General features: G+C 40.5%; 4 protein-coding genes and 1 pseudogene across 5 annotated transcripts; 2 read left to right on the top strand and 3 right to left on the bottom strand.

Annotated features, from left to right (window-relative positions):
- The first annotated feature begins 17,685 nt into the window (after positions 1-17,685).
- On the top strand, positions 17,686-47,552 carry LOC131243989 (putative receptor-like protein kinase At3g47110). 2 transcript variants are annotated; one of them, XM_058243650.1, is made up of 2 exons: positions 17,686-20,346; positions 47,048-47,552. In XM_058243650.1, the coding sequence occupies exons 1-2, from the start codon at positions 17,694-17,696 to the stop codon at positions 47,464-47,466; spliced, it is 3,072 nt and encodes a 1,023-aa protein (XP_058099633.1). In that variant the 5' UTR covers positions 17,686-17,693; the 3' UTR covers positions 47,467-47,552. The 2 variants fall into 2 exon arrangements, with proteins under 2 accessions (XP_058099633.1, XP_058099635.1); XM_058243652.1 differs by lacking the exon at positions 47,048-47,552 and adding an exon at positions 21,384-21,982.
- LOC131243990 (probable LRR receptor-like serine/threonine-protein kinase At3g47570) lies at positions 44,885-45,563 on the top strand. The gene has a single exon (XM_058243653.1). The coding sequence runs from the start codon at positions 44,986-44,988 to the stop codon at positions 45,541-45,543; it is 558 nt and encodes a 185-aa protein (XP_058099636.1). The 5' UTR covers positions 44,885-44,985; the 3' UTR covers positions 45,544-45,563.
- A 4,785-nt stretch (positions 47,553-52,337) lies between the features above and the next one.
- Positions 52,338-53,524, bottom strand: LOC131243988 (small ribosomal subunit protein bTHXc). Its single transcript, XM_058243649.1, has 3 exons — positions 53,336-53,524; positions 53,165-53,232; positions 52,338-52,651 (listed from the first exon to the last, which is right to left on the bottom strand). Exons 1-3 carry the CDS (start codon positions 53,493-53,495, stop codon positions 52,517-52,519), a joined length of 363 nt encoding a protein of 120 aa, XP_058099632.1. The 5' UTR covers positions 53,496-53,524; the 3' UTR covers positions 52,338-52,516.
- Positions 53,525-62,033: 8,509 nt separating this feature from the next.
- Positions 62,034-81,319, bottom strand: LOC131243987 (anthranilate synthase alpha subunit 2, chloroplastic-like). Its single transcript, XM_058243648.1, has 11 exons — positions 81,049-81,319; positions 80,738-80,925; positions 79,394-79,583; positions 75,587-75,738; positions 74,179-74,294; positions 73,815-74,061; positions 73,274-73,330; positions 71,132-71,284; positions 65,237-65,317; positions 63,666-63,752; positions 62,034-62,551 (listed from the first exon to the last, which is right to left on the bottom strand). Exons 1-11 carry the CDS (start codon positions 81,245-81,247, stop codon positions 62,225-62,227), a joined length of 1,797 nt encoding a protein of 598 aa, XP_058099631.1. The 5' UTR covers positions 81,248-81,319; the 3' UTR covers positions 62,034-62,224.
- Positions 81,320-102,559: 21,240 nt separating this feature from the next.
- On the bottom strand, positions 102,560-107,110 carry LOC131244320 (uncharacterized; annotated as a pseudogene).
- Between the last annotated feature and the right edge of the window lie 3,393 nt (positions 107,111-110,503).

Raw genomic sequence — 110,503 nt, 5'->3', positions numbered from 1 at the left:
TCATCATTTCAAGTGGTGAATTTCTGATTTTCATTTAAATTATACATTTAAGCAGGTGGTTAGTCAAAGGTCAATGCTTTAGACATTTCTAGCATACTGTGTGAAGTCATTCTGTCCATTCTTCAAACTACTAATTAGACCATTTGGAGATCATCCAATTGATGTTATTTGAAAAGGGATGGGCAATTAAAGGAGGCCTCACATGATTGATGATGTTCCACATCAATGCTTAGACCTTTTCAAACAATTAATTACATCATTAGAGTCATCCAATCAAAGTTACTTTGAGAGAAATGGACAATTAAAGGTGTTGCCTCTGTGATGGATAGTCCATATTCATGATTAGATCTTTCTAGTATTCAGGATATGGACAGTCTATTCCCAATAATTAGGATCAGCCAATCAGAATGATATGAGAGATGGAGCATCAATTGTAGACCTTACACAATGGACGTCCCATATAAGTTCTCGGAGCTTTCTTAATAATTTAGTATGCAACTTTCCTTCCCTTAACCACCAATTGGATGATTACAATCAACCAATTAAAGTGACTAGAAGGGGATGCACTGTCAAGGGTGGGCTCCACAAGATGGATGGTTGACATCCATTCTTGGATCTTTTATATTTTCTAATATAATTAATGTGGATCATCCAATTCCTTAGTCATTGATCGGATCATCCAAGCAAAGTGATTTGAGAGTGATGGGTCATCAAGGATATGATGCAGAGTAGGTTGCAGATAGTTTCTCGGCCAAGATGGATAAAAAAAGGCATGGTCGACGATAGAAGTGATCCAGACTGTCAAACCTTAAATCGGGCGTATCTCATAATCCGAAATGAGTTATCGGATGTAAAATATATAATTTTGGGGTAGAACGAGATACTTTAGCTACCCAACCTTGTTATGCTGGATTGCGCAAGCCAGATTTGCGAAATACTATCAGATCGACGATCATTTCCCTATTTTAATTCCATTTTTACTAAAAACTCTTCATCCGTTGGGCCTTAGGAGTTGCGCCCAACATCAAAAGTGCTTAGAATAATTAGGAGAACGGTGTGGTGAAGCTAAATAGGACACTTGCTATTTTTGGCCGAAAGCCTTGTGCACTAGTGGAAATCATGACTGTCTATAAATAGTAAGTTTACTATTTACAGTAAGTTGCCAATTCTAGGAGTTTTAGTGTAACACCCTGTACCTTCAGTACTCGGGTGTTACCTTTTAAACCCACACTAAACTAAAATTATTTGGGTTAACCAAAAACTTGAACTCGACATACACAGGATAGAGATTTCCGTCAACATTAAAGCCATCCATCAGGGTCTCTAAGAGCCAGAACACGCCCTGTGATAGTCAAGAAGGTACAGCTAACCAAACACTCTAAATTAAAACCCTTATGTCAATGAATATTGCTGCAACACACTTGTCACCACCACGTGAGAACTAGTTAGTGGCAAACCAAATTTTCATCATAACTAACACCCTATATTAACCATTGAAAAAGTTTATCAGGCCCACTTGATCGACGGATTATGACATATGGACCAATGATGGCCCAATGATGTATGTAACGGGCCACCTAGGACTCACCATTAACTCAGAGTGGACCAGGGTCCCTGGGTAATATCCCCTAATACAAATGAACGGAGTAGATTATGGTAATCACATTTTAGTGGGCCCTTATACGATGCATGTGCACAAAGAATGCTTGTGTAAGAGGTGTACTAAAACCAATGGCTCGGTCAAACTAGATCTGACCGAGCATTTCTCAAATATCTTCCCGCCCTTTCTCTCTCTGTTTCAAACCGACTTGCTTCAAACCTATAAGTGGGCCACCACGGCTACTTTTCGTGCCATCTAAGCCGTTCACTTTCTTCATGGAACCCACACGATCAAAACGGTAAAGCCATTTGACCCCTTGTATTCAGACAAAGGAGATTGAATGCCACCGTCCATCCTAGCCAAAAAACTGCCCGACCAAGAACCTGCGGTGAGAAGAGACAGAGGATCGCCCTTCCTCTTTGGGAAGGACGAATCTCAGCCGTCCACTGGGGAAACAATCTTAGCCATTCTCTCTCTCTCACTTCCTCTATAAGATGAGTCTTGTAGCCCTAGGAAATTCATATCAAGAGAGGAAGAAAGAGAGAGTGTAAGAGAAAGAAAAACAGAGAGCCGTTCTCTCCTCCACAAGTGACCATTTCTCCTTCCATTTCTTTCTTTTTGTTTCAGTTAGGATGAGGCCACAATGATGGTTATATTAGGAGGAAGGATGGTCAATCAATGGCCATGCTTTACCCTTGTGTTGATTAAGCGGTCCATTTCAAGCCTCTGTTTAGAGCTGGGACTGACCAAATGATGGTCGGATCTCAGGCAAACACCAGGCCTGAATGTGGCCATAGATGGGTTGAAAGCCAGGCAAGTAATGGTTGTGTTCACACCTAAAGCAAAGCATTTAAATAGGTCCATGTTTTTAGGCTAGATCGGAGCCAACCCCTGGGTCCCTGTTTTGGTCTGGAACTAAGCCGATCCATGGCTCTGTTTCAGTGGGGAATCCGACCCTATTACAACATTGGTTTCAGCACGACCTGAGTCAATCAATGGCAGCAGGGTGAGCTGAGAAATCGTTAGGCTAAATCCCTGTTTTGGAGTTTGAAAGCTGGCCAACCAAGAGCCATACTTTCAAGGTGCATTAGTCCAGCAACGACAGCATTTCTTGGGTTGGAGAACAGTTAAGAGAAGGCCCTGTCTTGAGTTGAAGCTGAGCCAAACAATTGCTCTGTTTGGAGCTAAACACAGGCCGCCCATCAGGCCACTGAACGACCTTGTTTTGGGATTTGTTTAGGCTAAAAATGGATGCTTATGGGAGCTCTTGGATGGCCCTTGATCAAGTTCAATCCGGCCTTAAGGACTGACTGAGGATTGGGTCATGAGTGGGTCTCAAACCGGACCTAAATCCAGCTGCAGACGGGTCTGAAAATAGCCCCATACAGAAGAAGTGGCCATTCACGTGAAACGATGGTGGGCTGCGCCATTCTTGGACCCTGCACAAATGTAGGTGGGCCTCACCCAGACGTCAGTGGGCTGCCCTATCTAGGAGCCCTGCACTGACCGTGGGCCCCACTAAATGATGGTAGTTTGCTATAGTGTCAGGCCACCATGGGCCATTTGAATTTGAACCGTCCATCAGGGACGCTGTATCCAGAAAAAGCCCTTGGGCTGGACGTCCTCCAGTGACGTCCAGTACTGGACATTAGTAGTAAAAAGGAGCTATGATATTATAATAAAATAGCATTATATACATATGTATGCATGCATGTGACTGCATACGTGGTATCCCCGTGTGGGACCCACATTGATATATCTTGATACACACACACACATATGTATCATGTACATGTAATGGCCCTATGTGGGACCAAATGGCTTGTAGAAACCCACCTGCACTATCCAGAAGACCTGGACGGTGGTGGCTGGACTCTTCAATAGTCCATAAATAAATATGTATATTATATAAGATATACAATATACATAACACTATACTACATAGGGTCTACGTATATGTGTTACAAGGATAGTTGTACATGTGGTGGGCCCCACATGGGACCCACCTATGAAGTGAAATAATGGTGCATGTACGCACCAGGACGTTGGAGCATAGAGCACTTTTATATTTACAACTGAATGCTCTCCTGCCAATCAGTCCACGTAACTTCATGCAAAATTTCGAGAACTCATCATACCTGATGAGTCTAGAAAATCCAAATGGTCCACATGGAGCAGAACCTCAGGAAACTACCTGGTTCCAATCTTTACTTTGAACCAAAGCTTCGGTGGGCCATGATGAATGCAAACAGCTTCTTCCCTTGAATTGAATTTATCTTTGCTCACCGGAATTTTAGATCAAAGTGAAAATTCATCCTCTAAGGTTTCTTGGGATTCCACATCTTATGGACCGATCGGATTCAGCACCCATGTCACATGTGTGAAGGAGCGCACGTGTATACATATCTGCATGGTGAGCCCTACACGTGTGGAACCCACTTTTGTGCAGGCTGGATATAGACCGTCCAAGGTCTGAACGTGGTGTGCCTAGACACACATCCACTCCATCCACCTGTTGTCAATAGGCTGGGACCCACCCTGCACATTGCACACATATAAGGTGCGGGGCCTACCATGATAAAAGTATCATGTGGCCACAGTCTAGGGGATTGACGATGGAGGCTAGGTAGCTGGAACACCTCACACCACTAACAGTTGCAGGACTCGCCAGCAAAGAACAGTGAGAGTCCACCATATATCCAAACATCAAGAATTCTGTGGACCACACCTTGATGCCTATAGGTTATCCAAACCATCCACTCAATAGGCGAGCTCCTCCTAAGGGCCTAAACAGAGATGTGGGGCTGGTCTAATGATCAGGCGGGCCATGTCAAAGCACCCCATACGTGTTCGGTATGGTCACGGTTGCTCGAATACGGATGGGCACTAGCCGATCTCCTGTGTTCATATGTAATCATGCATAAGGGACTGCTAGGCTAGACTAGGGTAAGGTTCAGTCCAGACCTTGACTAATTAGGCCGGGTCTGGCCCTAAGCTACGTATAGGAAGGTTTGTCATCAAAACTGTCAACTTATAAATGCAACTTGTATCTCGAAATTAATTCAGGAAATTGAACCAAGGAGCTGCAACCCCTTCAGGTGATGATTCTTTCCCCTTAAGCTTTCCACCCTTAACTAGACCAGAAATAGCAGCTTTATTAGTGTAAATGGTTAGCTAGACTAATGATAAATATGTGTAGAAATAAACTGTATTCACTTAATTTATCCATTTAACATGATAATTCTCATGCTTACTATTATTTAGATTCTTGATCTCTTTGAACTGCCTAAGTGAATAATCTAGTCTTTTATGTCATGAAAATTCGGTTGTTGTGTATTGATAGAAATACATTTGTCATTCCTTATTTTCCTTTCATATCGTAATATATGTTGCACCTGACATAAGTAGGCCCCTGACATGGAGGTTTTAGTTGTGGTGCTTAACCATGGGGTTTACCATCCATGTGTGGTTTCACCTAACTAACCTGGGGATGGACTTCATAACCCTTCCAAATACCGTTATTTACTCAGTTTTGAATCATTTATGCCAACATGTTTAAATCGTCACTTTTGGTAATTTCAACCTTTCACCCCTAGTCGGCATTGGTGGTATCCCCTTTATGTTGAATTGATTGACTACATGTTAGTGGGTACTACATACACCCTAAGACGGTAGTCTCATGAGCCCGGGATGGTGGAATGGGACACTATGCCCGAGCCGTCGACCCACGTTGGGTCATGTGCTCCCCGTAGTGACCGTGAGCTTATTTAAATTGGCTGGTTGCAATTGGACTAATAACGGGATGGATAATCGTGCATGCAGGGCACAGACTAGCATCAATTGTTGATATACATAACATACAAATTCGCCTGTCTGGATGTTTTACCCGAGGCACTAACCATCATCTGTTGTTATCGTACATATTTGCCTGTCTGGATGTTTTACCCGAGGCACAGACCGTCTGGATGTTTTACCCGGGTCGATAATTGCATGGGTGACGACCCCTATGTCCGTCTGGATATTTTACTCGGGACAACATCTACATTCACTCATCTATGCACTTAATAAGATTACATTTACTATGTTTTAGATTATCTGTATGCTTTTATGCTATTCCTTATTTAGGGCGGCGGTGTGTAATCTTAGCGGGAGATCACACTGAGTTGGCCACTCATTCATCAATAATCAACCGTACAGAGGACACAGGGACAAAGGGACTTGCGGAGGAGCCGGAGGTGACGGAGTCGAGGAGGAGCCTTACAATGAGGAGTCGTACCAGGAGGCGGCTACTTATTTCGGATTAAATCAGTTGTCTACTTGCTTATTAACATTTCAGTTCATTTTGAGAATTAAGGTTTTGTATATGGGCTCCAGTTAAGTGGCCCAGGATATTATTACTGTTTGGGTTTTATCTATACTATGCTTGGTTCCGTTAATTGCACTTTGATTTGGATTTGATTATCCTTATGCTTATCAGTTAACACCGGGGTTTCAAGAGACGAGTGATATACTCGGGTCTCGAAAACCGGAGCATTACATTTAGCTGCAATTTGATTCACAGATATCAACACTATCCTAACTTCGGTTTGAATGCTGACAACATATTATCATTTTTTATAGAGGTTGCTCAAATAAACTTCCATATGGACTATGCATTTGTCAAAGTGGCACATGTGTGTGCAATCTAATCCATCCATTGGATGGGCCCAGCTATGTAAATGTTTTTATTTGTTTACCTGTCCCTTAACACACCATGCAAGTATCAAAATGGTGAATGTGTATGCAATCCAATTCATCCAATGGATGAGTCAGAGGTAACCTTTGTGGAATTCTTATAAAATTAATGAAATAAGTCAGATGTATTTAAGGCATTAAATAGGCTACAATGTGAATCTAGAATCTAGTGGCGTATTTGGTACCAAGTCACGATTCAAAAAAAGCAGATTGGTTGCATAATCCTAACCGATATCCATTTATTGAAATTGGCCTATTCTATATATTTTTAAATCCTATCATAAAGGAGATGGGCTCTATTGGGGGAAAAATCTGACAAGTCGATAAGTCGGCTTATTGAATGGGCCAATTCTACTGATATAGCCCGAACTCTCTAGGCGCCGAGCCTAACCGAGGCCCACATGTCCCGAGCCAAAATGTGAGACCTCCATGGAGACCAATGCACCTTTAAGGACACTCAAAGAGCCCCTCAGAGGTCATTTAATACCAACTCAATCCCCAGGTCGGCTATAAATCAGGTACGGGCCGACCAAACCTTGGCTCAAGCCAAGTTAGACCTACCCTCTCAGTCGGCCATAGGTCGACCATCGGTCAGCAATAAATTGATTATGGATCGACCGTGCCCTACTTAATAACCAATTAAAGGTCAGCCATCCTCAGTCGGCCATAACATAGTCAGCTCATGAATCGGTCAGCATGAGCCATCGGGATATACCGACACTACAAGGTCAGTTGACGAGCAGGAAGTGAATCCTAAGACTACAAACCAACCCCCATTAGTTGTTCCCATCCGGATACTCCCCGTCATGTTTAACCCAAAACCGAGCTAAGGACTTGGCCTAATATTAAAGATCCATCCTCCGTGATCGTCGGAGGATAATCTCTGATCCTGGAAATCTAGGAGATCAAATTAAGATCTCGGGATTGTCTTGGATAACGATCAATCCCCTCCAGGAAGGATTCCGTGTTGGAATTTTGGCCTGCGGAATCACACAGATCTAGATCTAGGATAGCAATTCAATGGCACCAAGCACACAAGAGAAATGCAGATTTAACGTGGAAAACCCTTGCGAGAAAAAACCATGGCACAAAGCGACAGATCTTCACTGTGAAAATAGAAATTACAAAGAGAGTGGACTTACCTGATTCAAACAACCTCGAATCTCACCCTTGCTACACCCTTTGATAACCTTAGAACCCTTTTAGAAACCCTTGGAATGCCTTAGAATGCCTTAGAATACCTCCCAATCCCGCATACACCCCTTTGTATAAGTTTAGAAAGAAGTAGAATCGGAATAGGAAACAAAAATTGCAAAATCTGTATTTTCACAGAAAATCTGTGTAAAATTTTCGATGTCATCGAAGGTCCATCGATGTCATCGAAAACGGACCAAAACTGTCCATCGACCAGGGGTGAAAAATTTGACAATTATCGATGGCATCAAGCAACCTTCGATGTCATTGACAACTGGCTTCGATGTCATCGAAACCCTGTCGATGTCATCGACAAACCAATAGACAGATGTAAGACATCTGTCCATAACAATCTCCACCATGTCTTCAATATTCATCCGTGTAGCTTTTTGTCCTCTTCTTTTATCTCTACATCATATCATAGCTTCTCTTGCACACTCCGTCTTTCTTTTACGCCATCGCCAAGCCCAGAGAAGTTAAACAAAACTTGAACTTCTCTGCAGGAACGATCTAGGTGAGCATGTCTGCCGAATCAAAATCCACGAGCTCAACCACCTTTGATACTGTCTTCTTAAAAAGAAAGACGTAGTCTTCTTACCATCTCACCGCTACCCAATATTGTTTGCCGGGGTACTTGCTCACAACACTGATAGCCTATGAAATAACTAGTCTAATCCAGACTATGACATACACTGCCAACCGCATTCGAATAAAGCTCATGAGATATCCTGCTTTTCCTCATCTGTTTTGGGACATGTATTGAAGAAAACTTGAGGAAAGACGCATAGAAAATGCTCTCTGGCTTTGCCTGTGTAACGCCCCGTCCAACCAGAACAGTGTCCTGGGGCGTCCACGTATGATTTACCGCAGGATTATTCGTTTAAACTACTCGTGGTGAGGTACCGCAAGTTAATTAATCAAGGATTAGCCCAACTAAGTAAACCAGATGGGTCGTGATAGGACCTAGTAAGGGCCGCCGAGCCAGATGGTCGTTTACACTTAGCAACAGCCCGTGCGGCCTATACCGCGATGCGGGAAGGTCAGAAAATTATAAAAAATTAGGAAAGCATAGATCTCACTGGGCTTGTGGATCATCGTGGACCACGGACCCAGTGGACACCCATAATTGAAATCTGACACTTGCCAAATGCACCCCACCAATGCCAGAATTGGAATCTAGCACTTGTAAATAAAATCGAGATACCATGCTTTTCAGCCGTCAGATCTCTTCTACATTTACGGTGAAGGTCTAATGTATTGTTCTACGCCCGTCCATAAAATCTGGGACCCGATCGTGGATCGGTGACCATTGATCGTAAACCAGACCCGTACGACTAAACCCCATATATGATCGTTTTCAATTTTTGCATGGCCCTTCATCGGGCTATGGAGCACCTATCCTATAAGTTTCATGGCCAGAGGGCCACCAGAACAGCCCCAACAACTGGAATGGACCCCACAGGGCGATTTAAAGATCGGAATCGTATGATCAAACCCCATATTCGATCATCCGTCTGTTCTCAAACTTTACATGACCCTTCATCGGGCCATGAGACACCTACACACCAAATTTGGTGGTCAAGGGGGTGTTAGGGCCGCCCCAACATCAATAGGGAGTCCTAGAGGGACATTATGGGCATTTGAGGAAACTTAAGGGCCTGTTTGGCCGCCTGGATTAGATGGGCTTAGGTGGGATGGAATTGCATCTGGTCTTGTGCCAATTACACTGCATGTTTGAGAAGAGTGGAAATGCTTAGAAGTAGGTTAGATGGAATCGTATTGGGTCCCGTGCCAATTTCACTCAATGTTAGCAAGTTGTGTAGGTCCCACTATGATGTGTGGGCTATATCCACACCGTCCACCCATTTTTCGAGATCATTTTAAAGCATGGGCCTAAAAATCAGGTAGATCTAAAGCTCAAGTGGACCCCACCATAGAAAGCAATGGGGATTGAATACTTACCGTTGAAAAATTCTTTGAGGCCACGTAAGTTTTGGATCTGCCTCATTTTTAGGCCCATGTCATAAAATGAGGTAACAAAATAGATGAACGGTTTAGATATAATATATGTGTGTTATTCTCAATAGTTTCAAATGATGGTGGGTATATCCTTTCAATGTACCACCGTGTTACAAACATATCAGGGGAATTAAGCTTATCCCATGGTAACAGGGAACAATTCCTGCCATGGGTAACAATCATGTTTTTTAAATCCCATCCCACCTAATCCTTTCCAATGCAACCGGCCAAACAAGCCCTAAGGCTAAAGGGCCCAAGTCTAGGAAATAAACCTTAGCTCTCTCCCTCATAACTTTATTCTCCAACAACCAAGCTCTCTCCCTCATAACTTCCACCATTCTCCAACAACCAAGGAGAGTAAAGAGAGATAGAAAGAGTGAGGGAGAGCAATGTGAACCTTATATCGAGGTGGGGCCCAAGGAGATCAACCCTTTCAACTCCCTACCTCTTCTATAAGGAAACCCTACGCCGCCGCCACAAGAATCGCTACCGCCGATCGTCTAGGTGAGATCCTTCATCCCTTTTCTTAAAACCTTGTGTTGAGAGGGGATTTGCATGAAATTCTAACATGCAAATATGTGCTTTAGGGATTCTGGCCGATCGACCCCAAATTCACACTCCTAAGTCGTTTCTCCAAGTCTTCAACAATCCATAGGTGCGGACTATTATCCTTAGGTGGCCTAGCACCAATTATAGTACGAGTTTAATGATTGTGATTGCTTAGATGATGTATTTGAAGAATCTACAGAAACCCTAGGAATTGCATGTTTGTTGAAAATGTATGGAATTGTATGTTTGGTTCTCACATGATGTTATTCTTGCCTCTCACATGATTTTGTGTATGGATGATTATGTGCTCATGCTTTGTTTGGATTTCCCATATGGTGTTGCTTCATAGTATGTATGATTTGTTACTCTTATGCATATGATTCCTTAAGATGAAGGAAATGCTTACTTCCTCATCAACCCACACAACTCACATGCACTTTGTTTCATGATAATGTTAGCTTGCTAAATAGGAGTATCCGATTTGTATGATTGAGATGCATGAAAACATGATATTGATATGCTAGTGGATAACCTGGATAGTTAGTATGTTATAGATCACCATCACACCCTTGGGTTAGTCAGGAACATGAGGAGAGACGATAGTCCCAACGGCAGGACGATGTTAGGGCTTGACCCGTGAGTTTGGGCGGGTGCATATGGGTGGCAGTAGTTTAACTACACAGGTCCCTTGTACCCAGTGTCACTCGTCACGTGCTCGCCTGACTCGTGCGATCTAGCCTACTTACTAACCAACCTTATTTGTTAACCTTATTTGTTCACATATGTATGGAACCTAGAACACCCTACAACCATTGTAGCCCATCGATAACCACTTGAAATCGATCCACCGACTCATGAGCTGGACATGGTGGAATGGGACACTGTGGCCGAGCTGTCGGCCTACACTGGGGTGACGCTCCTCCGCATAGTGACCGCGAAAGATCCCTTTCTTAGCACTCCCCATGTGCTTGAAGTCGGGGATGGAGAACCCGACGGGATCAAGGATCGCGGTGCCCTGGCCTTTCACGTTGAGGAGCCTAGGCATCGCAACCAGTTGAGGGCATTGATACGTGGGGTGTATCAAATTTCCCAACCTACTGGATGAATGGACTTAACTAAGAACTCGGCTAATACGATCACATTGCATCGCACTAGTTAGGGTGGCGACTCGGCAGTCGAGGTCGCTCTGAGGGAGTGTTGGTCATACGCGATCGTTAGATGGAGTCACTCGAGGGAGTGTTGTGGCGAGGGCATGCATCATATCACACATCATGCATATGCATTAATAAGATTAGTTAGTTGTTTATAACTGATGTTTGTTATAACTTAAGACTAATAGCACCCACTGAGTTGATCACTCATACCCACTCTGGGACGGTGTTTTAAAACACCAACCAGACTCTCCCATAGTTATAGGTGGCAAGGAGCATGAGGAGTCTAGCGGCACGAGCTTAGACTAGGAGGAGGAGCTGTCTTACTTCCAGCTGATGGACGGCTCTCCATCGGCTTAATAGGTAGGATTTGGATCGCTGAGCAGTGGGCTCAGCTCTATTCATTCTTTTTGTGGTTTTTATTGGGCAATGCCATATGCGACCCATTTACATTTTTAGACCTGTATATATATATATATGTGTGTGTGTGTGTGTGTGTGTGTGTGTGTGTGTGTCTGACCTCTTTTCATTTCAGTAAATGTATTGTGGATGTGATTTATGTTCCAAGAAATTCCGAGCTGCGCATTTAAACTTGATTTAACGCAGACTAATAAGAATCGGATATAAGTGATGTCCGGAAACTCGGGAATCGAGTATATGCACGACCCCCGATTTTCAGGATGTTACAGCCTGGCCCATCACATCCTTGATCAATGCCTACACACAAGGTATTCCTCCTATGATTACCAAAGCCTACTTCTCTTCAGTCTCAATGCCGAGAACCATCTTTGCAGCCCCTTGATCCTTCATCCTGAATGTCTCACTTAACCGAGTCCTTAGTATATTGATTTCAAACATGTCATAGTTGGCGATCTACATGTCTTCAATTTTTGACTCACAACGAAGGAATCAAACCACTGCCTAGGCGACAGGTCGAACCACGACCTCCTGCAAAGTCTTTTCTCAGCTCCTTTAACTTCGAACCGCTCTGGTTGCTTCATGTACATCTGTTCTTCACTTTCCCTTGCAGAAGTACAGACTCCACATTCATTCTTCCTACTCAAGATCACATTGACCAACCAGCACTAATCACGGATCTAATAGACACTTGCTATACCGTCAGTGCGAATATCTCTGAAAAGTCGATCCCTTCTCTCTGCGCATAACCTTTCGCTACCAACCTCGCCCTATATCTATGTTGTATCCTCCTGAAGATCCACCTGCATTCAACTGCTTTCCAGCCCACTAAAAACTCCACCAGATCCCATATGTCAGTCTGGTATAACGAATCCATCACATCGCTCATAGTCACCTTCCACTTTTCAGCACTAGGCTCACCTACAGTCATCTAAATAAAAATGAATCTCCTGTGATATTGGAGTCATCCATATACCTCGCCGATATTCTGCGATCATGCTTTGTAATTCTTCTCACAGGTGGCTGCTCCACCTGCTCTGTATCCATATTCGCACGTCTCAACCTTCCTGCCCTGCTCACTCATGTGGCCATGCCCAACATGTCACACACGTGCAGAGGTGGAATCCGCTACATCCACTGCAGCTCCACCTTTTGAAGTGCTCCCGATCAACTTGTACAAGTTACCAAGCCATTGCGCTTTCATGATTACCTGTGCCCCCTTAGATACCTTAAGAGCACCATCAATACCTATGTACTTATGTCCTTTTGCCTCAAACACACCAAGAGAAATCAGATTTTGCTTCAAATCAGGAATGTTCCTGACATCAGTCAGGGTACGCTCCACCTCATCAAATATCTTAATGCGCACCGAACTAACAGCCACAACATTACATGTAATACCATTGCTCATAAATACTTGTCCGCCATCGCACTCCCTGTAGCTGGTGAAACAACTCCGATGAAAAGTCACGTGAAAAGTTGCCCCTGTGTCTAGCATCCACTCGTCCTTACGATCATCGTATGGCTGCCTGATAGTAGACACAAATAAAACATTACCATCACATCCACTCGATCCATCTGACATGGCAGTATTAGCCTCCCTTTATGAAGCCTTAGAATCTTTTCTCTTCGATTTACGATTTTCACAATCCTTCTTCACATGTCTTTCTTTCCCACAATTCCGACACTTTATCTTTCCTTTGCCCTTGCCCTTAGATTTGGATCTAAAACTTAAAGAACCCGTACCTTGTTCAGAATTCTTACCCCTTGTAAATAGTGCATCAGAAGATGTCTCTATGTCGCTGTTTAGCTTTCTCATAACCTTCTCTTGAAGGGCTGAGATAATGGTGTCGACACTCAGAGTTTTATTTATGCTGCTCACAGTGTCCTTGAATGACTCATACGACGCCGGAAGAGAATTCAGCAATATACATGCTTGTTCTTCATCTTTCATCACTTCCTCTATATCCAGCAATTTGTAAACTAATTTATTAAAGTTGATGATGTGAACCTCCAAATCTCCACCCTCTGCCATCTTGAAGTTATACCACTGCCGCTTCAAGTGTAGGCGATTGTCAGAGAATTTTTTCGCATAGACATCCTCTAACTTCGCCCATAACTTAGCCGCAGTTTTCTCATTCATGACGTTGTAGAGAACCTCATCCGTGAGACATAAACGGATCGATGATAAAGCCTTCTTATCAAGAGTATTTCATTCATCTTTAGTCATAGTAGACTTTCGCTCCTCAAGAGCATCATCTTCGCCTTTCTTGATTAAGGAACTCATCATCTTGATCTTCCATAACTCAAAATTATTTTTCCCCGAGTATTTCTTAATCTCATACCCAGCGCTTCCCATTATTACTAATCCCTCAGATTCAGATCTGTGCCCCAACGATTTCTCTGATACCACTTGTTGGGATTTTGGCCTGCGGATCACACAAATCTAGATCTAGGATAATAATCCAATGATACCAAGCACACACAAGAGAACACGCAGATTTAACATGGAAAACCCTTGTGGGAAAAAACCATAGCATAAAGCGACAGATCTTCACTGTGAAAATAGAAATTACAAAGAGAGGGGACTTACCCGATTCAAACAACCTCAGATCTCACCCTTGCTACACCCTTTGATAACCCTATAACCCTTTTAGAAACCCTTAGAATCCCTTAAAATGCCTTAGAATACCTTTCAATCCCGTATACACCCATTTATATAAGTTTAGAAAAAAGTAGAATTGGAATAGGAAACAAAAATTGTAAAATCTGCGTTTCTGCAGAAAATCTGCGTAAAATCTTTGATGTCATCGAAAACGGACCAAAACTGTCTAGCGACCAGGGGTGAAAAATTCAACAATTATCGATGGTATCGAGCAACCTTTGATGTCATCGACAACTGGCTTCGATGTCAACAAAACTCTGTCAATATCATCGATAGACCAACAGACAGATTTAAAACATCTGTCCATAACAATCTGCAGCCGTGGGATCACATCTCCTCTATAAATAGGCGGCACCTAACGGTGAAAGGTACACACGTATTCTCACTCCTAAACCTCTATTCAAATATTAGACCTATATTCCAGGCCTAACTTTGGCATCAGAATGTCCCCTACAGTAGTCAAGATCTCCTTTATCCTCTTCCTATACCGGTGCCTCTTCCTGTACATGTGTTTGAGTAACAGGGAAGTGAGGCAGAAGTTGCATCAACAGGCTCCGCTTAACTTTCCCAAATAGGAAGTCGATGTGGACGCAGGCAGTCAGCGTCGATGGATCGACCGACTTGTACCGTTCAATTTGCAGGGGCTGTCCAGGTCTGAAATTTCTACATTGGGTAGATTATTGGAGTTTTCTCCGATAAACAAAGACCTTGTTTGGAGTTTCCCGATGCGACTTGTCTGTTCCAGGCTGCTAGCCCACATAAGTAGTTCCTTCGAAGCTCTGTGGTGCCCATAGAGATGCCTGTGAGAAATCTATTCCGTCCATCAGTTTATTAAGCTCACAATAAGTCATGAGCCAAAATTCAGGCAGATTTATAGCACGGATGTGCCACATGACGGAAATCATTGAGAAGAAAATGTCCACCGTTGAAGTCTTCTTAGAGCCAACCATGACGTTGAAAGCCATCCAAACCGTTTATAAGGTTATTACCACTGTAGTAAACTGTAGCCACAAATACCATCCTGATCTAAAGCTTCTGTGGGCCCCACAAAGCTTCGTGGGCTTTGAAACGCCGTGGTGTTGGCCCCATATAGCTACACAAGCAACTCACGTCCTGCCCGCACAGTTCATCACCTGGGATCGGCAATGAACCGTGAGGCGTTCATTGCGAGGAACCGGAAATCTCTGCTTTGCTTTCAAAGTCAGAAGATGATAAGGAAAGTCAGAAATGTGATAAGGCTCCAATCAAGGGATTTGGATTGCGTCCTGCCCCTGCCCGACCTAAGGCTCTGTAGAGTTGACTGGGATATATAAGTTTTATCCATGCCGTCCATCCTGTCATATAAGTTTTATCCATGCCGTCCATCTTGTCCACCGGATAATCTTAGAGTATAACTAAAAAATGAGACCCATCCAAAACTCAAGTGGGCCACAGTTCAGGAAAAAACAGTGATAATGATATAACTGTTGAAACCTTTCTAAGACGGTTACACACCCTCTCGATAAAGGGAAATCACAAATATTAATTTAATAAGAACTTGTGCGGCTCCCATGTAGATTTTAATATTAGGCGTTCAATCGCACCGTGTAGTCAACTTGGATCTGTCTCGATTTAGGGTTTATATCCTAAATTAATCTAGATAATTAGAAGGGTCTTTACTCTTGCTGGGGTGGTAGCCTCTCGCGAGTTTCAACAACCGGTTGAGGGTTCGAGTGTGAAACTCCACTACTGCGTGAGTGCGTTGAGGGTGTGTGCGCGTGTATTTAAAAATAATAATAATAATAATAATAGAAGATTAGAAAGCTGTTGGGGGTATAAAACACACCCCATGGTGCCCCAAGAACGGATCATCGTTATGTGCAAATAAATTCAAAGTATGGAAGATAACATTTTTAGTGGCTGATGTAGAGCGGGTCGCGGACAGTTTCATGGCCAAGATGGATCAGAAAAGGCCCGGTCGACGACAGAAGTGATCCGGACCATCGGACCTTAGATCGGGCGTATCTCGCAATCCGGAAGGAGTTAGCTGACGTAAAATATATGATTTTGGGGTAGAACGAGCTACTTTAGCCAACCAACCCGCTTAGCTGGGTTGCGTCGCCCGGAATTGCGAAAAACCCCTCGATTGACGGTCGTTTCCCTCATTTTAATTTCGTTTTACTATAAATAGTAGTTTTAGCTGATTATAACTCTTCATCCGTTGGGCTTTGGAGTTGCGCCAACGCGAAAAGAGCTTAATAATTAGTGAACGTGGTGAAGCCAACAGACACTTACTATTTCTACTAAAACTCACAAGACTAAGAGACATCACGACCGCCTATAAATAAGTAAGTTTACTATTTATAGAAGTCGCGGATTCTAAAGTTGTAGTTTGATTATGATTTCTTTCCCATTGCTTGATACCCTTATTTAAAGGGTTGTGAACTCGATTTTAATCATTCATCAATCAATTTCGAATTTATTAGAATTTATTTCTATTTTCTACTTTCTTTCCTCGTGGATTCGAGAAGTCTCTGTGAGGAGTCCAGAGAAGTTCCGTGAATTCGGAATAGTTATCCTCTTGAGGAAGACGGTGCTCGACCTCACGTCCTCCCCTGCGTCAGTGGCTCACGTTCAACTACAAAAGAATCATATCAATGGTCATTTATACTTCATCTTTTCAAATGATTCATCCACGGCGAGCTGTCAGGACATGATGTCAATGGTTTGGATAACTGGCACGTGGGGCCTGAGTTGTACAAACGTAAACGGCAAGCAAACTATTTAAGTCATCTGCGTAGGCGAAACGTACTTCTCTTGCTACACTCCATGGGACGCTGTGTAGGCCCCACCATATGAAGCGTGTGTTTTATCTACGCCGTCCATCCATTTTTGTAGATCATTTTAGATCTTGAGTCAGAAAATGAAGCAGATGTAAATGTCAGGTCGACCACACCACAGGAAAACAGTAGTGATTGAATGTCCACCGTTAAAAACCTCCTAGGGTCAACTGTAATCTTTATTTGACATCCAACCTGTTGATTAGGTATACTGACTTGGATGAAAGGAAAAATACAAATATCATCTTGATCCAAAGCTTTCGTGGCCCATCAGAAGTTTTTAATGGTGGTCGTTCAACAAACACAGTTTTTTATGATGGGTCCACTTGAGATTTAGGTCTATCTCTTTTTTCAGTCTCGCATCATAAAATGACCTGGAAAAATGGATGGATGGGGTGGATGAAACAGATACGTAATGGTGGGCCCACTGAGCCCCGACCAGTTGGCTGCCGACATCCTCAGTGGCAAATCCGCGTCCTCCTCTCTATAAATCACACCACCACAGCTGGTTATTTGCAGGGCAAAACGCAATGGGCTTTCCACACATGAGCTTGAGGGTAGTTTCGTCGTTCATCCTGGTCTTGTGCATCAACTCTCAGCCAGAGTCAGCAATTCACTTGGGAAATGAAACTGATCGGCTCGCTTTACTCGCCTTCAAATCTCTTATAACCAGTGACCCAATCCGAGTCTTGAGCTCCTGGAACAATTCCCTCCATTTCTGCAACTGGCAAGGAGTTACATGCAGTTACAGGCACCAAAGAATCACAGCCTTAAATCTAACGTCCAAAAGCTTGGTGGGCTCTATATCTCCCCACGTAGCAAACCTCACCTTCCTTCGAGCAATCGATCTCTCCAACAATAGCTTCCACGGCACAATCCCCCGAGACATCGGCCGCCTCTTCCGGCTCAAAGTTCTCAGTCTAAGTGAAAACTCACTGCAAGGAGAAATCCCATCCAATCTCACCGGCCTTTCCGACCTCAGAATCTTTGATCTTGTCTACAACGAGCTCGTCGGGAGATTTCCCAACGATCTTGATTCGTTTACAAAGCTCGTTAGATTGGGTCTTTCAGTTAACAATCTCTCAGGAAGAATCTCCCCTTCGCTGGGAAATCTTTCCTCTCTCACCCATCTTTCTCTGGCAAGAAATGGCATCGAAGGAAGCATCCCACATGAACTAGGACGCATCGCCGGCTTACAATTCCTCCAACTAAGTGGAAATAAGTTGTCTGGTACAATTCCTCCCTCGCTTTACAATCTCTCTTCTATCTATTTCTTCTCCGTGGCGGATAATCAGCTTCATGGAAGCCTCCCACCCGATCTAGGACTCTCCCTTCCTAATCTTCGAATGCTCTATACGGGTGCGAACCGCTTTACAGGGCATATTCCAATTTCCATAACCAATGCTTCTGGGCTTACCGAACTGTATTTCACTGACAATGATTTCACTGGACCTGCCCCGACAGATCTAGGAAACCTCAAGGGTCTTGTTAGGCTGGGTCTTGGAGGCAATCGGCTTGAATCCGATGATTTGAGCCTCCTCACTTCTCTGAACAATTGCAGCGGCCTAATCGTATTAGGAATAGGTGCAAATATCATGAAAGGAAGATTGCCCAGCTCCATAGCCAATCTATCAACCCAACTAGAAATTCTTTCCATAGCAGCGAATCAGATATCTGGAACAATCCCTCCCGGGATTGAAAACCTCGTCAGCTTAACCGCCCTCGATATGAATCGATGCTTGCTCACTGACACAATTCCTCCTTCGATCGGGAAGCTTCGGAAACTCCAGTATCTGGACTTGTCTAGAAATGGATTTACAGGGCGAATTCCACCCTCTATTGGTAACATCACTCAAATGCTCAAACTCTATTTAGAAGTAAACCATCTTTCCGGAAGCATTCCTTCGAGTCTTGGAAACTACCAGAGTCTGCAAATATTACACCTTTATCAGAATAAACTCGACGGTAGTATACCCAAAGAAGTTGTTAGCCTTTCTTCCCTCTCAATTTCCTTCAATTTGGCGGGGAATTCTCTAACAGGGCCACTTCCAGTAGAGGTGGGAAGCATGAAGAATCTTCCGGAGTTGGACATTTCTGAAAACAGGCTGTCGGGTGAAATTCCTGTCTCGCTTGGCGAATGTGTGAGCTTGGAACGTCTGTACATGCAGGGCAATTTCTTTCAAGGAGGTGTTCCTTCGACCTTTAATAATCTAAAAGGCATTGGAGAACTGGATCTTTCGCGCAATAACTTGTCTGGGAGAATTCCATCATATCTAGAAAAGCTTAACGGTTTGAAGTATTTAAATCTATCATTCAACAATCTGGACGGGGAAGTCCCGAGTGGAGGAATCTTTAGAAATGGAAGTGCAATTTCAGTCCTTGGAAACAGTAAGCTTTGTGGGGGTATCACGACTCTGCAGCTGCCAGCATGCCCTATCACAACTTCAAAGAAGAAAAGAAGATCTCATGTCATCAGGATAGTAATCCCAGTGATTAGTGTGGTTTCATTTATAATTCTAGCATTTTGTTTATTTGCTGCTCTTCATTTCATAAGAAAGAAACCTGAATCAGAGAAGTCTTCTGATGACCAATTTTTAATGGTTTCCTATGCTGAGCTCCTTAAAGCGACTGATGGGTTCTCTTCGGCCAATTTGATCGGTACAGGGAGCTATGGCTCCGTGTTTAAAGGGATTTTGGATCGCGATGAGAAGGTTGTTGCAGTGAAGGTACTCAATCTTCAGCAGAGAGGAGCTTCCAAGAGCTTCATCGCCGAATGCGAGGCCTTGAGGAATATCCGGCATCGGAACCTCGTTAAGATCTTAACTTCATGCTCAAGTATTGATTTCAAAGGTAATGATTTCAAAGCTCTAGTTTTTGAGTTCATGCCTAATGGGAGTCTAGAGGAGTGGTTGCACCCAAAAGCAGACGGGCCGCATCAATTGAGGAATTTGAGTTTTGTTCAAAGACTAAACATAGCCATTGACGTGGCTTCTGCATTGGATTATCTTCATCAAGGTTCCCAACAACCGATCGCTCATCGCGATCTGAAGCCGAGCAATGTGCTACTTGATGAAGATATGAATGTACATGTGGGCGATTTCGGGCTAGCAAGGTTTCTTACTAAAACATCGAATAGTTCTTCTCAAAATCAATCCAACACAGTTGTGATAAAGGGATCGATTGGGTATGTTGCACCAGGTAAGCCTACTTGCATTTTGTTTATTCTTTCTTGAGAGATCTTTCTAGTTTTATATATCATAGATACCATGACAAAACTTACACTATTTGCTAACCCCACCTGCACCCATCACCATCTGCACCTTAACACACATGCAGCACACTTTCAAACTTGGGATTTGTGTGAGACATCTTAGCAGCTCATAAAATCACCTCAACCATGAAGACGAGTACATGCAAAAACCAGGGTGGCCCACTCGATGAGTGGGCCACACATGTACATTGACTGTGGAGCATTGCAGGTTCTTTTATACAGTACATTCTTTCAATATAATAGTTAATTTTCCACGGAACGAGTGGACATAGCATGTTTTTCGAATGTATTGATCTTCATGGCTAGGACTAGCTTATGCACACCCAAGATGTTCCAAATATTTTCCAAGTGAGGGTGTGTGTGTGGGATTTTGCAAATCTCTATACCAAATAGCTTAAAACATAGTGCTGTCAATGGATCAGGCCAGTGCATTGCGTTCTTGGTCAAGGCTGCCATTGTTCAGGCTAGGCTAATTTTTAAGTTTTAGCCTGGTGGGCCAGGAATGATCCCCGCCTTTAAATAAGTAAATAAATAAATAAATAAACAGACAATGAACCATGCACCTGATTTGGGCCATTCAACCAACAGCCCAACCATGGAAGGAGCATGGCTCAAAATTTATATCAGTTGGGTGGGCAATCAGAACCTGATTGATTAGATTAGAACAATAGACAGTTGAAATGGAGTTACCTAATGTAGCTTATTATTTGTAGAAGAAACCTCTAGCCAGATAGCTGGAATATTCCAGCCAGCATGGTTCTTGGGCCATTAGTTCTATCCTTGCTGGGCCCATCAGATGAGTGGGATCATCCAGTTTTAGGCCTTGTACTTTATTGGTTGGATGCCTCATTTCAAACTAAAGCAACTTAGATATAAACTTCCTTGTCAATCTCAATTTCTTTTCTAGTATTTAATTAAATGGTTGGTAGCTTTTAAATGAATACCGGAATTGTTTCGCTTGCAGAATATGGGATGGGTGGAAATGCGTCTTCGCATGGAGATGTTTACAGTTATGGGATCCTTTTGTTAGAGATGTTTACAGGAAAGAGACCCACTGATGACATGTTTAGCAATGGTTTAAGCCTTCATATATTCGCTAAGATGGCTCTTCCAGAACAAGTGATGGAGATTGTGGATCCAAAATTGCTTTCAGAAAAAGGAAATGAAGAAGAACATGTCTTTAACGTTGGAAATAATGATAGAGACGTGAGGAGTAAAATGCATGATTGCTTGGTTTCAATTGTTAGAATTGGAGTTGCATGTTCTGCGGAATCGCCGAGAGAACGAATGGAGATGAGAGATGTTGTGATGGAAATGAATGCATTAAGGGACTTGTTTCTTGGGAATGGAGTCTACAAACAGAGGATATAAGAGTAGTGAAATAGGATGCAAATGGCCATACCGGGGTTCATGTAATCTCTAATGTCATACAACGAAGAAAAAGCATGATATCTGTTTGTCAGATGTGTGCCGTCAGTCAAAAGGAGAAAAATCATCATTTCACACGGAAAATCTTTGCTTTTTAATGCAGGCTCTGCATGGACATCATTTGGCCACGTTAGGAGTCAAAATTCCTGTAACCAAAGGAAAATCGAATCCGTTGAAATAGAAGTGGAAGTTTTTATTAATTATATTGTGTTTGAATTGTAAAACAGAGCGGGAACTTCTTTATTCTGTAATCAATATATTCAGTAATGGAAAATGCTGCATGCGCTCACCATCTTGGGCACGGTTTGGGTGGATCCTTAACTGTGGGACCCACTGTAATGTATGTGCCTTACATGCACGCCATCAAACCATTTTGACAGCTCATTTTAGGGTATGATTCCAAAAAATAAAGCAGATCCAAATCTCAGGTGGACCATACCAAGGAAACAGTCGTGATTGAATCTCCACCATTAAAAACTTCATGGGAGCCACAGGAATGTGTATTTTCGGCCCAACATGTTGATAAGTCGGCAAAGACTTGGATGAAGAGACCACACAAATATAAGTTTGATCCAAAACTTTTGTAGCCCACAAAAAGTTTTTAATGATTGATTGCCACTATTCCCTGTGATATGGTTAACCTGAGATTTGGATTGACTTCATTTTTTTGCACTAAAATAAATTTTAAAAAGAGATGGACAAAGTGGATCCGCGGATCGACACCCCACCATTTTAACATGTTTGTTTATATGTGCTAACCATCTTATGTGGCAAATCAACCTCACAGTGGGCCTAGGAAGTTTTCAATGGCAAGCTTTCAATTACAATTGTTTCATGTGGACCACTTGAGATCTAAATCTTACTCGGTTTTGGGCTCATACTCTAAAATAATGATCCAAAATAGATGAACGGCATGGATAAAACACATACATCACGAGGGGGGCATAAAGAACCACTACTGACAGTGTCAATTGGCAATCTCTGTTGGGCAGGGAGGGGACAGTGGATTAGGTGCGACCACCAAACGCGGTGCTTCCTTGACCATGGGGCTCACCTTGATGTACATATTATACATCCACACCATCCAGTCATTGTTTCAGATCATTTTAGGGCATGGGACAAAAAATTTAAGCAGATCCAAATCTCAGATGGACCAAAACACAGGAAATAATGGTTTTTTACCATTAAAAACTTCATAAGGACCACAAAATTTTTGGATCAAGCTAATATTTGATTTCCACTTCATCCAGGCCTCTATGACCTTATCAAAAGATTTGATGGTGTGGATGTATAATACATGGATCAAGGTGGGCCCTACTGTTGGGGCTGCACCGTGTATGGGAAGGCCTCAATGTGGCACCTACTCCGCTAACAAACTTGGGTAAAAAGGAAGGTGGGGCCCACCATGGTGTTTGTCAAAAATCTACACCGTCCATCCATTTTTCCAGGTCCTTTTAAGGAATGACTCAAAAAACGAGGCAGATGTAATGCTCAAGTGGACCACATCAAATAAACCATGTCACGATCCAAAGATTAACTCCAGCTGAAACCTTCCTAGGCCCACCTGCGATTCAAATCTGCCTCTTTTTTTGGGCTCATGGCCTAAACTGTGTTTACAAAATGGATGGATGGCATCAATCAATCATATACATAAAGGTGGGCCCCATTGACTATTTATCATGCCCACCCCAAACAATAAGAATAAAATCATGAAACCGAATATCGTGAGGGGTGAAATAGACTTTCCCAAGCCTTAATACCGCTTTTAAATCTATGTTTGCTGGTCAAAGTCAAATAAGCAAATTTTTTTTTTCTATGTATTTTTAAATGATAGCAAATTACTTTAAATATTTAAAAAGCATGCTGTTTTGGAAATTAGAACAAAAGTAGGTGGTGTTTCATAATTATATCTTAATACAATTCTCTCTCTCTCTCTCTCTCTCTCTCTCTCTCTCTCTCTCTCATCAATTAATAATTTGATAATAAGTCACCAATTATTGACCTAATAAATAACAATTGCCTTCATGGGATATTGGACCCAAATTCATATCTCTCAAATGATCAGAAGGATGGTATTGTTGGGAAGCACGGAAGGTGAGCCCTCAAGATCTAACGGTCTACACGATGTTGGGAACCTTTACAAAGCATAAGATTGACGCTCCAACGGCCCGCCTATCTACTACCGGAGCAGATGAATCTATTCAAAAATCATATTTTTTTCCTAAAAAGTTTTGCAATAAAATGGTTAGGACTGTCATAAAAATCTACTTTTTGTGTATGGCCAATCCAAGGCATGAGTACTTACTTGATGATTGATGCGGATTTTATAAGCATATGCAATGAAGCACTAACAAAGTTTTTGATATAGAGCGGCTCATAGACACTTTCATGTGTAAGATGGATCGAGAGAAGGCTTGATCGGAGGTAGAAGTCATCAAGACCATCAAAACCTTAAAACAAGCATATCTCACAAACCTGGAATGAGTTACTTGACGTACCATATATGCTTTTGGGGTAAGACAAGTTACTTTAGCCAACTAACTTGGATATGCCAGGTTACCCATGCCGAATTTGCAAGAGTCCATCATATCGACAGCTGAATTCCATGTTTAATTCCGTTTTTATTATAAATAGTAAGTTTTAGTTTGATTATAATTCTTCATCAGTTAGTCTTTAGGAGTTGCGCCAACAAAAAAATGTGTTTAGAATAATTAGGAGAATAACGTGATTAAGCCACATAGGACACTTACTATAAAAAGTAAACTTACTATTTATAGTAAGTTACGAATTTTAGGGAGTTTTAATTATAGTTTAATTCTTAAACTTCTTCCAAGCCTTGGTATCCCTATTTAAAGGGTTGTAGACTCGTTTATTTCATATATCCTAAAATTATTTATATTTCTTTTCCTCGTGGATTCGAGAAATTTCTAATTCTTTTCCTCATGGATTCGAAAAGTCTCTATGAGGAGTCTAGAGAAGCTCCGTGGACGATGATTGACCTCATCACGTTCATCTCTGCGTCAGTTTTAGTGGAACGGTTGGTATATTAACTCGGGTTACATGGTATGATTTTGGGATCTATTGTTGATAATGTTTTGGTAGTGAGAGCCTCTCACTAAGACATGTTGCCTTTCTTGGTGAGAGACATCTCTCTCTCTCTCTCTCTCTCTCTCTCTCTCTCTCTCTCTCTCTCTCTCTCTCTCTCGTTTATGTTCTTCTCTCACCGCTGATGCCCCTGACTTTTGACGCTAAAGAAAGCTCTTAAAGTGTTTAGAGAGTTAAAGGTTGCAACTAACGCAAGTGGTTTGATCAAGAGACAAGTCTTATATGTTTATTTCTCCTGTTTTAGTGAAGATGAAAGTTCTGGGTTGCAGCCACGTAGAGTAGGCATATTACCTAATAACATAAATATCTTTGTTGTTTCTTTTTTTTTTCTTTTTTCTTTTTTTTCTTTTTTTTTTTGCTTCATTCCTTTCTTTTTTAGGTATTGGTTTTGGCCATTTTCTTTTATTCTACATTTCTACGCGATTCAATGATGTGGTGTGATAAATGAGAGAATGTGAAACATCATGCTTTGCCAAGGTATCAAAGTTTTTCTTACGCTGGTGTTGACTTGAATGTGGAAGATACTCAGCTATTCTAGAGTATCGAAATTTTTCTCCTACTAATGTTGACTTGACTTAGTTATGTGATGTGACAACATCGAAAATGTGGAAGATAGTTGGGCAACAACAAAGTATCTTAAGTTTTTCTCCTAACAATGTTGCCTTGACTCTTGACATCGTAGATCGACGCGGATTGCGTCCTAGCCCCAGCCGGTCTCCAGCTGGGAACGGGCTCTGTGGGGCCCACCGTGATGTAAGTGTTTTATCCACGCCGTTCATCGCTTTTCTCGGATCATTTTAAGGTATCATTATAAAAATGAAGTAGGACCACAGAACCAGTGGACCACACCGAAGGAAGCTGCATTGATAATGACACCCACCGTTGAAACCTTTCTATGGGCCACCGTGATGTTTTTGTGCCATCCAACCTATTCATAAGGTCATGTAGACGTGGATGAAGTGAAAAAAAAAAATTACTTGATCCGAAACTTCTCCAACTCCCAAGAAGTTTATAATGGTGGATGTTGAATCACCACTTTGTGGTCTAATTAAGCCATTTACCTGCCTCATTTTTGTATCATAACTTAAAATGATCTGAGAAAAGTGATGAACAGTGTGGATAAAACACTTACATCATGTTGGGCCTCGCAGAGCCCGAATAAATTACCGTCCGGTGGGGGTAGACGCAATCTACGTCCGTGTAGACCGGGAGATGTTCGTGAAAGTTGACTTGGGAGAATGGGCTTGTAGGATACAAAGATGTATACGATATAGAACTTGGAAGCGGATTGGCTTGTGTACCTCACACCAACTATATACCGTTGATGTCAGCAAATTTTGTGAGTCCGATCATAAGGTATGTGTTATATCAAAACGCCCATCCATTTGGCGAGCTCGTCTTAAGGCTTGAGAAGAAAAATAAGGCACATCTAACCACTACAAGAAAGAGGGTTTTTAGCGACGAAATCAATTTTCGTCGCCAAAAGTCACTTTTAGAGATGAAACTTTCAGCGACGAATATTTTCACAGCTAAAAATCGTGGATGAGACTTTTAGCGATGAAAATTTTCATCGCTAAAGGGTATAAACAATTTTTTTGAAAATTCGAATGGATTACTTTTAGCTACAAAAATTTTCGTAGCTAAAAACCTTGGATGAGACTTTTAGCGACGAATATTTTCATCGCCAAAGGCAGCAAACAAATTTTCATAACATTGGAATGGATTACTTTTAGCTACGAAAAGTTTCATAGCTAAAAATCAGGGTTGAGACTTTTGGCGACGAAAATTTTTGTCACCAAAGGCTGCAAACAATTTTTCTATTGGTATGGATTACTTTTAGCTACGAACATTTTCGTAGCTAAAAACCCTGGATGAGACTTTTACCGACGAATATTTTCTTCGCCATAGGCAACAAACATATTTTCAAACAAATTTTGAATGGATTACTTTTAGCTATGAAAATTTTCGTAGCAAAAATCCTGGATGAGACGTTTAGCGACGAATATTTTCGTCGCTAATGGCTTTGGAAATCTAAAAGCTAAATGCAATGGATTACTTTTAGTTACGAAAATGTTCGTAGCTAACAACCTGGATAGGACTTTTAGCGACAAAAATATGCGTCGCTAAAAAACACTTTTACCTACGAAATATTTCGCAGGTAAAAGTCTCTTTTTAAAAAAAAAAAAATATTCCATCTTAAATTTCCTAATATACACCTATTAGAATATAATTCATCATATTCTTCCTGATATACACCTATTATATAATATATTTCATCATATTCACATTCACATCCATCTAAACCTAAACTACGTAAATTCATCCAGACATAAACTACATTCATCCAAACATAATCTGCATCCATCCAAACACAAACAATCTTATGGAAAAAAATAAATGAAAAGAGAGAGAACATATGAGAGGTGATCCAGACAAATGAAAAGAAAAACAACCTTAACCTAAACCTAAACCTATAACCTACACTTATAGTTTTAGGTTTAGATTAAGGTTAGGTTATAGGTTATAAGTTTAGGTTATAGGTTATGGGTTATAGGTTATAGGTTAAGGTTTAGGTTATAGGTTTTGGTTTAGGTTAAGGTTATAGGTTTAGGTTTAGGTTAAGGTTTAGGTTTAGGTTTAGGTTTAGGTTATAGGTTATAGGTTATAGCTTTAGGGAATTGAGAATAGGTTAAGGTTTAGGTTTAAGAAATCAGGTTCTAGTTCGGGTTCGGTATCGGGTTTAGGTTTCAGTTTTCAAGTTTAGGTTTAGGTTTAGGTTAGGGAGTTGAGGTTAGGATTAGGTGTAGGTTTAGGTTTAGGGATTTGAGATTATATTTAGGTTTTAGGTTTAGGTTTAGGGATTTAAGATTACATTTAGGTTTTAGGTTTAGGTTATAAGTGTAGGTTTAGGTTATAAGTGTAGGTTATAGGTTTAGGTTTAAGTTAGGCTATTGGTTAACGTTTAGGAAATTGAGAATAGGTTAAGGTTTAGGTTTAGGAAATTAGGTTCAAGTTCAGGTTTATGTTTGGGTTTTCAAGTTTAGGTTTAGGCTAAGGAATTGAGATTAGGATTAGGTGTAGGTTTAAGTTTAAGGATTTAAGAACACATTTAGGTTTTAGGTTGTAAGTGTCAATTTATAAGTGTTAGTTATAGGTTTAGGTTTAAGTTAGGTTATATGTTATAGCTTTAGATAATTTAGAATAGGTTAAGATATAGTTTTAGGAATTAGGGTTCGGGATTGGGATAGGGTTTAGGTTTGGGTTTTCAAGATGGACAGACTACCGTGCACACTATATCTCTCTGTATACTCTCGGTATTTCGTATATTTGTTGAAAGCGAGAGAGAGAACGCATCCCTTCTTATAGGAAAGGAGGGAGAGATCGGATGAGATAGGATGAAACCATATTATCCGGTCAAATCCCTATCTCTTATCATATTTCAAATTCAAAGTTGAATTTGAAATCTCAACCAAATGTAAAGAAGGTCGGAGAAAGCCTAAACATGTGTGACCCACCCACTAGTGATTGCTCACCAGTGGGCCCCATCGGCATACGTCCAACATCTCCCACTCAATCACATTGTGGGATAGGCACAAAAGATTTGTCCATCTAACTTGCCTAATAACAATCAAAAAACCAAACATCGCGATCAAAAGAATCAGAGGCATGGGACCAGCTGGATCACCATAATCTTCTCACAGGTACTTAAGTACTAAGTGATCACTTGACTAGTACTCAATAACCCAAGCTTTGTAATGCCTGTCCTAATCTGCATGACCACACCGGATGGAGTTGACTCCCGACCTGGAGTACTCAGCCAACATACGCACTTATCCAACTTATCGAGTTATTCTAAAAACTTAATTTTCACAAACTTCGACTAAAACCAATTCAAAGCAATACTTATATGCTTTTTAAGAAAAATACTGTTTGCAAAAGCTCTTGTACATTCAAGGTTGGTCAACCCGTGCGAGTGGGTGACCGGCCTACCGACAAAAATAAAAATCCTACATGATTTCAAGGTAAATGCTGATGATCTTCATACCTAGTTATATTAGTGTTCAATACTGAATAAAAGGAATATATTATTCATTAATGAAGAATCAAAGGTACTACAAAACAAGTACATCAGTCAAGCTTTCCTCAATCCCATCTGCCTGACGTGAACCTGAAATAGATCTCTAGTTATAGGTTTCGTCATGGGATCAGCCAGCCATCATCTCCTTAGTAGGAATGTAGGTGAGGGTGACCTTCTTATCTCTTACTTGATCACGGAAGTAATAATACTTGATCTCAATGTGCTTAGATTTCTGATGGTGTTTAGGATCCTTTGCCAAGTCAATGGCAGAAGTATTGTCTATCTTCAGCGATGTAGGCTGATGAACACTCGGTACAATACCCAGACTCAATAGAAATCTGCGAACTCATACACACTCCTGAACTGTAGCACAACATGCAATATACTCGGCCTACATAGATGAAAGAGTTGTGGATATCTGTTTCTTACTCGACCAAGAGATAGCTCCTCCTCCGAGTAAGAATACATATCCTGAAGTAGACTTTCACTCGCCGACGTCATTACCCTAAGCAACATCTGAATATCCTTTGAGCTCGAGGCTTATGCCTTCATAACACAACATTAGGCCTTTTGTTCCTCTAAGATAGCGGAATTACGTTTGACGGCTTGCCAATGAGACTATCCCGAGTTACTCTGATAACGGCTAACTATGCCAACTACATAGCTAATATCCGGTCTGGTGCAAAGTATAGCATACATTAAGCTCCCTATTGCACTTACATAAAGTACTGAGGACATACCCAATTTCTTGGCTTCAGTCTAAGGACACGATTTTCTGTCTAGCTTGGTAGCTTTATCCATAGGGGTTTCAACAGCTTTTGAATTTTTCATCCTTAACCGCTCTAAGATATTTTGTATATAGGTTACTTAAGACAAGCCTAAAAATTTCTTAGGGCGATCCCTGATGATTTTTACCCCAAGAATAAAGTTGGCTTCACCGAGGTCTTTCATCTCAAAGTTCGAGAATAGCCAATCTTTAGTCAATATCAACAATTGCATGTCATTACTAGCTAGCAGGGTATCATCTATATATAGAGATAATATCAGAAAAGATCTTCTAGACCGTTTCATATATACACAATTATCTTCTTCACTCATCGTGAATCCAAAAGTGGTGATGGCTAAGTGGAGCCTCATGTACCACTGCCTTGAAGATTGCTTCAGCCCATATATAGATTTTAACAATTTGTAGACTTTCTTTGGATGCTTTTTGTCCATATAATCCATGGGCTGTTGTATGTATATCTTTTCATCCAAGTCACCATTTAAGAATGCAGTTTTTACATCCATCTGATATAACTCTAAGTTTAAACTTGCGACAATGGACAAGATCATGAGGACTGAGGAGAACTTTGCAACAGGTGAAAAGGTCTCCTCGTAATCAATGCCTTCTTGTTGTGTAAAACCTTTAGCAACTAATCGTGCTTTATACTTGTCCACTGTACCATCTGCCTTTCTTTTGATCTTAAGTACCCATTTATTACCTATCGCTTTGCGATTGGAAGGCAGATCAACAAGTTCCCAGACTTTATTCTTCTCCATGGAAGCGATCTCTTCGTCCATAGCATTTACCCAATCGGCCGAGTTAGAAGATAATAATGCATCCTGATACGAATCAGGTTCATCATCATCAACTGCAACGCAAGAGAATGTTTGCCCCTCAATATCGAAGTATCTTCGGGGAATCAATCCTCTTTCGCTTCGACGTAACTCAGGAGCCCGTTGAGATGTCCTCCCATTGTCCTGACGAACTATAGGAGCATCATCATCTTGAGAAGTTGAACTCCCACTCTCCTAAGATACATCGGATATTTCAAAAAGTTCTATTGGAGTCTTTTGCTTCATTCGGCTGTGGTATCTATCTTCAACGAAGGTCACGTCCTGGGATTCTATCTCAATCCATCGTCAATGGTCCTCATAAACTAGAACGTATCCCTTTGAATGCATAAGGTACCTTATGAACACGTATTCAATGGTTTTACTATCAAGTTTACCTCTATGCGGAGTATGTAGCAAAACATATCCCAAAGATCCACAAGGGTGGAGGTTGGCTAGAGAAGGAGTATTCCCAGACCACATCTCATATGGGGTCTTAGGAATAGATTTGGATGAGACTATATTAAGGTCATAGACGGCTGTTAACAATGCGTCTCCCCAGAATGTGGTAGAGAGATTGGCTTGTGCCATCATCAATCTAACCATGTCCAATAGTGTCATATTCTTTCTCTCTGCAACATCATTTTGTTGTGGAGTGTAAGTCATTGTGTACTGCCGAACAATGCCAATATTTTCACAATATGATTTGAATGTTTGGATGTATACTCGCCACCTCTATCGGATCGAAGGGTTTTAATCTTTTTCTCAAGCTGATTTCCACCCTGACTTTATATTTAAGAAAACAATCAAAAGCCTTAGATTTGTGTGAGATGAGATACACATATCCATAGCGCGAGTAATCGTCAATGAAAGTGACAAAGTATTGACATCCGTTTCTGGCATGTACATTAAAGGGTCCACAGATATCTGAATGGATTATCTCTAGTGTGCCCTTAGACCTAGCCGCTTTGGGAAATGGTTTCTTCGATGTCTTCCCGAACACATAATGTTCATAAAATGGCAAATCAACTTTGGATAAGGAGTCTAACAGACCAGAACGTACTAGTCTTGTCATACAATCCTTTCCGATGTGACCTAACCTCGCGTGCCATTTTTGAGATTCAGATGCTACATTTTTATTCGACATAACAGATAAAGCAAGAGGGGCATTATCACAATCTAGGTCCAGAATAAATAAATCTGAAATTAAATGTCCCCATGCAAAGATGAGGTTATTCAGTCTCAAAAAAACTCTTATCCCAGAAAATTGAATATTAAAACCATCAAATAATAACCTAAAAATAGAAATTAAATTTCGACACATCCCCGGTGCAAAAAGAGTATTACGAAGGATTACTGTTTGCCCTATGCGCGTACGGAGATGGAGAACGCCAATCCCTAATACGTCTTCAACAACGTTATTGCCCATGTACAACTTGTAACTTTCTTTGGCTACAAGCTAAAATTCCTGGAGTCCTAGATGATTCTATGTCACGTGCTTTGTTGCGCCTGAATCTAAAATCCACTCGTTAGATATAGTATCAACGGAAAGGATTTCAGAACAAACGCTTATATACAAAATATCTTGTGACTGAGAAATTACCGTCTTTTTATAGGCACACTGCCAAGCATAATGGCCAGAATTTTCACAAACAAAACAAACTATATTGGTCTTTTTCTGCTTCTTCTTTCCATTCCCTTTCTTGAGATTTGGAGCAGGTGCTGTGGTCTTCTATTCTTGATTATTCTTCTTCGCCTTCTTACGAGCTTTGATTTATTATTAGCTTTTCGCTTATGCGTCTCTTCGCTTATGCGTCTGCTACAAAGGCCTTGGTGAACCTGGTGAATTGCATACATATAAACCTCACGAACCAAGTGTCCACAATAGTCTCTGAACGAGTGATATAATCAGTATGGTTCACAATTCTTTTGATTTGGGCCCAAGATTCGTGCAAGGAACGGTGCATGGCTATAATCTTCTGATTTTCAGTCAATTTGCACCCAACATTCCTAAGGGCACCTATCATTTGCTCCATCTTACGAATATGATCTTTGATGGGACAGCCGACAGGCATCCTGTACTCCTGGAATTCCAATTCCATTGCCCTAACTCTCGCATCTGACTTCTGCGCATAGGCATCTGTCAGTGCTTCCCAGATTCCCTTAGCGGTTTCATGCACTTCATACGTAGGTATGAGTTCTTTGTGCATAGTGCTAAGAAGGACATTACGGGCTAAACGATTTTGTTTTCGCCACTTATTATAGCGAGTCATCGCAACCCTATGTTCTTGTAAATTCCCGTTTTCAGCCAGGATGGGTTCCTCTTGAACTACATCGAGTGTGTGAGATATGTCGTCCTCGTCCAGAAGGCATCGCACTGCTCGGGACCAGTCTTCGTAGTTGTTGCCGTCGAAATGTTGTCCTTTTAGTTGTTCAGCGATTAACGCTTTGGTGGCCATCTCTACATTGCATGAGTATCACTACTTAACTATGATCTAAGGTATTGACACTAATCATCAGCATTTCTACGTGTTATATAAAATTTCAAAGTATAAAAGCAGTTAACACATCTTAATGAGATCTGAAAGTCCACATACCCGAATGGGCGGTGTAGAACAATCAAGTTCTCTAATTAAGATGAGATTTAATGCTTTTATAAGAATAAATTTATATAACGTGCAACCTTCCATTACATGGTTGCATGCATCATTTGGTGTAGGAGAATAAACTCCCACTCAGGTTATGCACAACCTTTATTTGTGTATAGGGAGTACCTAAGTACTAAGTTTTTCTATATTTTCCAATGAAAAATAAGGGGGCTTAGATCTAAACACATCAAGCCGAATACTTTCATGCATATTAACATCATCATCAGAAAGGAAAAATTAAGTGCTTAGATATAAAGAGAGTACAATCTTCACTTGTGATCATGACTATTAGTGATGGATCCGATCATTACCGATAATGATCATTGTTGATGATGGATCCTTTCATCAACATTGATCATCATGGTTGATGATCGTTTCGTTCACTAATGAACAATAGATCAACAGTGAAGAAGATATTATAAAGGAAACTATATTTTTGATATGAGTCCATCATCCTTCAACAGATCTACTCATGAAGAATTAGAAAAACAAAAAAAAAAATTGCTACGGATTGGCTGATATGTGTATACGTGCTAACATGTGTAGAAAAGTCATGTGTACATAAGACAACACATGTACACATGTGTATAGCAGATTCTATTAGACATGTATGCAGTAGCTAACTTGTACGTGGAAGCCAACACGTGTTAATGCAGATTAGAACGGTGCTCATGTACTGCACGTGCAGCAGCTAATGCAGATTACAACATGTGTATACATGTATACAATAGCTAATGCAGATTACAACTTGTATAGTTAACTTGTATGTGTATACTGTATACATTAGCTAATGCAGATTACAACACATGTACAGTAGCTAACACATGTATGGTAGGCAACACGTGTACACATGTACAGCAGCTAATGCACGTACAGCAGCTAACACATGTACAGTGGCTGACACATGCATGGTAGCCAACACGTGTACACGTATACACATATCGCCAATCCGTAGCAATTTTTTTTATTTTCTAATTCTTCGTGAGTAGATCTGTTGAAGGATGATGGACTCATATCAAAATATAGTTTCCTTTATAATATCTTCTTCACTGTTGATCTATTGTTCATTAGTGAAGAAGATATTATAAAGGAAACTATATTTTTGATATGAGTCCATCATCCTTCAACAGATCTACTCATGAAGAATTAGAAAAAAAAAAAAAAAAATTGCTACGGATTGGCTGATATGTGTATACGTGCTAACATGTGTAGAAAAGTCATGTGTACATAAGACAACACATGTACACATGTGTATAGCAGATTCTATTAGACATGTATGCAGTAGCTAACTTGTACGTGGAAGCCAACACGTGTTAATGCAGATTAGAACGGTGCACTGCACGTGCAGCAGCTAATGCAGATTACAACATGTGTATACATGTATACAATAGCTAATGCAGATTACAACTTGTATAGTTAACTTGTACGTGTATACTATATACATTAGCTAATGCAGATTACAACACATGTACAGTAGCTAACACATGTATGGTAGGCAACACGTGTACACATGTACAGCAGCTACTGCACGTGCAGCAGCTAACACATGTACAGTGGCTGACACATGCATGGTAGCCAACACGTGTACACATGTATGTACATATGTAATCTACATTAGCTTACAACACGTGTACAACATGTATGTAATCTAATACATACAACGTGTACAACATGAATGTAATCTAGCTAACACGCGTACACATGTATGTACGTATGTAATCTACATTAGCTTACAACACGTGTACAACATGTACAGCACATGTGAACTTGTATGTGTACAACACATGTTAACTTGTACCGCACGTGTTAACTTGTATGTGTACAACGGTGCTCATGTACAGCACGTGTTAATGGTCACGTGTACAACGGTGCTCATGTACAGCACGTGTTAACTTGTACAACAGTAATTTGCTCTGATATAACATCTATACAGTAGCTAAATAACACGTGTACAACATTAGCTATTGCAGATAAGCTATTGTAGATTAGCTATTTTTTTTTTTTATTTTTTTATTTTTAATAATAATAACTCATCACATCTGATGAGTCTTATAAATCTGAACGGTCCACATGAAGCAGAACCTCATGAAATCCCCTGGTACCAATTTTTACTTTGAACCAAAACTTTGGTGGGCCATTACAAATTCAAACATTTTCTTCCCTCGATTTGAATTTCTCTTTGCTATGGCCCACTAGAATCTTAGATCAGTGTGAAAATTCACCTCCTAAGGTTTCATGGGATTCCGCATCTTATTGACCATTCAAATTCGACACCAATGACACGTGAGTAAAGGTGCGTAGGTGAGCATGCCTTTAAGTGGTGCAATTCAATACAACAACTATTAGTGGATGTATTTCTATTAAACAACTATTGGTGGATATGATGTACACGCATGGGGTACAATATGTGGACCATTCCATAAACCAATTACATGTTGTACATTAAGATGTATGGAATCATAAAGATCTACATGATTATCTTAGTCCATCATAATCGGGCTTACATGCACATGGCATATGTGTATACAAAAAACTAATCCACCGTACACATGCTGATTTGATACCATTCGTAAAACATGGATTCCAATCCAAAAAAAAGGATGGGTTACTTACCTTTTTAGATTAATATAATCGGAGATCCGTCGTTAAATATGCTCTAATACCACTGTTGGGAAGTGCGGAAGGTGAGCCCTCAAGATCTGACGGTCTACACGATGTTGGGAACCTTTACAAAGCAGAAGATTGACGCTCCAACGGCCCGCCTATCTACTACTGGAGCAGATGGAACTATTCACACCTCTGATCCTACGGTATATAGTAGCCCCGGATTGCGATCTATGGATCAGATCGTTCCAAGGACAACCTAAGATGGACAGACTACCGTGCACACTATATCTCTCTGTATACTCTCGGTATTTCGTATATTTGTTGAAAGCGAGAGAGAGAACGCATCCCTTCTTATAGGAAAGGAGGGAGAGATCGGATGAGATAGGATGAAACCATATTATCCGGTCAAATCCCTATCTCTTATCATATTTCAAATTCAAAGTTGAATTTGAAATCTCAACCGAATGGAAAAGAAGGCCGGAGAAAACCTAAACATGTGGGACCCACCCACTAGTGATTGCTCACCAGTGGGCCCCACTGGCCTACATCCAACAGGTTTCTCTGAAAGTGATTTCCTGTATTGTTTCGTATGGGTCTACCTTGATAGAGGGCTCAAATCTAATCCACTTGGTCCATCTGATGCATCATCTATAATTTCACCTCATATCTTAAAATTTTCAGGCAGATCAAAACATGTGGGTCACATCACAGGGTGCTGCATGTATGGAGCACCCACCTTTAAAACCTTTAAGGTTATGTGCTTAATTTTCATACGTCATCCAATCCATTCATCTTACGATTATCATTAGAATGCAATGGACGTCGCAAAAATCAGGCTATTTTAACATTTAAGTGGGCGACACCATGTGATTTTACAGGTTGAAAATATTATTTACGTTGTAGGCCCACCTGTTTTGGATCTTTATGAGTTTTGGGACCCAGAGTGACTGAAAGGGACTCACGTGATGGACGGAGTGGATTCGAGCCCTTCCTCACGGTGGACCCCAATGCTTGTAGAATAAGGCCGTTCAACAAGCAGATTGGGAGGAATCAGCCCCTACGTTGCAAAACATCAACGGCAAATATTAGATTTCTCCGTCGATGCTCGGTTCCTTCGTAGACTAATAATAACCTTTTTTCATTAAGTACGCTGTTTTTTTGCATGAGAAGCCAAAAAGAAGATCCTTGGTACAAAATGTCATGGACAAGAGGACAAGATTAGGTGTTCGTAGGTAACACCTTGGTGGGTGTTACCCTTACTGTGTGGGACCCACCTTAATGAATTTTTTTATATCCACGCCATTCATCCATTTTTTCAGCTCACTTTACAATGTTATCCCAAAACATAAGTACATCAAAAATTCAGGTGGACCACACCACTAGAAAGAGTGGTAAATGACTATTAAAAAAATTTGTGGGCTACAAAAGTTTTGGATCAATCCAATCTTTGTATTTTCCCTCCATCCAGTTCTGTTTGACGTTATCAACGGGTTGGATGGAAAATAAATATTATGGTAGTCCATAGGAAGTTTTTTAATGGTGGGCATTGAACCACCACTGTTTCTGTGGTGTGGTACACCGGAGATTTGGATATTATTTGAAGCAAAAACGGATGAATGATACCAGAGTAATTCTCCATGCGAAGCCAAAAAGTATTCCCCCGAGGGTACATAGTCTCGTATGCTTTTTCTTTTTCTTTCTCTCTCTCTCTCTCTCTCTCTCTCTCTCTCTCTCTATGTATAGTAGTTGAAAGTGATGTGTTTGACTGCTTCTTAGTTAACGGTCTTTTATGAGATATGCAGCAGAAATATTTTAAATCCCCACAAATCTTAGCCCATGCCATCTTCAAAGAACCTGTCAATGTGATCATGGTAGATTTTAATTAAAACAAAATATAATAAACAATTTAGATCATTCTGACGTGAATGGTCACAACGTAAAGATGTAAAGATCGCAATATCAATGTCAATTCTTCAACCTATGAGGAATCTCCCATATCTATCTTAGTACAAACGTGAAAAAGTCCAAGTTAGATCCTCCAATAAATGCTGAGAGATCATTGTTGTTGGATGTCTTTAATCTAATTGGAATAAGGTTTGTCGATCATTGTTGTCAAACCACTAGGTCAAATCAAGAAAATTTTAAATTTTAGCTTTTGTTCAAATAGTTTTTAAATTTTAGCTTTTGTTCAAATAGTTTTTGGAGCATTCTTTGCTTCCGTTGACAAGCCTAGGTGGTTGTCAATCTTATTGAAGGTCGTATCGATTGTGCACGTGATTCTGCATAAGTGTGTGATTTAATTATTTCCTATTCCAAATGTGACACTATATATATGGGTGTAATTGAGATTATAAGTATTACAATTGAGGGCTAAGCATTTATAGGGTTTTGAGATGTGAAGACGAGAATTTTTCAAGCATCATAAGTGATTCGGTCGCTTGTACTTTTGCTTTCATAGTAATTCATTGTCACTTTGTGCCTGGATCTTTTCTTGCAAGGATTTTTCCATATAAAAATCATGTGCTTATTATTACTTTGTTTACATTTACTTAATCTCATATTATTCGAATTCGAGATTTGCTTCCGTGGATTCCCAACAATAATCTCTCTCTCTCTACTCAAATATAGGTAATTGTAAAAATAAAAAATAAAAACTACAAACACTGACTAGATTAATCAAAATTCCATAATTAGCCCAACTTGAGGTTGATATGAGCCATCAAATGTGGTCAGAACATGCTTATTAAAATAAGGGACAAATTTTAGCCCGGTCTGATATGAAATGAATCAGATCTGTCCAAAATGCCCTTGAAATAGTCACAATCAATTTGGATAAATTTGGATAGATATTGGACAATCTGACCACCTAATACTAAATATCATATTATTCAGACTAATTATTACTCAATTTTAACTATTCGATCATTAAATAAGGCCAACTTAATATGTAATTAATTTCATTCATCCAATATTTTCATCATCCAAAATTAAATCAGGGCGACTGACCATTCAATTCAAAGATCTCAATAACGAAGTCAAGATTGCCGAATCATATGCTCCAAAGGGAGCAAAAATTAAGGTAAAAATGAGTTGAAACTCATTGATCACATTAAGATCTCTTGAATGTAAATTTTAGGCCCCACACTCTTAACTCAGCCATTCAAGAGACCGTGAGACTTGACCCTGGTTGAGACAAGAGTAGGCCCCACATCCCAAAGTGGTCAAATGGCTCAATGGGCTCAAGGATGGCTAAAATTGAACAATAGGTCCAAATGCCCAAAGTGTGGCTCAATAATTCTAAAGAAAAATGACATCAAGGAACAGCCTGTTTAGATCTGACTTTGAAAATCCATGAACAGATAGTTTAGATCTAATGCAAAAGGTCCATAATCGGATTCACCAATTTACATTGATTTCGATATTGTCCTAAAGCTACAAATCAGGCAATATAACTACAGTGCTTCTTCTCTAACACATACTGGCGGAGACCTTTCACTTTGATACCATGTCAAATAATTACTTACTCTAAAAGCTCGTTGCTGCCCCTGGAATTCGATCACTTGAATCTTCTATTCTAATAGCATGTGTATATTTCATAAATAAATGTCGACGGACATATTCCACTTGTGACTATTATGGTCTCAACAACATCCTAAAATCTATAGATCATAACTTTCGTTGATCAATGATTGATGCATTTTATACAAAATTCTATACTAACCCATATACATGTAAGTTGAAGATTACACTTCCCTCTTAATGCGTAAAAGGTTATCCACGAGAAGCAGTTTTGAAATATCAGTCATCCATGAGACGAGATGGAGAGCCAATCCAAATGATAGTGTTGAATGAGTCATCCTGATGAGTAGGGCCCATGATATCAAAAGTCTTGATCACTAAACCATGAGCTTGCAAACTGCAGGCCAGCTTCAGTATAAATACCTCATTACTTATGAACTTTAGAGTTAAAAGCAGACCCAATGGAGCTTCAACATATGAATTTGACTGTACTTTGGTCATTCATTCTTTTCATGTGCATCAACTGCCTATCCGAGTCTACCACCCCTTTACGAAATGAAACGGATCGACTAGCTTTCCTCTCTTGCAAATCTCAAATAACCAACTACCATATTCAAGTCTTCAGTTCATGAAACAATTCCATCCATTTATGTAAGTGGGAAGGAGTTAGTTGCAGTTCCAGGCACCAAAGAGTCGTAGCCTTAGATCTATAGTCCAGGAGCTTGAAAGGCACTATATCTCCACATATTGCAAATCTCACCTTCCTTCACAGAATCGAACTCTCCAATAACAGCCTTGATGGAACAATCCCACAAGATATCAGCCACCTCTTCCGCCTCCAAGTTCTCAGTCTAGGACACAATTCACTCCAAGGAGAAATTCCATATAATCTCACCCACCTTTCCAACCTCAGAATATTTGATCTTGTCTACAACGATATTGTGGGGAGAATTCCTGACACTCTTTCCTCTCTACCGAAGCTCCTTAAACTAGTTCTTGGTGCTAACAATCTCACAGGAAGAATCACACCTTCCTAAGGAAACCTTACTTCTCTCACCCATCTTTCTCTAGCAAGAAATAGTCTGGAGGGAAGCATCCCACATGAACTAGGATGCATTGCCGGCCTAAAATTTCTCCAAATCAGTGCAAATAAGTTGTCCGGTGTGATTCCTCTCTCGTTTTACAATCTCTCATCCATTTTTTTCTTCTCTGTTGCAGTTAACCAACTGCATGGAAGCCTCCCATCGAATCTAGGACTCACCCTTCCCAATCTCCAAGAGCTATACCTGGGTTTGAACCGATTTACTGGACAAATTCCAGTTTCTATAACTAATGCTTCTGGAATTACCTATCTATCTTTCAGTGAAAACTATTTTACAGGACCTGCAGCCCCTGGCAATATAGGAAACCTCAAGGGTCTTGTTGGGCTGGGTCTTTCAGGCAATCAGCTTGAATCCAATGACTTGAGTCTCCTCACTTCTCTCAACAATTGTAGCAGCCTAGTCTCATTAGTAATAGAAAACAATCTCATCAAAGGAATATTGCCCAGTTCTATAGCCAATCTCTCAACCCATCTAGAAACACTATCCATAGCAGCAAATCAAATATCCAAAACCATCCATCCTGGGATTGAGAACCTCATCAACTTAACCTGCCTTGATGTGAGTCGATGCTTGCTCACTGGCACAATTCCCCCTGAAATTGGGAAGCTTCAGAAAGTCCGGAGTCTGGACTTGTTTAGAAATGGATTTTCTGGGCAAATTTCATCATCTCTTGGTAACATCAGTCAATTGCTCGAACTCTATTTGGAAGTAAACCATCTTTCAGGAAGCATTCCTTCGAGTTTCGGAAACTACCAAAGTCTACAAATATTACACCTTTATCTGAATAAGCTTAATGGTAGTATACCCAAAGAAGTTTTCAGCCTTCCATCCCTCTCTACTTCTTTCAGCTTAGAGGGGAACTGTTTGGAGGGGCAGCTTCCATCAGAAGTAGGAATGATGAAGAATCTTGCAGAATTGTATCTTTCTAAAAACAAGCTGTCGGGTGAAATTCCTACCTCAGTCGGCGATTGTGTGAGCTTGGAATGGCTCCATTTGGAGGGGAATCTCTTTCATGGAGTCATTCCTTCCTCTTTGAATAAACTAAAAGGTGTTCGGGAGCTGGATCTGTCACGCAACAACTTGTCCGGAAGAATTCCACAGTACCGGGGAAGCTAAGAACTTTGGAGAAAGTAAATCTATCGTTCAATGATCTTGACGGTGAAGTTCCAAAAGAAGGGATCTTCAAGAACACAAATGCAATTTCGATCCTTGGAAACAGAAAGCTTTGTGGGGGTATCCCAACTCTGCAACTGCCTGCATGCCCCATCGGAGTTTCAAAGACGAATCGGAGATCTACTTGGGGCACAGATCCGAATCTGCAGGACTAGCAATAATGGGAAGTACTAGGTATGATATTGAAAAATACTCAGGGAAAAATAATTTTGAGTTATGGAAGATCAAGATGATCAGTTCCTTAACCAAGCAAGGCGAGGATGGTGCTCTTAAGGCGAGAAAGTCTAGTATGACTGATGATGAATGGAATACTCTTGATAAGAAGGCTTTATCCTCAATCCACTTATGTCTCGCAGATGAGGTTCATTATAATGTTTTGAGGAAGAAAACTACGGCTGGTTTATGGGCGAAGTTGAAGGATAACTATGTAAAAAAATCCTTTGAAAATTGTCTGCACTTGAAGCGGCAGTGGTATAACTTCAAGATGGCAGAGGGTGGAGATCTGGAGGCCTATATCAATAACTTTAATAAATTAGTTTGCAAATTACTGGATATGGAGGAGGTGATGAAAGATGAGGAACAAGCATGTATGTTATCGAATTCTCTTCCCGCATCGTATCAGCCATTTAAAGACACAATGTGCTCCATAAATAAAACCATGAGTGTCAACACCGTTATCTTAACCCTTTAAGAGAAGGCCATAAGAAATCTTAACGACGACACAGGGACATCTTCTGATGCACTGATTACGAGAGGCAAGAATTCTGAGCGAGATACAGGATCTCCAAGACCTAGATCCAAATCTAAGGGTAAGGACAAAGGAAAATTAAACTACTAGAACTATGGGATGTCTAGACACATGAAGAAGGATTCTACCAATCCTAAAGGGAAGAAAGAAAATTCAACGATTTCTTCCAAGGAAGCCAATGTGGTCACATCTGATAAAGAATCAAGTGGTAGTGATGTTCTGTCTGTTTCCTTGATTGGTCACTTACACGACAATCATAAAGACAAGTGGATACTTGACACAGGAGCATCTTATCACATGACTCCTCATCGGAGTTGGTTCGCCAGTTACAAGGAATGCAATGGTGGACATGTTTTTATGGGCAATGATAATGCTTGTAATGTTGTGGCTATTGGTACGGTAAGCATCAAGATGTTTAATGGGATGGAACATACCTTGACTATCATCAGGCACGTTCCTAATATGAAGAAAAGTTTGATTTCTCTCGGTGCACTTGAGGCTATAAGGTGCAAGTTCACCGGTATTGATGGTGTCCTTAAAGTTTCAAAAGGAGCACTCGTGATTATGAGAGCGCAAAGGTACGGAAACCTTTATAGGTTGATTGGGAGCACTTTAGCAGGTAGAGCAACAACAGCTATTGTAGACTCCACGTCTCTACGTATGTAGCATGCTCGTTTAGACCACATGAACGAGCGGGGCATGAAGGTACTTTCTCATCAATGTTTGATTCCAGCTTTTAAAAATTCTGATTTAGATATATACGAGCATTGTATATATGGTAAACAATCTAAATTGTCTTTTAAATCAGGAAAACATGTTTATAAGGGATTGCTTGATTATGTGCACACTGACGTATGTGGGCCATTGCCAGAAGTTTCCATTGGGGGGTCGTCATGGTTTGTTTCATTCATTGACGACTACTCCAGGAAAGTTTGGGTTTACTTTATAAAACGTAAATCCGAAGTGTTCACCATATTCAAGCAATAGAAGACAATGGTAAAAAAACAGTCAGGGCGGAAAATAAAGGTTTTAAGGACTGACAATAGTGGAGAATTTACTTCCATGGAGTTTAATGATTATTGCAAGGACAAAGGGATCATCAGGCACAACACAGTGCGCCACACGCTCGAGTAAAACGGTGTAACTGAGTGAATGAATGGGACTCTCCTGGAGAGTGCCAGATGCATGTTAAGTTATGCTGCGTTGCGCATGGATATATAGACAGAGGCCGTTAACATGGCTTGTTATTTGGTGAACCGATCTCCTTCAATGGCAATTGAATGTAAAATTTCAGAGGAAGTATGGAGTGGTCAAAAAATCGACTACTCATATTTATGCATATTTGGTTGTGAGGCTTACTCTCATGTACCATCAATTAAGAGAGATAAGCTAGACCATAGAGCCAAAAGGTACATCTTTGTTGGCTATGGCATTGGTGTGAAATGTTACAGGTTATTCAACAAGGTCACACGCAAGGTCATCACTAGCCATGGCGTCAGATTCGATGAAAGCTCCCTATTTCACAAGAATAATCAAGAGGAGCAAGAGGAACCAGAAAAGGTGATCATAGACGTCCAGATTGACACAGATGATACTCAGGCTGAGACAGATGCAAAGATAGAGGTACAGGATCAGGTGGAGCAGCCACTCTTGAGAAGGAATCCCCGTGATCGCAGGTTACCGGCAAGATACAGGGACGACTTTAATATTGCATATGCTCTCATTATAGATGAGGGAAAACTTGTCTACTATTCAAGAGGCTCTTGATGAGCCTGATACAGAAAAGTGGAAGGTGACTATAGACGATGAGATGGACTCGTTACGCAAAAATCACACATGGGAGTTGGTGGAGCTTCCTGTGGGCCGAAAAGCGATCGGATGCAAATGGTTATTTAAAAGGAAACATGATAAATACAAAGCTAGATTGGTAGCAAAAGGTTACACTCAGAGAAAAGGAATCGACTTCACAAAAATATTCGCGCTGGTGGTTAAGCAGGTGTTTATCAGATTCGTGTTGGCACTGGTTGTTCAATATGATCTTGAGCTGAAACAAATGGATGTCAAGACTACATTCTTGCATGGGGAGTTGAAAGAACAGATTTATATGAAGCAACCAGAGGGCTACGAAGTTAAAAGGGTAGAGAAAAAAGTTTGTAGGTTAATGAGGTCGTTGTACGGCCTAAAATCTCATTCTTCCCTCCTCCTGAGACTTGATAAAAGCCCCCCGTCCACCCCTAATTCAGCTGTCCCTCTTTCCCCAGGCTCCGATCTAGGCGAGTGAAGGCTAGAAGTTAACCTCTCACCTTACTTTTCCCTAGCTGATAAACCTACCACCACTCGAAAGCCTAGTTCCGTGGATCAAAACCTCTTACCAGTGATGGCAGCTGATCACAGAACAGGGCAAGGTTGTGGACTGCCATATGAGGAACACTCTACCTCCACGACTTATTGGTGTGGTTTTATTTGTAATTGTAGCATTGTGTTTCTTGGCCACTCTTCATTTCATAAGAAAGTCCAGAAAGAAACCTACTCCAGACTCCCCTTCAGATGACCCATTTTTAATGGTTTCTTATGCGGAGCTCCTTAAAGCAACAGATGGGTTCTCTTCAACTAATTTGATTGGTGCCGGGAGTTATGGCTCGGCGTTTAAAGGAATTTTGGATCGCATTGAAAAAGTTGTCGCCGTGAAGGTACTCAACCTTCAACAAAGAGGAGCTTCCAAGAGCTTCATGACGGAATGTGAGGCCTTGAAGAATATCCGGCATCGGAACCTTGTCAAGATCATAACTTCATGCTCAAGCATCGACTTCAAAGGCAATGATTTCAAAGCTCTAGTTTTTGAGTTCATGCCTAACGGGAATTTGGAGGAATGGTTGTACCCAATAGCAGATGGGCAGCATCAGTTGAGGAATTTGAGCTTCATTCAAAGGCTAAACATAGCTATTGATGTAGCTTCTGCATTGGATTATCTTCATCATCATTGCCAAACACCTATTGCTCATTGCGATCTAAAGCCAAACAATGTTCTTCTTGATGAGGACATGAGCGCTCATGTAAGCGACTTTGGGTTGTCGACGTTTCTTTCCGAAACCTCGGATAATCCAACAAGCACTGTTTAGATAAAAGGATCTATTGGATATGTTGCTCCAGGTAATGCCTCCATCCATCTTGCTTACTATTTTACCCGTTTGAAACTTGCTCAATAGAGCCGTTGCTAGTTTTATATGATTTTGTTTAGCCTATATGCCGACTCAATATCACCAACATGTGCTGCCCCACTGGACCCACATGCAAAGATGTGCTGGATGATCAGAACTGTCCATGTTTTGATGATGCCCCAAATGGGAAAGAGTAAGAAACTTATGCAGGATACATGGTTCTGACATTTATTGTGTAATTGAATGTGGAACGCTGAAAAGAAAATTCAGTGGCTGACAATAGATAAATGGACTCGACAGGATCATTTCTTTCAGTATGACAATAGATAAATGGACAGGATCATTTCTTTTATATGCCGGATCCTGTCCATTTATCTATCTCCATTTAGTGTGATCCTGTCCATGATCAGGCATGTCAAAGAAATGATCCTGTCCATTCATGGAGATTTCAAGACAGCCATTGGCACCAACTCTTTCAGTTCTAAGTCGAGTCACAGGTCAGTCAAGTTAAGCTGAGTCACCCCATATTTTCAAGTCTGACTTGGATACGAACCAGATTGGACTCGGCGAATGAATGGAGACATTAAATCCATGAATGGAGACATTAATTGGAGGAAAATCTCCAAACTAACAGCAGCCAGCATGGTTTTTGGGCCTTGGTCTATACAGGGTGGCCTTTATATGTTTGTTTTCACGTCTTACCACCACAGCAACTTATCCTGTTCTCAGTAATTTCTCCGCCCAGAAATTTCTGGGGAGATTTTTCAGAGGTTTTTCTCTGGATAATAACATGAAAAATCTGCGAAAAATACATATGTATTTAAAATCTAAATATGTGTTTATATTACAAATTCTTGAAGGTTTTATATGATAATTTCATAAAAATAATATTGCGATATTTTAAAATCTGCAAGTAAAATGAAAATATTGGGGTAATATCATTTAGTGCATTTTTTTTTGTGACATTTTGTCCCACTGCTTACCACAAACTAAAGCAACTCAACTAGACAACTTCCTCCTAATAAATTTACATAAATCCATCCATATAGTTATCTATAGCATGTACATATCCAGTACTCTAATAGATTCAAATTTTCAATATGGAACAAAAATGGGTGGTCCATGCTCCCAAATTCTCCCAGATTGGATGATCTTAACGATTTCATCTTTGGACTTTAATTAGAGTGGGAACATTGCCACATTTTCTCTATCAACTGTCTATTTATTGGAGACCTTTTGAAAGGTTGAGAACAACATATCCATAGAGGAGAATTTGGGTGCATAAACCATGAAGAACATTGAGGCTCATAATATCAACACTTTGGATGACTGAAAATAAGCCCTCTTCATACAAACTGAAGCCTAAACAGTCTGGACACTCACTCATGGACCGAAAAAACATATAATACCTCATATTTAAACACTTTGTACCATAAATGAGCACCGAAGCATTTCCCTTTTGCAGAATACGGTATGGGCGGTGAGGCGTCTACGCATGGATATGTGTACAGTTATGGTATCCTTGTGTTAGAGATGTTTAGAGGAAAGAGACCCAGCGATGACATGTTCAAAGATGGTTTAAGCCTCCATACATTTGCTAAGATGGCTCTTCCTAAGCATGTGATGGAGATTGCAGATCCTTCATTGCTTTCAGAAACAGGAGAAGAACAAGGAGCTACCACTAGCCTTGGGAATAGCAGAAACGCGAGGAGTAAAATGCATGATTGCTTGGTTTCAGTAGTCAGAATTGGAATTGCATGTTCTGCAGAGTCATCAAGGGAACGAATGGAGATGAGAGATGTTGTCATGGAAATGTTTGCTATTAGGGATGTGTTTCTTGGGCTTAGGTTCCAGAGAAAGACAAAAATTAAAAAGGTGAAATAGATGTTGAAACTTGTAAGCATCAAGTAGTGTTTGTATTTTAAGTGGACTAAAACTAGTTATATAAAACAGATGAGAATTACTTTCTTTATCCTGTAATGAAGAGATTAGTAAAACAGATAGGAGCGTGATGTTCCCATCACTGTGTAGGAGACTCTTTTGTCAATGAGCCATGCCCATGCCAATTCATGGTTTGTGGGAATCCCCCATGCACAGCACATCAAAGTGGGATCGCACAGGAATCCCAATTTGGATGTGCGTGGAGAGTCCTCAACGTCAATGAAGAAGGCAAAAATCATCTAATGGAGATCAATTCCACAACAGAAATCCCAGGACTATGTCAGAACTTTCTCTCACAGATCATGAACCGCAACGGTCTCAGACTCCACACGAATCTGTAGCCTTTCCATCTCCATACAGCAGATGCAGGTAAAGTCCTAAAGGACTTGGTTCTCATCAAGCACTGCTGCTTGTTTCTTCTCCTACTCTTATTAAAGCTGTTATCTAATATAAAACCACCATGACCATCCAATTCCAAACCATCCTCCCTCAATTGGAATGTCTCCACACCAGTCCACTGCCAGGTCTCTTGAATGCTTTCATCCACATCAGTGTCACACAGATATATAGGATTCGTTATGGGCAGCCTGCTGCATTCATTAAAATGTGCAGACAGACAAGCTTGCTGCATATCAAGTAATCTCCATAGAGGCATGCGTCCATCTTTCATTGGACCTGGTAAACGGCTACTTTTGCCAGACAAAGAGAACAAAGAACGCGAAGAAGCACTGGAAGAAGAGAAAGAGAATGATGATGAGGATGAAGAGAGATACCAGGACTTCTGATAGTCGATGATCTGCCTCATCCAGTGCTTTTGAGCCTCTGAGGTGATGTCAGAAAGGGACTCTTCATCTTCTTCTTCTGTTATCTCCTCCAACAGGTTTTGAATTGGGTTTTTTCATAGCTGGAAGAATACTAGTTTGTGGAAGACAAGACATGAATGCGTTGTGTCCTGTCCCATGTTCTTTCAATAGAAATCCGGGAAAGGAAACAGGAGGCAGAGAGGCCCAAAGCCTCCCCATGAAAGAAATGCCATGACACCCACAATGAGGAAATTCATACTCTCATTGTTTTCTATGAGAAGTTCTTCTTGCCAGATAAAGAAAGTAAGAATACAAAGGACTCCTGCCATGTTTCGGAATTTTTCAATATACAATGCCTGTTGTTCTGATCGGAATAAAACAGAAGTAATTGTTGAACTGTAGCAGTTAATCAGAGGTACTGACTAGGAGAAGCTTTCCCCGTCCAGCCATCAAGCTAGCAAGAGAAACAATGGCTGATGGTCTATGTTTCAACATGCATGTGAGGCTCAATTGATAAGCGAACCAACTTCTTCTGGGGACCAGAGGATGCTGGTGCTTGAACCACCTGATGAATGGCACAGATCAGGCACAAGTGTGCCTGGTTGGCACATGTGCGGAGAAAGGTCTAGTAGAGGTATTAAGGCACAAGAAAATAACAGAAACCTTAGATTATACCAAGTCATTGATACCTAAATCAGAATCAATCATCTGTACATGCAATTCTATGGCATCACAGACATTATCTGTCAGACATTGGTAACACAGCTAATCATCATTGAACCATATCATTCAGCAAATGCAATGTAAGGAATTTCTTCTTCCTTCAGAAACACCGCCAATTCGGGAGAAATAGTGACAATGCCAAACATCCAAGTGCCCCAGCAGCTGAAAGAGTCGGTCTACTTTTTTTTCTTTTCTTTTTTCTTTTTTTTTTTTAAGTGGACTCTTGCCACGAGAAATTCATTCAAATTTGAAGATGAAACTACACCTTCGGGCAGGTCCCAACAAAAAAATAAGGACCACGCCTATCATATACACCCCAACAAAACAGGCACCCTGTGCCAGAAAAAAGAAAGAATAATAAAAAAATAAATAATAAAAAAAACCCCAAGACCGCCTATCTAGTAGAGCTACACGTGATGCTCCTAACGGAATTTCTGAGCGCCCCTAAGCCGATTTCATCTAACCTGTACAGGCCCCTGATGTAGTTTGGGAGAGCATTCACGTTGTCATACACCGTATCAATCTGGCTCATAGCTCCCGCCTTTGCTAATCCATCAGCTGGGCCATTCCCTTCTCTCAGGATCAGGGAAAAGGCAAAGGTACACCTGCTCTTCAAAGAGGAGATCCGAGTCCACCAATATCTCCATCGCCAAGTCGGTGAGGACCTCCCATTGAAGATATCAGCTACACATTTCGAATCTGATTCAAGCAGAATCTGATCATAACCAAAATTCGCACAGAGAACCATCGCATCATACAGAGCGCGGAGTTCCGCTCTATTATTTGTACCTGTCCCGTATGCATGAGAGAACGCAAAAAGGAAAAACCCAGCTGGGTCCCTGCAAATGCCGCCTCCCCCAAAGGGCCCAGGATTACCAAGGGCTGACCCGTCCACGTTTACCTTCACCCATCCCGCGGTTGGTCTGGACCATTTAACAATCTGAGACATCATAGTAACAGTGGGCCTAACCGGAATGCCTAGACTGTGGAGGAGGGAGTTAACAAAAATGGAGGTGGGACTGGTGGCAGGGAGGTTGATCTTTAAATTTGTCAACCACCATTTAACTCGAGCCACAACTTTGCCCACCGTGGGGCTAATCCCATCGAACCTGGCTGCATTCCTGGCTTTCCAAAGTTCCCATAAAACCAAGCAGGGCGTGATGCGACGTAATCTGAAAGATGAAATGTGTGGGAGCTGAACATTCCACCATGAGTTGAGCCTGTCGCTGACTAAAGCTTGGGTGGGGATATGGAGATTGAATAGAGTGTTGAACATTGCCCAAACCTTTACCGCTAGTGCTCCAGATAAGAAGAGATGAGAGATGGTTTCTGGTTGTGGGGTGAACTCATCGTGACCTTCGCAGCATATGCATTTTGACACCAAAGAAACGCCCTTTTTTTGGACTTTAACATCGACTGGGGAGGCTCCCAGGATCAGCCGCCAGATGAAAATAGAGATTTTCGGCGGGATGTCGACACTCCAAATCTTCTCACCCTATGATTTTTCCTGCCCTATGGACCTGCAGATACTCCAATCAGATTTAACTGAAAAACAGCCCGCGCGGTTGAATGGCCAGAACAATTGATCAGGCTCTTCGGAGATGCAGAAGCCCCCTGCGTTGATATGCTCAGCTACCTCAACTGGAAGGAGGCTGACAGTGGGAGAGCACATGTGAAGCCCGTCATGGTGGAGCACCTCCCGAATTTTGAGCTGATCGAGCTACTGGGGAATAGCATGGGGGACGCAGTCAGCGAGTCGGTCTACTTAAATTGAAAGACTGCAGCATAAGAAGCATTCAGCCCATGGAATAATGACAATCTCAATTTCACCGCATCCCACACATCCATATCCTACCTCCCTTATGTAATAAAATAAAAATAAAAATAAAAATAGTAAACCTAGAACCCCTCTGAAACTTGCCTTTTTTTGAGTCCCTGCTAATGTCTGCGTTGTAGAACATCCAACCTTCCTGATTCAACCAGAACTCGGACAGTACCTAAATCACAATAGCTCTAAGAGCTCTAATTTTGGAATGAATAGGAATAAAATGAGCCTGTATTCTGTTTTTATTTTATTTAATGGCAACAAAGATTTTATTGAGGGCCTGTGATGTAGGCCCACTGTAGGGCCCACCAATGCATAGGCCAACAGCCCACAGTAGGACCCAACATGTGCTGATTTTTTAACTGTTTATTTGATTTGGGAGCCTAAATCAATGATTGCAATTTACAATTTTATGAAGATATGGGGGATGATTTAAAGATGTGATTGAAGATATGAGGGGGATGTGATTGAAGATATGATTTAGAGATGTAATTAGGATTTTCTATATTTGCTTTTACTATTGGCCCAAAGTTGGGTGGGATTTTCTATATTTGCTTTTACTATTGGCCCAAAGTATTTGGGTGGAATTAAAAAAGAAGAAGAACAACAACAACAACAATAATTAGGAAAAAAATTAAAAGCCTACCTTGTGTTTTTATTTTCTCATCCACCTAAATGGGTATGCAGAAGCATAATTCTAGATTTCCTGAGAAGAGAACCATGGGCTTTTCAATACACAAGTCTCCTTATATTGAAATGACCTTTTTAAAAAAATTGAATAAAAGAACTGATTTACTCCGGCCTTAGCAGCAATGAAAAGGTCAGTCAAATGCAATAAGAAGATTTAGTATCAGTAATTCATCAAACCAGATGGTAAGACCAGTAAGCTATAAAACTTCTGCAAAGAACTATATATTGAAAGTCATGACTGATTCATTTTGATGTTCAATTGAACAAAATTGCAATCATACCATTCATTATATATATATATATATATATATATAGAGAGAGAGAGAGAGAGAGAGAGAGAGAGGTGGGGGCAGCACAAATCAATTTGTTACACTATCTAAACCCCTAATTGTGCTTATTAACATTTCAAGTCTCCAACCCAAGGTTTTAAATCGGTGTATTGGGTATGGTATCATTCACCACCGACACGACCCTGTAATGCCCCTGCATCAGACTATTTCAGGATGATACATGCGAATAAAACTGCATTGTTCACAAGCAATACATACCCATTTTGAACAATACTTGAAACCTTGCCCCAACCTGAAATGTTATTACTAAATTTTGGGGGCAAGCCCCTCACTATGAAATCAGGCTAGCTCACTTTGGTCATCCATTTTTATTTTTATTTTTATTTTTGAGAGAGATTTAAATAAACTATTTTTTTATTGAATCGAAATATTGACATTGGATTCAATAAAGCATCCAACAGCACCCAAACCACATCCGAAACCTAGTGAGAAAATTTCTAGGAATGATGATAGAAATCTCTTACAACAAATAACATTGCGAAAGCTTCAAATCGGGAACTAACATCCATTTCACATAAGGGAATGCTATTGTTTCAAAGAAACCAATATCAAGGTTCCAAAATTAGTTACATTCTTGATAAAAATGGAACAACACCAGCTCCTTAACTAGAAAAGAGAGACTCATCAATTTCTATCTTGACAATCTCTCCATCATCAAACTTATCTTTCCTGGGGCCAGAAGGAGGCACTGGGACCCTCGGAGGACCTCTTCCCTTCTTCTTGTTCCGCGGCCTCGCCTGATCAACCATAATTCCAGAAATAAAATAAAATAAAAAGGAATTTTTTTTTTTTTTTTTTTTAAAAAAAACATCAAGGCCGTGTCAGGATACGCAATCAAACTAAAATGCAGCAATTCAAGCAGAAACAGCTAGTCTAGAGGTTATCCCCCAAACAGCAACTCTGAACTTGAACAGGGGGACCACCCATTTTGCTCATTTCCTCTATATTCAATTGAATCATTGCAATTCAGCTCAAGTGAGCATCCAAACTCACACACCCCAGCACAACAATTTCAGAACCCAAAAATCATCAAGGTTGTAGTTGGATGCACAATCGAACTAAAATGCAAAATTCAATTCAATAAAGCAGAAACGCCCGGATATAAAAACGGAGAACACGCCCAATTTGCTCAATTCTTCAATATTCAAAAGAATTATCGCAATTTGGTTCAACTGAGCATCCAAACGCTTGCGCCCCAAAAGATTGAAGAAAATCTGGAAATGGAAAGAAGGAAATGTGAGGGAGCTTACGTTTCCAAATGAATGCTTGAAACGTTTTCCTTTAGCTGTCCTCTTATCGCCTCTACCACAGTATATTACTGAAGAAAAAAGAAAGAATGAGAAAGGGAAGAGATAGAGATAGAGAGAGAGAGAGAGAGAGAGAGAGAGAGAGAGAGAGAGAGAGAGAGAGAGAGAGAGCACCTGAAGGGAAGGTTGGAGGAGAGGAGAAAAGGCAGAGAGAGGCGGATGTAGTGGAGAGAGAGACTCCGAGGATTTGAGAGCGAGGGAATGCGAGTCGAGAAGAGGAGAGGCTGAGGGATTGAAAGGCCATCGGCAGCGCTCCCACCGTTAAAGACGCCATCTCAACTGAGAGACTGAGATAAGAGATAAGGCCCGTTTGCACTTTTATATTCTCAAACAACACGGGCCTTTACAGGCGCGAGTGGGTCGGGCAGCTTGTGACCGTGGATGGGTTCAGGCAACTAGGGCTACTTCTGCCAATGGATCCTGTAGGTCCGTGGCCTAATTGGGCTGACCCCCTTTGAAGTCGATTCAGGCTAGCTCAGCCCAATTTTAGTTTAAGGGGTCGCATCGGTCTGTCCCGGACTTGATGAATTTCAAGTGAATTTGATCAGGTCGTCACTGGGTAATGGGCCATAGCTCCAGTTTTAGCTACATTTGTTAGGACTTTAGTAAATGGCTTGGGCTTGGGCTGATCCCACCTTATAAACCTACACTCTGCACCAAACAAAATACTTTCTAATTCAAAGGATCAATAATAATTGTTATGGGAAAATCTAGGCCACTCAGCTCAGCCGATTGAGCGGCCACGCCAGGATAGGTATACTCCAACCCCAATTGAGGAAAGCACAACTCGGCTAGTTGAGCGGGCTTGTCATAGCAGGCCGGATGACAATGGTCGATGAGCTAAGCATTGGCTCGGTAATAGCTCGTCTATCCCGATCTGGTCATAGCAACTAAAGTTCGACTTCCAAGTTTTTTTTAGAGCTTTGACATCAACCTGAAACCCGAAAGAAGTCATTACGCGCCTCATCCGATGACTCCGACCAAACCCTTGCCGACAAGCCATCAGGACCGGCTCGTTTATGGGTTTGGATTGTTATAGGTAAGACCTATATTATAAGGTCGGCTCGGATGAAGCTGTGTCCTACAATTATGCCTAAAAACCAACTGCAGTAACGCATGTCTGGAGTAGTATTCGGTGCAGGATCTCAGGGTAACGGCTAACATCAGTGCACGCATCAGTCTGGCTAAACGACATAGATCGTGCGAGGAATGACGGACACGTTCATTTCAAGAAAAAGATATAAATAAGAGAGATATCTACAAGGACAGCTACGCAAAATCTCTCACCCGAAATCTACCCACGCTACTTAGACCCAGATTCCTAGCTTGACTTGGGCATCGGAGGGTCCCCTGCTCTAGTCAGGGTCTCCTTTGTCCTTCCCCTGTGCAGGTTTACAGGGCTCTGCGCTAGTGTTCGGAGCTTGGCGAGGGTGAACCAGATTTCTACGTTAACAATAATAATAATAATAAATTAATAAAAAGCCAAAAAAAGCAACTAAAATGTTAAGACATGAGTAATAATATGAAGGAAAATTGTTTGGGGGTTGTCCATAAGTTAGTGCAGATTTTGAATGAGAAAACTTTAGGTAGTGTGGCACAGAAAAACTATTGTTGTATTCCATAGATGGGTTTTTAAAAAAATAAAATAAAATAAATAAATAAATAAATAAAAACCTGTTTCAGCAGGTTCACTGCCCGATATGTAAACTACTCTCATCTAAGATGTGACCATTGCGCACTGGAAAACTATTTTCGCATCCCATGCCACATGCCTTGCTTTCTGCTTGGCACTCTCAAATGGCTTTTATTTAGATATTTGACTTAGGAATGTGGCCGTTTGTTGATCGTATCCATTGGCTAACTCTTAGTTGTGGTTCAGCTGCGTTGCTAGGCCGCTCTCTGATGGAAACAATCTTGGTTGTCTTAGATGGGGAGGACGTCCCCATAAACTTATTGGGTGAGAAAACCCAAAATTTGTACTTTTTATCATCTTTGTCAAATGAGTCAGCTATGTACGCTGTATGATAAATGACTTTGAAGATGTTTGTCACACATATGTAACTAGGGACTAAATGAGCATCCAAGGATAAAAGGATCACCTTCGACGGACATATATCTGCATTAACAATTTGTAAAGGAAAGCAGAGGTGCTGATTGTGGCTGGAGACCCAGTAGAAGTAAGGAAATCGGATTGCGTACTGAGTTACTCAGTACGCTTTTATCTCACTGAGTAAACTCAGTTGGGACCATTGTGAATGTATGTGGTTTATCCACACCGTCCATCCATTTTTCAGGATAATTTTAGGCGTTGATCCCAAAATTGAAGTAAATCCAAAACTCAAGTGGACCATGCCACAGGAAAGAGTGTGGAATAATGATTTCCACCGTTGAAACCTTCCTAGGGACCATAGTAATGTTTATTTTTCATCAAAGCTGTTCATATGATCACAAAGACATAGATGAAGAGAAAACACAAACATCAGCTTGATCCAAAACTTCTGTGGCCTCTAAGAATTTTTCAATGGTAGAGGTTCAATAAAATTGTTCATGTGGTGTGGTCTACTTGAGCTTTGGTTATACTTAATTTTTTGTCTCAAGCACTAAATTTATCCGTTAACATGGATGAACGGAGTGAATAAAATAAATAAATAATTGTGGACCCCACAAAGTTTACTCAGTACGCTAAGGATACTGAGTTACTCATTACACAATTCACTTCTAGAAGTAAGACTTGAGTTACGGTTTTTTCTTTTTTCTTTTTTAATACTTACCTTTCTTCAATTGCAATGAATGTATTTATAGGATGTTTAGATGGTTTCAAGACTTGAATATTCTAGTGAGATGCTAGATTTGCCGGTCGACGTGATCCTTAAGTAGAATCGTGTTGAATATTTCCTTTGCTGGTTCGAAGCGAAATTATTTATGCGCTTTCCGTTCCGCCTCTGGTCAAGTTAATCTGATCAGCTCGAGAAATGATTCCCATCGTTGAGCTCTGCCCTTAACTAGTTCAGCTCAGAGTCGGCCCATGGCTAATTATCTGTTGATGTCTTATCAGCTCAGGAAGTTCATCATAATATTTCAATCAATCTAATTTTGAGGCATTTTTTCTATAATTGATTGCATTCTCCGTTCGGCTGGCCAGTTCGATTTCAACCACAACAGGTATCATGCCTTTAGATGCAATTTGCTAACTTTCTTCTAATCCCTCACTCAACAAAATAAGCATTACAAAAGCCCAATTGCAGAAAACTGTAAAGGCAAGCTTAAAAACCCCTTTGCAGAAACCTCCCTTAGAAGTGTATCCAAACCGGAAAAGAGATGCGTAAACTAATTCTACCACAAAGGGGAGTTTGTGTGATACTGTGGCAGTTCATATGATGCTTAAAAATGTATAAAGGTGTACATTGAACTCAAAAGGCTAAAAAACTGTAGAAACCACTTTCACTAAGTTGCAGTCTGAAGATGAGACTGGTATAAAAGACCTGACCTATGATTGGAGTACACTTGTTTGTTGAAATAAGACTTAGATTTTTATTTATTTTTTTAATTCTAACCCTCAAATGATTTGTCCACCATTCAATACTCAAACAAGCTAGTAATATAATTTTTTATTCACGATACATGGAAGAGAACAGTTGATCCATTAGAACAGAATAATACAGTGGTAACAGCTGGCTCTAAGCACTTCTTACTCTTTGTTCTTTTTAAAAGTGATTTTAGAATGTCAGAAATAATTTCTAAATGCATACATATCATCCATTATAGAGTATTAGAAATTGAGGTTATCGCCTTTTAGCTAATTGGTAGAATATGAACTAAAATGAGATGGACTCATTTTCTAAGCGGCACCCAAATAAGTTCTAATCAGAAATCAATTTCTTTCGAACATCCCAAACGCAGAACACACTCCCCCTCTTGCATGGGTGACCCACCAACATACGGTGCTAAAGGGAGCGGATTCGATGCGGCCGGGCCTCATCCAACATGGTGTGGCTATGACCATAGGCCACCTTGATGTATGTATTGTATATCCACGCTGTCCATCAGTTTTTCAAGCTCATTTTAGTGTATGAGTTAAAATATGAAGCAGATTAAAATCCCAGGTGGAACACACCACAGAAAACAGTGGTGATTGACCATTTAAAAATTTTGTGGCCTACAAGCTCTGGATCAAACTGATATTTGTTTTTTCCTTACATCTATCTTTGTGTGACCTTATCAAAAGGTTGGATGACGTAAACATTCCAGTGGGCATTACGGTGGGCCATAGGAAGTTTTTAATGGTGGTCGTTCAATCATCTGTTTCCTATGGCGTGGTCCACCTGAGTTATATATCCATTTCATTTTTGTCTTCATGACCTTAAATAAGATGGGAAAACGGATGGACAGTGTGGATGTACAATACATACATGATGGTGGCCCCACGGTCACCCCCGCACCATGTTGGGTGAGGCCGGGGCAGCACCTAATACTCTGCTGGTGCTAAAAAGCTCTGTTAGCCGTTCTGGGCCCACCTCCACAGAATCTAACCATGGATCAAGGTATCTTCCAGCAACCCCATTGATGTCATCGGCGGATTCGGATACTCCCACGTGGCAGCTTCCTCATGTGGCACGTGGATATTAAAGTAGTAGGAAGAAAGGGATATGTGGGTGGATGTTTCCCATGCCGTTGGGTGTAGTTGAGCATCAGTGATGTGAAAATATCAAAGCCTCTTTTTGAATTATGAAGGGAAAAACCACGTTGCGAATATAACCGTCCATTTCTATGTATGGCCCACCTAAGACATCCTCAAAAGTCAAAAAGTCATAGTAATTCCCAACAATAAGCCACATTTACTATGCTCGAAATTGGATTTTTCTTATGGAGAATCTAACAATAACGTATATATAAACCACAGCAATCTCCCTGTATTGTTTCAATTTCTCTACGACTTCATCAAAATTCCCAAGCATGTCCTTGCTCGCACCTTCCTCCATCATAGCCTCTCATCTCAACCTCTCTTCCCTTGAACTCTTTCACACCTATCTCCCAAGGCCTAAAGGTACGGAAGCCATGCAATGTCATGTATCATACTCTCTATTTTATCTTAGTGATTTACCTCCTTACATGTTGCACACAAGCATGGGATATGGCCGTTCATCTATGGACCTTTGCTATAAATGGACCATACCCCAAAAGTCACACTGATCATATGATCTTTATGAATGGGAATGAACGGTTAGTCTGGTAAAAATCCGTCTAATTGGTGGCTAGGATTGTTCAACCATTGCGATTCCTGAGGTCTTACCCATCTATAGTCAGGTCCAAAAGATGAGTGGTTTGCGTCACCTAGTGGTGGCAATGGGTCAGGTCGATCGGCTTATGGATCAACAGCCCGACCCATTTCTGTTGTGGGCTTGGGCCAAGCTAAATGGGTATTGGATCGGACTCGGGTTAGAAAATGTGGTTTGTTTAAGTAAATGAAACGGGCTCGGGTTGAACCCTACCCAAACCAGGCCAACCTGCCCATATAACCCAACCCTCCCACATGACTTATGAATAAGTTGGGCCAGATGACCTGATGGAGTCCAAAACCTGAAACAATTAATAGATGATTGGCATAGATGCATACAGTTTGTATATATCAACTACTTAGGCAGGGGTCATATTCCATCCATAAATTGGGGTGTGGCCATGCCGGGTTGGGTGAGACCGGTCGAGAACAACTAACCCATTTACAGTTAAACGGGTCAGGTTAGGTCAAGCTTGGACTCGATGAATTTAAGGTTAGGTCAGGCCATTGGGTAATGGGTTGCGGGTTGGGTTTGGACCACTTGGGTCCAGTTAGTAAACAGGTCAGGACCACACCCATACCGAACCTGACCCATTGCCACCCATAGCTATGAATGTTCCATGACTAACAAAATGACATTTCTATTCTTTCTTCTTCATTAATACATATAAATCTCTTGCATTCATGTCCTTATAGGTGAATTTTCAAGCAAGGCTGCAGTAAGGAGAAATAAAGGGACTAGATGTGGCATGTGCAATGACCATGTTCGGAAACGGAAGAATGCAGCGGCATTTTTTGATGTGGATGGGACGATCTCAGGGACTAATGTTGTTGCAGCATATTTTTCGAGCCGAATTAGAGAAATCCCAATCGCTGTTAGGTTGTTTTGGATCCCATGGTTTGCATTGTCATGCATTGTATATCTGATTGTTGACCGGATGGATAGGACCGCATTCAATCATCTCTTCTACTCCTTGTCGTTCAAGGACAGATCAATAGCGGACAAGAAAGACATTGCCCGAATAATCTACGAAAGTTATTACCAACCCAGGTACGGCCAGTGATCCAGAGTTCTCCTATCATGCATAGATTCAAAGAGTCCTTCACTGAGTCAAAAATCGTTCTTTGGATTCTGATTGATTTCCACTCAGGCCATTCAATGAGCTAGACTCGGTCGAGTTTTCATATCATAGTAGTTCGATGCACGTGGTCTAACAGCAGTTAAATGCAACTCGCAAATATGAGTGGTGGTCAGGACCATTCATTTGGTGGGCTACCATGTGGAGGAACCACTGCCAAAAGCGGCAGTGATTGGACGTTGAATCGAAAGTGGACGATTGCTTTAGCCAACAGCAACCACAGTTGGCATTTTGGTATCTGCCCAACCAACACGGTGGGCCACCAGATCAACAGTCCTGATCTCCACACGTGATTACCTCATGTAGGCGAGTCGGAAGATGCACAGAGCTAACAGAAGTGAACTGCTTGATAGCATCTATCTGGAAATGAGGTAACCAGCTGAACCGAGTCAACTCAGCCGACTTCCCAAGTAGTAAGGGAGCCGGCTTGAATCTTTGACCACAGCTTCTTATCATGAATCCTAAGACAATGATGACTCAAGTTTTCAGCCCTCACAAGCGGGGCAAAGGGATTAAGTAGAATCCATACCATTGTCATAAACTATCTCATTGCTAGACTTAGTGTGGTTTATCACATCATTATTGATACATATACTTATTTATTTATTGAATTATATTGATATTTTTATATTTGAGTTTATATACATAAATGTGATTGTTTCATGATAATATATATAAATATTCAAATTGGCCATCGTGATAAGATGCGACCAATATTCATCAATTAAAGACCTGGTCCACTTCCCATGTAGCGTAGCCGTAGACCATTGTCCAAGTAGGCATAATAAGATTAATGAACATTGAAATGCATGATATATATACACCTCCACCTAGATTGATTTATGAAATGATTAGGAGTTGTCATGGGACCAATTACCCACAAGAAATGGATCAATTCCTATTAAATTACTGTGCGAGTACACTAGTCTCGTAGGTATAGGACTGGTATGCATGACAACAGATCATGAAAACATCAAGCCCCATCACGATCAACGGATCATCCAGCACAACAAAGATCAATCCCTTTCAAAGATTGACTATTTTTATTTTTTATTTTTTATTTTATTATTATTTTTATTTGCTTACGGTGGGCCATGCACAGAACGTTTGGTGGAGCCGTGGAACTGATACAAGTCCTTAAAAAACAAGGGTACCACATAGTGCTCATAACAGGCTGCCTTGACTTCCTCATAGCACCATTGGCACGGGATCTAGGAGCAGGTAATCACGTGACACAAGTCAAGTGGGTTGAGCTGCTAACGAAGTTGTTTTAATGATGGTGTTGTTGATTGCTATGTAGATTTCGTGTACGCTAGCGAGCTGGTGGAAGAAGGGGGCAGGTTCACGGGCGAAGTGAGAGGAGCCGGCGCAACCCACTCCCAGAAGGCGCAATGCGTGCTAAGTTACGCTAGAGCACACGAACTCTGCTTGTCCAGTAGCTTAGCCTTTGGTGACTGCATTGCCGACCTATGCATGCTTGAGACCGTACATGCTCTTGAACTTACATCAGTAACATTTCACACACTCATGCCATGCGTGCAGGCCTTTTTATCAAAGCCATGCATCTAGAATCTTGGGCAAGAGGCTATCCTCCCTGACCAACCTCTACCAAGATTTCTTTTACAAGCCCGTTTTGGGTGAGTGGTTCCATGACTCAGACCGCCCGGATGCAAGCGGTCCAAATCAACTCAGTCTCGGTCAGACCCAGTCGGGTTTGGCTGAGTTGGGCATATTTACCCCCAACTTGGGCTAGTTGGGACTCGACTCGAGACAGTTGGACACAGCGACTAAACCCCAACTCGGTTGAGTCAAGCATATTTACCTCGAGTGGGCTCGACTCAAGACCTGAGTCTAAAATCATTGGTCATGACTCAATCCCATCCATGCATAATGAATTCATATGCTCCATCTGGTGGACACCATCAATCTTTCCAGTTGAATGTGAGCAAACGGCTAGTTTTGTTTCAACCCATTCGTTTGAAATGGGAATGCCACCAAGCAGACGGCCAGATGGACATAAATCTAACTTGACCATTCACTCTAGTGGCCACCAGATGGATCAATGGTCCAGTTCATCCAACATATAGTGATGTGGAACTGCTGGAGCCTTTACAAGTAACAACTCCATTCTTCTTTCATCATCTTCAAACAGCTCCATTGAGAACTGCTGCTTATGTAGGTTGGTAGCCCCCATGCGGTGAACCCTGACAGACGGTTGAAAAGCGTTGCCGCATCCAGAGGGTGGCCCATCATCGAATGGAAGCTTAAAAGAGGAACTGAACCCTTCAATTTTGGCTGGTTATCTTCCATCTTCAGTAAGCCTGAAATTTCCACGGCAAAAGAAGCTACATATGCATGATGCATGGTCATTCAAGATCATCTATTAGAAGAAGCCAAGTAAAAGAAAATTCCAAATGTATATGAATCAAATGAAAGAAAATTATATTGAATTGATTCTCTCTGTCCTTTCATATTATCCCATTGTTATTTTCTATTATATTCATTATCATCTCAAATTGTCCATCCGTGATTGTAATCTGTGATCAACTGGGCGAGAAATGCAACCGGCGGAAAAAAAAATAGCCGGCATCAACATTTCTCAACGAACGTTGACTCTGCAAGATCGATAGCAAGGGCAAGAGCGGCTGCCTTGTTCTCACATTCTCTCTGTTCTTTATCAGGATCACTATCAGCCACAATGCCAGCTCCGGCCTGAAGGTGGGCCACCCATTCCTGGCGTTTATTTATATCCTTGTAGGAGTACATTGTATCGTAACGGGCATTGGTAGAGAAAACAATAGTCCGGAGAGTGAGCGCGATGTCCATGCTGCCAGTAAATGACACACCCCCGAGCCCACCGCTGTATGGTCCTCGCCTATTGGTTTCCAACTGGTCTATCAGTTCCATTGCTTTCACCTGATTTCCATACAACATTAGGACGGGAAGCGTGGTAAAGTAGAGCATGAGCATTGGAAGGCAAGAGTATTGGAATTATGTGTTGATGGACAGAACTTTGGAATGGAACGTTATGGATCATTTGGATGCCTGTAAATGGTTTCCAGTAGTATAAATCATTTACAGCCAGTCCTGTTCGGCTTTAAGCTACAAATGATTTACAGGTAAATGATTGTCTGCGTTTGGACAGCCTGTAAATTGTTGAAGTCCTGTAAATGGAGAAACAATCTTTCCATTTATAGCCGTTGGGCTGTAAATGGAGAGCCTGTAAATGAAATCCGAACATTTTTCCTGTAAATGAGGTGGGGGTAAATGTTGTAAATCATTTATAGGGAAAAAAGGCCATCCAAACACAGAGTGTAAATGATTTACTCATTTACAACTTGGCCCATTTATGGGCATCCAAATGACCCCTACAAGCATGCAACTGGTTATCCAGTGGCTTTGAGTTACAAATGCAGTACTATTCTACAGGGGTTTTACAAAAGACAGAGATGATGTTAGACTCAATTAGTGCCATTTTAGTTCATTCCAGCATTCCATGCAGGCAAACTCACTTTTCTTTCATCTAGACCATTCACTCTAGATGGATAATGCTGGGAAGAAGAATCTCCACCATCTGACAGACCTAACCATCCATTATTGTTCTAAAATTGTATTGTTGGAAATAAAGGAAAATGTCTACTGATTTAGACATTGGAGATTTTCAGCTCTCAGAAATCCACAGGGGTAGCCTATTAGACAAACAATCTGTATCACTGAAAGGTGGGGCCACTCCTGAACAAAATGCTGGTCCAAGAAAAAATGATCCTAGCCATCAGTTCTCCCGTTAAATCCATTGGCATCATGACCAGACATTAGATGGCCACTGTTCATATGGATAGGATTATCCATTCAATTTGATTTTTAGACCCCACTAGATAAATGACCTGGATTCACCTTACCAGTTACCACATATTATTTGGCAACAAACATCACCTCTTGATCCAGCGTGCCAATATCTAAGCCTCTAGAAGACTAGAACTAAAAACAATCTATCAATGGAGAGAAGTGGAATAGAGCATGTGGACTGAACCTTTGGTGCTCCACTCACTGTTCCAACGGGCAACGCAGCTCGTAGAGCATCCCAGCTTGTTAAATGATCCAACAACTCCCCTGTAACCTGCAACCGGAAAAAAAAAAAAAAGACTTGAATTTTCTACCAGGTTTTGAGCCAATAGCTACCAAACAGTACACATCCAACGTCAAAAGCTTCAATGGCATATCATAAGGTATTTGAATTGGAGCTTGTTTGCTCACTCATGATAAAAGCTATGGGAATGAAACTTTCCAGAATCTAATAGAAGATATAAGCTAAAATAAAAGGGTTGGAGCCCTTAGCTCAATGGTAGACAGGGTGAGTTTCAACATTGAGGTCTCAGGTCTGACGCTAGTTAGCTATCCACACACACACACACAAATTTTTTTTTTTAAAAATGTAATGTTTAGCCTTGTTTCTGGGTGAAACACATCCTCCATTTCTTGAGGATTATATTACACGCCAGCATATTTTTGCAGTATACACAGGTTTTAAATTTGATGAGTGGGCAGACCATTGATCTGTTTTCTCCTACTGTGGATGGTCTATACCTCAAAACTTTCCTTGATTGGACAATCTTAACCTTCATATCTCTGGCTATGGGTCGATAGTTAGGAAGAGAAATATGACAATGGCCATTTAACTGAAGAAAGGTCTAATATTGGTCGCTGGGATCTTTCAATCTGGGAAATTTTAGGGGCATTCTCCAACCACAGTGGGACTCAAACGACCAATGGTCTGGATTACCAGACTATGAGTCCCACTTGTCAGAATTAAAAACCTATGTCCGTTGTACAAAGATGCAGACCACATATCATATAATTCCTCTTTCTTGAGATAAATGTGTTAAGATGTGTTACAGGTGTTGGGGTGTTTAAAGTATCCCAAGGGAAAAGGCCTGTGCTACTGACAAAATGTTGCTGAGATGAGAACAGGACCTACTGGTTCCTATCTCAGTCATGATTTGAGGCAGAAGAAGGTTGGGAAGCATTATCCCACTTCAAGCTATGAAAATCCAAGTGTACTCCAATTATCAGGAAACTAATATCTTAATGCACAATTAGAGTGTCCTTGGCCTTGGCAAATGAAGAGTTTGCTGATGATCCCAATTCCTTATATTTGTCGTCCATGTTTAAGTGATCCAGACTTGCTCTGATGGCCCCAACTGTAGATGGAGGATGCCCTACAAATCTCAATCAGATTGGAAGATCCAAACCCTTGATCTATGGCTTACAAAAGATGCTTAGGAAAAAAAAAAGTATATCAATAGTCCCCATTCAATAGAGAAAAGGAAAAAGACCCAACCCAAGCACTAGGAACTTCCAACCCACTAAATGCTCTGGCAAATCCCCCACTGCAGTGGGTTCATCAAATCAATAGTTTGGACCCTATAATTCCTCTCTTAAAAGTAGAGATCAGCGGATCATTGACCAATTCCTATCGTATTAGCCAATATGTATCAAGATTTCAAGTGGCTGATACAACACATAGAAGTAATATGTAATGCTTTGGATCTTTGTGTTAAGTTCTATTTTCCATCCATTTATGACTGAATAAAAAGACCTCACCGTGGAGCTGATGTGCATGACGTGGGAGTATCGTTCAACATTCATCAGCTTCTCCACTTTAACAGAACCGGACTTTGAGACCTGCATCAATAGCCTGTTTAAATACGAGCTTGTGTAGATCCAATCCATTATTCTTTACGAAATGATACCCAACTAAATAAGATATTCAATGAGAATTAAGAAACCAAGATAAGAACTGCAATTACAGAGAGAGAGGGGGGGATTCGTGAGTGCACTGAAATTTTAGGGGACACTGCAGCTGCTGGTTCATGCAATCTTCGCAAGAGTTCTCCTTGCTTCTGATTTAGGTATTTCCTATGTACATTACTGCAAAAAATCTTGCCGGCTTTGTTTGAAGTAGTGAAGCATCTGGCAATCATATAGATGCTCCTACTAGCTTTTATGGATCTTTAATCATGGGATGTAAATCAGCTCTAGGCTTGGTAAAACACAACAGGAAAAAAAAAAATTTAAAAATCATGGAGTTATTATGACTCCAGCTATCAAAATTATTAGGAATCTTTTAAATTTTGAATTCAGAAATAAAAGGTTTCCTATTAAATTCAAAATATAAAAGGTTTCCTTTTAATTTTGAATTTCGTCTTTGCACATATCCCATATGAAGGCACTCAAGAAGGCAAATTCACAAGGAAAATGGAAGATAATCCTTTCAGGCAGAGTCTGAATCAATCTATTGCCCCTTTGCTAGTAATAAACTTATATATGCAAAATCTTATACAGGTTCTTCTTTAATTCTTTCTGTGGGGTATAATGCTGAGGGTTAAATATTGCATAATAGACCCCAGTTATTACCTGATTTTACGAGCATGATACCGTTTTACGCCTTACTTTAATCGTGTTTGTGATGTGAGGTGTATTTAGGAGCTTGGACTGGAAAAGGGTACTAAAAGCATGGATTTAACGCTTATAAATCACCAAGGCAAGGGACGGACCCTAGGGGACCAAGATCGAAGAAATTACATGCCAGAAATCCGAGAAAATCAAGTAATTGAAGTCCAAGAGGCCTGAAAATCATCCAGAATGCAAGATCATAGGGTTCCTACTATCCGTTCAGCTCAAAACTTTATATATGGCCTGAGGACAATAAATTAACCATACACATCAAATTTCAACCATTGTATCCTTGTGGAAGTGGCCCAACGTACAGATCATCCCATAAATCTCTGATTTGGGGCCACCTGATATCTGGATATACTTCAATTTTGGTTTCAACCTCTTAAACAAGGTTGCAAAACAGATGGATGGAGCAGATTTCTCATTAACATCACAGTGGACCCCACCTTGTGTGGAGTGTGCATAATGCGCATGTGCACCAGCTATGCACTGTAACTCCAAGACGATCAAACCGCCTTGGACCCACCCCTCTTTCAAAAAACAGCAATTGTCGTTTTCGTTGTTGCAACAGCGATCGGACGACGTTTGCTTGAGGAACGTTGTGGGCCACCATCAGGTCCCACACGGACAATTCAAGCCGTCTATCATGAAGATGAGCTCTTTAATCGTGTTTGTGATGCAAGGTGTATTTAGGAGCTTGGACTAGAAAAAGGTACTAAAAGCATGAATTTAACGCTCATAAATCACTAAGGCAAGGGATGGACCCCAGGGGACCGAGATTAAAGAAATTACAAGACAAAAATCTGAGAAAATCAAGCTACTCGCGTTAAACGGGCCCAAAAATCGTCCAGAATGCAAGATAATAGGGTTCCCACCATCCGTTGGGCTCAAAACTTCATACATGGCCTGAGGACCACAAATTAACCATAAATGTCAAATTTCAGCCCTCGGATCCTTGTGGAAGTGGCCCAACGATTAGATCATCTCATAAATCATCAATTTGGGGCCCACCTGATACCTAGATATGCTTCAATTCAAGTCTCAACCCTTTAAATTAATTGAGAAAACGGATGGACGGAACGAATTTTCCTCAATACATCACCGTGGGCCCTACTGGAAAGTGCATGCGTACGGTGCATGAGCACAGCCGCCATGCACCGAAATAACTAAATCGGTTAGCGAGCGCTGACCCAACTTAGTTTCTAATTCGAATTCTACTGTCTCGCCGCATGATCTCTATGGGCCACCATATGGACTCATCAGCTCAATCCGATCCGTCCATTCGATGATTACGAGGGTCCTTACCAAGATCTGGTGGTTCTTGGTATGAAGAATGCTAGCAAGAGGGTGTAAAATGTGCTGGACTGCAGAACTTATAAATCACCAAGGCAAGGGACGGACCCTAGGGGACCAAGATCGAAGAAATTACATGCCAGAAATCCGAGAAAATCAAGTAATTGAAGTCCAAGAGGCCTGAAAATCATCCAGAATGCAAGATCACAGGGTTCCCACCATCTGTTCGACTCAAAACTTCATATATGGCCTAGGGAACCTAAACTAACAGTACACGTCGAATTTCAGCCATTGGATCCCTATGGAAGTGGCCCAACGGACAGATCAACCCATAAACCGTCAATTTTGGGCCCACTTGATCTCTAGATATGCTTCAAACTTGGGCTTGACCCCTTAAATTAGCTAGAAGAACAGATGGATGGAGCAGATTTCTCATTAACATCACAGTGGACCCCACCTTGTGTGGAGTGTGCATAATGCGCATGTGCACCAGCTATGCACTGTAACTCCAAGACGATCAAACCGCCTTGGACCCACCCCTCTTTCAAAAAACAGCAATTGTCGTTTTCGTTGTTGCAACAGCGATCGGACGACGTTCGCTTGAGGAACGTTGTGGGCCACCATCAGGTCCCACACGGACAATTCAAGCCGTCTATCATCGTGTTTGTGATGCAAGGTGTATTTAGGAGCCTGGACTAGAAAAGGGTACTAAAGGCATGGATTTAATGCTCAAGAAGTGCCAAGGCAAGGGATGGACCCAGGGGACCGAGATTGAAGAAATTACATGCCAGAAATCTGAGAAAATCAGGCTACTCATTAAACGGGCCCAAAAATCGTCAACAATGCAAGATCACAGGGTTCCCACCATCCGTTTAGTTCGAAACTTGATATCTGGCCTGAGGACCATAAATTAATCATACATGTCGAATTTCATCTATTGGATCCTTGTGAAAGTGGGACAACGATTAGATCATCTCATAAATCATCAATTTGGGGCCCACCTGATACCTAGATATGCTTCAATTCAAGTCTCAACCCTTTAAATTAATTGAGAAAACGGATGGATGGAACGAATTTCTCATTAACATCACAGTGGACCCCACCTTGTGTGGAGTGTGCATAATGCGCATGTGCACCAGCTATGCACTGTAACTCCAAGACGATCAAACCGCCTTGGACCCACCCCTCTTTCAAAAAACAGCAATTGTCGTTTTCGTTGTTGCAACAGCGATCGGACGACGTTTGCTTGAGGAAGCCGTCTATCATGAAGATGAGCTCGAGCAGGTCAAAACCAAGTTGACCATGTGCAACCGTGCACACGCACATGCCCGCTACAACGGTCACACAGATGGGCTACGGTGGGATGACTTGCAACCAGCATAGATCGACCGCATCAACGACAATCCAAATTGTCCATTTTCAATCGAAATTGCACCACAAAGTTGATGGATGGTGTGGATCTCTCAACTGATACCGATCATGTGCCCCACCAAGCATCAGCTCAAGAGCCCTTTTGCAGGCCCTGTTGGGCACGTCTACGAGAACCAACCATTGTAAGCCAGTTCTACAATCGAGGTGATGGTCCGGATTGTACGGATCTACGATCCGAACCATCCAAAAACTTCCCAAAGTGGGACCGACCAGAGCCAAGAAGCCTAAATGGCTCAGATCTTGCACTTGGAGTTTCCTTTAGCCGAAAATCCCATTCAGAAGCAATCTGCTGCATTTCCTTTCGCTGCGAAAGGTGTTGCGGACGGTGCTACGTAAAGAGATCGCTTCCACCGACTCAAACAATCTCTCTATGCACCGATTCCACCACTTTAGCCACCAACTACAACACATATATAAAGGAGAGGAGAAGAGAAGGAAGATCATTCAAGCATTGGATGTCTGGAAGAAAGAGAGAGAGAGAGAGAGAGAGAGAGAGAGAGAGTTTAGAGTTTTTCTGGTTTTATCTGTTTTCTTATGAGTTTTGTTGAGAGTGCTAGCCTAGTCATGTCAGGCTAAACCCCTTAGCTAAGGCTAAGAGGTGAAGCTTGTGGTGTGATGGGAAGGATTCTATGGTCTTGATTCATGTTATGAACTAATTTGATTATAGTTTGATTAATAGGAATGCTTTCAGTTTTTATGGTTTATTGTGACTGAAATTATAATAGATCTGCGATGGCTTTGAGTATTTCCTTTTCATTATTTTGATTGTGAAGTTAGGAAGGCCTGTTGTTCACCATTGCCCCTTGGATATGGTTGGATGATGGAATCCTTCCTAACATTCATACATCTTTCAAATTGGTTATGGATTGATTTAATTCTGTTGTTTACTTTGTCTCATGGGCATGGTTTTGTGATGGAATCGACTCTAATTCACATACATTTCATCTCTTTGAAAACTAGATCAAAGGAAGTCCAGATTGAGTTTTAGTGATATATCTTCCAACTGGATGAAGATGGGACTCGAAGTCTAGTTAAGTTCATGAATCAAGCGTAAATCTCCTGGATCTCTACAAGTGGATCCTCTGAATCCCTAGTTTCCCACCTTTGAATTCTACAAGTTTTAGTTTAAATAGTTCACCATTATTCCTCTACATCCTCCTGATTTAGATTTCATCTTCGCCTAGTTCTAGTTCAAGTTATTTTCAGATTATGTACAAGGTTCAGTCCCTGCGGATTCGACCTCGGTCTTACCGAGATTATTACTACATCACAACCCTGTAATTGGGGTGTGAACATATAACTGTTTCTTTTTCTTTTCTGGATAGTATCAGATTAGGCACCTAGCTCCTAATAGCTTGGATAAGGCTATGATGATGATGACAACTTGTCAGGTTAAGCAAGGCCAAGAGATGTTACAACTAGAAATTGCAGGCCAAAACAGCATAATCAAGCTACGAAACCATAATGCGAGTACATGACTATGGGACTAATTCGTGAATCCAAAACTCAAGCAATGAAACGTCGAGGTTTTGCACCACTGAGGAATATTCCCAAGAAGCTTGAATTTTCAAAAATTTCATCTCTCATTTTATTGTTCATGACAATGTTTTCTGAACCATTTATGTGCTCTTCAGGCCAGAAATTTATGTGAATCTCATATTTTATTTTTATCGTTAATGCATCTGTCCATATACATATATCCATATATCCACACAGTTATTAACAGTGAAAACATGAAAAGAATAAGATAACTGTCCAAAGCATTATCATAATCAAAGTGAGGTCAAATTCCATGAGATCACATCAACTACATTTATTAAACATCATAGCCTTTGTGAGGGTTTCTGTTACATGCAAAAAGAGGACAGAAACGTGAACTATGAACTGAGTAAAACTATAATATGAAGCCATAAAAAATCTATTTGCTTCTTGAAATGGAGATCTAGGCCAACGAGAATTTATGATTAAACAAGCATAATCTTAAAATTAAAGCGTAAATTCCACTTTATACAGAGGGTAAATTTTAGAGGCTCCCTTCTCAATAATACATTACTGGATATCAGTGCTGCATGAATAAAACAGAGAGGAATTTCACAATAAACCATGTGTATGCATGCATGACCTACAGTTTAATGGAATTTATGGCCCTTGATAGAGTGGAATGGAAGAAAAAGATGAATGTAGCCGACCTCAATTAGTTGGGAAAAGGCTTAGATGTTGATGATGATGAATAAAAACACTGACTTGAAATGAAAAAAATATGTAATTGTTTGCATTTGTCCAGAAAAGGAAAGAAAAAGAAGAAGAAAAAAAAACCTTTCCAACATCATTACGCCCCAAATCCACCAACATTATGTGTTCCGCACATTCCTTCTCATCGTTTAATAGCTGTTTTTCTAATAACTCATCCTCCTCGATTGTAATGCCTCTCCTAACCGTCCCCGCTAATGGACGGTTAGTTATCTTCTTCTGTCAACACAAAGAAAAGATGGTTAGTTATCTGCTTCTGTCAACAAAAGAAAAAAAAAAAAAAAAAAAAATAGAACAAAGGAGAGGTCACAATTGGAGCTGAAAAGGATTGCCATGAATGTTGATTATGGTGAAAGACAAAAAGGAAATGTGACGACAGTAAATGTGGAGATTCGGGAATAGTTTTCCAATTGTTTTACTTTTTTGGGAAAACAGAATATAAATTCATTGAATCATCCGAGTTAAATGTGGAGATTCAGGAGATAATTTTCCAATCATTTTACATTTTGGGCGCATAGAATATCAAACTGAATCCTCTGATTTACTGGAAACTGGTAAAAGTGGGCACTCTTTTAATACAATCAGTTCTTGCATTGGTTGGAGAAGATTTTTGGTCAATTGCTCATCCATTGGAATCACACCAGGTGGAATCTATACAATATATAACGAGATTAGCTTTGATAGTTTTGCCCTCTCAAATTGTTTTCCTAGGGCAGAGAACTTTGAACATTAAAAGGACATGACTAGACATTTTAAATAAAGTCGGGATTATTTTGGGAACTGAAAAGTATAGCTGCCATGTGTCAAACGGTTCAGATCTCACCTGCAATAGCCTATAAACAGCTTCGATTTTTCCAACCTTTCTTTCTTTTATGCGAGTAGCCCGCTCTCCTCTTCTTTGGGGGTAACCCACTTTGACAGTACTACTGGAGAGCCATGCAACAAAAGCTGTATGCGGCCCACCATGCTGACTGTATCAAATCCACTCAGTATATCTATGTACGTTGCCTCATGGTAGAACTTTGGCCCAAAAACAAGGCAATCAAAACTCAAGTGGACCACATCATCAGAGAAATGTGGATGGGTCTCCCACCGTTGAAAGCATTCCTCTCTCTCTCTGTGAACTGTGTAGCTGCACACTTTTCCTCCGTGTCTCTCTCCTTTGTGACGCAGGGATGAACGTGATGAGGATAACTACTCCGAATCCACGGAGCTTCTCTGGACTCCTCACAGAGACTTCTCGAATCCACGAGGAAAGAAAGCAGAAAATAGAAATAAATTCTAAGAAATTCGAAATTGATTAATTGATGAATAAAAACGAGTTCACAACCCTTTAAATAGGGGTACCAAGCAATGGGAAAGAAATTAGAATCAAACTACAACTCAAACTCCTAGAATCCGTGACTTACTATAAATAGTAAACTTACTATTTATAGACGGTCGTGATGTCTACTAGTGCGAAAGGTTTTCGGTCAAAAATAGTAAGTGTCCTATTTGGATTCTCCAAACCGTTCTCTTAATTATTCTAAGCTCTTTTCATGTTGGGCACAACTCCTAAAGCCCGACGGATGAAGAGTTATAATCAAACTAAAACTTACTATTTATAGTAAAAATGAAATTAAAACAGGGAAACGACCGTCGATCCAGGGGTTTTTCACAATTCTGGGCTACGCAACCTGGCGTAGCGGGGTTGGTTGGCTTCAGTAGGTCGTTCAACCCCAAAATCATATATTTTACGTCAGATAACTCATTCCGGGTTGCAAGATACGCCCGATTTAAGGTTCGATGGTCTGGATCACTTCTGTTGTCAACCGGGCCTTTTCTGATCCATCTTGGCCATGTAACTGTCCACGACCCGCTCTCTCCTTTTTACTCTCCCCTACTCTCCCTCCACATGCATTACACATGCCATAATCCTAGCATGTTGAGGGACCCCAATAAAGATATTTCTAATCAGTATATGTTTTCTGAAGTACCCAAATGTGTCTTCAACTACCAGGGGAGGAAATAGATCAGCAGAGAAGATGAGTAGACTTCCCAACAATGTTGGAAGAATATATGCAAGATTTATTCATTCAATAAAGCTGAAAGTCTCATATGGAAAGAAGTGCAATCAAGAACCATTTTCAGTTGCAACAAGTTCCAAGTCAGTTAAGACTAATTGAAGCACCTCAATTACCCTGTTACAAAGCAATGCTCTCAGTTTACCTTCTTTACGCGAGTTAGAATTTCAGGGCTTGAAGCCACCAGAATACATCCTCTTGCCTGATAAAAGAGAAGCATAAAATCATATCAGAAAAGCCAGATCACCAAAAATACCTATAAGAGCATGCAGTAAGTTACTACAAAGAGAAAAACTTTGATACTCTGGCAGCATGATGGATGATACGCAGCCACTTAAGAATTACTAACAAATTGCATACTTGGAATACAACTAATTCAAATTAAACTGTCCAAATCATGGGCCTCAGTTTAGATGTACCATTGTCCGTGACCCAAATATTACACTTAATTTATCATCTTACTATCTGATTGTTGGATATTAGTTGGGTGGTTAAAAATGAAAAATATCCAATGGTCATAAACTTATTTATTGGACGGATATTTATTTATCATCTTATATTAATATGAGTTAAGGTACACTGCATGTACAATGCCTGAGTGCCTGCGCATCAAGCGTTGTATGCAGTCTGAGTATCATGTAACTCCTCAACTCAAAATTATGAAAAGTTGAAGAAAGTAGAGACACCTGTAAATAAGTCATGTATGGACTTGGATTCACAACTCTTAATGCTCTATAAACTTCAAACGGGTCAGCAAATGTTCGCCGCTCAAAACGTTGGCTCAACACAATCTGGAAAATATCTCCTGCCATGATATGTTCTTTTGCCTCCATAACAGCCTTCTTGTATGCTTCACTTGTCATGGAGGGCTTCTTTAATGAAGGACTAAAATGGCGAGTATGTAATTTCACAGAACCTGTAGTTAGCCTCGGGCTAACAAATTGAAAATATATAAAAAATGATGTACATACAGCAACCAATGAGTCAACTTGGAAAAATCTTAAATTGTAATTACACGAAAGGAAGTCATGGAGAGAAATGACTACTCACGGGTCTACATTTAGTACCCTCGATACTAAAGCGTCCAACCGTTTCTTTCCATCGTCATATGCCTTCTCAACTGAGGAGTACCGATCTAGCCGCACCCAATGAATTACATAAGCTTTCTGAGGGTAAACATTAAACAAAACAATCTCATTAGATTAACCAAAAGCTTAATTCCCTATTGAGGATCAAGTCAATTATAAAAGCTGTTGGCTAAATGGGTAAGTAGCAGTAAATAAAAAGAGGCGTGCTGTGCTACGATGACGTGGCAATTCAGGGAATCGGTGGCTCATGTATATGGTGATTGGTACCATTGATTTGGTTGGCCACCATGTGCAAGGTCATAGCACAAAAACCTCGCCACTGGCAATCCATGGCCTGAGATGGGATGGTAAACACAAAAAGAAAATTAAAGCGATGGTCCACATTCAACCAGCAAAACTCTCAATCTGATGATCACAGTGTCTAATCACTACAATTGCAGCTCATGGGCCATCCTTGTAGCAGCTTGCCAAATCAACAGTCCCAATCGCCATACGTGTTGCCATGTGCATGATTGGGACAGGACTTACATAGAACTCAAATAAAGTATTAGGAAGGACTTCATTTCCCATGTGTATATTGGGAAATACTTGATTCCTTTGTATATTTTCCTCCTTTGTTTATAATTTATTAGGGTAGAATCAGATTTCGTATTTATTGTATTATTTCATATTTGGGTCATTGCTCATGTATAAATTCAGGACCCACGCTTAATGAAATACAAGCAAGCAATTTTCCAATATTCCAATTACTTTTATCCATTTTTCTAGAATTTATAATCAAGCATGTCATTATAGCATTTCTTATTAGCATAATGGGTAAACATATTGTCAGCATCTTTCCATTTAAGAACAAAAAAAAATTAGAACCATATGGTTAGATGTGCGCAGTTTATGGATAAGCAATGCTAGAAACAGGTGATTTTATTTTGAGTTTATAATCACATGCGAAATAATCACAGTTTGGGTTCCAGTCATTGCCCCAATGGTAGACTCTGAGGAGTTTCAACACGAGGTCTTGGGTTCGAAACCCATAGGTGGTGAAATCCCACTACGGCATGCATCGGTGTGTGGCGGGTGCGCGTGTTTAAAAATAATAATAATAATAATAATCACATGCAGAATGGGGATAGAAGCTCTTTCCCTGCTTTGCAATCTGATCATCCATGATTAACGTGCATGGTACTGGAACTTGTATGTTTGTTTCTTAATTACAAGATCAAATACGGTTGGCGAGTCAAAATCAAGATATTAAAAAATGGTTACGTACGGGTAAGGGTGAGGCCATAATGGTCATTATGGAAAAAATGGCCTATAACGGCGGCTATGGCCACCATTATCATTACTGAATATGTTGGTAATAATAAGAGTACCTTCTCCACATGATCAAAAACTATGACATCATCATATAGTCCTAAATGGATGTCCGGGAGGTTTCTATCATCCATGGGAGCACTTGAAAACGGCAGCTTTCTCTTCTCAACGTATCGCACAGTATCATATGAAAAAAAGCCCACCCATCCACCTGCAGAGATTTCCCAATAACTCTTTATTGATTTGGATTGCAATCTAAGTAATTGATATGAATAGAAATATCTTTCTAGGAAAATAATAAGGTAATCTTTATGGAGAAAGTTAAGGTCATCAAAATAGATGTATGGGTAGATCAGGCCTATAATCTTTCAACTGGATAATGACTTTGCACTATAATCTTTGCAATGAATCATCTGCAATTTATCATGAGGAATTATAAATTCTACGCCCGAGCCCGAGGGATGGACCATGCCCTGAAGTTCTGATGGGCCCAATGGTAGATGGACCATGCCCTGAAGTTCTAGACATGGATTGCCTGTGAAAGGCTTTCGCTAGAAGATCCTGTGCTGGGAAGCTAGGTGGTGCCCTTTGTGATGTTTGTGAGAAATTTACCTTGTGCATCTATTTTTCCAGCTTATTTAGAACATGAGACTAGAAATGAGGCATATCTAAAACTCAAGTGGGCCACTCGAGGAAACAGTGGGGATTGAGTGACCACCGATGAAACATTCATATGACCACAAAAGTCTTGTATCAGGCTAGGTTTTTTGTGTTTTCAGTTAATCCTGATGAGAATAACGTTATAAACAGTTTAGATGGCATATAAACATCAAGGTGGACCCAGGAAGTTTTGAACGGCTTTTTCCTCTCGTGTGTCCCACTTGAGTTTTGGATCTAACTCATTTTTTGTCTCATGTCCTAAAATGAGCTAGCAAAATGGATAGATGGGGTAAATTTCTCACAAACATCACGAAGGGCCCCACCAAGCTTCCTAGTGCAAGAACTTCCCCGAAGTTTTCCCAAATTAGAATACCCGTTGAAGGAATGTTGATTTATTTTCTCTTAGGGCCTGATTGAATTCAGTGAAATAGTGGGAAGGAAACATGGTTTCTCAAGAAACCCTCTTTCTCGTGTTTGTAAACATCGTAATTATAAGAAAGGAAGGGAAACCAATTTCATACTAAGCTAATTTTTTCTAAAAATCAGCCTTTCATTTTCTCAGCCAGACCCTTCAAAAAGGGCGTTTCCTTTCCCATGTTTTCTCATTGCTAAAACTTTGTTAGACATGATTGCCTACTAAATTGCTTCACTACTATTGGCGTTCTATAGGCCCCACCATGATGTATGTATTTTATCCACAATGACCATCCATTTTTTTCAATATCATTTTAGGGCATGAGCCCAAAAACGAGGCCAATCCATGTCTCATGTGGACCCCGTCACAGGAAAGAAGTGATGATTGAACGACCACAATTAACAACTTCCTGAGGCCCACTGTAATGTGTATTTTCCATCCAACCTCTTCATAAGGTTACACAGACCTAGTGTTTCAAATAGCGCCCGTAGCATAGCAATAGTGTACGCTACGTAGCGTGGCTGTAGTGCTACGTAGCATCCTAAATAGCATAAATCCCCTGTAGCGTGCGTTACATGGGTTGTAGCGTACACTATAACTACGTAGCGCGTAGCGTACGCTACAATGTATTTTTTTACTATTTTATTTTGTTATTACTTTTTCATTTTTAATTTTTTTTGGTATCTAATGTTGAGGAATGCAACACTTGTATGGTACTGATTCTTTAAACCTATGTGATTTTTTATTTATTTTCATAATTTTGACTTATGGTTTCAATTAGACATTATTAATTAAAGTGGTTTGCCGAGAAAATTGTTGATGTGATAATTATTTGATTTAGCTTATATATATGGATTGGCTTTTGATAAATGATAACTAATAAATCATTTGAACATGCTTATAATTGATAAAACGAATAATCTTGTAGGCATTTTATATTTTTCTTTTCATTTTTTCCAATATTTATTATATTTGTCCTATTTTTAAATGAAAAAAATAGAAGTATCATGTAGCTTACGCTACATGCTACATATTTACACTACACGCTATGGAGAGCTGAGCGCCACACATCACGCTACCACTGTTTAAAACACGAATAATCTTTTAGGCATTTTATATTTTTCTTTTCATTTTTTTCCAATATTTATTATATTTGTCCTATTTTTAAATTAAAAAATAGAAGTATCGTGTAGCTTACGCTACATGCTACGTATTTACACCACACACTATGGAGAGCTGAGCGCCACGCATCACGCTACCACTATTGAAAACACTGCATAGACCTAATGAAGGGAAACACAAATATCAACTTATCCAATACTTTTGTAGCTACCAAGAAGTTTTTATTGGTAAGCGTTCAGTCACCACCATTTCCTATGGTGTGGTCCACCTGAGATTTGGATATGCATCATTTTTGGGCTCGTGCCACAAAATGATCTGAAAAAATGGATGGATGACGTGGATAATCAGTGTCAGTAGGCCAATCCACTTGTCCGCTGAAAAGAAATCTTTGATACTTTGGCCAAGTATATTAGACGATACACATTTATTTAGAACTTGAATGCAAGAAATATAGTAATTGTAAATAAATTGTACAAATTATTATTTCCAGTTTAGACTTATTATGAACCTAGTATTACCTTTATTAATACATCTTCCTAATGGATTGGTGAAAATCTATTGGATTTGGATGGTTAAAAACAAAAAATATTCAATGATCTTATTTCGACAGATAAGTGTCCACGAATTAAATGTTAGAATTATTCAGTGAATCTGACTTTCACACTGTGACTTGGAGACAATGGCTTCCACAGTCTAGTCAGCTTAATTTAAGCTAATGAGCTCAATGCACACAATTTATAAGTTCCCGCATTTCAAGCCCCGATAAGAGTATGAAATAACTCACGTTCCAAGTCACCATCCAATTTATTTTTTCAGAGATAGGGGCTGGATGACTTTCTTAAACTGAGTTTCACATGGCACCACCATGTTCTCTATGTCAAATCCACTCAGTCCATCAAGATCGTCCCTCAGGGACAAAAAAAGAAAAAGAATAAAAAAAATCAGCCCAAAGCACAACTTACATGGGCCACACCATACGAAACCGTGGGGAAGGGATGAACATAGGTTTGGATGTCTAGCATGTTCCATCTAACCAGTTCACCAGATGCCCCTCGGAGGAATACTATCATGCTAGAAAGGAAATATTAATAGATAATTCCATGCATCCCACCTATAAACACATAGGCAACACCCGATACCAAAAGAATTTCTCAAGAGAATTTTATTATGTGAAATATATGATTTGAAAACAAACCTCAATTTTCTTGAGAAATGTTATTGATAAACAAATATGAGAAACAAAGTTTCCTCTCCCAAACTGTCTTGGAAACAAGGTTTCTTGGAAAATACAATTTTCTTGTGCTTCACAAATCCAAACAGACCCTTAAGCATCTATTACAGGTCAGGAATCAAAATGTTAGTCTTGTTATCATCAGGGATATCTTTTTCAGGGTTAGATCAATTGATAGTTGGGTGCATCATCTATCAGCCTGGATCATTGAACCAACGGCCCAAATTGCACGAGCATGGGTATATTACATGTCCTTGGGGCATGTTATCACATCATTCTTTTCTCTTCAGATAGGATTCAAATGGAATCCAAAGCAATTCAACGTATTATAATGACACTCCTAACAACATTAAAAAAAATATCATTGTATTGCAGTGACACCAATGGCATCAGAAAAATTAAAATGAAATAAAACATCCAAGGCTCTGTTTTCCTCACCACAAAAAGCATCTGGAAGTTCATCAACGAGTTGGGGACTCCAATCTTGCATGATTCTTCTTGGAATCACCATCGGATCCTCAGCAAACTCTTCCTTCCTCACCCCTTCTTCGTGATCCATGATCGTCACAAAATTCTCCTTTGCTACGATTTCCATGGTCGGCTGAGCTCCAACTACACTGTACCGTCCCTAACAGAAATAACTGAAAAATAAACTACAGAGGAGATGAAAACACAAAATTCAAAGAGCTGGCAATTCATATGTAACAGGAAAAGGTTCCTTGATCGGACGGCTGGATTTTTCTTTTTATTTTATCAATGTGATTATGGGTCCATCTCCACCTTTGCTGTATGGAAAGCTTGACTCGCCAATCTCAAGCCCCTTTGATTGGTATTGAGCTGTCTCTCGATCTTATGGTTGATGGTTTATGATTTCTGAGGCTGATTATTGGATAGTTAGGACTTTCGGACTCTTGAACAGTGGGGTCCACTGATATTATTCAGATGAATGAAAGGCGGACCCCACGTTCACAAATACGAACGCGGATTTCCTGGGAAAGCCTTTCACGTGAAGTTCGTGCGCTGGGATGCTAGGGGGGGCCCACCGTCATGTTTGTGACAAATCACCCTGTAGGTCCGTTTTTATAGTTCATTTTTGGAAATGCGACGAATAGTGGGCGGATCCAAAACTCAAGTGGGCCACACAAGAGGGAAATTTAGGGATTTAAATGACTACCGTTGAAACCTTCTTAGACTCCACCCTTGATGTCTATATGCGATCCAAACCGTTTATAAGGTCATTACCGCTGGGATGAAGAGAAAACACAAAAAACTTAGCCTGATACAAAACTCTTGTGGCCATATGAATGTTTCAACGCTAGTCATTGACTCCACACTGTTTCCTCTCATGTGGTCCACCTGAGTTTTCGATCCACCTCATTTTTTCGTCTCACCTCCTAAAATGATCTCTCAAAACAGATGGACGGGTTGGATTTCTCACAAACATATCAGTGGGCCCCACCTAGCATCCCAGCACACAGGAACGTCCTGGAAAGCCGTAGGAAATCTGCGTCCCAAAAATACTGGCACAGACGGAAAAAAAAAAAAAAAAAGGGTAATTCAAATTCACATTGTAGAACCCATCAGAATTAAACCCACCCCCCCCCCCCCCCCCCCAAAAAAAAAAAAAAAAAAAAAATTTGTATCCACTGTGGGACCCAGCATATGAATAGTTTGGAAAAGCTAACCCGTCCATTATACAGGCAGAGCATTGTAGATTTCTGAAAATTCAAAAATGCTGAAGAAGAAACTGAGAGAGAGAAACAGAGAGACTGTAGCTCTTACAACATGCGACACTCGGAAACCCGGCTCGACAGATTCGAACAAAAAGCTCGGTGACTCTCGATCTTCTTCTTTCATCAAGCAACGGTATGCCAGCACCGGTGTCAGGTGATCGGAGAATATGCATTGGTAGAGCGGCACGAGATTCCCGTTCTTTGAAGCTTCGGCGAATTTCACCGCATCCTCCAACTCTAGAAACCGACATGAAACAAAGAGAATCAGATCATTAGAAAATCGATTTTTTCCAAATTATGTTTTCTTCCCGCAGAAAGAGAGAGAGAGAGAGAGAGAGAGAGAGAGAGAGAGGAGAATACCAAGTGAAGTAGTGGAGATAGCAGAGGATTTGAATGCGCTCGCGGAGAAGCGGGGGGAGATAGCAGAGGATTTGAATGCGCGCGCGGAGAAGCGGGGGAAACTTATGGTAGAGCTCCTACTAACGGCATTAACGGAAACCGTCGGGAGTAGACGGAGATTTGATGGAGATAGACGGCATGTAAGGGAGAGGCTTTCCATCTTCTTCTTCTTCTTCTTCCTCTGAGCTGAGTTTCAGTGTTTGGTTTTCGCTCGCTTTTTCGCAGATTTAAATGAAATGAATGAAGGTCTTGCCAGTCGGTTGGTGAGTAAATGGTCTGTCAGGACAAATGGCCCGTCAAGACTACGCTGATAGTTTACCACCATCCACCCGAAGTCATTCCACTCCGTCCATTTTTATGAATCGAGATTATCCTGATCTTTGCATGCTTGCCGTCCAATTTTTGAAACAAGAATAAAATGATCATCCGTCCAAATTCAAACAACAAAAAGATGGTTGAGCTCAATCAACATCATTTAAGAAGAATACCCGACGCTGAAACGAGTAACACCGAGCCCATGTAATCCGGGCCCACCACTATGTCCGTCTGGAATCCGGATCCAACTCTGTCCATACGTTTTTTTCCATACCATTTTAGTATTCGGTCACTTAAGTGGGAATTGAACGCCCACCGTTGAAACCTTAATGAGGCACAGAGGTTTTGAATCAGGATGATATTTTTTTCCCATATGAACGGATTGGATGGAGTATAAATATCACGGTGGACCCTAGGTAATATCGACGGTAGGCATTTCAATCCCCATTGTTTCCTGTGGTAATGCCCACTTGAGTTTTGGATCTGCGTGATTTTTCAGATCACGTCTTGAAATGATCATGAGAAACTTATGGACGGAGTGAATGTCACCCGGATATCACGGTGGGCCCTGCAGAGCTTTGGCTTACCCAGGCTCGGCGCACAACTCACGTTGGCGTATCAGTGGTGGAGAGTAATTCGGTCAGGCCGTGACCGTGGGCCCATATTGATTTTCGTGTTCTATATCCACGCCGTCCATCCGTTTTTCCAGATCATTTTAAGACATTTTCCCAAAAATGAAACAGATCCAAATCTCAGGTGGGCCATTCCACAGGAAACAATGGTGATCGACCGTTATAAACTTTTAATAAGACTCGAAAGTTTTCGATCAAGATGATACTTGTGTTTTCCCTTCATCCACGTCGTGATAGTATCAACGGATTGGATGACTGATAAACATTACAGTGTGTCTTACTAAGTTTTGAGTGATAGGTGTTCATTCACCACTGTTTCCCGTGGTGCCGTGTGGTTCACCTGAGTAATTTTTTTGGATCACGAACTGAAATGAGCATTAAAAATGGATGGACTATCAATATGGGACCAACGGTCACGGCCTTGTCGAACTGGGTATGGCCCCACCTGACCGAATCCGCTCGCGTGTGATGTAGAGCGTGCACTCAGAGAGCCGGAGCAGAGGCTACCGTGCATGTTAATTGACATGCGTGTTTGGGCAGTAGGATTAGAAGGGATTTGGTGGGATGGGATTCATCTGGTCCGGTGCTAATTCCGCACATGTTCGCGAAGAAGGGAAAAGCTGGGAATTAGATAAGATGAAATTGCATCGGTCCCGTGCCAATTTCACTCAATGTTAGCAAGTTGTGTAGGTCCTACCACGATGTGTGGGCTATATCCACACCGTTCACCCATTTTTCAAGATTATTTTAGAACATTGGCCAAAAAAATCAGGTAAATCTAAAGCTCAATTAGACCCCATCATAGAAAGCAACGGGGATTGAATACTTACTGTTAAAAACTTCTTTATGGCCAAAGTTTTGGATCTACTTAATTTTTAGGCACATGCCATTAAATGATGTTACAACACAAATGAACGGTTTAGATATAACACTCGTGTGTTATTCTCAGTAATTTCAAATGATGGTGGGTATATTCATTCAATGTACCACTATATTACCAAGAAAGCATGGTATCAATCTTATCGCGCGGCAACAGGGACAATGGCTGCCATAGGCAATAATCAGTCTCTCCCAGACATAAAATATGATATCGTCGGAGATCCCGGAAAGATCATAGGAAGTGGCGTTATTTCTTTGTTTAACGAGGGCGTGTATCAGGTAAGTCCGGTGTAGTAGTCGAGTGGGTGAGTCCCAAACCGTGGGCCAACCTTATTATATGTGTTATATATCCACTCGGTTCATCAGTTTTTCCAACTCATTTTATGTGGTGTTCTAAAAAATGAAGTAGATCCAAATCTTAAGTGGACCACACCATAGGAAACAATAGTCAATGAACACTCACCATTCACTTTATTATGTTTGTTGTATATCCACTCCGTTCATCGGTTTTTTCAGCTGATTTTAGGTTACGGTTACAAAAATGAAATATATCCAAATCTCAAATGAACCACGTCACAGGAAACAATAGTCATTAAACACCCACCATTAAAAATTTCTTAGGACCGTTTATAATGTTTATTTCCTATCCAATCTTTTGATAAATTTGTGCCAGGGGGAAAATTCAAGTATCAGGTTGATCCGAAAATCTTTTACAACCCACCATTTTTCTGCAAGTGTGATCTACTTGATATCTTGATACGCTTTATTTATGGACCATTCCCTAAAATGAGCAAAAAAAAACTTATGGGCAGAGTAGATATTAAACACATACGTCAAAAAAGCTTAATTAACTTGGTTTGAAACTGAGTTTGATTTGAGTTGAGCTGGTCTTTAAAGTCTGAAACTCAGTTCGAGCCGAGTGTGAGCTGGCCTGAACTCGACTCGACTTGGTTCAATATATAGCTCGCACTTGAATCAAGTCGGTTAAGTAGTATCAAAATAAAAATAAATAAATAAATAAACCATAAATTTCTATTTTACCATTTTCCTTTTGGTTGAAAAAAATCATTACCTCTCTCTCTCTATGCTCGACCAACAACCTTAAGGCCTAACCCCCCCTGTCTGTCTCTCTCTGCTAGCGTGTGCTCGAAAGCTCGAGCTCGAACACGGCTCGAATTGGTCCGATCTGATAACCGAGCTCCAACTGGTTTGATCTGGTAACCAAGCCGAGTTGAGCTGAACATGGTGGCTCGATCACCGAGCCAAGCCGAACACGAGTTGGGTGTGTTTGTTGACCAAGCCGAGTCAAGCTGAGGCCAACTCAACTCGGTTCAACTCAGTGTACACCCCTATTGGAGGCGCGACTTGGGTGGATCCTTGACTATGGTTTGTCATGATTTATTTTCCTTACATCAATGTTGTTGATCCGGTTTGGCAGCTCATTTTAAAATACCATCTAAAATTGAAAATATTCAAACCGCAGGTGGACCACATCACAGGAAATAATGATTATTGTCCATTAAAAGCTTATTGTGAGCCACAAAAGTTTTGGATCAATCTGATATTCATTTGGTCCATTCATCTAGGTCTTTGTGATCTTATCAACAGGTTAGATGGCAAATAAACGATCAAGTGGCCCTTAAGAACTTTTAATAGTGAAATTTCAATCAACACAGTTTACTGTGGTGTGGGCAACCTGAGATTTGGATCATGTCCTTAAATAAGCTTTCAAAACTGATGGACAGCATGGATATAAGTCCCATACATCAAGGTGGGCCCCACAGTCAAGGATCCACCCACTCAGTGGAACCGGGTATCAACCGAAGCAGCACCCGTTACCCGGACTTACCTAATCCACGCCCGCTTAATGAATGGTTCCAACTTCCTAGCCGTGTTTTAAAATCTTGACTAGACCAGACCCAGGGTCGGACCGGTACGGCATACCCTCTCATAAACAGGTCGGTCCTTCGCGGTCAAGGATCGTATTCCGCATTGATTGGGCCATATGTGTCGCGGTTAGAGATGGGACTTCCTAAGTCTACTCGACCATGTACATGACTATACATGGACCAATCAAACCCAGCCACATCACGTGATGCACAGACACCGCATCCGACCATCAATAATACCTTATCCATCAATTGGCTTTTGGTCTAAGGAAGTCAGAGCACGTCTTCTAAACTGTCTCTCACCATGCCTTTCATGTTATTCAGGCCAGCGACATCACACTCACATCCTTTTAGCCATGAAAAGGAAAGACGAGTTATATGATATTCAAATGCACATATGACATGCATTAACTAACGTTAAACTAATTAAATTGTAGAATTAACTGGCTCATACCAAGATCAGATTATTTGAGCAAGCCACGGCTCGTATTCTCGGATATATGTTTGTGGAAATGGGATGATTGAATATTTTTCATTTTAACTGTCTGATATATGTCCACTGAGCCTATGGTCAAATAATCAGATAAAAGCTTAATATTTAGTTCATAATACATTCAAACTAGGACCCATTATTTAAACAATTTAATTTAACTAATGCAATTTCTAAAAAACTGGTTATCATCCATCGTTCTCTGCCCGAGTATCGAAGTTTCTATCGAGGACATAAACGAGATTTGTCCATCCACATTTGGCAATCAAGATTTAGAACGTCCATATATCCAAATTAGGTAAGCAGCATAGATACATAATACATACATCAAGGTGGGCCCTACGGAAAGGGCCGCACCCTCTTTGGTGAGCCTGGGGTCTCACCTAATCCACTCCCCCATCCAACGGGCCAAATCAGGACACGTGGTAGCTAACTTTGATGGGGTGCTGAAACGTGTGGGCCTCTGTTATTTTGATCTCAACTCACGTCTAATTCAACTGCGGTCCTCACCAGCACGAGGTGAAAGCAGTCCCACATTGTAAAATCATGCCCAAAATCACGTGGAGTGTGGTCCTGTCACCGATGGAATGCCTGCGTATGGGTGACTCTCTTCATTGGGGTGGATGCATCAAATCAATAAATTAGATACACAGAGAGAGAGAGAGAGAGAGACAGACTGGATAGTTTTAATAATGGTAGATTGGTAGTTATGATCTCAACGTGGTTGAAGCGGATTGACTTTTAGCCATATCCATACAACGTGAGACAGCTGATGAATGAAGTATATCTGATCCATATAAACAAGTCCATACATGTCAGCCAATATTCACACCCCTGTAACACCATACAATTCATAGCACCGTGAAATTGCACAAGCATCTTCGGGTCTGCATCTGGGTGGGCCATATCCAGCTCACTTGAAACTTCAAGTAAGCTGCTTATATGTGTCTCATGAAGCTTATTCTAGGTTTTAAAATCAAAAGTATAAGTAAAAGGAAAAAAGTAAAAGTAAAAGAGGTTTACCACATTATCTAAGTACATATTTCTTAAATTTGTTTGCTCCACCCTTAATATCTATCATCCATCATGTGGAGCTAACTTTCAAAGTAGACTATTCACTATGTTGGGCCCTCATTGGCTTTGTCTTCAATGTGAACCGTCCATCGTGTATGGCCTATCTTCATATGGACCATATGCCTTGTGAGATTTACCTTCTATGTGGGCTATCCATCCTATATCCATCATATAGGACCCACCTTGGATGTGGGACATCCACCATGTCAGACATTGGATGTGGACTGTCCATCATGTTGAGCCCAAGTGGACCATCCATCATATAGGGCTGAACTCTGAAGTGAAACCATCCATTATGTGGAGCTTGCCTTGGAGGTAGATTATTCATTGTCATGGGCCAACCTTCGATGTGAACTGTCCTCATGTGCATCATCCATCATGTGGAGCCCACCGTCAATATTATTATCCATCCTGTGGAGCCCACCTTTGACGTTGACCTTACATCATGTAGGCCCCACCTTCAATGTGGGTTGTCCATCATTACAAGCCCACCTTGGATGTGGATCATTCATCATTAGGGGCCAACCTTTGATGTGGACCATCCATCATGTGGGCCCCACCTTCATTGTCCATTGATCCTTTTGTGGAGCCCACCTTTTATGTCAACCGTCCATCATGTGGGTTGACATGAAGAGAGTCTCCCATTTTTTTTAAAAAAAATGTCCATCATGTGGCCCCCACCTTCATTGTCCATTACTCATTTTGTGGAGCCCACCTTTGATATGGACCATCCATCATGTAGGCCCACCTTCAATGTGAGTTGTCCATCATGCGGGGCTTGCCTTAGATGCCAGCCATTCATCAATAGGGCCAACCTTTGATGTGAACTACCAATTACGTGCGGCCGCCTAAATGTGGACCAACCATCAATGTTAATTGTTTATTTTCCGGGGTTACCTTCAATGTCTATTGCCCATTACCTAGAGCCAGCCTTTGACATTTGATATGGATCATCGATTATGCAGGTCCACCTTTAATGTAGGCAGTGCATCAATATACGGCCAACCTTTCATATGAACGGTCGATTGTGTGAAGAGATGAGAGAAAAATTTAAAAGCTAGTTTTTACCAATGGCTATAAGTAAAATTAAAATGTTGAGTTATTTAAAAATATATATTTATCCAACTAACTTCAGATTTTTTTATTTTTTTTTCAAAAGTAATAAAAAGAATCTGAGTACGGAACCCAAGCAAACCTTTAGAATCCATAGCAGTTGATTTTGAATGCAAGGTTAGGCCACTAACAATTTTCCTAATCAGCACATTCTCATGTGTACAAGATATTTTCCTATTAAATTCCTTCTTCGTCTTTTTGTTTTTGAAGTGTAAACCATTGATTTGCAAGCTTCTCGTTAATTTTGGGTAAGCCGGGCTACTTTAGCCAACCAATCTTATTATGCCGGGTTGCACACGTCAAATTTGCTGGATTCCATTAAATCGATAGTTGAATTATCATTTTATTTTCATTTTTACTATTTACAATAAGCTTTACTTTGATTATAGCTCTTCATCTATTAATCTGTAGGAGTTGCGTCTAACCTGAAAAGTGCTTAGAATAATTAGGAGAATAGCAATGTTAAGCTAAATAGGACATTATTTTTGCCAAAAAACATAAGGTCTAGTACAAATGACGACCATATATAAATACTAAGTTTACTATTTATAGTAAGTCACGGTTTATGGGACTTGTAGTTTAATTATGAAACTTTTTCCAAGGTTTAGTATCCCTAATTAAAAGGTTGTATGCTCTTTTATTTCAATTATCAATCAATTTATGAATTTTCTAGATTTTTTTTAATTTTTTTTACGTTTCCTTATTCGAGACATCTCTACGAGGAAACTAAAGAAATTGTGTGGATTTGGAATAGTTACCCCGTCAAAGATCGTGCTCGTCCTCAACACGTCCTTCCCTGCTTTAGAATAGTCTACCTTATCCTTTAGAAGGAACAGGAATTGTTAAAAAATAATATGTTATATACACCGAAAATAGAAAAAATAAAATAAAATAAAATATGAAATTCATTTCACTAAGCTAAATCACGTAAAACGATACGTGTAACGTCTCGAAAAAATCCGTATAAAGACCCGAGTACCACCTCAGACAGAAATCCTTAATGAGCGAATCATTTAGAAATTAGACGAAAATTAATTAAGTAATAAACTAAATTAATCGGTGAATTATCTTGAACCACTATTTATACGAACTGCAAGACCCAAAAGTATTAGAATCGCTAATTCACGTTTACCTAAAGACGCAGGAGTAATCTCAAAACCCAGTTGCTCTCGGGAGCACATTGAAACTCCGTATCGTACCTGGACCGCGCGTCGAAAATTCGATTACCGCGAAACTATAAGGTTATGACCACCTTATTGGGCTTGACAAGCATCGTGGGAATCGAACCCAAATAATATCAAAAAACGCACAACTTGAGCCCTGAACAAAAAAAGTGAGAAACGCGAATATCCTTGGGAAATAAACTCGAACTTAAGTGAATTGGACCATTCGCTTACGGGCGAAATTGAAAACTTCGGACCGTCAGATTCTAACCAAACTATACCCTTGGATCAAGAAAAATTTTCTCCACTTGTCAGTATACTTGTGGCCCTGATCGAGTGACGATGACCGTTGAACTAAAACAGGTCCTCCACGGTCGATCTACAAATTCGATCGGACCAGAACCTTAACCTGGCTTAGATCCATGGTCAGGGAACTTACTCCATGACGTATGTGAGTAATGGGCCTCCGATGAGTCCTGTTTGCCCGAAATAGACACCCTTTGACTATAACCTAAGTATACCATGGCCCTGGGGCCATTGACATTAGTTCTGGGCTTATATAATGCCCTTAAACCACCCATTTCTCATTCTATACGAATTCTCTAACCCTAGGAGAGAGAAGAGAGAAAAGAGGAGAAAAGAGTGAGGAGAAGAGAGAGATTTGTGGGTCGTTGCTGGGATTCACTCCTACCACCCCACGAGCTGAATCACCTCTCGCATTTCGCTACACCAACGATCCTAGCTTCAATTTTGGTAAGAAATCCTAACCCTAATCTCATTTTGGGGATTCAAATGGAGGAAACGACGAAATAACTAACCTATTTCGTGATTTAGGTAGCCGTTGTGCTGTAGACGAAAGCGTAGTATACAAACTGAATTTATAACGAGCAAACCGACGAAAGGTGCGGATGCTAAATGTTTAGGTTATGGTTTTCAAGGCTTTCAATGTCAGCAATGGTTCATGTCTGACTTGATTGCTGGCACATGACCTTAATTACGATGTATTCGATAAATTATACATATGTGTGAACTATGTGAATATATTATACATTTCATGTGTTTGTTGAAATGTTTGAATGAAATTGCTATTATGATTTATGCTCGTCATGACTATTGATTTAGAATACATGTTTGTTGTATGTATGACAGCTCATTTATGAAAGGATTTGTCATAATATATGCTATAATTAATTTAGTTTATGTATATAGTATTATGTAGTCTAAGTGTTTGATAAAATGTTTGAATGAGAAATTGTTTGATAAATCGCTTCCAACAAGGGTGTAGAGATAGGATTCTCAACTACCTTGTCCACAGTTATAATTTCTTTCATCTAATGTAATTTGCTACTACGTGATTTATGGTTGAAATGCACATGTATAACAATATATTTAATGTGTTTGATAAAATGCTCGAATGAGATTTATATTTAAATTGTTTGTTAAATACTATTATGAATATCACATGTATCCACGTGCTACGGTTGAGTATGTTTGGGACTACTACGTAGTCCAGGCAATCAGTAACGATTCCCGATTGAGTGGCTGAATTTGTTTCGTCACATTAGGCACGTCCGATAAATCCGAACCGTACGCTGATTGTCGACAGTGGTTAGGCCACATGGAGTGCTCATGCGTTCCATGTCGATCAATTTAACGTACTCTCCTACCAATCGCACTTGTCAAATAACTTGATTGGCCTACTGTATGTTCACCATGCATGGACGCTACTGCTTGAATCTAAGGTACCATTTACCAATGCAAACTCGTTTCAACCATGGTACCAAAATCCGCTAAGACTCGTGAGCCAGGCATGGTGGTATGAGACACCGTGGTCGAGCTGTCGGCCTACGCTGGGGTGACGAGCCTCCCCGTAGTAACCAATGATGAGCCCAAACTCATGAGCCGAATACGGTGGTATGAGATACTGTATTCGAGCTGTCGGCCTACCATGAGATGACGAGCCTTTCCATAGTGACCTCGAGTATAAATTAGGCCTACGCTGAGGTGACGAGCCTCTCCGTAGTGACCTCGAGTGTAAACTTATGAACTTACATATCCACTGCTTTCATTAGGAGTGATGCCCTACAACTTGTTTATCGTATGTGATTAACTATGATTGACGACCCTATATGGATCATTGTTTGGGTAAGTGATATAAAGGGAGGTACCTTAGCTTCTCGAAATTGCTGTATGAATAAGCCTAATAAATTACCTGGCTAACACGATCATGCACCACATTGAATGTGCTTTGGCGAGGAAGCGCACGTTTAGGGAGTTTGTCATACGCAACCGTGAGATGAAATCGCTGAGGGAGTGCAGGCGAGGGCATACATCATTACAACATACCATTCCTGCATTAACAAGAGTATTTAGGACATGATTGTTGTATTGCTTTATCATTACTGCATGACTAAATTGATAATATGTTAACCTTTGCATTATCATACCACTGAGTTGATTACTCACTCCCACTCTGGGACGGTATTTTAAAATACCAACTAGACTCTGATTTAGATGCAAGATATGCCAAGGCTTTCGTGTTGGAGCTGGACTTCTTCGACGAGGAGGAGTTCTCCTACTTTCAGCTATCAGGCGGGTCTCTATGGACCTTGTTCTGATTCGACGGGATTACAGAGTTACATGGATTAGATGGACAGTTGCATTTTGATATTTTGAAAATTTTGGAATAAACACATGTATATATTCAGCCTGGAACAGATTCATACTCCGGATGGTAAAACACTTTTATGTTATAATTTAAGTACTTAAGTCTTCTACTTGCTTAACTCAATTGTACTTGGAGTATGATATGTTATTTTAGGATAATCACACTCATGTTTAATGCATTAACATGGACAACATTTAAACATCTTTATCTGTGTTGCATAAGGTATGCATCGGATCTCGGGAGTTGAGCTTTTGTTTGACCCTCAATTTTTGAGGCGTTATAAGTTGGTATCAGAGCATGATTTGGATTAAACTGGACTGTGTTATGGTAACACAGCGCACACTGACGTACTTTAACTTAGATGAGGGCGATAAAATATAGAAATGATCATAGGATCCCTAATTTCACCGACGGGCGAAACTGACCGTTAAAATGTGACCTGTATGCATCTATGATCATGTGAAATGATCTCAATTTCTTTCTAGACCGTCAATCGATGAGTTTGGATGATAATTCAGTACATCTCATACTCAAATGATCCGGAAAGCGTGAATACGCATTTGTTGGGATCCGAAACCGCCTCAAACGGATGAGGGGGCCCAAACCACGCAAATCGATGGGACCCAGGGGGTCCCCCGCACATTTCCGGCACCCCGGGGGAGAAACTGTTTTGGCGGCAAAATCTCAAAATTTTGAAATTTTAAATATTTTCAAAAAACCACATATTTTAACAGAAATAGCCTACGACACCAATTTTAGAAATTACATTCACACCTAATGCAATCCACCACCTTGTATAAACATTTATCATGTGAACCAATGGTTGGACAACTCATGCAGAAGTCATATTACTCATATGGGCAACGCCATTCGGTTCAAACGGCCTGACCCAATTGATTTTTGTACCAGCCTTATTTTTATATCCGGTGACTTTCACTCATACATGCTTCTGATGCAGGACATGAACCGTGCCCCACACGCAAACCTTTGGCATCCCATGCCCATCGTTCCATGTGGTGCCCATTTGATTTTATAACTGGTTTTTGTCGTGGCGTCTAACTCGGAGGATGGAAATTGATCAACAGAGAAAATTTTATATATGACGCGCCTCATGATGGGACCGGCGCAACTTGCTGACGTCAACACACAATGATCTCTGGTGTGTGTTGCATGCCAGCCCTTCTCTTTTCCTCTATGCTTTCTTCGCTTCCTCGATGTACGGACGATACAATTGTCTTCAGTCAGAGTCCCGGTCTCCAACTAGGAACGGGCAGGAGCTTTGAGTGGCAACCGTGATGCATAGGTGTTATCCACACCGTCCATTATTTTTTTTTCTGTTATTTTAGGTGATAAGTTAAAAAATGAAGCAAGTCTAAGGCTCAAATGGACCACACCACAGGAAGCAGTGGTGATAGTAATTTTCACCGTTAAAACTTTTCTGGAGCCTACCGTGATATTTATTTTCCCTCCAGCCTATTTATAAAGTAAAATATTCCTGGACCAAGAGAAAACACAAATATCGGCTCCATCCAAAACTTTTGTAGGCCCCAAGTTTTCAACGGTAAGAGTTTAATCCCCGTTGTGTAACACTTGAGCCTTAGATATGTGGATAGGTCCTACCCCCGCCCGGACCGTAATCCGTCCGGGCAGGGCTTTGTGGGGCCCACTCGTGCTGTAAGTATTTTATCTATGCCGTTCACAGCTTTTCTCGGATCATTTTAAGATATGATCTTAAAAATAAGAAAGGTCCACAGCTCCAGTGGACCACGCCAAAGGAAGCAACATTGATAATGACACCCACCGTTGAAACCTTTCTAAGGGCCAACGTGATGTTTTTTACCATCCAACCTATTCATGAGGTCATGTAGACGTGGATGAAATGAAAACACAAATATCAGCTTAATCCGAAACTTCTCAAGCTCCCAAGAAGTTTTTAATGGTAGACATTCAATCTCCACTTTGTGATTTACTTGAGCTTCGAACTGCCTCATTCGTTAGCTCAGATCTTAAAATGATTGGAGAAAAGTGTTGAACGGCTTGGATAAAACACTTAAACCACGCTGGGGACTATAGATACCGTCCGGGCGGAGGTAGGACGCAATCCGCGTCCCATGGATGGAGGGCCTGTTTGGCCGGGCAGGCTGGATTGGATTAGATTGTATTAGAAGGGATTGGAAGGAGTAATCCCGGGATTGGCCGGGCGTGCCAAACAAGCACGATGAAGTTCTGCCTGGATTGGAGCAATCCCACATGATTGCCAGCAATCCACTGACATCACAATCATTACCTTGAAATCCACCCAATCCCTCCTAATCCCACCTAATCCCATGATTTTTGCCTGGGACATGTTTGGATAAACAAATTGGAAGGGATTGGCTGGGCGTAATCCCGGGATTGACCAGGCGGGCCAAACATACTTGGTGGTAAATTCCCTGGATTTAGCAATCCCATGGGATTGCCTGCAATCCACTGGCACAGCCATCATTGAATGCAATCCACCCTATTACAATCTAATCCCATGGGATGGGCCTGTCCAAACACGCCCTCAAAGTTCCTGCCCGTTCCCGGCTGGAGCCAGGCACTGACTCGTGGCTGAGACTGACGATTGTATCGTCTGCGTATCCAGTAAAGCAGAAAAGCAGATTCGCTGGTGTACCACACCAGAGACCACGCCAGCATGTTCTGGGAGTCTCATCACCAGGTATGTTATATCCAAACCGTTCCATCCAGTTGGCGAGCTCATCGTAAGTCTTGACTAAAAAAATAAGACATATAAATATTAATGAGAGGACACTGCTAAAAGAAGGGTCGGATTGAATGCCTACCATTCAAACCCTTGTATTGGGGTGTTTGATGCATGCGATTAAGTGGATTTAAGTGGAATAGAATTAGAAAAATATAATAATTACTTGTGTCAGGGACTGTCGTTTAAGCACGTGGTTTGGAGTAGGAAATGAAAACGGATTGGTAAATCACCTTGCCACTAGGCCCACTACCGGTCGGTGATGTATGTGTATCATCCATGCCGTCCACCCATTCTTCCATAAATCATTTTCTGTTAAGAGCTCAAAAATTAGTTTGATCCAAATCTCAAGTGGACCACACAGTGTTGATTGAACGGCCACCATTAAAAACTTTTTTAGGGCCACAAAAGTTTTGGATGAAGCTGATATATATTTTTTCCCTTCAACCAAGTCTTTATGGCCTAATCAACCGGTTAGATATCAAGTAACTATTACAGTTGGCCTAGGAGGTTTTTAATGATGGAATTTAACCACTACTGTTTTCTCATATTGTAGTCCACCTGGTATTTATGTTTACCTCATTTTTGCGATTAAGCCCTAGAGTATATTTCAAAATGGATAGACAGTATAGATAAAGCACATACATCATAATGGGGTCTACATAACACTGGCCAAAGTAGGAATATAGATATCCCTTGCCCAGACCTGGATTCCAATAAGAAGCTTCGTAGCCCAGTCCTAAACAGGATGTCGGGATGATATGGGATATTAAAATTCACTCCCACCTAATCCCCTTTAAAACCACGCGCCAAGTACCCTCTTACGGTGATAGAAGTTTTGAATCAACATAATATTTGTTTTTCTTCTTCATTCGTATCTTTGTAACTTAAAAAACAGACTGGATGGAAAAGAACAAAAATTATGATGGGCGCTACTAATGTTTTAACTGCAAAAATTATTATCCCATTGGCATTTGTGTTGTGATCTAATTGGGCTTTGGATGTGATTTGTTTTTTTAGCTCATGGGCTGAAATAATCTTGAAAAATAGATGAACGGTGTGAATATAATAAATACATCATTTTTTGTGCATGTAACTTTGATCTACTTTGAACCGTTGGGAGGTCGAAGAGCGTAGGTGCTTGTCTTTGCAGTACACCGGCCAATCCGTTTCCAGTAGAAACTATGGTCGATGACAAAAGAGAAACTATAAGATCGGAAAATTACGACCTTTTGATGATTTGACTCCACAAACGTGGTGATACCTATGAATATTCATGAGTTAAAATGTCACAAATAATTTTCTTAATTATTACTGTCCATCCATTTTTCCTGATCAGCACCACCCCAAAAATGAAAAATATCCAAACCTAAGGTGGATTATAATATGCAAAACAGTGGTGATTGAAACTGTTAAAAACTTCTAAAGCAGGTAATGTAGCATTTCAGTAATGTTTATTAGCCATTCGATCTATTAGCAAGGTCATATAAACGGTTTATATGAATTGGAAAAAAGACAAAAAAAAACAAAAAACCAAATACCAATTTAATACAAAACATTTGTAACCTAGTAATGGTCAATCACCACTGTTTCCTATTCTATGGCCTATTACATTTTTGAACTAATGCCTTAAAAATGATCCCTGCATAGATATAGAACACATACATCAAAGTGGAACCCACAGCCTGGGCGAGGCCTGGCCGCACCTAATACGCTGCCCCGGAAGGGAATTAGAGGGACATGCCGTATCTACAGTTGGAGGACACACCTCATGAGTTTCTCAGACTGGAGGATCCCAACCGTTTGATCTCTTGACAATTTTTTTTTTTGTCGAGTGTGGACTGCTACTTTATTTCCACATGGACCATTCATTTTTAATCCACTAATCAAGTCACCAAGATCTTCCAATATGGAAGGTTGTCAAGGGATCCTCCATCCATTGTGGGGGGCAGCAGTTCAATGGTCTTGTTCATCATATTATGGCACTGAGGTGTAGGAATCCTTTGCATGAAAAAACCGCAGTTACCGTACGTTTTCCTGTTTATAGACGTTTAGGCAGGGAGAGAAAATGGGTTGATGACTACCATGGGAGAAATGCAAACGAGGCTGACGTGAACCCCATGCGAACTGGAATCGTTGATTTCTGTTGAGACGTGCCACTTGGTGGTATAAAGTTTGACTGGACAGCAGGTCATTGTCTGAGATGAGGCCTGTCTTGTACATACTATGCTGAATAAGTTTCAAACATCAACTCAAGAACTTCCAATTAATTAAACGTGCTTTATGATGGCCTTACTTCTAAACTATGACTCAAAATTTATACTTATCTAGTTATTTGATTATTAAATTAATAGATTATCATTAGAAAATTCAATTGAAAAAAACCCAATGGTCTGATTTCAACAAACAAGCCTTGATAGATCAGAATTCTGTGCTAGATTTAGTATATTTAATTTTTCAAGGATACAGATTGCATGCTGAACCCAATGCCACAGGGTTAATTACATGGTGTAAGGACTCTGTGGGGCCACCATGATTTATATGGTTTGTCCATACTGTCTATTTATTTTGCCGGATCATTTTAAGGTAGGATCTCAAAATTAAAGCATAAAGCTCAGGTGGACAACACTATAGGAAGAGAGTGAGGATTGAACACCTACCATTAAAAGCTACTTGGGGCCATAAAAGTTTTGCATCAAGTTAATAATAGCATTTTTACTTTCTCTAAGTCTGTATCACCTTAAAGAAGGATTGGATGACAAAAAAAATCACTGTAGGCCTTAAATGCTTTTTCGACCATGGATTTCATTATCTCTGCTTCAATTTTGGGCTTATGCCTTAAAATGATTGATGGATGGCAATAAAAAACATATATCACCCTAGATAATGAAATGTCCTAACACCATTGGTGCAGGCGTCACTGTCCCCGTTGTTTTCTGTGGTGGGGCCCACTTAAGCTTTGGATCTATGTCATTCCTTGGGCCATATATATGCCCTAAAATAATATCTTTAAATGGATGTATAATGTGGATACAACACATATATCATAATAGGAACCACATAACTTAGTCACGTCACTTCAGTCATGAGTCTCGCTACTGTCGGTTCGTTCAGTAGCTAATCGGCATGCAGAGAAGGGTGGGATAAGGAGATGGGGAGAGATGATAAAGATGGGCGGATCTCGTTCTCTTAAATCAAATCAAATTCAATTTGAAATATACATTCCTTCTACGGGCATTACAGCAGCTGGGGTATGGAATACCTGCCCGTGTATCACAAAACTCTTTGGCGATTACTTATTCAACTGAAGCAACTTAAATTTCCTACTCTCCCCATTGTCTGCCGAGTTGCTAGATTTTTGCCAGATTGCTATTGCCCATGCACGGAACATGCACCCGTTTATTAGGCAGTTAGGCACAGAAGTTTGCTGGAATACATCCCATGTGTTACAACAGAATACGCCGGAGCTTTTTTCTGCTGGATCTTGGTATTTAGAGGATCTGAACCATTTATATGGTGGCCCAAAGTCAGACGTTGAGTATCCAAAAAACAAAAAATTCAAAGACTGGAGTATTTCACCCTTTGATCATTTATCTCTTTTCTTTTACAAGTGGACGGTCTCCTTAACTTTTGAATGACATCAAGGATTATATGTATGTAAATGTACAATTGTTTTTTGGGTTATTTCCCATCCAATTTGAGGTCCATCATATAAACGGCTTGGGTCATTGGAAAGGACACTGATCCAACGGCTAATGTTCTGACGCATCTCATTACAGTGAGTGGGAATGTATTCTAGTTAGAAAACTTTTCTGAGTTGTCCATTGTGATCAGATGGTGGTTGGGTATGGGATCCGTTACTTGCCAATTGCTCCTTTGTGGGTCCCACACATGAAATTCGTCCCCCCGCTGTTACAATCAGGTGCTTCCAACTCGGAAATCATAAATTTCGCCAGTTGGGTGTGTTTCAATTTCCATTCTGGCTGTCGAATAAATGATCACTACCAACTGGGTGGGAATCATGCAAGTGCATTTATGCGTGCCACGCTTGCCCATGTGACACGCATGTGAGATGTTGATGCTAGAATCTGGATCACCGTTGCCGAGCTCCGAACACTCGTGCCAAGCCCTGTGACCCTGCACAAGAAAAGGATAAAGGAGACCCTGGTTAGGGCAAGGAATCCTCCGATGCTAAAGTCAAAGTATGAATCTGGGTCTAAGTAGTGTTGCTAAGGCTTAGGGTGTGAGGTCTTACATAGCTATCTATGCAAATGAGTCCCCTAATTATACATTTTTCCTGAGATGAATGTGCCTATCATTCTCGACACGATCCTTGTCGTTGAATGAGAATGATGCGTGCGTTGATGTTGACCGTTACCTAGAGATTGTGTGCCGGATGTTGCTTCAGACATGTGTCATTGGAGTTGATTCTTGAGTGTAATTATTGGACGCTTCTTCATCCGAGCCGATTCTTACCATCCGAGCCCGCAATCAGGTTGGCTTTAGTCACTTACTGACAAGGGTTTGATTGTACTGATCGGGCAAGATGTTTAATGGCTTCTTCCGAATTCCAAGTCAGCGTTAAAGTTTTATAAAAGAACTTGGAAGCTCAACCTAAATTGTTATGACTAGGTTGGTATGGACGAACTAATATTGGTCCGAGGATCTGCTCGGCTCATCGGCCTCTGTCACCCGTCTTGCTATGAGGATTTCCTTCACTGATCGAGTCGGGCTTTCCTCAATTAATGTCGGAATATACCTATCTTGGTGCAACTGCTCAATCAATCAATCCAAGTTTTATCTCTGTTGAGTTCGGCTCAGATTTTCTTATAACACGAAATATTTTGGACACTCATGTTGGCCCAAAAATCAGGCAAATCTTGTCATGCGCTACGTATGTTCAAAAGAGTTGGTAATTAGAAGTGTGATTGACGGTTCACAGGATGAGTAGTCCGGCCTAATCCTTTGGACAGGATATCAAAATAGTAGGGCCTACGAATGAGCTGAGAAAGAACCGGAATTTGGTAGAGCTATCTTTCCAGAGTATGCTTTAAGCGGGGCGATGTGTAAAATCGGTTCCAGCCATATGCAGGGACTTAGCATGCATTGTTTATGACTGAAAAGTCACATCTTTCAAACAGACATAACAAGATCATACCCTATTCCACGTGAGCCATTTGAAATCTTTTTTTCAGTGCTCTATATTCATCTATACCTATATTTAGTGACTGTCATAATCACATGTTCGCAAATTTCTTAAGGTGGTCTTACATTGTATAGTTTAGAATATGGATGGTTCTGATGAGCGGATCACTCAGCATATGGGCCCAACAAACTGTGACACGTAGCCCGTCAAATATCACCTGAGTTATCAATACTTCCATTTTTATGCAGGTTGTACATGTGCATGGCATCCAGGCTATTTATCATTGAGTGGGACCCACCACTGTTCGTATGACCCTTCAACTAGGGTCCATTGAAAAATAGTCCAATCAACCAGACCAGTGATTCGACCGTTAAAGTATCACTCTGACAATCCAGATTTGATAGTTCTTCCAGTACCATGACTAATAAATAAACGGTCATCTACACGTTTTCTAGTTTCTTCATATTTCAGAACTTTCAGTGATAATTGATAAATTTAGAGGCTTGGTCCCTGTACATGTCCTTGTACGTGGTGACTGGAAGTCATGTGTACGGCAGCGTCGATTTGTCCAACAAAGTCTCAGGAAAGTTACAGGGGTGTTTGGAGCGTGGGATTAGATGGGTTTAAGTAGGATGGAATTAGTAAAATGTAATGATTACATTGTTTGAGGGATCATCGTCTAATCCAATGGCTGGTAGGCCATCCCACTTCATGTTTGGGAAACGGATTAGCTACTCATCTTGCTGCTACCGGTCAGTGATGTGTGGGCCCTACCATGATGTATGTGTTTCATCCATGCCGTCCACCCATTCTTCCGTGTCATTTTATGGTATGAGCCCAAAAATGAATTTGATCCAAATCTCAAGTGGACTGCACAGCTGGCCCTAGGAGGTTTTTAATGGTGTAATTCAATCAGTACTGTTTTCCAATGGTGTGGTTCACCTGTAATTTATATCTACCTCGTTTTTGGGATCAAGCCCTAAAATTATATTTCAAAATGGATGGACGGCATGGATAAAACACATACATCATGGTGGAGTCCACTTAGCACCAATCACTAACTACACGAAACTCAAAGTAGGATTGCAGAAACCCTTGCCCCAGCGCTGATTTCAAGATGAGGCTTCACAAGCCATGCCTTATGTGAGTCTCAAATAAGGGTGTACACGGGTTGATGCGAGTTGAACTGGGCTCAACCCGGCCCGGCCCGGTCACCAGCCACACCCAGCCTGAACCCGGCCCGGCCCAGTCACCGGGCCAACATGTCCAGCCCAAACCCGGCCCCGCAGCAATCAGGCAAGTTTGGGCCGAGTTCAGGCCAATTTCAGGCCTTTGAATTTGGATTAGTTTTGAACCTGAGTTCAAGTCGGTTTCGAATCTTTGAGTTCAGGCCAGTTTTGGTTCGTAACTTATACACAAAGTATATCAACTTAATTCTTTAATCAGTTTAATCGCATGTGATATTTACATTCAATATAAAGTCCACCATAATCTCAATCACACATACATAATACATAACACCAATCAACTAAGCATTTATAAATCTTAATAATCCTTAAAATAAAATAAACCTTAAAATTATTCATTTATTATACCATTATACTATAATGATATTTATTCCATGCTAATATTGGTCCAAAGAAATAAAGCTACATAATTCCTTAAAGTCGCAAAATAAATACCAGTGTGTATTATTCGTTGATTAAGTTGTGCTAACAAAATAAAACATATAATTAAAAATTTTCTAATGCAGCCACTTCATCCTCAGATAAGTATGGCCATGATTCAGGTGGGTCGTGTTCAGGTACAGTAGATCCTTCCGGTTCTTGCGCCACGTCATCTGCTAATGGCTCCTCTGTATGGTTTTTCCATCAATAAAAAAATATAAGCTGGCCAGGCTTAGTGATATAACCCAGCATGGTTCATAATCATAATAATTAAAATAATGCAAAAATACATGTACAAAGATATGAATGTAAAATGAGGTATGAATGCATCAGATGGGGTGATCGTCCATCTGCTTAGGTTGGAGGTCGTCAACCCGCATCCACCCGTTGGGTAGGCTTCCACCTTTCGGTAGGCTTGGGCATAGCCCGCATCTGGTAACGCTCTACCAGGATCGACATTTCTTCCAGGGAGGGCCCCTAGGATCGACCATGCATTATGCAATGCAATGAATGAGAGATGATAAGTAAATGCGTATTTTTCCTATTTGGCATAGTTGTCTCAATTAAAATATTCACATATAAATTTATCGTACAATCATCATATCAAAATATTCAAACCAGTAAATAAATCAAACAATCACAATGATTTATTTTAATTTTAATGAATTATGAGACAAGTTGGGTCACTCACCTGAGTTTGGTAGTATTGACTCTGCAATGTAATTAGGTTGATTTGAATGTCGGGGTCCTATCAATTATATCAACGGTATTATTAATCATATATTTATATTACATGGTGGGGCCCACCTTTGATTAACATCCTAGTGGCCAGATCCAAAATAATTAAATAATTCAAATTTATATTCTATTTTTTTTTCTCCCTCATAAGATCTTAAAATTGAATGATAATTACTTGATCAGGGTGGTCCATCGAATGGTCAGATCATTCAGATTCTTGAGGTCTTGTCATGTTTTACCTCTATGCATTTGAGGAGTGGTGTGGATCTAACCAAACATTCACCTATGGCCCATCTTGACCTTCTACGCCAAGTGATAGTAACACTTGCGCAAAATATCCAAGATTCCTTTATCAAACACTTCTACGTGTAACTAATGTGGCCCATCTGATGGCTAGATTGATCTGAATATTAGGGCCTTTGTATATTTTGGCCTTAGGGATCATATGATCTGTACAGACCAAATCTAATTTGATCAGACGCGCACCAACTATAATTACATAATTTTAAGTTCACCTCACCTTTAAAGGGCCTCCACCCATAATCCAATACAATGAACGTGTGACCAATCCACACCGTTCATTGCATTTACCGAATCAATTTATATTATATATATAAAAATACTAGAATGAGGACGATATACATACCCGATGTAAGCACTCCAAAATTTTCTTTCTCCCTTTCTCTGTTGTCGCAGGTAGCCTTTTTCTTAATATTTTAGTTTGACTAGAACTCTTTTTATCTTGAGAGATGCGAGGAGTGTTTAGAGGTATATTTAAACTAAACGAGTTAAAGATTTAGATAAGATAGGAGATAAGGTAGATTTAAAATAAATAAATAATAATAAAGATAAGATTAAATATATATATATATATATATTTATTAATTAAATTATTCACGGCCCTTACATTCTACCCCCCTAAAAGAAAATTTTCGTCCTCGAAATTTACCTGAAATTACTGCTCAAAGAGATGAGGATATTTTTCACGAATTTCTCTTTCCTGCTCCCAAGATGCTTCGTCTACTTCATGATGACTCCATAAAACCTTGACTAAATGCACCGTCTTAGTGCGTAACACGTGCTCCTTGCGATCCAGTATTCGAACTGGTTTCTCCACGTAAGATGTATTTTCCTGTAAATCGAGATCTTGCCATTCAATCACATGAGAATCATCCCTCTTGTACTTCCGTAGCATCGATACATGGAAAACATTATGGACATTGGCCAACTGAGGAGGTAATGCAAGTCGATATGCCACTGCTCCAACCCGCTCTAATATTTCAAATGGTCCGATAAAACGTGGTGCGAGTTTTCCCTTAGTACCAAATCGCATCAATCCCTTCATGGGAGAAACCTTCAAAAATACATGGTCTCCTACTGTGAACTTTAGATCTCGTCTTCGATTGTCGGCATAGCTCTTTTGACGACTCTGGGCAGCTTGTAGTCGCTTTCGAATAATTTCAACTTTTTCAGCAGCTTCTTGAACAATATCTGGCCCAATTAAACATTTCTCACCTACCTCGGCCCAACAGTTTGGTGCTCGACAAGGACGTCCATGCAAGACTTCGTACGGAACCATACCAATGCTTGCTTGGTAACTATTGTTATAGGCGAATTCGGCATAATGTATGTTGTCGTCCCAGCTCCCCTTGAAATCCAGAGCGCATGCACGTAACAGGTCTTCTAATATTTGATTCACACGTTCCGTTTGCCCATTAGATTGTGGATGATATGCTGTGCTGTAATCCGTAGTCGTACCCATAGCTTCCTGTAGACTTGTCCAGAATCGCGAAGTAAAACGTGGGTCTCGATCCGATACAATAGAACTAGGGACACCATGAAGTCTCACTATTTCCTTGATGTATAGCTTGGCGAGTTCCTCCATTGAATAATTGATACGGACAGGAATAAAGTGCGCTGACTTGGTCAGTCGATCGACAATTACCCAAATTGAATCGTGCTTCTTTTGTGTCTTAGGAAGACCGACTATAAAGTCCATAGAAATACAATCCCACTTCCACTCAGGTACTTTCAGAGGCTGCAATAATCCTGATGGGTTCTGATGATCTGCCTTTACCTGCTGACACACAAAACATCTCGACACATAATCAGCGATTTCTCTCTTCATATTCGGCCACCAAAATGATCGTTTCACACTATGATACATCTTTGTGCTTCCCGGATGAATTGTAAACTTAGTTCGGTGTGCATCATTTAGAATATCGTCTTTTAGATCTGGAATATTAGGCACACAGAGTCGACCTTGATACCGAATTCCCTTATCGTCCCCCATACTCCAATCTGAAGTCTTATCATTTTGATACTTGGCTATCATTTTTAAAAACCACTCATCATTCGTTTGAGCTTCAATTATTCGCTCCACAAGAGTCCGTTTTACCATAATGTTACATATGCAAATCTTCTTTTCTTGAAAATTCAATCGAATATCAAACTCTCTAATGAAATTCAACATTTCCCATTCGTGTACCATTAAGCTGGCTACACTCTTTTGTTTATATTCTTTTCTACTCAAAGCATCAGCAACCAGATTAGCCTTACCCGGATGATAGGACAACGAGAAATCATAATCCTTAAGAAATTCCATCCATCTTCTCTGCCTCACGTTCAAGTTCTTCTGAGAGAATAAATACCTCAAACTCTTGTGATCTGTATAAAGCTCGAACTGTTCGCCATATAAGTAATGCCGCCAAATCTTCAATGCAAATACAATAGCACCCAACTCCAGGTCATGAGTTGGATAATTACGCTCATGGAGTTTAAGCTGTCTTGATGCATATGTGATCACCTTGCCCCCTTGCATTAATACATAACCTAGACCTTTAGTTGATGCATCAGTGTAAACTTCAAATACCAACCCATCCTTCGGGAGGGTTAGAATGGGAGTTGAGGTTAAGAGTTGCTTCAGTTTAGCAAAAGCTTCTTCACACTTTTCAGTCCACTTGAAGGGCACTCCTTTTCGAGTTAAACTCGTTAGCGGTCCGACAATCTTCGAAAAATCCTTAATAAACCTTCTATAATACCCAGCGAGCCCAAGAAAGCTTTTAACTTCTGACACACTTGTGGGTTGTTCCCACTTCACTACAGCTTCGATCTTCATAGGGTCAACCGCAATACCTTTTTCTGAAACAATATGCCCAAGAAATTTAACACTCTCTTTCCAGAACTCACACTTAGAAAACTTAGCATATAACTGGTTATCTTTTAGAGTCTGCAACGCCGTCCTTAGATGTAGCTCATGCTCTTCACTGGTCTTCGAGTAAATCAGAATGTCATCAATGAACACGATGATAAAGTTATCCAGATAAAGCTGGAATACCCTATTCATCAGGTCCATAAATACTGCAGGTGCATTGGTCAACCCGAACGGCATGACCAAGAATTCATAATGACCATAACGTGTTCTGAAAGCAGTTTTACAGATATCCTCTTCTTTAACACGTAATTGGTGGTAACCTGATCTCAAATCGATCTTAGAAAAATATCGAGCTCCTTTCAACTGATCAAACAAATCATCTATACGGGGTAATGGGTACTTGTTTTTAATCGTCATCTGATTTAAGCGACGATAATCAATACACAACCGTCGAGTGCCATCCTTTTTATTTACAAAAAGTACTGGCACACCCCAAGGAGAAGTACTTGGTCGAATAAATCCTCGGGACCTCAAATCTTCCAACTACTCATTCAGCTCCTTCAATTCAATAGGCGCCATTCGATATGGAGACATAGATATTGGTGCCGATCCTGGTAAGAGATTGATACCAAAATCCACTTCTCGCCGAGGTGGTAGTCCTGGTATATCTTGAAAAACTTCAGGATATTCCTGCACAACTGGAATCAAATCCACTGTTTTTTCTTGTTTCTCATTACTAATCAATGCCATAACACGCTCGATCTTCTCATTCTTCTTCTTCCCCTGAATCATAATTGGTTCTCTTCCTGGCGCTGCAAAAGTAACTGTCTTCGCATAACAATCCAACGTCGCATGATTTCGAGTAAGCCAATCCATTCCGAGAATAACATCGTATCCCGCCATACTCATTTCTATTAAATTAGCTAATATAGGAATATCGCCTATCATAAGGGGAATAGATTTACAGATTTTGTCCAAAATAATTGACTTGCCGATGGGTGATTCTACCAAAATTTGCTTATCTAGGATTTCTGACTTCAATCTTAACCGAGATACTAACGACGATGAAATAAAAGATAAAGTAGCCCCAGAATCAAATAATACAAAAATCGAAGTACCATGCGTTTCGATCATACCTTCCACAACGTTATTATTTTCTTTTAGATTCTCCTTAGATGAGATGGAATAAACCCGTGCACGCAGTGGCTGTTGCCTGTTGGGATGATTCCCTTGGCCTTGAGGAATTGATGGAGATGGTCGATTTTGCTGATTCTGCTGTGGTCGAGGCGGTTGGGTATGAGATGCTTGTGATGTCTGACTTGTTGGTTGAGATGATGCTGGAAGTTGCAATCGCGGTGGTATCTGTTGAAGAGGCGTTATACCCATATCTCTCATCTTAGTTCTGCACACCTGTGCCATGTGACCATATTTACCACAGTACGCACAATTTCCTGAAAAATATCGCTCTTGGGTTCTCGGTGTTGATGATTGAATTTCTATTCTGGGTTTCTTCTCTGGTGGTTGGTGTTGGGTAAGTGTCGGCCTATATCTTTGTCCTATTTCTTTTAACTGTACACGAGATTTGAGAAACCGCTCTGTATCTTGTTCTGCTCGTAATGCCTTATCGACTACTTCTGAGTATTTCTTCACATCCACACAACAAAATTTTGTTCTGATATTATGTCTTAACCCTTCTTCAAATTTTGTAATCTTATAATCTTCATCTTCCATTACTTTTGGCACATATCCTGCTAATTCAGCAAATTTTGCTTCATACTGGGCTACTGACATGGAACCTTGTTCTAGCTTTGAAAATTCCACCATTTTTTGGATGCGGTACGCTTTAGGAAAATGTTTCTCACGGAACTTTTCCTGAAATTCATTCCAGGTCCACACATGATTAGCTGGAACCATTCTCTTTGCAGCTCTCCACCATACATCGGCTTCGCCCTGAAGAATAAAGGACGCCAATCTAACTTTCTGATCATCAGGGCAGTTCATGGCTTCTAGTACTTTCTCAATCTGCTTCAACCAATCTTCTGCTATTGATGGGTAAGATGCACCATTGAATACCGGTCGTCGCCGCTTCGTAAACCTTTCAAGTAAATTTACCTCACGAGGCTGATCAAACCTTAGTGAAGATGTGTTCCGTTGATGTTGGGGTGTCTGATTTAAGGTGGCTAACATGTCCCACTGAACGGCGAACTGTTCCTGTTGTTGTTTTAGCATTCCTGCCATTTGTGCTACTAACCCAAAGGCAGCATCCCACGGCTGAACATTTGGTCCCGCGAGGTTAGTTCGAATAGTGGTTGGGGATAACGGGAGTTGCGTACTAGGTCCAACATCTGCCATGTTAACTGGAGGAGGAGGCGATGGAGGAGCTTGCCCTGCTTCATTGACTTCATTCTCCGGGTACAGAGTGTGCACCCTCAGACCTGAGTTTTGGTTCGTAACTTATACACAAGTATACCAACTTAATTCTTTAATTAGTTTAATCGCATGTGATATTTACATTCAATATAAAGTCCACCATAATCTCAATCACACATACATAATACATAACACCAATCAACTAAGTATTTATAAATCTTAATAATCCTTTATAATAAAATAAACCTTAAATTTATTCATTTATTATACAATTATACTATAATGATATTTATTCCATGCTAATATTGGTCCAAAGAAATAAAGCTACATAATTCCTTAAAGTCGCAAAATAAATACCAGTGTGTATTATTCGTTGATTAAGTTGTGCTAACAAAATAAAACATATAATTAAAAATTTTCTAATGCAGCCACTTCATCCTCAGATAAGTATGGCCATGATTCAGGTGGGTCGTGTTCAGGTACAGTAGATCCTTCCGGTTCTTGTGCCACGTCATCTGCTAATGGCTCCTCTGTATGATTTTTCCATCAATAAAAAATGTAAGCTGGCCAGGCTTAGTGATATAACCCAGCATAGTTCATAATCATAATAATTAAAATAATGCAAAAATACATGTACAAAGATATGAATGTAAAATGAGGTATGAATGCATCAGATGGGGTGATCGTCCATCTACTTAGGTTGGAGGTCGTCAACCCGCATCCACCCGTTGGGTAGGCTTCCACCTTTCGGTAGGCTTGGGCATAGCCCGCATCTGGTAACGCTCTACCAGGATCGACATTTCTTCCAGGGAGGGCCCCTAGGATCGACCATGCATTATGCAATGCAATGAATGAGGGATGATAAGTAAATGCGTATTTTTCATATTTGGAATAGTTGTCTCAATTAAAAGATTCACATATAAATTTATCATACAATTATTATATCAAAATATTCAAACAAGTAAATAAATCAAACAATCACAATGATTTATTTTAATTTTAATGAATTATGAGACAAGTTGGGTCACTCACCTGAGTTTGGTAGTATTGACTCTGCAATGTAATTAGGTTGATTTGAATGTCGGGGTCCTATCAATTATATCAACGGTATTATTAATCATATATTTATATTACATGGTGGGGCCCACCTTTGATTAACATCCTAGTGGCCAGATCCAAAATAATTAAATAATTCAAATTTATATTCTATTTTTTTCTCCCTCATAAGATTTTAAAATTGAATGATAATTACTTGATCAGGGTGGTCCATCGAATGGTCAGATCATTCAGATTCTTGAGGTCTTGTCATGTTTTACCTCTATGCATTTGAGGAGTGGTGTGGATCTAACCAAACATTCACCTATGGCCCATCTTGACCTTCTACGCCAAGTGATAGTAACACTTGCGCAAAATATCCAAGATTCCTTTATCAAACACTTCTACGTGTAACTAATGTGGCCCATCTGATGGCTAGATTGATCTGAATATTAGGGCCTTTGTATATTTTGGCCTTAGGGATCATATGATCCGTACAGACCAAATCTAATTTGATCAGACGTGCACCAACTATAATTACATAATTTTAGGTTCACCTCACCTTTAAAGGGCCTCCACCCATAATCCAATACAATGAACGTGTGACTAATCCACACCGTTCATTGCATTTACCGAATCAATTTATATTATATATATAAAAATACTAGAATGAGGACGATATACATACCCGATGTAAGCACTCCAAAATTTTCTTTCTCCCTTTCTCTGTTGTCGCAGGTAGCCTTTTTCTTAATATTTTAGTTTGACTAGAACTCTTTTTATCTTGAGAGATGCGAGGAGTGTTTAGAGGTATATTTAAACTAAACGAGTTAAAGATTTAGATAAGATAGGAGATAAGGTAGATTTAAAATAAATAAATAATAATAAAGATAAGATTAAATATATATATATATATATATATATATATATATATATATATATATATATATATATATATATATATATATACATATTTATAAAAAATATGTGTTAGAGAAAAATGTAGGTAGAGTTCAGGCCAGTTTTGAACCTTAAAACAAGTTCATGGGAAGGGCTTTGGCAGGTAAGAGAGTCTTTCCTATGAACTTGTAGAGTCAGCCAGTCAAGCTGTATTTTTTTTTAGAGTTGTAGAAATCATGAATGTCTGCACCATCCATCATAGTTTTAGTCCAATCTTTGTTAAAGTCGTTTTGGGTTTACAGTTTATAGTTTGCACAGGTGAACAATTTTCTACATTTTTCTTTCTTTCAGTTGAATGTGAACAATTGCTGTATTTTCTTTTCTTAACTGCCTATGGTTGCCAGCCTCCATCAGCATCTTGGAAATTGATTTTACAACATTAGTTTTTGCTGATAAGCCTGAAAATGGAAAATGGATTCAAGCATGAAAGAATAACAAACAGGCTGTTTGGATCCTACATTTTTCAGTACTGGATTTTTCGTTTCTAGATTATCAATCTTTGTATAGTACATTCAGATTCTCAGTTTCCACAAGTGGGGCAAGTAGATCAGTGATCCAAACCATCCACATTGGATAGCCAGCCACAAAAAAATCCTCCTTTTTTTGAAGATCCTAGCCATAGAATATTAGGCTGTGTTTGGGTTGAATGTGAACCAGGGCCTGGTTTCTTTCTTAACCGTCTATCTGTTGGAACACCCACCCAAGGGTTAAGATTTTTTCCATCTGTGAGGTTTTTTGGTGCATCAGGCATACACAGTGTGGCAGTACTCTCAGTTGGAGTACACAGTGTGGCAGTACTCTCAGTTGGAGTTATCCTAGAATTTCTCTATGCTAGGTGGGCCACGGAGTTAGTGGGATGGAGTGGTGGATATCTCACCGTTGCTCCACTGACACGTACAAAAGTAATGTCTGTGAGCTTATATGCTCACTGTGGCATGGCACTAGGTATTCTTTAGACAAGGATTGCCAATTCCACACGTATGTAGAGCAGTGCCCATCTACACGTATATAAACGTGTCAGTATGGACACTTACCTGATATCTTATCTATATTTCTGGTTAGAAGTAATGCTTAGATCTACTGTCTAAAAACATCTTCCACTGGAAGATGGCCACCCTAGAATCCATGATCTTGAGAGCTTGGCGCTGAGGTGAAAATGGACCATGAACACCCTCGAGTTCACTTAATCACTAACCATTAACTGTTTACACTTTGCTTGACATATTGCAGGTTGACTAATAAGAAACCATGTGTAGGCACATGTATAAATGGCAGGAGTAAATCATACACGCATTAACAAAGATGAGCAATTCTAATATTTCGTTGGCAGGAAGCGTGTTAAAAGCGAGCCCACTCATTTAGAGCCACACGCACATCTAC

This window comes from Magnolia sinica, chromosome 4 (genome assembly GCF_029962835.1).
Source record: "Magnolia sinica isolate HGM2019 chromosome 4, MsV1, whole genome shotgun sequence".
NCBI classification, from domain to species: domain Eukaryota; kingdom Viridiplantae; phylum Streptophyta; class Magnoliopsida; order Magnoliales; family Magnoliaceae; genus Magnolia; species Magnolia sinica.
This window is presented reverse-complemented; position numbering and strand designations above follow the sequence as displayed.

What these genes read in the sequence shown, in the direction of transcription:
- LOC131243989 (XM_058243650.1), top strand. Translation starts at nt 17,694, where the DNA reads ATGAGCTTGAGGGTAGTTTCGTCGTTCATCCTGGTCTTGTGCATCAAC. An exon ending in GATTGGGTATGTTGCACCAG is followed by an intron (nt 20,347 to 47,047) that starts GTAAGCCTACTT and finishes TCCCTTTTGCAG; the next exon opens with AATACGGTATGGGCGGTGAG.
- LOC131243990 (XM_058243653.1), top strand. Translation starts at nt 44,986, where the DNA reads ATGGTTTCTTATGCGGAGCTCCTTAAAGCAACAGATGGGTTCTCTTCA.
- LOC131243988 (XM_058243649.1), bottom strand. Translation starts at nt 53,495, where the DNA reads ATGGCGTCTTTAACGGTGGGAGCGCTGCCGATGGCCTTTCAATCCCTC. An exon ending in TCCTCCAACCTTCCCTTCAG is followed by an intron (nt 53,233 to 53,335) that starts GTGCTCTCTCTC and finishes TTTTTTCTTCAG; the next exon opens with TAATATACTGTGGTAGAGGC. An exon ending in TCAAGCATTCATTTGGAAAC is followed by an intron (nt 52,652 to 53,164) that starts GTAAGCTCCCTC and finishes ATGGTTGATCAG; the next exon opens with GCGAGGCCGCGGAACAAGAA.
- LOC131243987 (XM_058243648.1), bottom strand. Translation starts at nt 81,247, where the DNA reads ATGGAAAGCCTCTCCCTTACATGCCGTCTATCTCCATCAAATCTCCGT. An exon ending in CATACATGACTTATTTACAG is followed by an intron (nt 73,331 to 73,814) that starts GTGTCTCTACTT and finishes CTCTTTTATCAG; the next exon opens with GCAAGAGGATGTATTCTGGT. An exon ending in TCATGCACATCAGCTCCACG is followed by an intron (nt 63,753 to 65,236) that starts GTGAGGTCTTTT and finishes TTCCGGTTGCAG; the next exon opens with GTTACAGGGGAGTTGTTGGA.